This window comes from Camelus ferus, chromosome 24, assembly GCF_009834535.1.
Source record: "Camelus ferus isolate YT-003-E chromosome 24, BCGSAC_Cfer_1.0, whole genome shotgun sequence".
In the NCBI taxonomy this organism is placed as follows: Eukaryota; Metazoa; Chordata; class Mammalia; order Artiodactyla; family Camelidae; genus Camelus; species Camelus ferus.
The window spans coordinates 20581402-20725580 of NC_045719.1; positions in this window are offsets into that span (position 1 = coordinate 20581402).

The following is a 144179-nucleotide window of genomic DNA, read 5'->3' on the forward strand; positions in this document are numbered from 1 at the left end:
AGGCATTAGACAACTTGATAGCTATGTGTTTGCAAATGACACAGATTGGAAAAAAAAAATCATAGCTGAAGTTGGATCTTTGTATACGACAGATGAGATTCTGCTGTTGAAGAGGCTGGAAAATGAAAGGTGACCTGGTTCATAGTTCCTGGGGACAATATTTACTGGGTGTGGGAGATAGCTGGGGAGACAGGCATGAGCAAGTTACTTTCATCCTCCTAGCCTTAATTTTCTCGTAAAGGAAGAAATTTGGGCAAATTTCTTTCTAGCTCTAACATATAAATATATATTTTGATGTATGTTTAATTTTGTGGTAGGCAGAAAAGGAAATACCCACGTCCTAATCCTGGGAACCTGAAATTATTATTATTAGATTATGTGACAAAGAGGATTACAGTTGCAGGTAGAATTACATTTTTGCTAGTCAGCTGATCTCAGGATAGGGAGCTTTCCCTGGACCAGTGTAATCCCAAGGGTCCTCATAAATGGAAGAGGAATGCAGGAGAGAGAGCCTGAGGGATGGCAGCTTGAGGAGGACCTGAGTTGCTGGTGCTGGTTTGGATATGAAGAAGGAGAACCAGGAGCCAAGGAATGCAGCAGCCACTAGGAACTGGACAAGGCAAGGAAAGATTCTTCTCTAGACCCCCAGAAAGAAACAGCCCTGCTGACACCCTGGTTTTAGACCAGTGGGATCCATTTCAGACTTCTGATCACCAAAACTCTAAGATGTTAAAATCATCTTGTTTTTAAACCATTAAATTGGAGGTCATTTGTTAGAGCATCACCAGGAAAGGAATGCAGTTTTAAAGCATCCATCACACTTCCTGAATTTAAAAGGTACTGCAAAGTTATGGTAATCAAAACAGTGTGGTACTGGCCTAAGGGCAGACATGGAGCCTAGTGAAATAGAATAAAGATCCCAGAAATAAACCCTTTGGAGTACGGTCAATTGATTTTTGGCAAGAATGCCAAAATCTTTCAATGGGAAATGGACAGACTTTTCCATCAATGGTGCTGGAATAACTGGACATTCAAACAAGCAAAAGAGTAAAATTGGACCCTCATCTAACACTGTATAGAAAACTGAAGTCGAAATGGGTCAAAGACCTAAAAGCAAGACCCAAAGCTCTAAAACCCTTAGAAGAAAATATAGGGGAAACGGTTCCTGACAGTGATTTCTTGGGTAGGGTATCAAAGCCACAGTCTACAAAGGAAGAAGTAGATCATTGGATTTCAACAAAATTAATAATTTTTTTATGCATCATAGGACATTACCAAGTGTGAAAAGACAACTCACTGGATGGAAGACAATATTTGCAAGTCATATATATAATAAGGAATTGATATCTGAATATATAAAGTCTGTACAGCTTAACAACAATAAACAACCCAATACAAAAATGGGTGAAGGACTTAAATAGACATTTATCCAAAGAAGTTGTGCAGATGTCTGGTAAGAACCTGAAAAGACGCTCAGCCTTTTCAGTCATTAGGAAATGCAAATCAAAACCACAATAAGGTACCACTTCACACACATTAAGGTGGCGATTACTTAAAAAAGTGGAAAATAAGAAGCACTAATGTGGATATTTTGGAACCCTTGCATGCTGCTGGGGGGATGCAAAATGGGGTGGCTGCTGTGGAAAATGGTTTGATGGTTCCTCAAAAAGTTAAGCATAGAATTATTATATTTTCTAGTAATTCCATTCCTAAGTATGTAGCCAAAAAAAATTAAAAGAGAGATTCCAGTTGATACTCTACACCCATTTTTCACAAAAGCCACAAGGTAGAAACAACCTAGGTATGCATCAACAGATGCAGTTAAAAAATATGCTCTATATGTACAATGAAACATTATTAAAACATATCAATATGTGAAATTCTGTTACATGCTCCAACATAAGTGAATTTTGAAAACATTATGCAAAATAAAGTAATCTAGACACAAAAGGACAAAATTTATGTGATGTCACTCATGTGGGGCACCTAGAAGAGGCAAATGCATAGAACCAGAGTGAAATAGAGGTTATGAGCTGTTAATGGGAGGGGAAAATTGGGAGTCACTCTTTAATGGGTATAGTGTTTCTGTCTGGAATGTTGAAAATGTTCTGGAAATGTAGAGTGGTGGTGGTTGCACAGCACTGAACATACTTAATGTCACTGAACTGTACTCTTAAAAATGACCAAAATGGTGAATTTTGTTATGTATATTTAGCCACAATAAAAGATGAAAAATCCAACTGGAAACCTTCAAATAATAATGACAACAGAATTAGCTAAGATTTGCTATGCATTTAATGGACGCCCTGTATATGCTGACTGCTTTACCTGTATTAATTATTTTTGTCTTTACAATCTCAGTATGTGGAAGATTTTATTATTATTATACCCATTTTTAAAATGCTGAAACAGAGATTTAGTAACTTGTTCAATCACATAATAAGTGTGTGTGTGGCGGGGATGGGGTGGGCAGGATGACTCAGATTTGGTTCCACATACATGTTCTTATATTGTCTTCCAAATCATCCTGACACTTCTCAAATTATTGCTTAATTGTAAAAAAATTTCAAGTAACAGTTTCGTTCGTGTTTTATTCTGAACACAGTATTTTCAGAACCAATAGGGTTTTAGCTGTATTTAGTGGAGTCATATTCTAGGGTTTGGGTCTCAATTCAGGCATAAATGAGTAGGAAAATTGTCTATGAACCTTTACTAGCATGACCTTTCTCCTCTCCTGTCAGTCAAGCTCTTCACTGAGGGCAGTAAAATGGTACACGTGGGACCAATGCCCAGGGAGTAAGGAAATAATCGACTTTGCCTTCCACCTTCTCTTCATTTCTCACGGTCCTGGTGGTCCTGTTTGTAGCCCTGGCTCCTACAAGTATAGCGATGTCTCTGTGGGGTTTTCAGAAGAACTGGAGCCCCCATTTCTAAGCCCTTTGAACTAATCCAGTCAAAGCTTCTGGAAAAGTGGCTCCTGAAAGCAACTGTTTCTATGACTCTGAAATCTCTAAAATGATAAGTGCATCTTGGCAAAGGAACTTTCTTCCTAGGGGAATCACTTCTTCCTTCTGTAGTAAGAAATTTAACTTCTTTAAAAATAACTTTTTTCTAACCCACGACCCTTGATTCTACAACCTGCGTGTGACTTCAGATAGAGGTGACCCTTCTTGAGAACAGACATGTGTTGTATCTCTCTTAACAGATGACTCCTGCCTCCTGTGTAATTTAGTATTTCTCTCTATTCTGTAGATAGGTGGCTCGGATTCTTAATTAAAAGATTCATTTCTGTGGCAGCTTTTATAAAGCAAATATCTGCACATGAAGGAAGAGGAAAGAGAACAGAAAGAGGAAGGAATGCGGTCTGCTTTCCACCAGATATTCAGACGTTCCACTAATCTTTTCCGCACCTTGTGGAGTTTCAATTTTCCCTGTAAAATGTGGATTAAACAAAGTTGCCAAAAAACATATGCTTTCGTGTCAAACATTTCACTTACTTGGGAGGCTGAAAGCAGCCTGAGAGTGCTCAGTGCATCTGCCTGAGGAAATGGAGCAGGGTGGTCTGGGCTTTTAACTGGAACCTTCTCAAAGCTGAGGTGTGGACGCTGGAGCTGTGGCATGGGATGGGCCACTGGTGGGCCACAAGGGCATCTCAAGTGGGTGCTCTCAGAGAACAGAAGAACCAGGACCAGTTGCCATCTCGGATCTGCGTCTGTGGTGTGATGATGGTGGGCGTGTCCCCTTGGCCAGATTCCATCACTGACTTCCTGTAAGTAACAGCTATTACTGCCCACATTAAGCTGCAAGGGAGCTAACGTTTTTCATGAAATTATTCTCTTATTTCCTGGGAGACTTTACAATCTTCCAGGGTCCTAAAGAGGAGATGGATAGGGAGCTGATTTACATATGAACTTTCTAATAACCTTAGTTCAGAAAACGATATGTTGGGAAGCATAAGTGGATGGGAGTTGGGGTGAGAGGGTGGGGACAGTGGTAAGAGGCCAGAGTCAGAAGGATGTACACTGTTCTGCGGTGGGGTCACACCAAAACACACCCTGCTTTCTCCAGAAATTTGTCTCTGGTTGGTCTGGGGACAGAGCCAGTGTCATGGTGATTCAGTGTGTCATCGCCTCCAGGTGGGAAGCACAGACGTCTACCTTCCAGCCTTTCCCTCTTCCCTGGTTTCCAGGTGGCATCCACCTCTTCCTGGAAGCCTTCACGGGCACATCAAAGCCCATAAGTTCAAGATGAGCTAATGGCACACATCCTCAAACCCACTCCTCCCTGTCCCTCTCTCAGGAAATGGCAGCAGTATTCACTGTAACATAAACCAGGCTCCCTGTTTGGTAAAATGTCTGTTTTCATAACAATTTGGCATTTTATCCCCTTATGTCCATTTCTATTGCTTCTACATTGATTCAAAAATTCATATTATCCATATTAGTCATGTTCATATTATCTCGTTTGCATTACTGTACAAGATGGCAAATCCTTCCCTTTTCCTCTGCTGAGCCCGTGTCTACTTTAACGAGTATTCACAATGGAGGCCACAATTTGAAGATTCCCTTAGACCAAAGAATCATACTCATGTAACCAAAACCTAAAACTATCATGATTTCCCCAAAATGCTGACTCTGACCTGAAAAAAACCCTAAGCTATCTTCACGTCAGCATGATCTGGTAACTTCATGGCCAATAAGCTACCAACAAGGAAGCTTATGCAGTGAAAAGACATGCAAGTTTCTATCAGCCAATCACAGTGAAAAAAATCTATGCCCTCAATGATGCTTTATAAACTGAGCTGTAACTGCTGAAAATTGAGCTTATAACGACTTTCAGTTTGAAGTCTCCCCGTTTGTGAACAATGTGTGTCTTGCTCAATAAAATATTCATATCAGCTAAAGCTCTCTGAATTGTCTTTTGATACTAGCTTCATTGTCACTGACATTAGAAGTCTTTCTAATATTAATATAATTACATCACTGCTCTGTTTACATTGCTGCAATATTAAGGCTTGAGCTTAAAGTTACTGCATAATTTTAGGTTAAAATGGCACCACATTGACCACAGAGCTTCCAAAGGTCTGTTGCCTACCTCTCAACTCCATCTTGTCTCCCAGTCTAGAACGTGAATTAACCAAGTCCTCTTCCAAGTTTTCAAATCGCTCCTCTTAACCTCTGGTCCTTTGCACATGCTGAGTCCACTCTGAGGAATGTGTAACCTTCAGTCTCTACTTCTAGTAATTAGCGCTTGGCCCAGGAGACATCACTTCTGTTCGGATCCTTCCTATGAGCTTCACAGAAGTCTGGGGTCTGGTTCACATTTCTCCTTGGCCCTCTCCCTAACGGACCACAAATCTTCTCAAGGGCAGAGGTGGGCTGTCACTCCCACCTGGTAACCCACATACCTAACACAGTGTCTGCATCAAAACAAATTCCAATCAATCAATAAATGAGTAACTGAGTATCTTATGAGAGTAAGGTGCTTTTGGTTACATTCTTGACCGGAGAGATACTTCAGGCAAAAGCAGCCTCGACTTCCTTACCAGAAAAGTTTAAAACAGATAAGGTTACATATTCTGGGAAGTAAATAGACAAATATTATAGATTGTAGGCAATAGAACATGTGTAAGGCAACCAGCAGGTAACAGCATGCCATGGGGGCAGGTCATAGGACGTTGGAGTAGGATCCATGGGGGAGACTCAAGGAGCCTGTTTTGTGTTCTTAGCTCCATATGTGACCTTAGGGCACCTCACTGTGCACTATGACCTTTGCTTTAAAAGAGGGGTCGCTTTAGGGTGGTCGACATCCCACATTCCTCCCAACTCTATAGTTCCAGTTGGCAAACATCAGATCATCTTTTCATGATTTGAGTTTCACCTTGATTTACCATATATCTATAACTTGAGTCTTGGAGTTTACAGCATGTCTTAAAATAGAGTTTCAAGACACACTGTGATGCTGGAGAACACGGCCTTTGGGGATTAAAATATAAGTCAATTCATTGAGCATTTATTGGGTACTTAGGAGAAGCACCACAGTGTGTTAGATATAGTGAACACTGGAAAAAAAAAAAAAGGACAAAATGCCAGTCCTGAATGACTCTGAAATCTGAGGAAGTAGGGCTGAAGTCAAGGAGGAAAAGAAACAAGATGTTGTAGGGGTTTGACCTTGCTCTGTGGCTCGAGTAATAGCCTGAAACACATGAGATGTCAAAGTTGTCGAGGGAGACCTGGTGGTCAGGTCATGAATTTACTGGGACCTTTGAATCTTCTGAGAGTGGTGACCAGGGAGAAGAGTGTGCGGCCAGGCAGAAGGCTGAAAGTGGACCCTAGCAGGTAAGCGAGGGGAATTCAAAGGCCAAAGGGAGGTGAGATTTGGATCATGGTGTATAGACACTTTCCTAGGGGGAGCACTGCACCCCCAAGGAGACTGGGATGGAAATGGGGGTTCAACTTGCAGGCAGCTGGGAACTGATCAGGGGCAGCAAACAACACGACACGGAGAGGCTCCAGGATGGGCAGGGCAGCACGTGGCAAAGAGCGCTCTGCCTTAGGAAGAACGGACACGAGAAGGGGTTCCTCATGGTGGTGCCCACCACGTTGTGCGGCTTAATTCAGAATGGAAATCTGCCCCCCGCCCTGAGTGACCTCCCTCCTCGGGAACCACAAGTCTGGAACGGAAAGCACACTATTAAATCGTATGACTCAGCCTGGCATTTCTGACCATATTTGATGCTTTATCTCTCGTTCGCTTGCTCATTGCCTTGAGCCTACCCACATATCAGCAATAGAAGGACAGACATCACCTCACTGCCCAGTTGTATGTTTATTCCTGACCCAGTGCCCCTTCAAATATAAAACCTGGCACCTTACCCCTTCATAAGTGGTTTCAGAGTCCCAAACCAAGAACCCTCTTTTCCTTCCGGCTTTGTTCTGGAAGCTACGTTATTGAGAAGAGACTCTGTGCCTGGTGAGCAATGCCTCCTTCCTGGCAGCAGACCCTTCATGTGCATCTATTTTGTTTCCTTGCAGCCCAAATATCTGGGTTCTGGCTGAAAAAAAAAAAAAAATCTCAAAGCAAGTGGAGTACTCACCCTATCTGTCTGGGGTGATCATGATTCACTCACCCAATACAATTTAGATTTATCTAAATGAGATTCACGGAAACTTGCTTTGCCTGCCGTCTCGGTTAGAACACAGGCATGTTTCCTTCGGTGCTGATGGAGGAGCTGAGGCTTGATCTGCATCCTGTCTAATCCCCTCGCTCTGTCTCTGTCCCTGCCAGCTCCGTGCACACCCCTGCCCACTCTGACAGGCTCGGCACGTGTGTTCTCGCGGGGAGAGGGGCCAGGTCCCAGCTGATGGAGGGCTCGGGGGGAGGGAGGGAGGGATACGCAGCCCCGGCTTCAGATTAATGAGCTGTTTGACTGGGACGTGACGTTGGTTTAACAGCGGTTTCTCCTTAAAACGTGGCGCGATCGGGAATTTGCAGAAGTTTATTCTTAGCTCTTTCTTTTGGCTTCGGCACCGTGTTAACAGCTTGTGCATTTTGTAACGCCTTTTCCCGTTGCCATGGCAACCACGAAAACTTAAGGGGTAAGTGGCTGGTGATCTGGCCAAGCTATTGGTTGCTAGCGTGCTGGAAACACAGGGCAGATGAAACCCCGTCTCGCCGTTGGCTGCTTTCTGCAGGTGTGTCTCGCCGTCATTACCCCGGCACGTGAAACTCCACAGCAAAACGACAGCCGTTCGGACAATAAAATAGCAGGAGACGATTACTCACTTCAGAGAGGGCTGGCAGTAGCATTTCTTTATATAGTGAATCCCTTAGTTGGTTTTAAAATGTATGTTTATGTTGACCACACGCCGATTTGCAGGCAGTTCTTAGGAGTAAATATACAAACCCTGAGTGACTATGTCTTAAGAGTCAAGAATTTGATTTCAGGGCCAAATTAAATTGGTCGGCATAGATGCTTAGATCTCTCCACATCTTTGTTTTTAAACATTACTCGATCTTCTCTGTCAAAATGCTATGGTAATTAAAAGACCATCATCAAACTTAGCTCCAGTTGCTAATGGTAAATAAACCAAGCCCTGTACGTCAAGCAAACAAACAAACAAACAAACAAACAAAAAAAACCCAGAAAATAACAATCAAGTTAACAAATCCAAAAGAAGCAACAGAAAACATGAAAAGTTATTATTTCAGTTATGAAAAAGTCAATGGCTACTCTCTCTCTCTCTCTATATATATATATGTATATATATAATTTATTTGTATTTTGATTTTATTTTCCAGTTCTACAAGTCTTTATTCTATTCAGATCTAAACCAGACATTGTATGAGGTACTGAGAACTGGTGAGGCAAAGTTCCTATTTTTTTCAATGAATGTAGCAATAAGGCTTTGGGAATTTGGGAATGAGACTCACATGAAGAAAACAGATATAAAACATTTACCTGTTAAAATAAATACCCCTGGAAATAGGCTCTGTGAACTCAGAAAGTGGGAGAATCACCATGAGAGTCAGGAAATTTTGTATATAAAAGGCAAAAATCTGAACTTTATATTCAAAGATCAGACTTGGTGCACGAGACCATCCGACTAGGAAGATGGCCTTTCTGGAGAAACATTTTTCATAATGGTGCGATCAAAGTGATTGCTTGAAAGTATAGGATAGTGTGGATGCTGGAAAAGAAAACAGTTCATCCTCAATTTAACATTTTGTTTAAAATATTGGCATTCCTTAAGAAATATGAGACTATTTCCTCATCGCTTAGATGAAGATGACAGCCTTTCCCTGTCTAACAGGACGATGCTGAATTCATTGTGAACACATAACAGAATTTGAGGCTGTCTTATCTTAAGGCTCTGATACATTTTAGGCAGAAGAAAATATGTATTTGAGAACTTTACATGATGAAATTTGCAGGCATTGCAACAATACCACCTAAACCAGAGAAGTCTGCTTCTTCATAAAGATTTTTAGGTGCCTTGTTTCTTCTCATCCTCATCCAATGATTAAAATGTGGATTGCGGTCTTAGTTGACATAAGAGACACAATCACCCAATATCCACCCATTTAATAAGAGCACATCTTGAGAAAGTCCGTCTTCAGTCTTGCCTTTCACAAAGACAGCCTCTAACATTGCCGGCTTCCAATTCCAATCACTGGCAGATGTTTATTTAATCAAGAATCTCATTCATTCCCGGCACCTAAAGAGAGGACATAGCGTGAAAGTCTGTCTTGATGTTGAAACTGAGAAGCCTGCTCTGGATTTTATTACCTCTCCTGAAAGTAGGAGAGATTTCAGCACTTTTATTTGGAGACGCCAAGATTCTCTGACCAGAGCACTTCCTGTGTTGAGGGTTTCTGCCTTGCTAGGTTTCCACAGAAATAGAGCTTGAACGAATCTCCCCGACATTGGTAGTTTTCCATTAAACAATGGTAAGAGTTTAAGGGAATGGAAAACCCCACTTGCTTGGTTACATGAGCAAGATAAAGTTTGTTACTTTTCCATTTTCATTTATACTCTCATTAGGTAATCAACCCCAAAGAGACAATAATCTGCTTTGCTGTTAGGAACAAGAGGACAAATCGTTCTGTGTATGTCCATGTACACACACGCACACGCACACACATACACACAGACACACACTCACACACACTCACACACGCACACACACACACCTTTCCTTTCCGAGATTCTATCTGAAGAGTATCTTTCCTCTTTTTAGTTCATGGAAAAATACAGCCAACCGTTGGCACCTCAGTGTGAGTGAGTAGATTATCATTTAGCAGTTTTGTTGGGTGAAGAGTCACAAAGATCTGAGGGCACGTTGGAATGTACAGGAGCATGAATACTCAAAGAGGGCAAAGACCCTGGTGGTAAGATAAAGACAAATGTGTAATTTACTTAGGAGTCTGGAGAACTATAGTTTCATCCTGGCTTTAAATGACAAAGCCGATTTAGTCACACTAGCTAATTTTGTAGAGTCTCTTTCTTTTAACTGCCACACAAAACGATTGCCCACGATGATCTCTAATTCCAATTCTAAAAATTTGTTTATAGAGTTATAATCGCAAATTTGCCAACAAATCTGTCCTTCCCTAGTGGACAATTACTAACGGATGTAACACAATAGATTAATGAATATTCTCATCTAATATTTTTTTAAAAATCCTTGTAGAGTCAGCCAAATTCGGTAGCCCTACACTATTAATATTGATGTTTCTTATTTTCACTAGAGCCCTGTCTTAGGCAGAATTCTGAGATGGTCCCCAGATTCCCACTCTCTGCTGTCCACACTTTGAGCAATTCCTTCTTCCTGTGGGAGGGAAGAACTGGGGAATGTAACAAGATAGCTGTTCCTTTGATTAGGGTTTGTTTTATAAGACTCTGTGCTGGCCAATTATTGAGCGAGGAGAAATCAAAGAGACTCACTCCTCCTGGGCTGGAAGAAAGCAAATGTCATGAATTGCCTTTAGAGGCCACGTAGCAAGGAACCTCAGGTGACCTGCAGGAGCTGAGAGGAGTCCCAGCCAGCTGATAGCAAGCAAACATAGACCTCAGTCCTATCACTGCGATGAAATGCATTTCCCTAATACCCAGTGAGCTTGGAAGAGGACCTCAGGCTTCAGATAAGAGCCACGGCCCCAGCTGACGCTTTGACTTCCACCCGGTGAGACCTTGAGCAGGGGCTCCAGCCAGCCTGTATCAAGCAAGACTTGTGACCCACAGAAATCATGGAATAACCCATTGTGCTGTTTACATCTGCTTAATGTGTAGCAATTTCTTAAACAGCAATAGAAAACTAATACCAGGTCTTCTACTGAAGACCAAGTTCACGTAAACAAACATGAACACCTGGTAAGAGACGATGTTAGAAAAAAACCCATCAGTGCAATTGACAGAGTTAAGAACAAATGAATCCATGGGCAAAACAGACTACATGAAAGCGAACTTCCTTTGACCCATTACAATCCTATCTAAGACTTGGGCATTGAGACCAGTCCTCACTCCCACGTCTGTCTCATTCCTCGTTCCTCGTGGGCACATGCTTGTACATCCGTGTGGCTAAATGTGGTATGTGCATATCAGCCTGGTAGTGAATCGCACCAGATCTTTTAGGGGTGGTTGTGAAATCTCTTATAACAGATATGACTGTGCAAGTCTGCCATTGGGGAAATTTTCTCCTGACCTCAGCTGGTGACCAGCTTATGCCCTGAAGCATAAGAATTGATAGGCCCTGTAATTTTATCCAAGCTAATGTAATGGCAGCTGCTGTCCGTGGTTCTTGCTATCTGATTAAATTCCCAAATTAGGGATTGCCTTTTGTAACCCTGAATTCTGTCATGGTGGTAAAAATCTGACAATAACTGCCCTTATTTTTACCTCTGCCAGTACGGAGTGTTTCTTCAATAACACATGGACCATCTCGGACCATCACATCTTCCTCTGGCACTTTATTCGAATTTGGAATTTTGTAATCCTACTCAAAATGAGATTGCATGCTTTCTAATGTAAGAAAGGGGAGAGAGAGAGAGACAGCCCAATTCAGCTCTAAAACTGCAATTGTTCGCCTACCTCCAGGGACACATCTCACAGATTGCCATGAAAATAAATTGGAAAGTTTACAATTCCAAATCATTGCCTACCATGTATTACTTCGCAGACAAACACAAACACTGCCACCACCATCATCGCCATCAAGAATCCACGAAAACACATCCAAAGAACTTTCATCCCTTCGTGAGGGAAAATGCATTGCAATTAGATTAGACTATAACCATTCAGAAAGTGTGCTTGCTTTCTGCTGCTTTTAAAATGATTTATTATTTATTACCATTTTTTTTTTCAAGATTAGCTTCCTGATTCCTTGAGGAAAGGAGCAGTTTGGCTCTCTGTGTCATTACCAAAGCAGAGCGAAAGCCTTCAACTGCGGACTGCTGAGATTTCTACCGTAACAGTCAACCCAGCAATTAGAACAGTTTGTTACAGTGACAGCAAAGAGAAGCATTTTCAAGCAACAAGGCAGAAGAGTAGGAGCTGGAGGAAGAGAGAGAGCTCATGTTCATTCGAAGGGGACCAACGCCACACAGCAGCTAATCCTGGAATAGCAGGCAGTTTTGGGAACGGAGGTGACAAGCGATATTCACAGACAAGAGATACTCACATCAGTTCTTGAACTTTGGAGAAAGCTCTGATTTTGCTTCCTCTGACTAAGAATAAAATCGGGTGGTAAACCCTGGCGTTTGGGAAGAGACAAAGAATTTTTATCTAGTCCACTTCCTAAGCTAACTTCTTGTTTTAATATTATATACAAAAATAAGAAGGTGGGCATTTCCATTGTTAATTCTGGATTTGAGATAGTATTTTGGCATTCAGAAAATATCTTACAATAGAAACTTTGCCAAAGGAGCCATATTTATTTCACAACCAGGATATTTGAGATATAACTTCAGTATCTTTCATTGGTTGCCACTTAGTCATTTACCCTAATTTTCATATATTTAAATTATGTTTAGTTTCATCACTTGCTCGGGAGAAAATGCTTGATCTCTTTTTTTCCCTTCCTTCTCTCTTTGTTCTTTGTTTTCTACTTTAAAAAAAATATATATATATATGTATACATATGTTCTTTTTACCATTGGATTTGGTTCTCTATTCTAGTAATGACAGTCTGCATAACTCTGGGACCTGTCAGTTACTACTGGATTTTTATTTCTCCCTATTTCTAATGAAGCAAGGATACAACTTGCTTACCTCAGAGAAGCCATCTGAAAATCAACGAAGTCACGTGAAATGTCTGATCTTCTCAGAACTGGGAACTTTTCTTTGTTCAGGAGCTATTATTGTATCGGGATTCAGTAAAAAGCCAGCTACAGCTGGTTCTCAGATATTGACTACGCATCTTGCTAGATTTTTGGTGGCAAATATTTGCGTATATCAACTTCTCTATTCTGCGATGGAAAGAGCCAGGTCATACAAGCACACGGATGACGTCCCATCCTTTCTAAGAGGAAGCGGTTTGTCAGGGATGTTTCAGTCACGGCTTTCCAGTCTGCCTTTCTGGAAGCAGGTAATGTTAATGCAGAGGAAAAAAAAAAAAAGTTGGCAGTTTTTTCTCTTCTGCTTTGTTTTAGGAGGAATAAGCCTTTGTTTCTTCCTTTTATTTGTTTTGCAACAGAGCAACGTCTGCTTTGGTACCGAGGCAGCTTCTGCCAGAGTCAGAGGTGAGGTCATGCTTGACTGAAGAAATCTAAGATCAATTTGTTGTCTCATACTTCAACATTAAATGCAGCTTGAAATATAATTGTTAGTATGTGCACTCTCTGCTTGAAGGAAGTGTCAGAACAGGGAGTGTGGTTATTGGTGATCAACCAAGACGTGTCCCTTAAACCAAGGCGAACCAGAATTTTCAGGCTGAGAGAAAGAGAGAGAGCGTGCAGGAAGGGAAACAGAGAAGGCAGAAGAAAAAGGCAAAAAAGACAGAGCTTCGAGTATTCAAATCTTTGTGTGTCCTGAGAAATACTCGGTCACATTTGGAAATTTGCCAATAAAATTGCAAAGAAAATGTAGCATATAAAAATCATTTTCCTTTATTATTTTTCCTACATAAAAGGTCTCCCCTTGTAGAGATTCATAAATCCTGCTTTGGAGGAAAGATGCCACCCAGTGCAAGTAACTCATAATTTCTTTTTTGAAGGGATTTGCATGTTAAAAAAGAGCTGTTGGGAGGACAAAGTGTGTGCTGGAGGGGTTGGGGTGGGGCAGGTAGTTCCCAACTCGGCGGCAAGGGCTTTTGAGATGCCCTTTGAGTTAAGCCCCATAAGGCTTGATATTCTGGTCTTGCGTTCAACTGGACAAAGAGAAAAAGGAGTGATCACCACATCCCAGTTTTGAGGCTCCACAAATTGAGATTCATATGGAGTCAGGAGGTTGTGGTGCTGATTCCAGGTCAGATGCATCCTGCCGTAGCCTCTCCATCACGCTGGGTAGAGTGACAAAGACAGCATGTGTCTTGTCGGACCACGAGAGTCAGACGCAGTGTCTTGAACCTGCTTGCTAATAAGATGTGTTTCCCTCACTGAGAGTCAGCATGGGGTCCTGGAAAGGGCAGGGCTCTGTTATCAGACGGGTGAGGGTGTGTGTCCCCACCCCAGCATCTAGTATTGTGTAATTTGCAGCAACTTACTCAAACTCTAGGACCCTTCGTTTCCCATTAGTGCAGAACACAGTCATATTTACATGAAAGGATTTGGAGGAAACTAAAATTAAGATGATGCTCATAGCAACTCCCCGTTCATGTGCACCTGTTTGTGTCAAACTCAGCAAAGCCTTACACGTGTTATTGTATTCAGTCTTTACACTCTTGAATGATAAGTGTTATTCCCATTTGGAGGGTGAGGAACCTCAAAAAAAGGTTCAATCTAGTTGTCAAGGCTACAGCCATTAAGTGAGACAAATACATGGAAACTCAGGTTTGTTTGACTCTCAAGCCTCTGTTCTCTGAGTGAAATCTCAGTCTCTCTGTGTCGCCCACTTTCCTGACTCTTTATGTCTTTGGTGACACAGCAGAAAATGAGGCCAAGGAAGCAGGATGGGAGACACTCTCAACCAAGTACCAGTACCTGTTCTGTGCCCCAAATTCTGGAATGACACTGACATCCTTTTCTTTCAATTTGAAATCCATTTTTGAAGGGGGTGCTCTGATTCTCCCAACTTTTCTCTTTTCATAACTAAACACCTACAAGTCCCTCAAGCATTTATCTGAGGATTTGGCTCAAAACCCCAGTTATTCTTTAACTATTTCTTTCCTCTGCCCACAGCAGAGAAAACAGTTACATTAGTAGCAAGAGAGAGAGTACAGTCCAGGCTCTTGGGAGAATTTTAAATCAATTCTGTTTTTATAAAAATTAATTTTTTAATTTTAATTTTTAAACTTTTTTCTTTAAAATTCCTCCAGCAAGGATCTGGAATATCAGACACTTGTCTAGTCAAACCTTCTTTCAGCTCCAGATGGGACTGAGCAGAACAGCCAGGACCATGAGTATCCATACTCAGCCCAGATCCCGTGCTCCGACCAGCCAGGTCAAGCCACGTCGCTCTTCAGAGACGTCGCTCTCTGCTCTGACCACTGAGGGAGGTGCATTGGTCCTGGGCTTCAGCCATCAGTTTTCCACTCTTCAGCTGTACACTTTCACTGAGTAGATTGGAATACAAGGCCCAGAGAGGTCGAGGGTTTTTGCCAAGTCACCAAGTTCCTGTAGGAGAACTGGAATTAATGTGCATGCTTCCTGACCTCCAGTTTAGCGTCACCAATTCTGTGATCCTCATCAGACCATTTCTACAAATGGGATCCAATGTCAAGACACCAGCTTTCCAACCCGCAAACTGCCCACTGCCCAGCGCAATCACCACATCACCACCACCACCATCTCGTCCTGCAGTGACACTCACTTACATGCACGCACACACACGCAGGCGTGCAGTCACATGTACACACACTAATGTGCACTCATATACATGCATGGAAACACATATCCCACCCAAGTACACAGCACCCAGTCACGCACATGCACACACACTCACATTCAGACACACACTCATACGTACACAGGCACGCACAGTTCCAATTGGTCAGTGTAGATCAAATTTTTCCATTCTTGGACCTGCAAAACTTGTATTCATGCTTAAACTTGGCTTCTCTGACCATTTCTCCAGAGGTGAACCACACTCCCTCTGGATCAGGACCGTTCACAAGTCTCTCCTGTCGTGTGCATCACACTCCAGTATTTTTATACATTCCCTGTTCCGTTGCACTACAACAGAAATTACAGATTATAATTGCCTTCTGGAAAGAACCATATTTTGCCTTCTTTTGTTTCTCCATAACCTACCAGAGAGCTTGAGCTTGTCATAATATGTGCTTCCTGAACTGAAGCAAACTGCGGATACTGGAGTTATAAGCAGTTATAATCCCAGGGGAAGAGGAAGCACATATCACCTTGTGCTCAAACATTTTCGCCTCACCTTGCCTTGCCTCCTCACTCTGTGCTAGAACTACTATGAGTCATTCACTTAAAGAGTGTTCCAACCTACTGCTGATAGACGATGTGCTAAGTAAGTGAGCTGAAGGTACCAAATCTGGGAGTCAAGTGCCCTGCCTTCAGAGAACGTACCGTCCTGGTTGGGTTGGGGGTGGGTGCTGAAGAGTTCAGAATCCATCAACACTGCTGTACCAGGAAAGTACAAAGAGAAGTGCTATGGAAATTCAGAGAAAAGTAAATTGTGCTGAGCACTGGAATTTGACACAACATTGTAAAATGATTATAAATCAATAAAAAATTTAAAAAAAAAAAAGAAAGAAAGAAAAGTAAAGGTTAATTTGAGAAAAGTCCATGCCAGCCTCTGGTCTCTGTCCATGGTGCTTGCCAGCTCGCACCCCTGGTATCTGCTTTAACTGGATCTTTCTTACAGGACAGGAGGGTCCCTAAATCCCAAGGCACAGAGAACCATGAGATTAAAGTTATCTGTCCATTACCACTGGATCTTGCTACAAGTAATTCCATTTCAGCCCTGGGGCAGCTTTATATTGCAGATTGCAGATCAACTGCAAACAAGTTCACACGCCGACTCTTTTGTGAAACATTCCTAGAAGCAGCAACAGCAAAAGGGAGGAATGAAATGCCAGAGATACTGGAAAACCCAAGTGGCTCAACATTTTTTTTTTTTTTTTTTTTTTTTAGTTTTAGATGGATTCAAGATTGAAAGTCTGGGACAAAGAGAGGAGAATGCAGTGAAGAAGTAAAAATGCCTTTGACAGGAAAGAATAGAAAAGATGGATGGGACCAACTCCTGTGAAGGCAGAGAGGCAAACAAGAAGAAGAGAAAGCTTTGGAGAAGTCTCTGTCTCCACTGCCCCTCTTGTCCTTGGGGCTGGCGGGGCAGTAGGGGCTGGGTGTGTTTTGTTCCGTTCTGTCTTTTACATCAGCAGGGTGAGTGTTTTCTCCCACCTTCGTTCTCTCTGCTTCCTTGCAGACAAGAACGGCTGCAGTTTAGACAGAAAAAAGCATGTCAGACCCACGGGGAAGAAATGCTCATTTGCTCTCCAGCTTCCCGCACCATCTCTTCTCCTTTCACAGCACACACAACCAGGCTGATCTCTATTTCCTGACCTTAGGCACCAAGAATGAAAGCTTATTATTCAAGTTCAGGAAAGGATGCCCCATGCAAGAAACAAAGGAAAAGGAGCATCGAATCCTATCCACACAATCAAAGGCAAAAGCCGGACAGCAAACCTGCCCCAGAGCAGGGTTTGGTAAAGGGGGAAAGGCAGTATTCAAAGACAGGCCCCTATGAGAGTGTTTATTACCAGGACTTGGGGATAAGAAAGAACTAGCAAAATGGAACAGAAACGGTCTGCAGAGATCAATCTTCTCTGTACTTTCAAAGTCAGCCCCCCATTTCCTCCCCCAAATGCTTCTCCCCATCATCTCCCCATGTCTGGACCAGAATTCCTTCTTCAGAAATGCTCATGCTACTGCGTGCAGAATGGTGGCTCTTCTCTCTTCTATGTGTCATCGTGACCCTTCATCGTCTCCTCGGTGCCCGTGCTTACGCGCACACACGTGCAGACACACACACAAACACACAGTTGCCTCGTGGGTTGACAACAGGAGATTAAGGGAATCCTTACTATTTGGGGGTCGTGAAAAATGTGTTCATGAAAATCTCACAAAAATCCAACAACCTGGGCTTTGTTATTACCGTCATTCTTTCACAGATAAAGAGAGCATGTCATGGAGGAGAGCTAAGTTCATAATAACACACCAGCTAGTAAGTGAAGGAACTTGAATTCAGTCCTTTGAAAGCATACTTTTTGTGTCCCACACATCAATTTGCCTTGAATTCTATTATCTTTCCTGGTTTCCAACACTCTAGTTCAAACCTTTTTTTTTTTTTTTCCCTCTCCGCGATGTCTTTTTCTGAACACATCAATCTACACAATTATTTTCCTTGAAGTTTGTAGTAATAATAATAATAATAATAATAATAATAATAATAATAATAATAGAAATTATATATCCCAATAGTGTTTTGCAACATATAGAATAGTGATGTATAAACAGAAATGTTACAAAATCTTACTTAAAAATGCTTACTGAGCATTTACCACGTACAATGTACCCATCCAAGGAATCCCCGTTACTTTCTACTTACTCCAAATAAATATATTATTTCACTAATTATATCTTTATAAGCTCTGTAAGGCACAAGCATCCTTTATATTTTCCCTTTGTCCCTATGGTGTCTACTTCCTTATCTCTGTAGAGCCTAGATACATAGTCTGTGCGCAATTAAATCCAGTTACGGGATTCGTAGTAAATAAAACACAAATCCTTAGTTTTATGAGTGTATTATGCTGCTATTTTTATGATTACTGAGCGTCCATTTCAAAGTGTTTCTACTTCTGAATTGCTCAGAGGATACCAAGCCTTTCTGACTCCAAGGATTTGGCAAATCTCCTTTGTGCCCGCCTTTAAGGGCAGCCTGTTTGGACATATACATTTTAGTTCTTTTTTTTTTTTTTTCAGCTGATAATATTTCATGTTGAGGCAAAATATGAACAACATCCCACCAGCCATATTGTGTTATATTATGAAATTAAGAACGGCATTAACAAGACAATCTGAGAGCGTTTTCTGAGATAGGCAATAGGTGCACCATTATTTCCCAAAGGGCGAGAAGAAAATGGCATACCTTTGGGAAGCAGGTGATACAGAGAAAGTAACCCAACCCAAGCGAGCCTTTGGGCTTCCTTCTGTGACAGACGTCACCCTCCCAGCCATTCTGCCAATCCCTCCAACAGCATATGCTGGAATCTGGAAGACTTGATTTCTTTTCTGGTCACCACACTGGTACCTCTCCGCAGCATGAAAATGAAGTTACTGATCGCAGGTAAGGAAAAAAGCTCCCTGGAAGAGCTTGCCTTTGACATGAGATGATAGCTTTAAATTTTTGTACTTAATAAGACGGACCCAATTTTAGAAAGCTTTTCTCTTCCTTGGTGTGAAGCATTGTGGGTAGTAAGCTATCTCCAGCTTTATAAAGGAAAACAAAATTGTAGTCCCTCAACCAACCTACTTTCATATTTCTTAAGTCTTAAAAATAACTGGATGCTCTGAGAAAGCAGGATTGAGTTCCAAACTCTTCCTCCAGAGCCTTACCTAAGGCACAGAAGAGATGACGGAGTGGGAAGACTTATTTATCGATGCTGAATCTGAATCCTGTCATGCGTCATGTGATGGGATGAAATAGAAGGAAGATGGTGGGGAGACGCTAGAGCCATTCCTGAATGAGTGGCCCTCAGTACTGAAAAATAAGGGGCAAGGGCTGATGGTACAGGTAGATGATGGGAGACATGAGTCTGCCCATTGGGAAGTCCCCCCCATCATGTGCTCTTCTACCTTTTCATGTCTGTGTTGATTAAAGCATCAAAAACACGGTGAAAGGCAAGCTAAGGGAAAGCCTGGAACTGCACAAATAGGAGGCATTGTCACCCAGTATTACCACGGGAGCGGTGGCCCCTCAGCAAACATGAGCCTCTGCACACACAAACTTAAAGGCAATAAAAATATTTTAAAGCTTGAGTATTTGTCATGGCACAGTCCAGAGCCAGCTAGAACGCTCCACTTCCTTCACATAGAGTAGGAAAAACAAAAAAAAATGTTGACACAAGGTCAGAAAGTAAACACCCTGGGGCCATTAAATGGTTGGGAATAACAATTATGTTAGGAAAGAAGACTTATTTATAAATAGCAACGGTTCTGTTCTTAAAAAATACAATTGAAAATTGGGTAGATAATCGACTCTTAACAAAGGCGGTGGCTGACTTGAAAGAAAAACTAATGCAAGCACACAATCACAGTGCAGATTCTGGAAGTCACGGCCAGAATTGCAAGGAGAGAAAACCAAGTAAATTATATGGAGCAAAGGCTCTACGGCATTCAAATCACAGAATAAGTGAACGGAAAAGTGAAAAAAGAGAAAAAGAAATGGAAGGGAGGGAGGGAGAGAGGAAGGAAGGGGAGACCACCTTGCCAAAATCTGAGCTCCTAAAGAAAAGAAAAGGACAAAAGAAACAAAAATAAAAAATCACAAATACTGCAGAAGAACTGATACATTCAACTGACAGAAGACTTGCTCCTGTAGATGGACAGGCTTCAATGTATGCAAGGTAAAATTAATTCATTTCTAAACATATTAAAATGAAATAATGGAATATAAAGATGTGTATCTACACAGAGCAAAATATCATATATTCACAATTATAAGAAAATTAGTGATAACTCTGAATACAAACCAGTCTTGCATTTTCTCAATGAAGACGTCTAAAAAAAATGGGGCCACCTTGAAAACACAGTACATGTTCTAATAATAAAAACTTATTTATTCACTTACTTGCCCAGGCATATTTAAATTCACATTTTATGAAACTGGTAGTTGGGAATTATATTGTTTCCTCCATCTTAGATCATGAAACAATTTTGTTCAAATTCTTAGCGTGTACCTTTGGTGTCAATGTCTTCATCATTACCAAAGCCACTTTAAGATCATTTAACCCACTAGGTTAAACCATTAGAAGCTGCCAAATTTCAACTTGCTTTTGATTTATAGAAGGACAGTTGCCTAATGTTCAGTATAAAAATCTTATCCAACTCAGGATCTTCCATGTAAAGTTTGATGATTTATGGCTCTTTTGAATGTGCATTAGAATCAAATCAATAGAAAATTTATATACAATGACAAGTTTTCATTTTAATAGTATTAGGACAGTTTAAAAAATTCTAAATATGTATATTGTCAAAAATGTAACAAAAATGTAACTACTTAGCCTAATGCTTTATTTTTTTTTCAGGTAGTTTATTTACAATGCAACCCAACACTTGCCATGATGAGGTAGTACCCTGAGAAATAATGAAGAAATTTCTGTCAAACTCTTTACCTTCAGGTTTTATTGGGGGAGTTTGTGAGCCTCTAAAATCAGCACTGATTGAGGTAGTTTTAAGCTAATGTGTCTTTGTAGCAGGATTCTGTGTTCCTTGTAAGAGAGATGCTGGAAGGACTTTGTAAATCAACCCTCTCTGTGCAGAGGCTGGATTCAGATTTCTCTTTTGTATCATGAACAACCAGATTATAATCAAAGAAAGAGTGAAGGGTCTCAAGTTCTATACCCAACCAAGAAAAGGTGATCCATGTGTGACAACCAGAATTCCTCAATCTTAAAAAAAACAAAAAAAACAAAAAAAAAACAAAAAAAGAACTTGAGAAAAGTAACACCCACGTACACTAAGACAAATGTATTGGAAGACACATACTTATTCTATAAATTCAGGTTGTAAATATATTTTTGGAAATATTTCTACCTAATACAAGAATAAAATAATTTACTTATAATAGACTTTAATCAAAAACAGAAGCTTGAAACTGAAAGAAGAAACTGAACATTTAACGTTGTTAATTTATTCATAAAAGCTAATATGATAAAAAAAAAAGGTTAAAAGCCTGGTTTAATTAATTTCAATACCTCCTACTTCTGTGAGCCTGTGTTGGTTATGAACATCCCTGTGAGGAGGTCTCCCCATTTACAGTGTTGGATGATGCCTGTATCTGCCTCCCGCGACTGTCATGAAGCTGGCACACACTCACACGTGTGAAGAACTGACAAGGTCAGTGCATCAGCGCTTGAGAACACGCATGACGAAAATAGCAAAATTCGCTGAAATACGTCGGTGTTCACATCGACAATAAACAGTAGGATAGAGTGAATGCTAAGGGTAATGATCACAGATAGTTTTAAAAAAACTTTGTAAGTTTAGTAGAAGTGTCAAAATATGAAGGTCGTATATGAGAATTCTTTCAAGTCAATTAGTAAAACTCCAAGCCTCAAGTGAACCTGAGTATTGTATATTAAATTCCTAACTAGATCAAAACTCCTTTATAGCACCTATTTTCCTGTTGTCTGCTGAAGAAGCATTAGGTAAAGAGTTGCTTTTCCTGATGGCGATGACAATGGCCGTGATACCGTTAATAGAGTTGATGCTGATGGAGCAGGCAGGTAGCTAGATGTGATAAGAGAAAGGGGGATGCAAGCCAAATGGCAGACTACCATATGTCTTGTGAACAGTGGGGGTCTTTGGACGGATCAAGGAAAGCAGGAACCTCCAGGCTGATAAGAAACTAATAATTCTAGGTTGGCAAGTGTCCCGGAGGCAGACAAAGAGAGATGCGACAAGACAGGAATCTCCACCGTCTGAACATAACCTTTCCTTCATTATGACCTCCATCCAAATATAACCTTTCACTTATGATACATTTATCCAAAGGAAATGTAAACTTTTGTTCATTAGGACCTAATCTGACCTGCCAATCAAGACTAAAGGGACAAAAAAAAAAATCCCTTCTCCCCTCCAGAAAGGTGGAGCTGGGATGAAGATCAGGAAAGATGACCCCAAACATCTCCCTGCCAATGAATATTCTGCCCATTCATTTTTACACCCTTATAACCAACCCTCCAAAGAAACTCAAGGCAGCTACCCACCTGGGTCTGCCCACTCTTTCCTTCAGAGCATCCTATTTATCTCTTAATAAATCCTTGTTCTGCTTTCTTGACCTCCCTGTCTCATTCTGAATTCTTCCTGTGACAAGACAAGGACCTTCTCACCGAAAATAATGCCACTGTGCCTTCACTGCAGCACAGCCCTCGCTAGTGGGGAAGAAAGTATGAGAGGATAAGAGACAGGGAATGACCTTGGAGAAGACCTACAAGTAACCTTGAAGATCTGTGAAGCCGCATTTTGGTAAATTCCGTGGCAAAATAATAATGCTGCATTTCCAAACACACATAGGGAGTAAAAACGAATAGACTGAAAGACATAGATGTTCCCCCCAGCTGTGCAGGGACCATCAGACCGTTATTTGAGATGCTTATCCTCTGCAAAATGGTTTGCGTTGAAATTATTTTTTTAAGGGCATCATTTCTCTTAGAAAAACTTCATTACTAATTTGCCAATTGAATATCCCATAAGATACTGAAAGGCATTAGTGAATAGAGAGTGAGTATTTTGATTTAAAAAACATGCGCATCCCCCGTTGTTCAATAATAATAGGGATGAATAACATCTACTTTAGGTTTTCAAATGTAATTTATGGTGATAAGACTTTTAGACAGGGGATGGATGTGCTGATGGGTGATACACCTAGAGCTGAAACTCAGGTAATGATGGTGACATGTTTTGCATTAGGTTATGACAATCTGAAAACAATCAAAGTATTTTTTTTAACTGCTATGGAAGAGAGTGAATTAATAAACTCTGTTAAAACAGGCGCTCGGATTCCTGGATTGTCCATCTTAAGTTCTAGCTGGGAGGTTCCCTGCCAAACAAAACATGATCAGTCAAAGCCTCAGTGGGGAGGGGGAGGCGTGGTTTCTGGAAAATTTTAGGATTTGACATTGACTAACCCATATATCATCTCTATAAAGAGCAAGGACAGAAAAAGCACGAAGAAGGCAGAGAAGTTAACTCCTGATTTAGCCACTGATGCACTGCTTGTGTTCTTCTACTGAAAAGATATCTCAGCACGGTTCTGATATATTTTCTGAAAATCCTTAATTTCTCTTCATAGATTTTCTTCACCATAACCATCATTAATCATTACATACTAAAGTGCTTGATAATGTTTATCTTTTGGGTCTGTTTCTCCCACAGTTCTGTGGGAAATAACTGTGGCGACTGTCCCATCCCTCCCACCCTGGTGACAAGATGTATGCTAAAGCCAGGAAAGGGTCTGCAAGTCCTTGCAGACAGCAAAGACCACAGGCATTGTAACACGCAGCAGCTGGTGGGCTCGGAGCACAGTCCGGTGAGTTTCCAACATCAGGGCTGTCAGGGGAGAGGATCATATCCCCACGTAAGAAGTCCTGCTCCCTGGAATGAGGCCAAAGATAGAAGAATCTGGCTCAGTTAAGTGTGGCTCTCGGTTACAATTAGGTAGCCCAGGGCACAGTGTTCAACTGGTGGACTTAACTAAGGTGTGCTTCAGGTTGTGCTTGTTCCAGGTGACTCAGTCTGGTGGAGAACGCTTAGCAGCTGAAATGGAGAACTCGATCCTAGGAAGAAGGGCTGGAGAGCCTTAGGATGGTACCCAGAGGCCCCATGTTCCAAGCAGAGTTCAGAGCCTGGCTTCGGCTCTCACGGTAGTTTAGACAGGGCATCAGGTAGAATGTGAAAATGGGCGTCCTTGGTGGATGTTGAGTGCTACACGCTGGAGAAGCAGTGTGTAGAGAAACATGGGTTGGAGAGAAGCTCATATTTATTAAAACTCCTCTGGAGCTTTCTGTATGAGAATGTAGGGTCTAATGTGAGCACCAAACTCCCTCTTGTCCCAGTGAAGCCTTGAGTCTGGGTAGCAAGGCTGTCTCTAGCATGGGAGGAATTGTCCCAGGACCTTTCAAGGCCTAAACAATAGTCCCTTCCAGCGTTGACATCACTAGAACTACATAAGAAACGACTCTACAGTCCTCCACTGATGCTGCAGACCCTGGCTCAGAACTGGGCGTGGTCATTGCCTTTCTCCTGCAAACAGCACCTTTGGAATGAGGAGAGAAGAGAGTGCTCATGAACATGCTTTGATCATCGGCCCCTTGACCGTGGATCTCTGGGAAAGGATGATGTTTTGGAAAAGTTAGTTACCACGATGTTCTTGTCCATGAAACAACCACCAATACAATGATTTTAAAATGTCTGTCAGTGGTGAGTAAGATAGAAGTTCAACTTCCTTACTGATGTAGTAAGTTTACAGGGTTGGCCTAGGAATCCAATCTCCTTTTTAACCTGACTTCAGTGGAAACGTGAGTTCTGAGTTCCAAACCTGTGACTTCATGAGTCTTGCAGAAATATCTGTGTTTATGTCAGTGTTACTTTTATTGATGTTAGCTTGGGCTTTTATTAGGCTTAATAAGGTAGTCCTACAATAGTTCATTAAACGGCTTAAGCAAAGAAACAAATGCTGCTGCCTCAGACTTGTTTTTCCAAGGACCTGTGCAAGACCTGCTAGTCCTCTGAAAAATGGCAAAAGTCCAAGGACATGTGTTATCAGCCACTGTTACTCCCACAGACTCGTACCTCAGAGACAGTGAAAGCAGGCTGGCCTCTCTCACTCCTGAACCCAATAGACTTAAAGGAAAAGGAAAGCCAGGCGTCAAGTCTGAAGTCTTTCATTCAACCCTAGGACCCACGATAATGTAGAGAAATCCATTTTCTGTTTAGCGAGACCTCATTTTCTAAAAGATAAGCTTCCTCTATATTGAAGTGTCCTCTACCCGCCTCCCCAGGGCATAGGAACCCCAAACTTGAGAATGTTATTGCTTCTCTCCTTAGTATATGCTTTTTGGAAAGTCTTAACATATCCCTGCCTGCCTTTGCCCTTCTGCAAATTAATCTTGTAATACCCGTTTCAAAAGAGTGATAGGGAGCTTTTGACATGTGTAACAGGGACTTTGAGATCCTCAGATGAAAGACACTTAGGATGTACTAAAGCGTTATCCTTGTTGGATGTGAGTTTTCTGCTACGGTCTAACTGAGGGGAGGGATTAGGGAAGATTAATTGTGCATATGATCTGTCTAATCGGTTAAGAAGAGCACAGAATGCTCATGACCTTCAAGAACACCACATAAAACAACGTTGTACCAAGGCGGTTCCCTGGGCTTAGGTGATTGTTTCAGCAGAGGTTAAGCTACGAGAGAAATGCACGTGCTTGAGTTTTGAGACAATTCAACTGAGAAAGGAGCATAAAGGCAGAAATGTGTACCTATGATGTGAGTCAACACCGCCAAAATGTTGGGTCTCAAAATGAAGATTTTGAAATCCCATTTTCCTCCTTATGTGACTGTGCTTTGTGGTGTAAAGAAATGTAATAGTTCTGAGTTCACTGCCCCAAAAGTGGGTTAAGGACAGAAACCACTTGCTCTAATCTCCCCGGTCCCCTGCGCTCCTCAGTTATCCATACGATTCAGTAATAGGTGCTCAGTTTCTCTCGTCTATGGAGAGAGACGGATTGTCCAAATATAAAGAACGTCCCTTGGAGAGAAAGCCATGATTATTGTTACAAAGGTCAATACAGTTAAAAATTGTCATGAAGACTCTAAATTGCATCGTAAGTCCTGCCCTTCAGCTTTGCTAGCTCTTTTTAAAACCATCAGCCAGTCCTAAGGAGAAGAACCCTGTGCCTCCTTTGGCTTGGCGAATTTTGCAAATGTAATTGCTTTCTTCTATCATGTAATAACCTCATTGCCCTTTAACTTTTTTTTTCCCTTGTTCCAAAGGTTTATCTGTTTATTTCTGTTTTTATTTTTATTTTCAAATAATTATAGGTTCACAGGAAGTTGTAAAGATATTGTATCACAGAAAACTCCACCATACTCTTCTCCCAGCTTCCTCCAGTGGGTACATCTTATATGGCTGTGGTACCATATCAGACCCAAGAACTATATTGGCATTACGTATTTTATACACACACACACACACACATATATATGTGTGTATATATATATATAACATATTATATATATACACACACACTATATATATATATACACACACACAATATATATAGAATTATATATTGCGAGTGCCTAGAGTTCTATTCTGATTTATCCCATGATTATCACGTTAACACCGTTGCAGTCAGGATAAAGAACTATTCTGTCACCACAAAGGTCTCCCTGAGGCTCTTTTGCTCCTTGCACCATATGCATAAACCACATCCTTTAACTTTACATTAAGTAAAAGTTAAACCACATCCATATCATATATTGTGCATACAGCTCTAGAGTTACAAAGTGCTTTTGCATATTGTATATAATGCTTCTAAGGTATGGAAAAGCAGAAAGCTTTAGTTTATGGATGAGTTCTGAGCAATCACAAAACTAATAAGATATAGAAGCTGGACTTACACCCTGCGTTCAGATGTCAATGCTCTGGCTTCTCTCTCGTGCTGTTTCTCAGTTGTGGGGCTAACAATGCCATCGGATTTTCTGGAAAAGTGGAAATTGAATAGAGACGATCACCCGGGGTTTTTTTTAGGCTCCCGGTTGTTCTTGTGTAATGGAGTTAGGGACTGTCAGTGTTCCCGAAGTTACGTGGAGCCAAGGGCAAAGCCTTCTCCTCCCCCTAAATTAGCAGCTCTGTGGAGACCTAGACCTGCGGTGAAGATCTGGAGACAGCGACAATGGAAGCTCGTTCATAAGCGTTCACCTATAAATGCAAATCCGGAGCCACCATCGTAATTATGATATTAACTAGATTATAAAATGGACACAACCTGACTACCGACTGACTCTGCAGAGGTGCTTTAAGGATTAACACAGATAATATACATCAAATGCTTGTCACACTCTCCGGCTCACGGTCAACGCTGAATACACATTCTATTTCAGCATCATTGCTGTGAGTTCCAGCAGCATCGCCTGCCTTCTCATTGTTTTCCTTGAGGATTTCTAAAATAAAGTCGAGGGGGAGGTTATAGCTCAGGGGTAGAGCTCATGCTTAGCATGCGTGAGGTCCTGGGTTCAATCCCCAGAACCTCCATTAAAACATTATTTTTTTAATTTTAAGTATTAATGAAAAATAACATGAAAACTATAATGAGAAATAATATGAAAACTCGTATGTGTGTATATGTATGACTGAACTATTATGCTGCACACCAGAAATGGACACAACATTGTAAACTGACTATACTACAATCATTTTTTTTTAAAGTAGACATTAGACATTATTTCCAAAGGCTTATTCTGGATCAGAAGTACTCACTTCAGAATTAGAGAAACAGTGGCGCCCTAGTGTTGAGTGAGCTCAGAAATGCAGAAAAATCAGGGCTCTAGGAAACAAAAACTTGAAGAATAACAGTGAGGTGATAAGGCCTGGAAGTAAGTCCACAGACTGTACATTGGCCCGATGTTTGGACTAACTACAGCTTGCCCAACTAGCCAACACCCTCCGTGAGCGTTAAACTGCTTACCAGTGTGTAGTCAGAATGGTGGTCTTAGAAGTGAAGGAATCTGACTGTGCTTTCCCCAGGCAGGACGTTTTAACAGTTCTCAGCCAGCCTCATCTCTATGTCTAGGCGACAGCTGTCTGCTGGGCCACCTCCCTCCCACCTCATACACAGCAGGAGAACAGTGGAGGTGAGGTGACGACCCCTCCTCCAGGCTGGCCTCTGCCTGGGCACGGCCGCGGTGTCCTGCTCAGTGTGAGCTGATTGTCATTGTCATGGCACCTCCCAGGCGGAGAACGTCTTCTCTGCTCTACGCCTGCAGCCCCGCTATTAATGTTTTATTTGTCTGTGTTAAGTGTTGCCCTCTCCCCACTGTCTTCATTAGAATGCAGATTATACTGAAATAAACATCACATCAAATAAGTCTGAATACATTTATGAGATCAATTTCCTTTTACAAGAGAACACAGGCGAAAGAGAGTCCTTGGTGCCTAGGTTAGGAGGAAGACCTTCAGTTGGGGTCAAGGGTTTAAAAGGAGGGTTTCCTTAATCTTGGTGCTCAGTTTTCCTTTTTTCACCTCTGGGCACTGTGGTCTTATTTCATTCCTTAATGTTACAGATCCATTTCAGAGCCCAATGAATAAATGCCACACTCTTTGCCTTCTGGTTATGGAACTGACTCCAGTGCCCTCTGAAGGTACAACATTCAGTTAGCTTGGAGCATTTATAGGAATGAAGTATGGGTTAATGAATACTAAATAGTAAGATAAATTGGCAAGTCCTGGGTAGTTTTGATTCATGCAAGCTATAACGTTTTATATATACATGTATATGTTTATATTTTAAGGTGCATTAATCAGAATGTACAAGAACGCTTGTAATTTATCTTGATTCTTAATATTTATTAACGTATAATGCTAATAAATTGTAGTGTATACACTTGTAAATTTTTAATATATATATGTTCTGAGGGTGAGTAAAACGAGTAAATATTGGAAATAAAAAGAGCAAAATGATAAATACTACTTCTTTTACATGCAACTTAAACTTTGTTTCCTGAATGTAACAACCTGGCCATGTCAAAGTCGTTTTTAAACTCTTTTATCTTTCTATTCCTGTCCTGTTTTGTGTGTGTGTGTGTGTGTGTGTGTGTGTTTGTGTTTTCTTTTTGTTTTTGTTGCTGTTGTTCAAGTCATGGAAATCACCATTTTTCCAACAGAGGGGCAGAGACTGAAAAGTGAATTAATCCAGACCTTGCCATTGTTGGAGCAGGTCTCTCTAGTTTTGCAGTTTGACTGATGTAAAAAGGAACAGAAGGCAGGTCATGTAGGGATCATAGGTCCTGGATCTTACTTCTCCATCTTCTTCTATCCTCTCTTCATTCTTCCAATGGTCCTCCCACTGAACCCAAGTCTTACAAAGAGTCTGAAGAAGTTGTTGCCACTCTGGGATCAATAACAGAGAGAAGGACCAAGGACACTTACCTTTTATTCAGGGACAAAGAGATGAAAGGACTTTGGGTAGACTTTTAACCCAGCTGGGTTGTGAGTATGTGTTTGGAGGAGTAAGTCCCTCTGGAGCAGGAAACTAAGTAAATGGCTCAGGATTAGAGATGCCATACTGAGGCACCAGTGTGACAGATGAATGATGCTCTCCATCCTGCATTGTAAATAGAATTTGATAAAGGCAGATCTTATAGGTAAACTTACTGTACATAAGAACAATTGGAGTTAAGTGTTTTAAAATGCAGGTTTAGACCTTACTCCTGGAGATTAGGTACGTTTGGTACCTCGGGTGAAGTCTGGAATGCTGCATTCTGCTGGCTGTTATGTGGTGGTCCACCAGAGACTCTGAGGTGCACGTTCCTGGAAGGCAGGGACTCTGTCCTGTTCTCCTTTGTACATCTATTCAGTGGCTGAGAGGCCAACACACATTGCTGCTTAATAATGTCTGGGATGAATGACTACTAACTTTCTGATTGCCCATGATGAGTCATATTCTTTGCAAAGCCCTTTTATACATGTGATAGCATTTCTTCTTCCCAGCACTAATATCACCTCTGTTTTCTACGGTTCTTGTTAAAGATGAGAAAGCATGCATTTAGAAAGGGTAAGTGATTGAGTGAGTATGTGAACTCAGGTACATTAATTCTCAGATCTGCTTTTAGGTTTGTGGGGTAAGTGCACAGATGGATGAATGGATACCAGAGTTGAAATCAAGATGACAATTACATAGTAAATAATAAGAAGATTTAACTATTTGTGTTGAGATTTGAAAATCACATGTGTGTGGAACATATTTATTTACAGTTCTATTATATTTATGATTAAACATTATATTGATAGTTTCTTGCTATATATATAGGGTCATATCCTACTTGACTTGAATTGAGGATAACTGCACAGCAACTCTTTGTCACCCTCTATGGGATTCCAGTCTGCAAAGGAATGAGAAGGTAGTTGTATGTGAGTTACACACCAACTCCTTAAACAACTCAGCATTCATTATATATCTACCTTGTGCCAACTGTTTCACTAGACATGGGACATAGAACACTGAACAACCAAACATGGTGCCCACCGTCATGTTAGCAACAGTAATAACAAACACAATGACATCAATAACAGTATTCTAAATCCCAAAACACGTCCACACACATTGTTGCCTGTGATCCTCATGGCAGCTAGGGTGAGAGAAGGTCATTATCACCCCCGTTTTACAGGTAAGGAAATGGAGACTCTTGACTAAAGCTTAAGATGTAAGTAAGCCATAGACTCAAACATACTCAAGATTTTTAAATGCTTAACTTGATTATCAGGCCACTCATCATTTTCATATCAGTAGCTGTAGCATCCTATGCCGATTGAGGAAAACACATGAAAGAAAAAGTAAACCACATTTAACTGATCCATTAATCTATCTAAACTAATTCACTATACTCCTTATTATAGTTTTGCTTTGATTGATTGATATTGGATTTTTACCTCTAAAATAATCAATGATTCTATGAGATTGATGGAGGATGAGTCTTTGAGAAACATCTAAAATGCCCCAACCATGGGCACATTTGTAAATTTAGCTCTGATCTTTTCACGTAGGAAGAAACGTAATCTGAGAAAGGGCATACTTTTTGGAAGCAAATGTATAATTTACTTCGCTAATGTATTTTTAAAAGCCGAAGACTGCCTCATATGTGAACACATATATATACACAATCTTTAAAAGCACAGAAGAGCCTATAGTTCTAATAACTCTCACCTTCTCATTCCTTTGCAGACTGGAAACCCCTTGAGGGTGACAAAGAGTTTCTGTGTAGTTGTCCTCAGTTGGAACATATGGCTTGGCATTGCTTAGCATGACCCTGTGTTAGCTCTTAACTAGCTTTACCTGGCTGACCAGCCAGCCATTCTTGACTTCACTATGGTCATGAGGGCTTTAATGCCTCCTTAACAATAAACTTCTCTCATTCCTGGCATGTTAATGGCCTCACCTCAGGGTTCTGCCTCACATCTTGGCTGAGAACACAAGCTTCCTTAGCTCAAAAGATTAATCAGAAGCTTGTGGCTAATCTTAGACTGTCCCTCCCACTCCCATTCTGGTGCCTGGCAATGAGAACAGGTTGGTAAGTGTTATTATTGACTCGTAGACTTGGAATCATCCTCAAAATGTCATTTCTGCCCAACGTCCATCCTCCAAGGATGATTGCAGATAAGCCATCCCTATAACTGATTATTCACTCACAGCTGATTTTTTAAATGCTTCTGTGTCCTAGCCAGTCACCCTTGCTCTCCTTTCGCCAGAAGTCAGAGAAGAAAGAAGAAACAAGGTGGTAGAAGTATGAATGACAGTGATGCCTAGGGTTTCCTTTCTTCTTTTCAGGCACCATAATGGCAAAAGGGGCACCTCTTACCTATTGGCCTTCACTGCAGAAGGCGTATGGGGAAATATCAATTCTCTGAGAACAGAATTATGAGTTTTGAGATTTGCAAGGGGAATATTACCAAATATCTTCCCCTCAGCTTATAGAGAGACAAAGAAAGGTAGAAATAGAACCACAGTTTCACAGACAAGGAATTTTAATTTATAATTCTGACGTTTCACAGAAAGGAATCTAAATGTAAGAATAAATATGTATTAAAAGGTTAAGGCTTAAGACAGAAAGAGAAAGAAAAATACCATATTATATCACTCATATATGGCATCTAAAAAGAATGAAAAAGAGAAAGAAAAAAAAAGAGGACTCTAATGAACTCATCTACAAAACAGAAACAGACTTGCAGACATAGTAAATGATCTTATGGTTACTGGGGGAAAAGGAGTGGAAAGGAAGACATTTGGGAGTCTGAGATTTGGAAATGATAACCAGTATACTTAAAAATAGATAAGAAACAAATTTCTTCTGCATAGCACAGGGAACTATATTCAATATCTTGCAGTAACCTTTAATAAAAAAGAAGATGAAAATGAATACATATATATATATATATATATATATATATATATATATATATATATATATACACACACATGCCTGGGACATTATGCACCAGACCAGAAATTGACACATGGTAACTGACTACACTTCAATTAAAAAAAAATTAAGGCTTCTTGATTCTAAGCAAAAGCAAAAGTAAGCAACCAAATATGTCGAGATATAATTTGGTTATAAGATGATAGTATCAGGAGTAGACATAGCTTGAGTTGGTATCAACTACTTCTCATGGACCCGCCCTAGAAATGATGACAGACAACAGATCAGTCACAGGTAAATAATAAGATGCTAGTCTTTCATTATTTAGAGCTCTTCGTGTAGGTGTATTACATCCTTATGTGGTGGCAGTTGTGGGATGGGGATGAAGATCCCTTCTGTTCTCTTTAAGTAAAAAGTGGGAAGGCAACAAGAAAGCATTGACTGGTCATGATTATAGATAATAAGTTTCCAGTTAAAAATATCCATTCTCTTTCTCAAAGATTTCCACTGAAGGCAGAGTAAATTGTCCTGAAACAGAGATTCTTAGATTCATCAGACGTATATAACATTTTGCTTTTGAGGGGTAATGAAGATTTCTGATGCTAGCCTCTCAGCAAATGTCAGAGTAGCAACTCTGCTACCATCCTCTCTCTGGAATGCGGAATGTGCCACCAAACCTCCTGGAACTAAGTCCTACAATGAAATGGAACTAAAAACAATAGGGTACAATGAAACAGCTCAGAGTACTTTGTTAACTCTAAAATATGATGATATTAATACTTGTTAATTATTCTCTTCTCAAAAATTCATATTTTGAAGTTCTAACCTGCAATACCTCAGAGTATGACCTTATTTGGAAAAGGGTCTTTACATAGGGAATCAAGTTAAAGTGAGGTTGTTATGGTGGGCCCTAATCCGATGTGACTGGTGGCGGGTGTCTTAGAAAAAGGGGAAATGCGGATACAGAGACATACGTGAAGGGAAGACGTTGTGAAGAGACGTAGGGAGAAGATATTCATACACAAACCAAATAGAAAGACCTGGAAGAGAGCCTTTCTTACAGCCCTCAGGCAGAACCAGCCCTAGTGATATCTTGAATTTGGATTTCTAGTGGGACAATAAATATCTTTTATTTAAGCCACTCTGCTGTGCTTTGTTATGGCAGACCTAACAGGCTAATACAATATGCTTGTTATTTCTGAAAAATATTTCAGAGTTAGAAAATGTCAGTGCCAATGCAAACCCAGGGGGATTTTCCTTTTTTCTTTTATTTTTTTTTTTTGCATATATTTATTTTCTTATTGAAGTATAGTCAGTTTACACTGTTTTGTCAATTTTTGGTGTACAGCATAATGCTTCAGTCATACATATACCTGTATATATCCATTTTCATATTCTGTTTCACCATAAGTTACTACAATATATTGAATATAGTTCCCTGTGCTATACAGTATAAACTTTTTTATCTACTTTTTATATATTAGCTAGTATCTGCAAATCTTGAATTCCCAATTTATCCCTTCCCACCTCCTTCCTCCCCTGATAACCATAAGTTTGTTTACTATGTCTGTGAGTCTGTTTCTGTTTGTAAATAAATTTATCTTTTTTATTTTTTAGATTTCACATAGAAGTGATATTATATGGTATTTTTCTTTCTCTTTCTGGCTTACTTCCATCCATGTTGCTTCAAATGGCATTATTTTGTCATTTTTATGGCTGAATAGTATTCCATTGCATAAATATACCACAACTTCTTTATCCAGTCATCTGTTGATGGACATTTGGGTTGTTTCCATGTCTTGGCTACTGTAAATAGTGCTGCTATGAACATTGAGGTGTGCGTGTTTTTTTGAATTATATTTTTCTTCAGATACATACCCAGAAGTGGGATTGCTGGATCATGTGGTAAGTCTAGTTTTAGCTTTTTGAGGCATCTCCATACTGTTTTCCATAACGGCTGTACCAAATTACACTCCCACCAACAATGTAGGAGGGTTCCCTTTTCTCCACACCCTCTCCAGCATTTATGGTTTGTGGACTTTTGAATGATGGCCTTTCTGACTGGTGTGAGGTGATAGGTCATTGTGGTATTGATTTTTATTTCTCTGATAATTAGTGATATTGAGCTTTTATTTTTTCGTGTTCCTATTAGTGATGTGTATGTCTTCATTGGAGAATTGCTTGTTTAGGTCTTCTGCCCATTTTGAATTGGGTTGTTCATTTTTTTTCTTATTAGGTTACATGAGCTGTTTATATAATCTGGAAATTACCACATTACCCATCGCAGAGATGTAGTTAATTACAGAGCCATAGATCCATGCTTCTCTTTACATGGCAAAGGCAAAATATCACTCACTCTTTTATTACCATACACTTAGTCAGAAGCTTCTCCAAGAAAGAAAGGAAGAAATGTCGTCTACAAGGAGAGGCCAGAAAGGGAGTTGTGCCTTGAACAGTGGAGGTACTAGGAACAGGGACAGTCCCATCTTCTGTAGCTTTGTCTGATTCTCCTCTGTGTATTTCACGTCAGAATTTAAAATGCTATTATGGAATTGTTATCTGAAATATTTACATCTCAAACTATATGGAGTCCTTTTAAGCCATCACTTAGAGAAAAGAAGCTATCAGTTGTCATTGTTCTAGATTTATCCCAGAAAGTATTGCCTGTGAAGAGTAAAACCAAGCTTATTTTAAACTAAATCCAAGTAATGGTCTTCAAAAAAAAGAGAAAAGACATAGTTGAGCTCTGGCGTATCAGCCGTATCCTGGGTATGTGAGTTTGGGTGCAGACCTGAGAAGTGGGTTAGCATGCATGGGGTTTCTGAAGAGGGTAGGAGAGTGAGGTTAGGGGATGGGAAGAAGCCCTGTGGAGGAAAAACCACATCCTCAGCCTGAACACATATGGGAGCTGCAGAATTTAAATTCTGCTCATGTTATGTCCTGAGTGAAGGCAGGGACCCTGAGCTTCTGGAGCCCAGCATCAGTCAGTCATTAGCTTAAGGGTCTTGCAATGGAGACACTTCTTGCCTGCATGTAAAGTGACTTCCTCACAACAGAGACACCCTTGCAAATGTCATCACTGATGTGGGCCATTGGAAACTGAGCGAGGTGCTGGGGATGGGGGAAGCTATGGGTTCCTAGAAGGGGAAAAATGTGATCCAAAGGGATCTGGGTGGGAGGACCTTGGCTACAACGGCTACCACAGTGGGTGATATTTTTGAAAGTCTCTCTATCCATTTCCTACTGAGATAAATAGTGACTATTAGTTCCTCTGTCCAGGAACTCCACAGTCGGGGATCCCTGCTTGTTTCACCTAATGATTCTTTTCATTTGGGGGTTTGTTTTCATTTTATTTCCATAAATTATCATGCTTACCAATAGGTAAATAAAAGATAAGTTTACTGTTTTAAAGATAATACTAAAAAAAGTACTTGTATATTCACAACTCAGATTAAGAAATAAACGGTTGTCAGTAGCTTGATGGCTGCTCTGTGTCCTCCTCTGATCACACCCTGTTCCTTCCACAGGAGAGAATCTGCTAGGCTGACTTTCCTATCCATTAGCATATTATTTCCTTTAGTGTTTTCATCTTTGTTTGCATCCCCAAAAATCACATTGTTTCATTTGGATTTTTTTTTTAATGATTTCACTTTGTCTGCTTAGTTAAGGTAGTACGTATCAGAGATTTCCCCACTCTTAAAGTTACAATTTTCCTTGTTGTAAATTAGTAAGTAATTTGTGGGGAATGACTTTGAAGATATGTAAATACTCTACATCTCATCCATACATTAGGGGTGCATGTTTCATCACTTTTTTGGGGGGGTTCAACTTTATTTTTAAATTTTTTTAATTGGGGTATAATTGACATTTGACCCTTTTTTGAACTGGACATCATTTTAAATTATACACTATGTATTCTCCCATATAACATGTTTCTTTGTCCAATACTGTGATTCACTTATGTTGACAACTGTAAATCTGTTTAATTTTACAGTTGGGATGTGCGCATGGATTTTTTTTCCAGCTTTTGCATTACCAGAAATATCCCTGTTCTGAAAATCTTTGCACCCTTCACTAGGTACACCCATGCAAGGTTATATCTATGGAAACTGTAGAAGTCCGTGATGGTGCCATCAACTTGCACCCCTGCAAATACTTGACGTGGCCCGACTTTGTCCTATCAGACTTCCTGTTGGGTTTAAACCTGTATTTTCCTGATGCTAATTAGGTGAAGCATATTTTCGTATTTATTGGCCTTTTAGGTTTCCTCTTCTGTGAAGTGCCTATTCCAGATTTGTTGACAATTTCCGTTAGGCTGTTTTCTAGAAGTTCTTCATGTATTTGAATAGTTCCATATGGTCAGTTTTATGTGCTACAAATGTCTTCTCCCAGTTGGAAACTTGTTTGTTTACCCTCTTTATGGCTTTTTGTTGTTGTTGTTGTTGTTGTTGTTATTTTTAAATGAAAATTCTTTATTGTAATGTAGGCGAATTCATCTTTTCCTTGATGGTCCTTTTTGGGTTATTCTAGAAAATCACTTGTTTCCTAAGTTCATAGAAGTAGTCTCTATAGCATCATTTATGAATGTTATGGTTTTGTCTTTCACATTTAATTCTTCAATTGACTCATAAGTAATTTTTAAACGACTTTTTAATTCTTTAACAAGTTAAAGAAGAACTGGTGGTTTGCAAACTGAAATCATATCATATACCAAGATCTCTATTATGCTAAATCCCACAAAATGAAGCTATATTTAAAACACCTTATCCTTCTAAAATGATAAATTATACCCCCGTTATCTCTATTGCAATCCAGTTACCTTAAAAGAAGACCAGAACTGTCAGTGCTTGTCTGTACTTTGTATATTTAGTAAGTTAGGCAGTTGGTTAATTATTCTCTCCTTTATCCAGAGAGCATTTGTGGAGGCTTTTCTCTAGCTGTATTCTTGCTAAAAAAGCAAATTGAGGCTTCTATAAGGTGAAGGCGAATTAGAAGTGAGAGAAGTTATTAAGGGTAATGCTTAATCTAATATATATCTTCATAGAGATGAATGACTTTCAGAAGCCATTTTGACTTCTCTTTTACAAACACACACCCACATACAAGCAAAAAAGAAAGATAGTCCATTTTTATGTTGTATAAGTTTTCAAGGGTCCAATGGATGCGAGTAAAGTAGAGGAAAGAATTATTTTCCTTCCATCTTGACTTCTTTAGTAATTGTTACCATACCCATTAACCAACTGCACTACAGCTAACCTTTTTGGTAATGACTAGAATTGATATAATGAATAGTTCCTGTTGATATTAGAGGATCCCAAAGTACGGATCCGTGATATAAATGAGAAGTAAAGTCACTGAATTCAGTTTTAGAGACTTAATGACAAAGCTTTGTCCCTCAAAAGCATTCAATGAAAGATAATGAGAGAGTATGTGAATGATTGAAAGGATGGATCCTCAGTCCCTGTATAAAAGGGGGTCAACAGTTTGATGAACTAAAATGGGCTATGAAAAAGATGATTCACCTGCTACAAATGTTACTACTGCCACTAAATATTCAAATGATAAAACTTGGCTTTTCAAAGCTCTTGTCAGGGCATTTTTATCTGTAAAGGTTTCATTGTTTTCAAAGTAATTTATAGTGAGCCTTGGTATTCTGAAACAGAAGTTTTATTTGATCCTGGAGAAGAGAAATAAGATATTTCATAGGAAGATGGAAAAGAGAACATCTTAACCCAGTGCCTGTTCATTGCTTTTTGCTTCCTTAGATCCCAGAATATCGAAATGCTTATCATTATCATTATTATTTGCTTCATCTACTGTATGCTTATCAAAGTAAGTTTCTCTGTCAAAGCTGGAACAGTCAAGATTTCTTTTGTTGCTTATAATAAATAAGTACTCAATTGTGAGAATGTCCTCGGGGAAAGTTCATTAAAAAAGAAATGAAAACGCTGAGAAATAAACGGTTATTGTGATTGCAGTTGTTTTGATATAATATGCAAAAATGTAATTTGGTTCTGCAATGTCGGGAATGCAAAGGAAAAAAAATTTAACATGGAAAAATGGAAAAGGCGTTGCATTTATTATGTTATTTCAATTATCATTTTGTTTCTGAGGGGGGGAGAGTTTAGATTCAAAACAGTATTTTGGAATAAAATGTGAACGTAGCTAAGAGGGGAAAAGGGGCCAAGCACACAAAGAGGAATATTAAGTGATAAACAGATAAGATTTGGCCCATTCTCTAGCATTTCTTGACAGATGCTTTTTTAGATTTAATGCCTAGATGTTGGGATTTCTCTTTGTTTTGTTAAAAGTCTCTACTGGCAGCCTTATTCTGCAGTTTCCCAGATTATTTCACCTTTTCCTCGTTTTGGTTCAATGACAAGTTACAATTAACCAGCCAGGGAACACGGTAATAGAGATGCGGATGGCTTGAGGTAAGTGCCTGATACCAGAACACAATCTTCTAGGTAAAACGATCCATTTCCGGGATTCAGGAGGAGAAGGGAGTGAAAATTAACTTTGCTCTTTTGCAGATTGAATTCTCCTTACATGTCCTCATTCTTCAAGTTATTCTCTTTTTTTTTTTTTTTTTTTGTCTCTGATGTGGATTTGCATGGTAGTTTGTTTTTCTCAGATTGTAAGTGAAGATGGAATTAAACAAGGAAAACAATTAAGACAAATAGCGTGAGCCAACGTGCCAGAGGAACAGGAGAGAGAGACGGGAGAGAGGGAAGGCAAGACGGAGCACGGGTTGAATTCAGAAAGCAGTAGAGGCCACTGAAAAGCAAGTAGGATAGAAGGGAAATGGACTTTAAGGCCGTTGTTTTTGCCCCTGCCCTAAACTCTAAGATTCCTTCATCGTTTGCATTTAACCATCATAGTCAGCCACTTAATGTAATTCCTCAGATCTCACCTTTATTCATTGTCATCAAATTTCCAGTTCAGAGTAATATGTATAAGCAAGTAATACTCTTTCACAGGATGATACTATATTTTAAGAACTCCCTCACACACAAAACACACACACACACACACACACACACACACACACACACACACACAGGCAATACACCAGTAAGAGGGAACTGGAAAAATATGTGATTCTCTAGTGACTCTCGGGGCAATTTTGACCAGTAGTTAAACTTAAAAAAAAAAAAAATTCCTGGACATATACAGTCTTAAAAATATATAAAGAGCCACCTAAGGTGAAGAGATGGAAGGGGGCACTTTGAGGAAAATGACAAGGATTGAAGCGAGAGAATGAAACAGGAATAGAGCAAATGGGTTTGTGAAATGCCCGTTCTGTATTTAACAGTGAGTAAGGCAGAAGATGTGTTTACATTGCTGGTGAGAAAAGGGAATAATTTACACAATCTCTGGTCTCCAAGAAGTTATACCTTGCAATACAATTTACCCCATTCATAAGGAAGAGATACTCAACTCTAGAGGGCAGAAGTCAACTTGAGAGGACTGCAGGGAGATTGAAGGAAGATAATATGAATGATCCTTGAGTGGATAAAGCAAGGAGAGAAGATGAAACTTGTTCTGCAGGTAATGAAAAATGAGATAATGGGGGAATGAAAAAAATGCAATGCCCATTGTTCTGGAAATAATACAAGCAAAAGATATGGATAAGAACAGAAGTTGATTTGAACCTTTTAAAGGAGAGACCCGAATAGAACACACTGATGTCTTGGAGGGAAAATATATTAGGGAATTGTCAGCATGAAAGTTGAAAATTGTTGATGGAGATCAGCTATAAAGTTTTAAACAGCCAATGGATGGCTTTGAGTGCAACATTATCTCATTGACAGCCAGCATGCATCATATAATCTGGCACGCCACGGATGCTCAACACACGAGTGATTAAATCACACGGATCAATGAATGAATAAAAACAAGTAAGTGAACACAACACATTTGAGGAAAATTAGCTTGGTTACAATGTGGAAGTAAAGAAGTGACCTGGAGACAAGGAGGCTTATAATGAAGCCACGTCAGGACACAAGAGGAGAGGTGAGGGTGGTGACAAGGGAAGAAGGAAGGAGCTGAAAGGGGATGTAAGGGACACATGGTACTCCTTGGGGAGCATCGTGACTTCCTGGCTATTTGGAGAAAGAACTGGTTTAAAAGGAATTGTTATAAGTGTGGTACCACAGACATTATATTTGCTGACATTGAAAATGTGGAGGTGGTGGTTTGAGATACGGAACTGGACCTTTGTACAAACTCTAACATGGGTTATCGTAAAGCACAAATACAGAGCCTGATGGAGACCATGAGAAAAGATGTCTCACTGAAAAAAATAGAGAAAGAAGAACTGAGACTTAGGAATATACTTGTGACTCATTAAACATCTACTTATACGCCCTGATCTAAAAGATGGAAGCCCTCTGTCGCCTGGGTGAAATAGGCTGGCATGGATTTACAGTTTGCTGTGCTAGAGTGTTGAGGTGTCTGCAAATGAAACTATTTCAAAATCGGTATTAACTGTTAAAGACCAGTCCTCCTATTTGCATTTGATTAAATTCAGGGTAGCTCATTTTACATTGTAGGGGAGACCCCAGATGGCCCTGTAAACATTCCCTTTGTGGTTCCTTGGTGAGGCTCAACTGTTTTCATTTAGCTGTCTGTCTACATATTCTTGGTATGATCTCGCCTTGTATTTCTAAAGCAAATGAATCAACTTCCTTTTCTTAAGCACACATGCCCCTAGAAGAAGGGCATTCTATTTTAATTTTTGGAAATGACTTGAAGAGTTAGTTTCTTTTTATTTTACTGAAGCATTTCCTATACAGAATTCTTCAGACTTTTAAAAGCTACAGTGCAAATCAGTATTGGCAGTCAAATGAACTATTTAGAATTATAACCCAAAAGGAGTCATGACAGTATCCAGTTTTATAATCTCAGGTAGTATGATGGTGGTGGTGGTGGTGGCAATAAATTGGGGGATGGAGCAAAATTCTAAGAGCTCAGTAGGATTTTAAATGATGGAAGTATAACTCAAAACAAAAGAAGAACGAGATGATATTTAAATTTGGGGAGACTAATTACAAAATTTGGGGATTAGCATTAGTCGTGTCAAATAATTTTGTAGCCTCACTTTTTTCTTATTAATTCCCCTTCCAGAGTTTCCCTTCCTCATATATTACGACTGAATAAAATGGTTTAGATGGTGCTACATTTTTATCACTTAATCAAGTGTGGTGCCAATTAAACAGAACCCTCTGTTAATTATTAGATGAGCTACACGGAAAAAAAAATTGCCTGGAGGGTTTGGATTATTTGTTACCTTTTTTTTTTTAATGTTGTATTTAGCTGTCTGGACTAAGTATGTTTAAGTTGGGGCTTATTATTGTAAGTCAGAAAGTCACCAGGAACTAATTATTTTCAGTTCATTTATGTGATTAATGTTGAAAACTTGGAAACTTGTGCATACCTTGATTTGGCTCCAATTAATCAATGTGGGGAAAAAAAATTCAAGGTGCCCCCAGTCTTACTTTCCAAGCACTAAAGTGTTACCGGATTTCAAGCACGTTTTTAGTTAGTCTGGCTGGATAAACACAATGACACTGCAAACTCCTCCCCTCCCTCTCTCCTGACTCCCTACAGAACACGGAGGGGCTTCACATGTAGACAATAGACATTTTTAGTAGATTCTTCTCAAATGTAAAACTCAGATGTGCAACTCAGACTTTACAATGAGAAGCAGAATTGACGCTCCACAGCCAGGAAGACACATTTCTTCAACCACAGGGTCCAGAGGCATTGACTTCACTACTGTTACTAAAGTCTGGATGGTGCCAAGAGACCTTCAGAGTCCTCGCCCTTTGACAGCTGTTTGGTGGTTTGTTTGAGATTTCCATGGGCAGTCTTAGCACCGTTCCTGCTGGACAAGTGTCAGCGTTTCCTCCAAGTCTCTGTCATCCTCTGCCTTAATTGGCTCCACTAACAGGTGTTCTAAGGCCAAAAAGATGAGGATTTAACTGTTTCATCACTTCCTGAGACCTAATGTCAAAGAAAGCATTTGGAGCACACTGGGGGAGAAGCAGAAGCTTGGAAACATGGAAAGCTCTCACAGCCCATTTGGCTTTAGTTGGCAAAGCGTGGTCATGGGATGGGTTGACTTGAACCTGAACTCTGGCCCTGATCCTCATGCCAGGGATCTCAGTTCTCGTAATTTCCTTGTGCTCTATTTGGAGCGATGCCAATGAATATATCACTGTTGTTAGTACTGCTAATTTTTTATACTTGCATTATATTATTTACTTTGCTTTTTCCTAGTACCTTATCATTACCCCACTTTAAACTTGAATAAGCTGAAGGTCAAAGAAATTAAAAGACTTGCCAATGATTTTATTCATCCAGAAAGTAAACTAGTGGTTGGCAGGGTCTAGAAGTGGGGGTGGTAATTAACTGTACATTGTTGGGGTGATGAAAATGTTCCAAAAGTGATTTATGGGGGTACCATTTGTATCTTTACCAAAAGCTTCTGAACTGTACACTTGAATGGAGAGATTTTTATGCTTTCTAATATATACCTCAATAAAGATGCTTAAGAAGAAAAAAAATCTTGCCAAAAGTCACATCATTCTTCTCACCCTGGATGCCTGCATGTGTACTGCAAGGCAACAAGTTATGGTTCCTGTCTAGTTTGCTATAGACTGTTGGGTAATCTGTGTACGTTTTCTGGGCAGAAGTTTCTTCAACTATAAGTGAGGTCGCTAGACTAGTTATGCATCTTGAAGATCTTGAATTAGTCCAAGGGTTTCTAATTCTAGCTGAATAAACTGTCCAAGAATCAGCATGCAATGGTATGAGTCAAAAAACTGCATATCAAAAATGATGATTATGGAGAAGAAAGGCATGGAAATACTGATCGTCATTTGATAGTGGGACTACAGGAATTTAACTTCTTCCTTTATTATCCATTTATTTAAAAAATATTCTAAAATTAATGTGTTTCAAAAAGGAAGTGAATTTTACTTAAAGAAAAATACTTCTGTAAGGACATTTGATGAGGACAATTTCATACAGAAACTAAAATGGAAAATACAGGTGTGCTGAGGGCAGAACTGAGACTCTTCAATTCAGAAGTCAAAGGTCCACACATTCGTGCAACTGTTTAACTTTATGTATCATCAAGTCCGAGTTGTGTTTGGTTATTTGGTTTTCTTCATTGGTGACTTAATGGCTTAGGAACACCCAGAGGATGGTCCTGGATGAGGTTAGAGTTTTGGAATTTCTACAAAGCCCACTGATCTGCAATGGTGCAGGGCAATTATATGAACAGAATGAAAGGGAGAACTATTTTTAAATCCATTCTGAGTTATGAACATTCTCTTTAAGAGAAGTTAATAGAAAGTTGAATAAAGATACAGGAGAAATATAAAAAGAATAGTACATTTTCTTCAAGCAAAATGATATTTCAATTATGTTTTTGGTATATTTACTTTCAATATCATACACTTTCTCCATCATCTTCAAATAAGATTTAATTTAGATAAATTCAATGTGTATCTCATATTTTCATTTCAAAAATATGTCCATTGCCTAAAGTGAGGCACATCTGCATTCTGAATACATGGGAGATGCTGTGGTCTCAGTAGCAGTGGGTATGGAGCAAATCAGGCTCCTTACAGCAGGGAAGGTAGAAAGAAACACTGAGCTTCAGTGGAGGCAGCGAGAAGTTCATGAATAAGTCTATGTGATGCCAGACATTTGGAATAAAAATGAGCATCTCAGTTAGACGCATGGGTATTTGCACTATCCCTCTGAAGTTCGGGCCATATAAACATAAATATCAGGTTAATGGAACTGCTCACATTTCATTCAGATTTTAGCTTTTAAAGACTATTTTGAGAACGGCTCTCTGACTTGGTGTCAGATTGTGAATTCATGTCTAAAATATGTCTCTATATGATATATGAAAATTAATCATTCTGTAAATGCAGTGACACACACCCTTAATTATCACATCTGCCATTTTGGTTAACTATGTGAGTTTCTGGAATCACTGAGACCTGGAAATACTTTGTGGTTCTTTTGTCCAATCTCCCGTCAAAATAAAGACTCTCTGCCTTATAAATGGATCGTTAGAACTTCTTTATTTATATACCTTCATGGAAAATGAACTCACCAACTCTGAGGAGGTCAGATCCATTTTTCATTTCTCTATTTTTCAGACAATTATTCCTCCCATCAAACATGAAATATATTTGATTACAAAGATATGGTTTGATTACTAATAGCTAAGGTTAGACAGAATTCTACCCATTTTTTTTCCCCAAGTGACAGATCCTTGAACATTTGAAGACAGTTACTATTTTCCATGCTACGTATTTCCAGAGTAATCTACCTTTTCTCACGTGTTGTTTTTTAAATCACAGAATCGCTGTGAAAGCTGTGTTTTGTGAATTTGTGTGTGTGTGAGAGGGAAAGGGCAGAGGGAAAAGGCAGATTCCTATGAGAAAGTTTATAGATTAAGGCTGTAGATGTCTTTATATGTAAACTAAGAGAAGCATCATTTCAGCAATGGACATTTAATCTATTTTATATTATATTACGTTATCTCATGTATTCAAGCTTTTGTTTATCCAGTAATGTGGGTTACTTATAGGAACGTCTACATATGAGGCCACATGCAGGCTACTGTGACTGACACAAGAGAAGACAGACTCAACTGATGGACAACTGAGAATGTTTGGGTACCTGCAAGACACTAGGATTGAGGGCAAGCACTTTACCGACCTCACCTGTTTACATAAGTCACAAGACATGGTGTTTACATTCAGAGGGCATGTGACATAATGGGAAGCAGAAAATGTCTTAGTGAAATGAAGTGATGGGGCCGAGGAGCTTCCTGCCAGTTTCACCAGGAGGGACAAACCATCTGAGCCTTGAAGAAAAACGAAACAGGCACAAAAGGTGGGGGCATGTGGACGTGGTCACCCCATGAGAGACAATTTTACAGGCAAAGTCATAGAAGTCTTATAGGAGCAGGTAGAAGATGACTCTGGAGCAAAGAGAATATTGAGAGGTAGCCTTGGAAATAGACAGAAGGATGCGCTGAAACGAGACCGTGGTGGGGGGGCATATAAGGTCAGTCAGAACATTTTGGCTTTGTTTTATGGGTATTTCATGTCACTGAATGCTTTTGACCAGAGGCATGTTGTGGATTACAGCCAAATGTAAAGCATTTCACTCTAAGTAGATGGAGATGTGTGATGCCTTTAGGGCACCGAGGCTTGGAAATTCTCAGGGCTCACTCCAAGGTCCTCTTCAGTGTTTCTTCTGTTTCCTTTATTTCTAAAGAGTCCCGCCCAGTCTTACATTTTGCTCACCAGGCATGTGACAGGGATGTTTCTCTCAGTTTCACATTTTCTGAGCTCCAGATTTACATGACCAACTGTCTAGAAAGCATCCACCCTAACTTTCAAATAAATTACAAATCAGTAAGTTCACACAAATGTATATATGTTTATACACGGACATATGGCTTTTGTCTATCCATTGTCTGTCCATCATCTGTGGCAACCCAAGTTCATAATCCAGAAGCCAAAAGACCCCTCTCCTTGTCAGTAATGCCCAATCCATCACCAAGCCAGTTTCAGCATGTGATTGTCTTCGGAGTCCCCACTCTTCACCGTCTCTGTGAACAGAAACCTACAAAAGTTTCTTCTGCTAGTCTGTGGAAGGTTTCTGACCCTGTGCTCTCAAGACTTCCATTGCCCTCGACATAGTATCAAATTCTCAGCACTACAGAAAAACAGAGAAGTAGATAACACTGTCAAAGTAATTTATAGAAATGAGAGGTCTTTTTGTTTACAAAAAGTAATGGAATTTGTTTTCAAACTAAATATCTAATTGAGTAATCAGAATACGTATGGTATGATGACTCACCTACCAAGGCAGGAGCTGTTCAATGTCAATATTGTTCAAAGAGGGTGCTAACTCATCTTCTAGAGACAGAGAAATAATAGATCTTCTTCTTTCCATTCTGTGGTGTCAAAAGCCACTTAGTGTATTATGGGAAAGGTCCTTAAAAAAATCTCACTAGGTGTGATTAATATCTGTAAACCTGATTTTATCAGAAAACTTGTCTTCCCATGGCATGGCAAAAGAGCCACGCTAAATCTCGCCCCTGCAAAATATTGTCTCTAGTTCCCCAAAGGACGTTTGCCACCAGTGTGTCCTGGAGTTGATCAGGGGACCCCATTTTACTTTTTGATAGGAAGAAATTTCTGTGATCTATCCATGAGTAGACGTCTGCCCGACACTATGGAAATGGCTTCTCTCTCTCTTATGCTAGAACAACCTAACTCCACCTATAATTAATTGGATTTTAATAATACAATTAAAATGGAAAGAGGCTCAAAACCTCTAATAGTGTTAATCTGTAGAGGTATGCTATTCAATCTATTCCTGTGAATGGGAAATAAAAGGAATTCACGATTATCTGTGTTTGGAATGGGAAAATTAGTTAACATTTGAAGGAAAGTTCCACATCTTGCATGAAATAATGTGGTTTATTGTAAAGCTAAACATCTGTCTTGTTGAAATGAGCTCTCTGAGTAGGTATCTCAGGACCCCTTTGCCTTGCCAGAACTGAATCTTATAAACATTCATTAATATAATTCTTTGGGAAATGACTTTTTCCCTTTTCCAAAACATTGCAATTTCTGAAATAAATTTAAAAAAAAAACATTTTTCCGTATCAGAAAGATAAATCCTAATACTGGAAGCAATTAAAAAGAGAAGAGATACAAATTTTTCGATGTTGTCTCCATATGTCCACTGCTGGAGAAGGGGTGGAGGAGCCCTGGGATGGATTTATAGCATTTTATTCTTTTTAGGACAAAGAAGAACAGGTCGGCAATGTTTTTTGCTTTACCATTTGCAGTATTCTTTGGTCTTTCTGATCAAAACAAAATCTAGAGATGTAAATTCTTACACATTATGAATGTTGACCTAAGACTCAAACACATCTGTGAAGAGAGACACTACTCATGCTTTATAACTGTTTAAAGCTTAAAAAAATTTAATTGTAGAGTTTCAAAAAGAGATCCATTTGCCCACGGCAAACAGAGGGTTTGGTTATTGGCGATGTAACACTGGCCTTGAATGAGTCTTCCAAATATATAGGAAATTCTGAGACAGACTGAGTGTGGTTCTGTAGTCCAGTTCAGTGCTTCCTGAATTGGGTTCACAGAATGGGAGCTAGTCCGCAAAATAGAACTTTCATGGGATTAAGAGACTCACTACAGAGCAAATGCTTTACAAGCAGGAGCGCTGGGGTAGAGGCTGCCATTCTTAAACACAATCCTCAAGGTTTCCTACTATTTCTTGTTAACAGACATGGCTTATTCTTTCATTCAGCAAATAGTGATTAGCATCATTGTGTGGTGGTCTTCTAAATGCAGGGGGTCTGCACTGGACAAAGCTCATACAAATCCCCACCCTCCTGACACTTTCACTATGAAGAGGGGAGACACATATGCACAATTCTGTAGCATAAGTGGGATGTCCTAAGGAGAAAAATCGAATTAATTGGGGAGGGGTATTGAGAGTTTGGGGCAGCAAAATTTTAAACAGTATGCCTCAGAGAAAAACATGGCATTTAAATAAAGTCTTCTAGGAGAGGATGGGAAACACCATGGGAATAACTGCGAAACACAATCCAGGCTGAAGGGGAGGGAAATGCAGAGGTTCCGGGATTGTAATGTACCTGATAAATATTAGGAAGAGGAAAAAGATCCTTGGAGCTGGGAGGATCTAGTCAGGGAGGCAAGTGGAAGAAAATTCTCATAGAACCTTGTAAAAGGACATTAGTTGTACCCAGAGAGGGAGGAAATGAAACCAGAGGACTTTGAACAGAGAATGACATCATCTGACTTTGCTTCAGCGTGATGGCTCCACACTCTGTGTGTGGTTTGGAGAAAAGACCCAGGAGGGGCGAGGGGAAAAACAGAATAACTCATTTGTGATGAATCACAAGAAATTGGTTTGATTAGTCTGATGGGATTTGGAATAGAAGAAGTGGCAAGGAGAAATTGGACTCTCGATACATTTTTAAAGCATCAGAATTTGTTGAATAATCTGTGTTGGGGGGTGTGAAACAAAGAAAAGAGAAAGAATGCCTTAAAGGTTTCTTACTGAGTACCTGGCAGGAGGGAGTTGCTGTGAGTTGAGATGGAGAACCTTAGTAAGAATGAGTAATAGATTCAGGGTGGCCGAATAAAGGGCCACCTTTGTATATGCTCCATCAGAAACACCTGTTAAACCCCAAGCAGAGCTATGGCTGTGAACGTGGATACATGTGTTTGCAGTTCACAAGAGAGATGCTAGGTTGAATAGCGCCCGCATGAAACCCATATTCTTCCTGCAACCTCAGAATGGGACTTTATTTGGAAATAGGGTGATTGAAGATGTAATTAGTTAAAATAAGATGAGCTCATATGGGAGTAAGGCAGGGTGAATTCTTCATCAATACAACTGTGTCTTCATGAAAAAAGAAGACACAGATGTGCAAGGAGATTGCACGTTATGATGGGGGCAGAGACTGAGAGACGGATCTGTAAGGCACAAGAAATACCAAGAATTGGCAGCAACAGCAGAACTGAAGAGAAAATCGTGGAGCAGAATCTCGCCTAGAGCCTTCAGATAGAGCACGGCCCTGCCAACACCTTAATTTCCAACGTCCAGCTACCAAAGCTGTGAGAGGTACGTTTCTGTTGTGTCAAGCTACCCAATATACGGTGCTTTGTTAATTCATCAGTCATCAGCATTCAGCAGTTATTTAAAGTCAAGAGACTAGTTGAAAGTCCCCAGGAGAATAAATACAGTTAGAGAAAAAGAGAAAGTCCACTGTCTGAAAGGTGGGCAAAGCTAGCTGGGGAAATGGGTCAAGGTCAGGGAAGTGGGAAGAAACCAGAAAAAGAGACCAAGTGGTAGCCAGTGAATGAGAAGAAAAGCAGGGAGAATGTGGGACCCTGGGAACCCAAATGAGAACGTGTATTAAGCAGAAAGGAATGTATTACATGCTGCTAACAGATAAAGATGAAACTGAGAACTGACCGTTGGTTTTAGTAACATAGCAGTCACTGGTAACCTTAACACTGAATTCAGTTATCATACTGAAAATTGCCTTGATGATTTTCTTTTAATCTGCAAAGATAATTACTGACATGATCTAATATTAATTTTTAGGTAGGTAGCTAACTGACCGAGATGATAAGATGGGGAAAGCAGGATGTGGTGATATCTTCATGGAAAAGGCAAACAATTTAGGTAAAGATGAGGAATCCATACCTGACCATGGTACTCACAAAATGTAGAGTTGAGAAAACATACAGACAAACTTCCACTGTTGAATAAGCTTGTATTTTCAAAGGCACTTGTCTGTATTTTGGCTGTTCCATTTTTCCTTTTTGTTATTAAATAGAGGAGGAAAAAAAAAAAGAGAGAGAAAAGACAAAGAAAGCCACAAATACAAAGGAAGGTGAGAAAATGAGGCTCCTATGGGACCGTCCTCTTTGTCGTCCCCATGTGAGAATTGTTGGTGACAGAATGCAGAACACCGGGAGAATCTTTGTCAACGGCACTGATGTTCCCCACTGTAATTCTCTGCTTTGAAACCGATCTGCAATTCTCCTGGCATCAGTGTTCAATTTATTACCCCAGGTGGGCTGGTCTCTGAGGAAGGCCAGCCCGGATCTGCAGCAGCTAAAATAACTAGTTGAGGCTAATGAAACCGAGAATGTCATGGGCTGGTTAATATTCATATGTTTGAAGGGAGCATCTCTGTTTAACCTGAGGGCTGTATTTTATTACATTTATGCACCAGAGGGCAATACCTGAAACTGAATGAAACTGTATTGTTTTCTTAAATACCAGCAGTTCTCATTTATGTTTCAGATGAATATCTGTCCATCCTTGACATATGAAAACCTGTTCTCTCTCGGCTACTAAACATTTTCTTATTGTGGTCACTGTGTCCTAAAGTTGTTTCTTAGGTAAATCCCTTGTAAATTAGAATAAGACATTTTTTTTTTCTCCACTACAGTGAATGCAGCTTTTTGTCAAAAGTCTTAGGCAGTTGTAAAAACTAAAGTTACGATCACAGCGCGATCTGGAGGTATGCATTCCTGCCAGTGGTGTGCTGGATAATAGGGGCAGAGCACGTGTCCAGGCAAGAAAGATTAGATGCACAGACGACGGGGCACATGTTGCGGGTAAAGGTAAATGAGGAATGCTGTTCTTGTTATTTGGTTGGACAGAGAGGTATTGACTATCACAGTAACAAGAAGATTCCAGAAGAGTGGATCCCAAAGTTGGATTGTGGTAGAATCAAGTGAGGATCCTATGAAAAGACTGAAGTCTGAAGCCCTCCGAGCCTGGAAGCCTCCTGAATTAGAATATATGGCAGGAAATCTGGTGTGTGCACCAGAAGAACAGACAGGAAGGGCCAAAAGGAAGTAGTTAATAGTGAGGCCATTTCCGGGCCTAAAATCTAGCGAAATTCTCTATTATATTCAATAGACATACTTCTATGCCTAGCTTCACCTTTCTTGTTGAAAATTGGGACTATTACAGAATCCTTCATGTGAATCCTGTTACTTTTTCAGATAGAGAAAAACACAAGGGAGTTAAAGAATGCTTCAAAAACAATCGTTCCTGAAGTTACTGAGTGCACACACACACACGCTTAAAGATTCCAATACAAAACTGAAACACTGAACACATACACCTCTGCACATACTCTGATGACCCAAATTACACATTAATCCATTTCAGATTATGTGGAGTACTACAATTACAATTTGTAGGTACTGACAGGCATATGCAGAATAGATAAAAAGATTATATTGTACAGCACAGGGAAATACATACAAGATCTTGTGGTAGCTCACAGTGAAAAAGAATGTGACAATGAATATATGTGTGTTCATGTATGACTGAAAAAGTGTGCTCTACACTGGAAATTGGCACAACATTGTAAACTGACTATAACTCAATAAAAAAGAAATGTTATAAAAAACAAAACAAAACAATTTATCAGTTCACCTTTGTTTAAACTGGTGTTTCCACTACTTACTTGCCCTTGGAATCATTTTTTTCCCGCATATCTTCAACACAGTTTGGAAAATGCTGCCTTTGGTAGAATTTCTGTTCTATTAACTATAGTTTTACATTTTACTTTTGAATCATGAGCTTGCTATTAATATATTTTAAAGGAATCTTATTTCTGTTAGTTGTTTTAGACTGTAATTGTGCAGTTGAATATACTGAACCAAGAGCCTCAAACTTAGATGCTCCCAGAGTTCAAGAAGGCAGTGAAATGTGTGAACTGAGCTGACTGCAGGTCAATTGGCAGTGGTGGTGTCTCTGGGTAATTGGAGAATATTATTTGGCTACAGTTATACAGAATCCTGTTCTAAACCCTAAGCCCAACAGCACCAATGTACTTTCTCTTTCATATCTATATTGTCTATTATCTATCATCTATTATCTATCTATCTATCTATCTATCTATCATCTATCTATTATCTATCATCTATCGATCTATCTTCTATTATCTATCTATCTGTCATCTATCTATTATCTATAATCTATCTATTATCTATCTGTCATCTATCTATTATCTATTATATATCTATCATCTACCTATCTATTATCTATCAATCTATCTATCTATCTATCTATCATCTATCTATCATCTTTTATCTCTCTATCTATCTAACTTGAGAGCAAGAAATTTTGCTAACACAATTCAAGGGCTGTGGGCCTTCATTTTCAAACTCTATTCTAAATCAATCTTGTCATTAAGGCTAAGAATTTCAGTATGTTTTTCCTTGATGGCATTCCATTACCTGTTCATTAGCAATTTTCACAAAAGAAGAAAGAAGACAAAGATTGTAAATAATGAATAAGCCAGAACGATCCACCCTAATTAGATTACATGACAAAATCATTTTTATGTTTCATATTTACTTAGGGTCATAACAGAACACTGATAGATTCAAAGTATCTACTTCCCTATGGGAAAATACAGAATAAGGTAAAGGAAAATGTTTCAAAACCTGAGGCAATGAGGCTGTGTACACAAACCCTATGTGATTTAAATGAGCTTGCCTGATCCTCCTAGTCGCTGAGTGCCACAAGCTCCATTAATAAGATGTCCCTAGAACTTGTGCAGGTCTGAAAAAAGATCTGCTTCAATTTCTTCCAATGTTTAAATGCCTAAATACTTGGTCTTACCCAAGCAGGGAATAAAAAATAACCCAAGAGCCAGAGACAGTCAGTGTCTCCTGATGCCTCCAGGTCACTGGACAAGGCAGGTAGAGGAAGTGAGAATATATATGCACACACACACACACACACACACACACACACACACACACACACACATCTGGGTTTAGTGAGGAGGGAGGGAGAGGGAAGAGGTAGGGAGGAAATAAAAGAAGCAGCTGTGACAAGTCTTTCCACAAGGGAAAAATACTTCAGCTCTGGGAGCTCAAGTGTCACAAAAATAATTAGGAGACGACAAGAAGCCTTTCTTCTGTGCAGTGGGCCATTCCCAGCCCTTTCTGGCCCAGTGGAAGCAAGAGGAGTCAATCTACCTGCACTCAATTTTGAGGAGGTTTTTCTGTGTGTGTGTATTTTCCTCTGAAAATGCCAACTCTCCATTAGCAGGCGCCTTTGAGAACTAAGGAGGACAGCTGAGGAGGAAATTTGCCTCAGGGAAGCGTGGTCCTTCTGGCATTTGCGTTCCTGAGCCTCCAACTGTGGCATTTCAGAGGGCAAAGTTTATCCACTTTAGCTCAACTGTTTTGTCCAGTGGGTAACACAGCATGCTGAAAGGAAGCACTTAAAAAAAAAAAAAAAAAACAGTAACAAGAGTGGATATTCTTAGAAATCTATTGATTGAAAATGCTTCCTCTTCTCTGTCCAATTTTGTCAAAACTTTCAATTTTTTAAGACCATTTTTTTAGGAGAAATATAAGGTTCATAGCAAAATTAAAAGAATGGTACCAAAATTTCTCATCTAATTCCTGCCCCACAGAAGCACAGTCTCTCCCATTACCATCCGCCACCAGAATGATATTTTTTTTTTACCAAGGATGCCTTACACGGACACATCATAATCACTCAAAGTTGGTAGTCTACGCTAGGGGTCACTGTTGGTGTTATACATTCTATCAGTTTAGGCAGAGGTGCAATGGCGTGTACCCAACACTGTAGTATCACGCAGAGCGTTTTCTCGACCCTAAAAATCTTCCGCACTCCATCTATTCATCCTGCCCTCCCCTCAACCCCTGACAACCACTGCTCTTCTAATCACTGCCACAGTTTTGCCTTTTCCAAGAATGTCACGTAGTTGGAATCACACAGTGTCTATGTAGCTTTTTCAGATTGGCTTCGCTCACTTTGTAATAGGCATCTGTTTCCTTCACGTCCTTTCATAGTTCCTTAGTTTTGTAAGAAACTCTCAGACTGTTTTCAAAAATGGCTGTATCGCTTTGCATTCCCATCAGCAATGAGTGAGAGTTCCTGTAGTTCCGCGTCCTCTCCAGCAGTTGGTTAGGTCAGTGTTCTGGAGTTTGGCTATTCTTATAGGTAGTGCTATCTCATTGTTTCAAGTTGAATTTCCCTGAAGGCATATGATGGGTAACATCTTGTCACATGCTGATTCCTTGGTGATATGTCTGTTCAAGTGTTTGGCCCATTTTGTAATCAGGTTATATTATTTTCTTATTGTTGAGTTTTAAGAGCTCTTTTTATATTTTGGATAGTAGTTTTTTATAAGATCTGTTTTTTTGCAAATGTTTTCTCTCAGTCTGTGGCTTTGTGGCTTATCTTATTCTCTTGTCATTGTCTTTCACATAACAGAATTTTTTTTTTTTTAATTTTGATGAAGTTCAGCTCATTTGTATTTCTTTCATGGATTGTGCTTTTGGTGTTGTATCTAAAAACATCATTTCCATACCGGCCATCTAGCTTTTCTGCTATGTTATCTTCTAGGAATTTTATAATTTTGCATTTTACATTTAGGCCGATGTTAATTTTGAGTTAATTTTGTGAAGGGTATAATGTCTCTGTCTAGATTTTTTTTAATAGGGATTATTTATTTATTTGGTTCTTTTGGGGGGGGTAATTAAGTGCATTTATATATTTACTTTAGTGGCAGTACTGGGTATTGAACCCAGGACCTCATGCATGTTAAGCACATGCTCTACCACTGAGCTATACTCTCTCCTCCTAGATTTGTTATTTTCATTGTGAATATCCACTTGTTCCAGCCCCTGGTGTTGGAAAGAGTACCTTTTCTACTTTGCCAAAAATCAGTAAATTGCATTTATGAAGGTCTATCACTGGGCTCTTTACTCAGGTCCATTGATATATTTGTCAATTTTTCACCAGAAGCACACTGTTTTGATTAATGTAGCTTTATAGTAAGTCTTACAGCCAAACAATGTCAGTCTTCCAAATGTGTTCCCCTTCAATACTGTGTTGGCCATTTTGCGTCTTTTGCTTCTCTATATAAACTTTAGAATAAATTTGTTAATATCCACAAAATAGCTTACCAGGATGTGTACTGGGATTGCTTTCAATCCACAGATTAATTTAGAAAGAACGGACATTGTAACAACAGTGAATCTTTTATTCATGAACATGGAATATCTCTCCATTTTGGTTATTTGATTTTGGTCATCAGAGTTTGGTAGCTTTCTTCACATAGATTTTATTATGTTTATACTGAACTATTTCATTCTGATCAGCGTCAGTGCAAGTGGTATCGTGTTTTTAATTTCAAATTCCACTTTTTCTTTGTTGGAATATAGGAAAATGGTTGACTTCCGTATATTAACTTTTCATCCTGAAGCCTTGCTATAATTGCTTATTCCAGGACTTTGGTGGTTGTTTTTTATTCATTTAGATTTTCTGTCTAGAGGATTATATTATCTATGTACAAAAAGAGCTTTATTTCTTCCATCACAATATGTATACCTTTCAGTTCCCCTATTGTCTTATTGCATTAGCTAGATCTTCCAGTAGGATGTTGAAACAGAGATGGGAGAAGTGTTCTATAGTGCTATGATTAAGTCTGAGTCTTTCAGTTGGTTATTTTCTTTCCCCAAGGTCAGTTAGGCTCAGAAAATAACCCAACAGTTTCTCCTGGTTAGCTAATTTCTCCTGAGGGTAGTTCTTATTAAGAACAGAGTGTTCTGATGTGTTTCCAAATGGTTCCTCTCCCCCTCTCCTTGCCGAAAGGATAAGTGGATGTTTTTATCCTGATATTTTCTGTGGGATCCTAATATAGTTCCCAGAGGTAAATCTCACAGTACTGTGGTGGCCCCTAAAAACTGCCCCCTCCCCGGATTTTTTAATTCTGAGAGTTGCCTACACTGAGTCTCCAGCAATTTGTCAATTATAGGTCAGGCTATCCTACCTGGACCGGTTTCAGTGGTGGTTTGTAATTGTGACTCGCCACATTCACCTGTATGTCTCTCCAATCTTGGAGGCAGTGGTTTGTCCTGTGTCCTCCCCTCTCTTATGGGTCCAAGGAGAGTTGTTGATTTTTCCATCTGTTCAGCTTTTTACTTATTATTGGGACAAGGCATCAACTTCCAACCTCCTTACATGTGGAACTGGAAACCCAAGCCCATTCAATGTGTTTTCATGTAGTACATAAGATAATAGACCCTTTGGAGTATGACAACTTTTTGTGATGAGAAGAAGAATCTTGAGGACTGCAGAGGTATGTGAAACATAAAATAATAAGAGTTGTGAGGAGATAAACAAAGTGCCATGGAAAAGAGACCCTGAGCTACAGTTAAGCATATGGCATCACTGGTATTCTGCAGTGTGACAGCGGTATACAAATGAGCACCATCAGCCTGTTTTGGTAATTTCTGATATTATTTAAGTAAAATGGACATAATTGTGTCCACAGACTCATATTGCCTGTATACCCCCAATTCCTCTCTTTTTCTCTTGGTTTCCTTCTTCTAGGAAGTTTTGAAAGCCAAGGTATCTAAATCCAGGTTATTCAAATGTCTGATAACTAACTCATGAGATACAGTCCTAGGAAAGAATATATTTTGATGATTATAAAGGAAGCTACTTCAATTATTATAGACTATTTAGTCTTCTGCCCCCAATCTCTCTCTTTACATCAAAAGGGAGATTATTTGGTTCAAGTGGGAGAATCTCATGGATACACTGGACAGATAATAAAAACTTCCACTTTGGGATATTTCTATAAATGCCTAAGAAGTGAGAGGTGAAATCACTCCAGTTCATCTTCTCTCCACAAGAGTATGTCTTCAGAACTATTGTACCAGTGTCTTTGTCCATTTGTACTTCTATAACAAATGGTCATAAATTAGATGACTTAACGGCAATAAATTATTTACCATAGGTCTGGGGGCTGAAAGTCTAAAACTAGGGTGCCAGCATGGCTGGCTTCTGTGGAGAGCCCTCTTTTGGACTGAAGATTGCTGAGTTCTTATATTCTCACTTAGTAGAGGGAAAGCAAGCTGGCTCTCAGGCTTCTTCTTATAAAGGCTAATACCACTCATGAGGGCCCCATCCTCATGACCTAATTACCTCACAATACCAGTCCTCTACGTACCATCGCATAAGGGATTAGGGATTCAATGTATGTGTTTTGGTGGGACACAGACATGTCATTCATAGCACCCAAGGATCCCAGGGAAAAATTATGTGAATATGATAACCATGCTTACATTGAGAAGGTAGTTGTATTTGTTTAGGGGTCTTTAGAGGTCCCTTTCAATATTTTTATCATTTAATTGTGCATTTTTCTTCCTCTTTTTGTTTGTTTTTAGCACATCAGCTTCTTGGCACTCCCAGGAACATTGCTTTGGAAGCACCTGGTACAACAGATAATAAAAGTCAGAGCACCTGCTTTTAGGCCTGATGTCAGTTACTTCCATCTTAGAAGTTCAAACTATAGATTTAATTGCTGACTTAATATAAATTTTGATTATTGCTGGAAATATTTAATTGACAAATGTTGTCCCTGAACATAGAGATGTAACACATCAAAAATTTTAAAAAAATGATAACCCTAATAACACAGAAATCTAAAGACATTGTTGGGCTTTGTGAATCAGAAATAAGTATATATTATAATTTCATTTACATCTCCCTTGGGTATAATACAAAAGGAAGATCTGTAACGCCTTTGTCCAATAGCAGCCTGATTTTCATTTGACTTTTTCTCTTTTTCCTTTAACAAAATGAGCTCTTTGAGAAGGAAACAATGGGAAAGGAAAGGATAAAGGAACCTGCAGTTCCATCAATTTTTTCATTGTGCCTCATTAGCTAAGAGACCGATGTTAGTACCTTTGTGATTTTTGTAGTACTGACTTTAGGCTATTTTCAATTTGTGAAAATAAATGACTTCCTCCTTCCTCTGTTTCTTTTAAGTAAGAGAATCCTACAGGCTCAAGTAATAGGCTAACAATATTTAAGATGCCTCTTAACGATGATGTTGCAAGTTGGAATACTAGTCTGAAATTAGTTTATAATCGTCCATTTACTTTTTACACTTCCTTATGTTTTTAGTTAAATGCATGATCAAAATTACTATATCTGTGTAGAGAGTCATTACCTTTAATTTTAGATAATGACCCTCATCATCCTTAATCATATTTTTAACTTAAAGATAGATTAGGAGTTTGGGATTAACAGATACACATTGCTATATATAAAATATATAAACAACAAGGATCTACTGTATAGCGCAGGGAACTTTATTCAATTGCTTATAATGAGCCATAATGGAAAAGAAACTGCAAAAATACATATGTAAACATGAATATGTATAACTGAATTGCTTTCCTGTTCACCTGAAACTAGCATTGTAAATCAACTACACTTCAATTAAAAATAAGAATCAAAAACTAAACAAGAAGTATACTTTAGCTAATATCCCTATAGACAACCAGCTCCTTTCGGCTAGGGCTATTCTTGGTCCTACTTATTTCATCCTTTCACTCTCTATCTGTATCTTTCTTAACAGCAGACAGCCAGATATTTTTATTTTTAATCTGAAAATTACTGTAATTTGATGAGCAGCTGTTAACACTGATCGCATTTACTGACGTATTTGAATTTGTTCAAACCAACTCATTTTGTGTCCTTATTTCAGTTTTATTTTTTGCTTCTCTTTTCTCCTTTGCCTTTTATTTGCTATTTTATTTTTACTTTCAAGTAATATACAAACTTATATTTATTTTATTTAGTGGCTACCCTGAAGTTTTTAGAGCACATACTTTACTTAAGAATGTTGAAAGCTACACGTGCTTACACCGACTTATCAAAATAAAGCTCTAGGATTGGCTGACCAAAAATCCATTGCTGAAAAACCTTCTTCCTTCCTGTCCTTCACTATAAAAAGACAAAAGTTACAGTTAAATGTGTGCTCTTGAGGCAGTTACTGGATTCTGCCCCTTTGTCAGGTTCTCTGTTTCAGCTGAAACTATTTCTAAACAGTTCACATCTCCTTTTCCATAGCACATGCTATATATGCCAAGTATCGATCTTTTTTCTAATCCAATATTAATTATTAATATTATTTTTACATGGTCAATGCTAATTTAGATTCACCATTCAGTTTAGCAATTTAGTTGTTTAATATTGCTTATAGCATTTCATGTTCTTCTTAAGAGTTCAGTTATAGTTAGTTCTTTGGAGTAAGGAATTTATAATTCATAAATCTTCACAGTCTTTTTTTTTTTCCTCATAAATTATCATTATAAGAAATTTTACATCTAACAGGGATAAATAAGCTTCTAACAAATTAATTATCAGTTATAGAATAACTATAAACTACATATGAGATTTTTTAAAAATACTACCTGACATCTCTACATCCCTAGAGAATAAATAAAAGTCAGAAAATATTGGAAGAGAGTTGTACCTTGAAATAAACTGGTTGGCATGGATGAATTAAGTATGTATATTGCAATCCCTAGAGCAACAGCTAAAAAAATGCAAAAAGGTATAGATAAAAAAAACATGTGTTAAAATGGAATTCTAAAGTAAAAAAAATGCTCCAATAATCAAGAAGGTTTGGAAAAGTAAAAAAAGGCTAAGAAAAGGAGATAAAAATAAATAATAAAATAGATTTAAAATTGTTCATATTAATAATTGCATTAAATGTTAATATACTAAATGCTTCTTATAAGAGGCAGAGATGATCAGAAAGGATATTAAAGTAAGATTCAACTATGTACTACCTACAAAAGTAATATTGTAAATATAAAGGCAAAAACATATAAAATAAATTAATGTAAAAAACATATGCATGCAAATAGAAAACGAACAAAAATGGTTGATGTGACTATACTAAAATCAGATAAAATTGACTTTCAGCAAAGCATTATACCAAAGACAGAGAGGGAGAACTTTTATAATAATAAATGAGCAATCATTAAGAAGATATAACAATTATTAACATGCATGGCTAAAGCAGAATTTCAACATACATGAAGCAGAAATTTACAAAAAAAGAAATTACAATTTCAATAATACAAAACTTTTCAATTATAGAAAATTTAATCATTGCTTTCTCAGCAACTGATAGAACAACTAAAGCCTGATACCATATCGGTAAACATACAGAAGAGCTGAACAACATTACTGACTGTCTTATCTAATTTTATCTCAAAAATAATAACGTACAGAGGATATCTTCTATGCAGAGTGGAATTAACTATGAAATCAATCATAATATGCTATGTCAGAACACCCAACCATTGTAAATTAATCATCAAAGTTATGAAAAGTATTATGAGTCAAAGAAAAAAAAACACAAAGAAATTAGAACATATTTTAAATAAAATAAAATGTAAAACTTTGTGAGATGCAGCCAAAGTAGTAGTTGAAAGCAAATCCATAATCTTAAACATTTACATAAATGAAGAAATGTTTAAAGTTAATGACCTAAGTTTCCACTTCCAAAATGTGCAAAAGAACAAAGTAAACCTAAATTAAATAGAAAGATGTAACTAAAGATAAAAGCTTAAATCAGTGAAATGGAAAACAGATATATAATAGAGAAGCTCAAAACAATGATTGGGAATATCTAAATTCTGAGTAAAAATTTAAAAAAAATTAATATTAGGCATAAGAGAGGGCAGTTACCATAGTTGCTAAATATACATTAAAAGGATAATATTAAAACATAATATTTGAAATATAAACACAATCATGAAAACTCAGTGGAAATGGAAACTTAAAAACACCACTAGCAAAAGTTTACACAAAGTGAAACAAAAAGTGTAGATAGCCCTATGCCTATTAAAGTATGTAAATTAATTATCAAAGTTTTCCCACCAGCTAAAATCTAGACTCAGAAGTTTTGCCAGTGAATTATATCAAACATTCGAAAGAGAATTAATGCCAATACCGCACAATGGTCTTCAGAAAAGTAGAATAATTTCCAAATTGTTCTATAAGCCTTATATAACCCTGAAAGCAAAATCTAACAAAGTATGTACAAAACAAAAAAGAAATTATGGATAAATGCTCCTCATTTAAAAAGTTGCAAATGTGCTTAACAATATATAATAAAATTTAACACAATAATAGATAAAAGGAAAATGGAGAATGACAGTTAATGAAGGATAGTTTTACATTCAAAAGCATTCAGTGTAATTTACCTCTTAAGAAATAGAGAAAATCAATCACTTCAATTGATGTAGAAAATACATTTAAGAAAATTCAATACTCACTTATGGTAAGTATGCTCAACACTTAAGTATAGGGATATATGAGAGAATTTCCTGATTCAGGGCATCTAGGCTAAACAAAACAAATTACAACAAAAACCTACAATTAAGTGAATTCATACTTAATGGTGAAATATTGAACAATTTCCCCCTAAATGAAGAAACATAGTAAGGTTGTTCATTAAAACGTCTGTTCAACATTGTGCTGGAGAACAATAATTGCAATAATTTTTGCAATTATTGCAATAATACAAAATAAAGAAACACGTTACTAGAAGTAGAAAAGAGTTCCAGGTGACATTGTTATCGACGGCTCTCTGCTGTCTCTTATTTATGGTACGTATGCTCTTGTGTGTTAAGGGGTTTTTAAATTTAAGCTCCTCTTCAGTGAAGATTCAGGATTCCTGGGCTTTGAGTCTTTCTCTTTATAAGTTTCTATTTGCTTGCATCAGGGACTCTAGATTGTCCCCGCCAGACTCTATTTTATTTTCTTGTCTTAGGGACAGAGGATCAAAACTTGATTTTTCAAGGGAAAGGTGAAAACAGGAAGAGACAAGCTTCCTTGTGATTGTCTGTGCTAATGGGCACATTTTTTTTCTCACTCATTTCATCACTGGTTTCATACGTGATCCTCAGTTCTAAGTTCTTGACTCTTCTGGGCCTAAAGCTTTGACTTAACATCTTGTACAGGTATTGATACCCAAGTCGCTAAATGCTCCCAACCACATTCTCAGGTCACTAAAACTACCATCTCTAGGTCTTACCGGCTTTGATTCTGGCATCTGGGAATTTCTTGCTGTTGAGATGTTTCACTTGTTTCTTTCTTTCCCCCACAATTTTTGCAATGCATTTTAATTTCTGTTTTTGTTACTGTAATTAATGAGTGTTTTAGATGTTTATAGAGAGGATGTTCAACTTACTTTTGTGTGTCATCCTGTAAGAGCCAGAAATACTTTTATTTTTAATAAAACATGGAAAATGGTCACAATATATTGAGTTAAAAGTAAAAATAATAAAGTTGTTTTATAGTACTATATATATTTATAATACAGTCATGGCTTATAGGAACAAAAATAAAAGTGATCATTTTTATTGCTCTACTCAAGCATTGTATATTGAGTATAGTGTACATTTATAGTTGAATAAGGAAACATTGAAATTAAAATAAAGGAAAGAAAAACTAGCACATATGCGATGAATATGTTGAAAAATACAAACAGCTCCCCTGGCAGAGTCATTCTGTGAAACATAAAGTGAATGGAGATGATTCTTCATGAAACTCTAGTATTTATCTGAAAATTATTTCAAAAAGTTCATGTCAATGGGATTCCCAAACCGGAAATGGTTGGTTTAATTTCTCTCTATCTATTGATGAAACAATGAACCTGGCAATTCACAGCGGGGCAAATACCAACCCCTGGGAGGTGAAGACATAACCTAAGAATTATAGGCCAAGTTATTACTCCCTTTTAGTGTCAGCATATTCACAATCACAGACCCTGCCTGGTGGGAATGTGACTACTAGAGGTAATTGTGACCTTTGCCTTTGTCAGTGACCTTCCTCAACTCATCAACTGCTTGAGAATGACTGGTCCAGCAGACCCAGCTCTGATGCAGCAAAATTTGAAGTCACTCGGGAAAGGATTAAACTTTACATTAAGATATAGCTAACGGATCCTAAGATGAATTTGGTGAGCGATGAGGCGTTACAGAGAATACATGTACATTAAAGTAGATGACAGGAAATTGAAAATATTACCGTAACTTATTAAGTATTGATTTTTGCAGATTTCCTGATACAGTTTGACACAAATAAATGGCAGAGGCAAGGAAATCTGATAAAGATAAGAAAGATGGGGACACAGTGGTCAGCGGGAACAACTACAGATTTGGACCTAGGTGTGGTAATTGCATGTCTAGAGAAGAAAGAAGACACGAGAAAATGACTGCAGACAGGAAGCATGGGCCAGATGGATGGGAACATAAAGGTAATTTCCAAAAAGAGTGTTAGTTCCAAGTTACAAAGGTGTTTCTTTTAATAGGTCACTGTATTATGTCCTTTAATTTCTTTGCTCCGTCTAAAGTTGAAATAGAATATTCTCAGGATCTAATTGTAGACAAGATCCAGCTGTGGAAAGAATATCATAATTAGCATAAGCTGAAGAAACTCTTCCTTGATAAAGACTATGATACCACATTGTATTATTTTGTACTTTACATATAGTGAAATTCACTGTTGCAAGACACCAGTGCCCCAGGCCATCTCTCCTGGAAGAGAACAGACTCTTCCTTTTACCCAACTTCTTTTTTGGTATCTGTGACTTGAATCTTAACCTCTCAGGATACAAGTTTCACACCTTGCAGTGAATCCATTTTCTCCCTTGGCTGACGCCTACATTCTATCAATAACTAGAATTAGTTGATTGTTTGTATGTATTATTTTTTGAATTAGACCACTACCACGTCTGGATTTCACTCTGGCCGTGGCCTTATAACTAGTTTTTATTTGTGTCTCTGTAGTCATACTGACGTCCTTAGTGCATCTGTGTGCAGCATAACTGCTCATTCGTCACCTAAAATTCTGTGAAATTATGTGTTTCCATTTCTTTGTTCTTGTTGTTTCCTTCATGAAGACATTTTTCTCCATTTCCATTCAACAACATCATGTTCTCATCCCTTTTTTGTTTGTTTGTTTTTGGTGAGAGGAGGTAATTAAGTTTATTTATTTATTATTTATTTTTAATGTAGGTACTGGGGGTTGAACCCAGGACCTCCTGCGTGCTAAGCACACACTCTACCACTGAGCTCTACCCTCCTACCCCACCCAGCGCGTCATTCTTCAAGATCCAAATGCAAATGTCATAGATTTCATGGCAAACTCATTTTTTCGCTCCTACGTTTGGCTTAAAAAAACATTTAAATCTAGGACCTGTTGAGATCAAGATGCTTGAGTTAATGTTCAAAAAGAAAATATAACCACCAATCTGGGATTTTTTTCACTTCAAGAGGAAATCTACATTGAAGACAAGCTTTGGGGAGCAATCAGCATATACATGCTTGTTGGAATTGTGTGAAGCAGGGCATCCATCAGGCAGACATTAGAGTGTTCAGTAAATGATGGAACTTTCTGTGTACAACAGAAAGTCCAGACTCTTGAGCTAGCCATGCGAACCCTCTAATTTCTGGTCCCAATTTAATTTCTAAACTTTCTTACCATTCTTTGCTTCATTAAATGTCTGCATTGGTCAGCGGGCTTTTTGTTTCTGGAATCTTCTATATTACTAAGGGGTCTATTTTCCTAGGACACTCTTTTCCTTAGGGATTTCATCCAACTTCTCTCTGTTTACATTAATCCTACTCATTTTTTTAAGGAACAGTTTACACGGTCCTTGTTCTGTGAGGTCTTTCCAAACTTCACCATAATTTCTTCCAAAAGAAAATAAAAGTATCATTATTACATCATGGACTTATCATTTAGGGTTTTAGAATCACAGAATTAACTAGATGAGGGGCTAGTCCAAGCTCACACAGTTTGTGCAAAATTTTTGACACAAGTGTGTGTCAGAGTTACACCAGAGATAAGATCTCTTCCACTTCGACTTCATCTTTAGGTCTTCTGAACTTGCCCCTTTCCATCACTATTTAACCTTTTAAGTGCATAGGTTTTCTTTCCCTATCTCAGCTTTAAGCATCTTAAATACCCAGTTCACATTCTAAACTCCTTTGCATTTAGCATAGTACTTGGCAGAGCAATCTGCATGGTATATGTTCAGTGCAGTTTTATTTTTTTATTAAAGACCCAAGGATCAATATTAAATATTAGGGTACATTGTAATACCCCCCAAATATCCCTTGGACCATCACTTCCTCATCTGCTAAACAGTAGAAAAGTCTGGAGCCCTCCTACTTGCTTTCCTTGTAGCCAACTTATTTTTACTGTAGTATTTACTGTTTGGGAAGCTTTTGAAGTCCCGGCCAAACCATTTTTGGAACATAAAGCATTTTTCACTAAAAAGTAGAAGATAGATTTTAAATCTCATCCCTGTGTCAGCATATAGTATTTTAAAACTAATCCATTTGGTTTTGTTTTTTTCCCCCACTTTGTCAAACATCAAAGACAAATGAGTGAAATCCTTTTCTCTCCATATTTATTAGATTTATGATTTGCTGAATAGAGAGAAATAATGTTTAACTCAGATTATTTCCCCACCATGACAAGCCTAGAGATTTATTACTTATATTAAGTGATAATTGCAGAACTTTATGGAGTATATCAGTGCAGATTCCTTTAAATATATTGTGTAAGGTAAGTGAGGCATGTGTCTTACTGATGAGAAAAAAACTGAGGCTAAATGAGATTCAGTAACTTGCTCAGAAATTTCCAAGCTCATGGGGAGAGCTGGATTAGAACCCAGTTCTCTTGTCTCCCTTCCCAGTTCTCTTCCTATTACTTCGCGGCCTGTCCCCAGTTGGCGAAGAGAGGCCCATTTTGGCTGTGAAGTGGCGATAGCTGGTGCCTGCTGCCAAGGAGGCATATTGAGTGGGATGTACTGAATCTTTCGGTCGCATCAGGTTCTGCTGCGCATGTACGAATTTTGCCAGAATCAGCTTCTTTCAACAAGATGTTCATTTTCCAGAGATGAAATTTAATGGGATGAAATTTCATACAGTCCGTGGTTAGTGGATAGGAAATAAAATTAGAATACTCCGTGTTGGATAAACTCCACAAAAATGATTGAGAAAATTCTTATGGTCACTGCAGGAAAACTTGAATTGGGCAGAACTCAAGTCTCAAGAAATCTTGATTATTGGGGGAAAAAATTGGGAGGAATAGGAATGTTGCAGGAAAATAGGTGAGCAGAGCTCTGTGTGTGTATGTGTGTGTGTGTATAACTTGAACCCTAACCCTATCTTTAATTATTTGCCTCCCTCATAAAACTTCCCCACTCATCTTAAGTATCTCATATCTTAGTTGGCTAGATCAATCGGAGCATTTAGGGAGGAATAGAAATACTTGATGGTTTTCAAGTTTTCTGGCTTGGGACCCTGGGAAAATGGTAGAGGCGTTCATTGGTTTTTTTTTTTTTTTTAAATTCAATTGGTATGACAGGTGTTCGCAGCACACTTTCACAGGAGATGGACGAGAAAGGCAGTTACAGGAACCATTATAAATGAGTGAATAGCTCAGTTCACACATAGGACTGGGAATGAGAAGTTCTGGGATATCTTCCCCGGTCTTTTCATTTTGCAAATTCTGGCACCCTCTGTCACAGAGCAGGCAAACCCGAGCTGGCATTCTGTCATACTCCCTTTTCGAATTCTTCTGATAATTTTTTCAGCTGCCGGAGTCTTCCCAGGCAGACTGTATCACTTTTCCTAGCTTCTGCATTTTAATGATGAGATGTTTGGTGTCGGCCGTTCCTTTGAGGGACAAAATTCCACAGGGTATCAAATGCTGAATGGGAGCTCACATCATAGGCTGCTGACGGCAGCAACTTGATCATAAATAACAGAGTTTCTTAGGTCCTGTGGTTTCCGTTCTTATCAACAGTCATGTTTTGTAGATCTTGACTTCATTATTCAATGACAGAAGGACGTGCAGTCAGATAGATGGAAACTTCCATTTCTCTTCCCCTCCATCAGGGCTTCCCAGGTAGGTCAAGAGGCTGCTGACAGCGTTGTTTCTGCCTTTTCTTCCTCCTTTCCCTCATTTCCTCTTCTAACAACATGCTTTCCCCAAACACGCACCTCCTATGTCATCCTCCCTTACTTGTGTCGTATCAGCTCGCAGGATGCTCATGACTTTTATCTGCAGCAAAAAATGTGATGCCGGGCTGGGGCGGCCTCTGGGCTCCCTTGGTGTTTACTCATGTAATGCAAACTCATTTCATTGTTTGTCCAAGAAAAACATCACCGAAAAGGCAAACCTACAATTAAAACCTTATCTCAGGGATTAAAAGTTGAAGAGGAATTAAGAACAGACAATATTATCATGTAAGTTATTGGAAACACTTTCTCTCTTTGCTAGAACAGTTTCTAGGGCATTGTGGTTGTTCCTCTTTACAATGTCTCAGCTACCCCAAATAGTGCCTAAAACTAAAAATTCACTGAACCTGGAATTGAGAATTTCCACAATGGCTCTTACGTGTTACTGGTGCATCGTACGTATGTGCAGCATAGCATGTAAGTCACACCCACCTAATACACAAAGTAAGAAGAAAGTGAGAACTTTAAACCAAACTCTCAAGTACTTAAGTGTTTAACCCCCCACCCCAGACAGCCAAAAGCATTCTTTAATTATTGTTACACTAAAGGTTATAATTCTTGCTCAGGGGAATCCTCCCACCCTGTCCATTTGGCTTTGCTTGGCGGGCAGCACGAAGCCACGAAGACAGGGGAGCAGAGAAAGGGAACAGGGAAAGAGACTCCAGCTGGGAGAGATTCCTCTTTGGAGATTGTGCTTCCTTCTGACTGTGCAGTAAAACCGTGTTTGAGTTCAACGTCACTTAACCCTTAAGAGTCTGTCTCAAGGGCTAAATGATAACCAGAATCTCTTCCAGCTCTACTAACTCTGATGATTGAAACCATACAATCACCATCCCTGCCTCTGTTGTCGACAAATTAAAAATAAGTTTAGGAAGCTGCAGCACCGGCTGCCCTGTGTGATCAGAAGGGTTTTCCCTGGTGGAGGTGAGGGGCGCTGGCCCCCATGGCTTCGGCTGCAATTCCATGTGGGATTTTTAGAAGTCAGTGACTACATTTCTATGCCGATGTCATCTTAATCTCCATACACTGTATTGTGAACATTAATCAATTCTTTAGTACTTTTCAGAAAACAGATCACTAGAGGGTGTCAGAAAATAATTTCTCTTTCAAAAGTAAATGATATAATGAAGACATTTTCTAAAATCACCAGCAAAAGATGCCCGCATCTAGGGAGGTTACCTTATTACCTTATTTGCTTACATGGTTCCTGGACTATCGGTGCTGAACTCATTCTGTTTAAAGCTCTTTGAGCAATCTTAAGCATGACACAAGCTTCATAGAAGCCAATTCTATTCTAGCTCATTCAACCTCAAAGGGTTTGGCAGAGGCTTCCTTTCCCATCATCACCGCCGTCCAGAGTGACACACCTGCCCCACGTTACTACAAGGCACAATCTGTATTGGAAAAAAAAAACAAAACCTGGATAACAATTCTGGGATTCATAAATGCTTCCTCATGACAATACCCTGCCACCAGAGGCACTGACAACAGAGATAACCCAGCTGGTGTGACTTACTTTCCAAAATCATAACCCTAATGCGTCCCAGAGGCAGACATGAAAAGAGATTTATTATTAGTTCTAAGCTAATGCTGATCAAAGAGCAAACTGCCACGAGGCTGTGGCCAAGGCTGCCTATGCTGTCCAAGAGGAAAATAAAAGGGAAGAATCAGGGGGAAATGTCTGCAGTATACAAGAGCAGCGCATGGGGAGGATAAAACCTCTTTTGTTAGGAAACTGTCTCTCATGACCAAGTGCCGTTCTCTGCCATCTGCTCCCCGTGCTGCAGTCTCACAGTGCAGACGCCTGTCATGGACCACAAGCAAACTGAGGACTGGGAAAAGTGAATATTTCCAATGTGGTTTTCCTAATATCAAGCCAGTCGACCCACGATCTGCTGGCCTCTGTCTTACTGCACATCCTCAAGTCTCGGATCTCTAAGGGCAGACTCCCAACAGAGCACCATCTGACTACTGAGACTGGAAAGGACACAGACCTCGACCCTCAGGGAAGGTGTCGAGACAGTACAAAGTGACAGAAAGAGATGCAGGGAAAAATGAGCATGGCCGCTAGAAGCCCAGGGGAGATACACTGAATACATGGCATTCGCAGCCTCCTTGCTGTGAGATGGGTTTGTATGTTAATTACCAGCTGGTATTCCCCAGATATCCTTCTGCCCGTGGGGGAGAATGTTGTGGAAGACTTTTAGTAGTAACAATAGGGATGACCAAAGCAAATGTCTTGATGGGGGGCAGGAGATGTGACCGTCGTGTGGATGGGATGGACAAAAGAAATGGCAGAACAAGGGAAGGGATGGTTTATTCCCATGTCCACAGGCCAGGCCAGCAGGTGCACTGAATCTCAGATGACAGGCAGAGTCAGGAGGAAGCTAGAACCAGATTCAGGCAAAAGGTCAGTTGCCAGTGGAAACCCAGGGCCACAGGGCAGACTCCTAGGAAGCAAAAGCCAGAAAATGCACCAGATCTGAGAACACAGAGAGGGTACTCTAATGACAGGCAAGGACATGGTCACTAACTAACAAACACTTTGCTAGCTAGCGTGGGTCTATTCACTGTCACCTCTGTTTCCCAGCTACCCTTTTGAGACGCTACTTTGAACAAGACAGGCCAGGAGGCTGGTAGTGGATGTCAACTCAAAACAGCTGGCCTCTTAGCGAACATGCATACAGGGAAGAGATGGAGGAAAACTGGATGTCCACTGGCAAAGGCAGACAGGTAGAGCAGTATTTTAAAAAATGGAAGCCACTTGCTAATGCAGATTTTAAATATACAAAGGGAAAACTTGCCTAGTGTTTTAAGTTTATGCAAGGAAATGGACAAGCCTTTAAATTTTCTTTCACTTCTGTCTCTCAGGAGGACCGTGACTTTGGGCAAGTCACAATCTGGATTTATAATCTACAGTTTATAACACAGAGATATTTTAAGAATTAAATGAAATGCTCTTCATAGCAAAATGTTTGAAGTACCCAATACAGCAATACTCAGGAGCATCCAAATTATATTTGTAATCAAGTTTTTTTTTTTTAAAGTAATGTTCTCATACATGCGATAACGTATGATTATCCGAGTGGAAGAGACTTGGGTCTATTTGAAATTTTATGCAGGGTCCAAGAAGCAATCAGTTCAATGGGACAGCTCGGCCCAATAGTGCGGTGGGAATAAAGAGGTTTCTCCTGAGCTCCCAAATTCATCTTGTGCCAGTAAAATGTTCCATGGCCCCGCTAAGAAAGCGTTTTTCAAAGTTCAACATTCTTCTAATAAAACCTCTCTATAATTGGAATACAATAGACTTGCTTAAAGATAAAGCAAATAGATGAAAATCCATAGAAAATATTATCCAAAAGAATTAAATACCAACGAGTTAATAAAAGCAAAAAGATTGATAAGCCTCTTACCAAAGTATTATTAAATATTGGTTCAGGGGTTTTCGTAAATACAATAGGACAAGAAAACAAAGTAATTGATATAATCATTGGAAAGGAATATGTAAACATTTCTTTATTCTGATAACATATTTACTATTTTTATTCTAAAAAGTAGTAATATTAAGAGACTAATTTGGGAAAATTGACGAATATACAACACAACAATAATGTATATATATATGAAATATTTCAGTTATAATTGAAAAAAAAAATCCTTGAAAAATTTAAAGGTAAACACAGAAATCCTGAACTATGCTATTTTTAATGGGTATAAAATATGAGGTAAATAAGTAGAAATTTATGCTATGTTTTTGGATAAGCTAACAAATTATTAAAAAGTAAATTCATATATTAAAATACAAATTCACATATTAATATACAAATGATTTATTTTCCAATGGAAAAATGTTATCAAAATTCCCCAGGAAACCAAGAAAAGTAGGAAATAAAGACTAGCTATGGAAGAATGGCCTTCTCCGATCACGGACCATACTGTAAAGCAACTAATTCTTATCTAATCAACATGAGATTACCTTCAGAGTCAAAAAAATATTAGTTTAATACCAAGGATGACAGACTGAGGCCATAGCTCAATTTTTGCCTTTCACCTGTTTTCCTATGAGTTTCACATTTCCAAATGATTAAAAATAAAAAAGCAAAAGAATAATACAGCATGACAATTGAAAATTATATGAAATTTAAACTTTAGTGCTCATAAGCACAATTTTACCAGAACACAGTACACTCATGGTATGCTCATTTATTTGCATATTTCCCACAATTCCTTTCGTGGTGCAACAGCAGAGTTGAGTAGCTGTGAAAAAGGCCACCTGGCTTGCAAAGAGTAAATTCTTTCATATATGGCCCTTTGCAGAAAAATGTTTGATGATCCTCGGTGTAACATATTATAGTATCCATCTTACAGAGATGTGACTTATCATTATGTGACAAAGTTAGTATGGATTGTCCTGGCACACATGGGTAATCCTGTCTATGAAAATAAATAAACTATCTCATATTGTAGAGAAAACAAAATTTAATATGGATTACATCGCTAACTATAAAATGCAAACAAAATTGTTTCGAGAAGATCTGATAAGCTGAGGCTTAAAGAAAGTTTCAAAAAAAAAGGTACAAACAATAAACTATGAAAAAGCATAGATAATATATAACCAGAAAAAATAAAAACATTTTTGTAAAAGGTTAAAAAGTCTTAATATATTCACCACAAATTTAGGGGAGAAATTACACAACAGAGGTCAGGCAAAAAGTTAAGATTTTAATATTGCTTCATTCTTACTTATTATCAAGCATAATGACAAGTAATATGAAGATAAAATTCAAAGGAGCAACTCCTAATGGCTAAACAAAACAAAACAAAAACTCAGACTGAGTGGTAGTTAGGGAAATGCAAATAAAAATGTGTTACTACTTTAAAATCATCAGACTGGGACAAATTTCAAAAGAGCATTAACACTTATTGCAGGTGGGGAAAATGGCTTATGGATATTTAAACTGAAACAGCCTTTTTGGAAAGCAACCCAGATGAGTATTCAGAACGTTTGAAAAAACAAAAACAAAAACGTACTCTTCATTTTAACCCCTGAGAGTCTTAGGAATAGTAAAAATACAGCAGAAATGATATGTGTCTTTAAGTTTTTATGTTGCCAAATTGTTCATATAGGGAAAAAAATCAAACTATAAACAGGTGCATTGTATAGATGACTGCATATCTATACTACAGAACATCACGTAGCCATTAGTTAACAGGAACAATTTGTTGTGAGCATAGAGGCAAAAATGGACAAAGGCACAAAGTAGTAACATTGTTTATCTGAGGAATAGGATGGGAAATGTCAGGAAAGAGAAGGAGTAGGGAGGAAAAACTTTTTCAAAGGTAGCATAAAACAAAAAGAAATAGTCTGTCCCCTATACCCTAAGTATGCCATGATTACCTTGATGAATTTGCAAATCTACATGTGTGTGAGTGAAGAAATTTCAGACATACTTTTTGATACAGTTTTGTTCCTGTTTTGCATCACATTTTTAAATAGCCTTGAACGTTGTGTATTTTATCAATGTTTTTGATCCATTGCACTTACACCTGGACCTATGTCAAATATTTCTTTTACACTATGGCACTGTCCTTTTTTTGTGATATCAATATTTCCATTCTTGCCTTTTCAATGTTATATTTAATACTGTTCAGTTTGCTCTCACGTGACCCCATTTTCTGTTGTGGCGTGTTTAGTTTCTGTTGTGATAAAATACTTAAGTGATGCCTCTTCATTTGTGTTAATTAATTTGTATTCACTTTTTCCCCACAGTCATCACACTCACCTTCATTTTGCTTATACATTGATATGAATTGTCTACTTTCGATTTATGTATAGACCATGATTGGTAGACCCATATTTATTTTTATTAGGGATGGCCACCTCTTCCTTTTCCATTTCTTCTTCTGAAGACCAAAATCGACATGCACTGTCTCTCCATGGTCCTTAGCCAGGGTACATTGTATCATATATTTTTTACCTTGTTGTTTATTTCTTCTCCTTCCTGTTTATCTTTCCAAGGGTGTCCGCAGTATCAGTGACTTCATTCTATGTAATGGTACGTCTTCCACTTACATTTCCCACTGATAATTAAATTCAAACACTATGCTATTCACCGTCCTACATCGCATCTTTTATTGACCTGTTCTCATTTGATAGAAGCACTGTCCTTCAACTCACAGAGGATAGACATCAAATATTTTTATCCTTTTTTTCTTATTTGTGAAGGTTATCTATTTTAATGCTACAAATTCCCTCCACATTTTTAGCATTTTCTTATAATTAAATTCTTATTGGCTCTCTGCTGATTTTTTTTCCCCTTTTTCATAAACAAATGCTCACACTGGAGAGCAGTCACAGGCAACGGTTACTTTCCATCCTGACAAAGCTGAGTACCAGCAGATGCAGAGGTGGTCAGAGCTCTGAGCCTGGAGGCTTGAAAGCTATGCCAAGCACAGTTCTTGGCACACTGAAGATTTCTCCCTAAGGTGCTAGTAATATTTACTTTTGGGTACAAATTCCCACTTCAGTTTTTCTGGCTTATTCTGGTATAAGCCTGGAAGAGAAAAAAGAATTGTGAGTGAAATCCTGGTTTCTGCTGACAGAGAGGAGTTAAGTTCTAAATATCACACAACTTCTTGATGGAATGAAGCTTCGGGAATATTGTGAAAAAGACCTTCCCCCTTCTTTCTTAAGTATAAAATGGAGATATGATCAGAGGCAAATTATATTGATGGTGGTTGACATGCTGGAGCAGTCTTACTAATTTTGAGGTGTCTCAGTGTTGTACTTACAGAACAGAAGTGAAGCAACAAATTCCTGGAAGGGTCTAATTCTAAACCCCATCCTATCGGTGAGAAAAATTTTGAAAACCCTTCACAGAGTATGAAATGTTCTTATTTATCATTTTTCTAGTAGATGTAGCAGTTCCATAAGAAGGAGTGTTTTCCGCGGGCACAGAGAAATCCAACTGGTTTCTAAAGTCGTATTAAACTCTCTTATTTTATCATTCACCTTCCTTCCTTCTCTGCTCCCATCTCCCATCCATTCTCCCTTCCCTTTCCCTTTCAGTTCTCTCCTTATTAATTATACTAATTTTTTTCTTTATAAAAAACCACAAGATAGGATTAGAATTAATGGAGTGATCTGATTGGAGCGGTATATTGCATTTCTACAACATGGAAGAGAGGCTCTCAAAACACTGAGAAAAATGGAAAAGGATGGTGAGAGTCAAAAATGGGGTCCTGAGGATGCATTTTTATGTATTACTCTTTAAGAATTATCTTCCCTTTTTATGACAAAAACAATGTGAGTTGTTGTATTTAATTTGGAATATACAGGGAAGCATATAGATGATGGAAAAACCCATTTGTAAACACACTGTCTTAAAATAACCACAGTGAAAATACAAGCACATTTTCTATAGTATTTTTTTTTTCACTCTGTGTGAGTTTAAAATGAAATTGGGGCCATTCTCTGTATACTTATGAGTAACCTTCTTTTTTACACTTGACAATTTATTACAAACTTTTTCTATTTATTTTTACATTTTGCAAAAAGATTTTCAGTTCCCTCATATGAATGTTAATTTAAAACCAATCCTCTCTTATCAAGCTTTTGGGTTCTTTCTTTTTTTTTTTTTTTTTTTTTTTACTGTTATAAATAACTCTGCGATACAATTTTGTATATAAACATTTTTGCTTAGCACCTTTGTTTCCTTAAGTGAAATAATGGAATGCAGTCTTTTTAACAGAAGTTGTCTTTGCTTTTCCTTTAAAACAGAATATATGCTAATGTACTTCAGGGTCTCAATGGACCTAAAAGTAATAATTTCCCCAAGTTAAGTAAAACACATAAACTGTCCCTATTTTGTTCTAGTTTATTTTGCTTTGCATCTAAGGAACTCTATAAGAGCATAAATAAACTAATGCAAGAGGCAAGAACTTTTTGACGTCTTTCTCTATCTTTTAGATGCTGTGCCTAGTAGGATCCTGCCAATGATTTGATCCAGAACGTTCTCTATATATGGTCTTTTCTTGGACCTGATTTATAGTCCTTATAATGTCCTATAGGTAATTTGTCTATGTTTTCCGTTCCAAATGTCAGAACATTTCAGACACATCTCCCTTTGCAAATTGCACCAAAAACACCTGCGGGGTCAGCCCTTTTAACAAGTCTAACACAAATGGAATACGTTATTCTTGGACTCACAGTGGTGCTCATAATTTAATGAGAAAGGATAATAACGAAGCATTATATCGATCATCTTTACAATAGAGAGGATTCTCTTGCGTCCCAATATAAGGCCGGCCGTGAGAATGAATTTGAAAGGATCTACATTTACTTGCTAGCTAGAAGCAAATATTTTTTATGAGCTGAAGCTTCACAAAAGTTTCAGGATAGAAAGGCATACCAGCACATAACCTCCAACTGTCCCGCAAAGGTATTTAGCAAAATATAAGACTGTATATTTCTAGCCATAGCATTTATCCTGATTAAAAAAAAAATCTATATGTAACTTAGAATGGACCAACTGGGAGACAGTGTCATGGGGAAGTGTGAAATTGAATACTTTTTTTTCAAGTGAAAGAATAATAAAATTAAAGTTGAAAGAAAGGGTTCTACTAAAATTACTGGTACTATATTTGTAACAAATGTTTGAGGGAGAAAAGAGAGAGAGAAAAGAAAGGGGGAAAAAGGAAAAAGAAAAGATAGATGGATGGCAGAAAGGAAAAATGGAACAAATAAAGGAAAAAGGAATAAAGGATGGGAGACTGGGTTGAACTGTTGTTCGCTGGTACATGAAGGAATCACTGAATTAAAAATTGATCTCTTAATCTTTCAGCTCATGCCTTCTGCTTCTTCACTTTATTAAGGCCCCCCCACCACCACACCCCCATGTATTATGTTGTCTCTGAAGTAGATGGGAAGAAAGTAGAACCCGGACACAAAGGAATGATGAAGATGTTCCTATTATTTTTCAGGTTTAGCAGTTAACAATAACCCTTGTTCCTCACCACATGATTTATTCATAGCACATTTAGCGTAAATTAATTGAATGCGCTCTGGAATAATGGTCCAAAGAGTCTGGAGTCTATCAGACAAGGACAACAGAGTTAGAGCAGTTTGGGAAAACTTCTCAAGGCACTTCAGTGACATTGATGGTCGACTCCTCAGTAGAATTCACTGAGACGCAGCATAAATACTTTTCCGTTAGCCTTGAAATTACACATCCATTTGTGTCTCTTTGGGCCACATCTTTCCCAATATACCTCTGTGCTTAAGAATAGACTGAGGCTCCTGTGTTTTTACTTATCTCAACAACATAAATAAACAAGTCCTAAAAAAAAAAGGAGAGAAGGAGAAAACAAATTGGCTTTCTTTTTTCTTGATTGTTCACAAAAAGTCGCTTTTACAAAATAAAATGGTCAAAATATTTTCTAAAGAATGACTGTATTTCATGCATGAGCTAAAAAGTACTAGTATTAATTAATCATCCTTCTGCAAGCTTGGGTAAAAGCTTTCTGAGAAAATTTTGTGTGATCAACAAGTTCTCCAAATAAATTGAATTTTTCTAAAGTAGGATGTAAGCACACGAGTGTTTGTGTGTGTGTTGGCATGCGTGCTATCTCTGTGTATAAAGTATCTTAATAGTTTGATTCTGTCTCCTTCTACACTGTAATCACATATCTGAGATAACAGAAACTGGAGTTTTTACAAAGTTTCACAGCTTACTATGAGCTGTCAAATCAAGCCAGTGACACACCGCGTTCCATTTGCCACCTGTCATCACAAACTTTAGTAAAGTCACATCCGAGATCAGGTACATTTCCAGCCTCTTTCGTGACCTCGCAGATTTCAAGGTCCTATCCGTGTGATATGAACTTGACTGACTTTTTAAAAGATGACAGACAGGGCCTGCAATATTTAAGTCCCCAGACCCACCTGAGCAAGACGTGGCGACATTCCCAAAGCTTAGGATATGAACAAAGAATAACTGGAATGTTTGATTGATCTACCTTGTCTTACAAACTACGCAACATCTGTAGTTCCTTCGCTGGGAGTGTCGGCCTTGCGGGGACGTGAAAGCATCAGAGATTTCATATTCAGAAGCGCACGCTGAGCCATAGCCTTATAAAAAGGAGGACTCTGAACGGGTGAGAGATGACAGAAAAGAAACTAAACGACATACTCGCTTTGGTTCTGCCTTTCACTGTTGTGACCTGCATTGATGTACGTTGACATGGATGGAGCCGTAGGAAGAATCATTGTATTGCATTATTTATTCTCCAATAAACTCCAGACACATATAGAAATCCTTTTAGTCAAAATGTGTGGGTTAGGAGCTGGTTGGATAATCAAAAAGCTGATTTTCATTAAATATAAAAACATCTATTTACAAATCGTTATCTTTTTTTTTTTTTTTTTTGTCTCGTGAATTGATGTGTATTGAATCTTAGGATTTCTTTCTTACGTAAACCATATCCATAATGAATTATCCAAACATTTCAAAGTTGTCTTTGAAAGGCTGCACAGCTATGTAATTCAACCTCATTTCTGACATACTTGACGAAATGTACAATGAATAATTGTGTGATTATACACACCATCATCATTAATATAATGATAAAAAAAATCTATCTGTACCTGTATGTTAGTAAATGAAAAATATATATAATTTGAGTATATTGTCAACTTTTGAATATCTATTTTAAAATATACTTAAATATTCTAGTGGGATTCCCTATTTGCTTAATATATTAATTGAACTGTATTTATATTTATTAATGTAACTGTAAAGCCTTCATAAAAAATTTTGACTTTAAAGAACATCAATATTATGTAAAATAATTATTAATAAACTTGAAATGATTAAATAGGTAAATCAATTAACACTTAATATGAATTTTAAGAGAGTGATTTGCCTAGATAATTTTAGAAAGAACATGACATCTTTTGAGCCAAGAAATACTATAAAAATTTATAATATGAAACAGAAAATTTAAATCAGATTTTATAACAATTCTGATACTTATGAAATTATTTAGTGGACCCATAATCATAACATTTAATAATATAAACATTAAGAAGTATGTAAAAGTTATTTTATTATACCCGGGTCATAAGTCTTAAGCATATTGTACATATTATGAAGGTTGAATGAGGAGCAGAATTTCAATCTCACTTCCACAAAATATCAACAAAGAATAAAAATAAAACGTAAGAAATTATTTCCAGTCCAGGCATCATATAGAAAATAAAGAATAAAAAAAAAAATTAAGTAGGTAAAAATGATGTTCACCAAAAAAAATCTTAATCATTCAATGACCTCAGTTGAAACTGGGTAGAAATTTATAAAGCTGTAACTGCCGAAAACTTACTTTTGTGACAAAATTCAAACTTTTAAAATTTAACAATTAAAACTGAATGAGAAAATTATGGTAATCATATAATTTTTAGAAAACTGTATATTTATATCGTAGAATGATATTCATATTTAGCTTTGGTCAAATTTTAATATTAATACTCAGAATTCTACTGTTTGGCCTTTAACCAAAATGTGTATTGACTAGGTATTGAAAAATAAGTATTTCAAACATATTATTATCAAAACAGAATTAATAATTTCCAAAGCAAACCCTCTTAGCTCTGCTTCCCAAATATATTCTGAAATCTGTGCAAATCTGTTTATGTCTAGTACTATTACTTTGGCTAAAGTCATTACTAACTTTTCCCTGGACGCTTAGAAGGAACTCCTAAGTGAGCTCTGCCTCCTTACAATTTCTTCTCAAGGGGTGATCTTTCATAATCCTAACACACAGCCCCCTTTAAGTCCCTGTAATCATTCCCAAGTACTTTTTTTTTTTAATCTAAATTCTTTGCTTTGGTCTAAAAGATTTCCTGGAGCCATCTCTTGACTCCTTCTTTGAGTATTTGAATATTTCTCTCTAACTCAGTCTTCTAGGTCCATCACTCTCCAACTCACGTGCATCTAATCGAGCTTGCTTCTGCTTTAGGAACTTACTCTTTATTCTGCTTGAAACTTTTGACCCACAAATTCTCTTAGCTCGGCTCTTCAGGGAAGGTCTCAGGTGTAACATCATCTCTTGTGCAAGGCTCATCATGTCAATCTAAGGATTCTGAGCCTCCGAAGGCTACATATTCTTCTGAGACAGTGATGCATGCTCTAAACTCTTTCTACCCAAAACATACATATTTAGAGCCACGCGATATTTTATACAAGTTCAAGAAGTTCATGAAACCTGTTAAGTACATATACAGATGTCCCAGAAGTCCAAGTAACCCAGATTAACAATGCTGGACCTCTCTACTCGTTATAACCCACACTGTATCATCTGTCGGGGAGTTTTCATGACCCAAAATTAATTTTTTATCTATGTGTTGACCTAAATAATACCTATTTTCTCTCTTAAGTATAAGTTTTATTAGAGGATACAAGAGCCTTTTTTTGGTCTTTCTGGTTTATTGAATCCCCAGAACCTGAAATACTGTCTAAATTTAAGTAAGCATTAAATTTATATCTGTTAGATGAACGAATAAATGTTAATTATGGGAGAGAAGGTAAGAATGTTAAAAAGGACTTACCTATTTATAGCAAGTGCATTGATTTTAATGTCTCCCAGGTTCAAGAAAATTTCCACGCCTCTCTCCAGAAATCTCACTGGTATCTGCTTTTGGTGCTACCGATCGGCTGTCCCATATATGGGGTGAAGAAATGGAAGATCCAAATACAGCCAGGTAGATTAAAAAATACAGCACTAAAACTGAGACCCCCTTGGAGAAAAAGATTGATTTGGAGCAAGTGGAGAGTGGCCCACAGGAAAGAAATCAAAGCCTGTGAGTTAGTAAAATTGGAAGACACATCAAATGGCTTTAAGGTAATCCGGAGCAATTTATTGTAATGGGTTAAACGGTATAGTATTTTGTAGCCCAGAGATCTAAGTTTAATTTTCAACCTCGCCATTTACTAGTTACCTGACCTTGGGTAATTTTACTCAATCATCAAAATATACAGAGTTTTGCTGACTTTCTGATAAAAAACTCTGACACTTTTCCCACCCATTAGATCTAATGACAAGTACCCCAGACGCCACTGTTACGATCTTTACTATGTCCTATGCTTCTTAATTCATCTTGTTCTTGTGAGTCTACACTCATCTTTCTTCCCAGTTCCCCCCTCCCTTTTTGTAATTCTTGTCTCCACTGCTTTTGATCTTGATGTGTGATTTGATAGGTTACGTATTTCTCTAATTTTATTCATAAAACCTTATCTAAATGGCCTGCCTACTGAGTTCCATATCTCCACTGACTACGCGGATGGCTGGAATCTTCCAGAGCCCGCCCAGTGGACGGGGTTGCCAGTTCTAAACCTGTTTGTCAAGTGTGCATGGAACCCCTCGTCTCGCCATGAGTTGGGTACACAGAGCTTACCATTCTAGACAGGCCACACTGGCCTCCTGGACGCTGTGAGCATCTCCCCTTTATTATCATCATTATCTGTCCAGCTCACTGAAAATTTGTGTCCCAGATAAGATTTATGTTAATCATTTGGCTTTATTCATTTTATTGATAATTATGATCTTCCTCAATATCATTGTTTTCTCTTTTACTGATTTTTTTTTTTTGGATAAGAAATATGTCATCTGTACAAACAGCTCAACAGTACAGAATATTATACAAACAGGGATGGGCAAATATTTATTGCCAAGAGCCAAATGATAAACGTTTTTGGCTTTGCAGGGCAAACAGTATCACTCACAACTACTCAACTGCTGTTGAAGCATTAAAGCAGCCACAGATAACAGGCAAATAAAGAGTATATGGTGTTACTATAAACTATATTTCAAAAATTGACAATGGGCCAGATTCAGCATGGGGGTCGCAGTTTGCTCACCCCGGATACAGTGTAACAAATGAAAGTCCTCATCTCTACCTTCTTTAAATATAGTTTTGAACTGCAGCTTATCATTTGAGGAAGTATAATACATAACTCGAATCGCATCAATAATTTACATGGTTTTAAGGTCACTGATGAATGTCATAATACTTCTCTTCATAGCAGTAACCCTGCTTAAAACTTCTTTATTAAAATATTTCTGATATCACACATGCCTAACTTTAAAATCCAAATGTACATACGTGATATTTTAGAATTGATCTTTAGTTTCTAAAATTGCTTTAATTATTTTGCCTAAGAATAAATGTAAACTCACTCAAATTAACTATCTCTTTGTGTAGGAATTAGAGATCATGGTTATATATCTCCACAGTGGAATATATATATATATATATAGGCAAGAACTGAAGTATTTAGTTGTTGGTCTTTGTTGAGCTCTGACACGTGGAAAGACACTGTGGACGTATCACATTAAAAATCAGCCTCACTCTTGCACAAGTAGTCCTTTTTCATCTTTTCTGTCTCCGAATTGTTTTGCTCTTCTTACTAAATAGATTCTACGTGTAATTGTCAACGAACTAGTTTCCGAATCACGTGTCGTAGTGTCAGGCTCCACACTCCTCCACCCCAGAGAAAAGGTCAGGGGTTTCCCACCACCTACGAATTAGAGTGCAGTCGTCTTCATAATATATTAAAGCCTTCCAGAGTATATTATCTATTGACATCTCTAAGATTATTTCTTATATTCCTTTGTAAAGGTAAATGAGATTGTTAACTGATGTGCTGTGTTCGGAATGCATTTGGCACATCCTCAATTTTGTGCATTGACTCATACGAAAGGTTCAGTCTTCAATATCCTCCCTTTCTTTTATCTAAATCTAGAATTCAGTGATCTCTGTATGAGTTATATGTGTATTTTTCTAAGGGAAAGACAACATTGTTTCCCATGTAAAAAAAAAAAATTAGACCAGAACAGAATAGACAGATAGAACAATTAGAAATATTTTCCGGTTTCTTTCACCTTAATCTACCATAATTGGTAGCCACGCCTCATGCTCTGTGACCTGCTCCGAAGGGAGCTAAACGATCATCACTTTACTTTTGACACTGAGAACGTGGCCACAAATGCCTGGAAATACCCATTTTTCTAGAGAAATATGGCTATAAAGTAAAACAAACAAATCAAAGAATGAATAAATACATATTCAACAAGAAAAGATTGGTGCGCTAGCCTTCAATTTAAGTGAACAGCAACCTTGAAATTAGGAATGGCTTTGAAGTATGACTAAACTACAGGTAATCTGTCTTCTTTTGTAACACACCATCTCTTCAATGCTGTTTGTTTTAATGCCATCTTGCTTTTTTGTATTAGGAAAGATTGGTGTTTTGCTTAATTTGCTTAGTATTCTTACCAGGCTGACATACCCCGCGGGGTGAATACAACCATCTCATTCATTCATTTCTCTCTCCTCCACCTGCCCCCCCATCAGCTTACACATTAGAAAACCAGCCCCTTTGGTAGCTATTTTTACTCTTCCTTCCTCCTTCATTCCCTGCACCTCTTTTTGGCCACATGTGCATCAGTCTTCTTAGAAAATTGTGTAGAAGAGATAAATCAGAAAGGCCAGTGACTGGGAAAGAAGACCACAGAAGAGGAAGAGAAAATAATTTAAAATAATGCGATGTATCCAATACGCTTGAGGGTAAATATGAGAAGAAGCAGCCTGTTTGGCCCAGGTCATTCCAAAAAGCAAAACTAGAACCAAAGAACCAAGAGACAGCTTTGGGCTGACAATTATGACGTTTATAAGAGCAAAAGTTATCCACCAATGAATTAGTCTGCCTGGTGAGGGTAGATTTGCTGTCACGTAAAACAGCGAAGCCGAGTGTGCCAGGGACGTTAGACATTAATATCCCAGGAATTAATTCTAATAGCTTTAGATTCCACCGAGCTAATCAGATTCACTTCTCTGATTTAAACAAACAAACAAAACAAAGCTGCATTACAATAACTGCCTACAGGATTTCCCTGATTGTGGTAGCAACTGATATGTCTTCTTTCCCACACTCTCTTCTATCTAGTGGTTCTGATACAAAACATGCTTCTGACAATCAGTGTGGGCACATGGTCAGACCGAAGAATAGACTATCTCACAACAGTGCTGTGGCAGAAGTGGTTGGTCTAGGTAAGAGCAATCTAGACAGGCAATGGAGAGGGGAAATTAAAAACCTCCCTTTCCACTGTGGTTGCTAAGTAAAGTGCTTCTGTCAGAGCAGGCAGAGAGCTAGATCTGATCAGAGAAAGGGGGACACAGGCCAAATGGCAGGAACTGGGCAGAAAGGAGGGACAGAGGCCAAATGCAGGAAGCCAGACATCATGTAAGCACCAGGGGTCCCTGGGCAGAGAAAGAAAAGCAGGAACCTTTGGGCTGATAAGTGGTCACACATTTTGGGGTGATGAGTGGCCTGGAGGTTGACAAAGAAAGGTGGGAAAAGGCAGGAATCTCCTGTGTAACCTGTGTAATCTGAATGTAACCTTTTGCTCATTATGCCCTCATTTCAATAATTAGCCTTGCAGATCAGAAGTACCCATCCTGCACCAACCCCATGACAATTCCCATCCAGACTAAGTAAGGACAAAAATCCCTCTTCCCTTCGGGAAGGTGGAGTTGGGATGAAAATCAGGGAATATGACCCCAAACCCTCTCCTTCCTAATGAATATTCCACCCATTCATTTTCAGGCCTGATGTAACCAACTTGCCAAAGAAACTCAGGGCAGCCACTCACCTGAGCCTGCCTGTTCTCCCTTTAAGAGGGTATTCTCCAACCGTTAATAAATCATCACTTACTTTTTACACCACTAAGTCTTGTCTCTGAATTCTTTCTGGGACGGGACAAGAACCCAGAAGCCAGTTACATTTACTGGCAAGATCTTGATCTGTGACTGCCCCGAATAGTTGTTTTCTCTGATCAAAAGAAGGAAAAGCATGTGCAGTGTCAAAAAAAAAAAAAAGAAAAAAAAAAGTGACTGCACATAATGGTGACGCTAAAAGGTTAAAATAGTAGGAGACCCCAAGACACTGCTAGGTTCCTTTGGACTCTGCCATGCCTGTAGTCATTCACACTCCTGTGCTTCCCAAATACGCCATTTATTAAATGTCCCCCTAAAGAATCTAGTCTAACATAAGGATCAAACTCAGTCTTATCAAGCTATTTATGTTAAGGATATCAGAGCACCAATCCTTGGCATTTGTAGAATATTTGATATACTATTACCTCTTGGAGGTAATCCTAGTGGATTTCAAAGGAAAACTCACATTGTGAACAACTTTTATACCCACCCTGTCTAGCATAGTTTTAGGGACCTGATAAGGGCACAAGAAATACTTCATTTGCGTGGATCAGTTATCTGGGTCTGATGAGGACTCTAAAGATATTTTTACTGACAATTCCCTTCATGGGAAAAGGGAGTGAACTCAAACCCTCGAAGCCAGGGGCTTAGCCTGGTGTTAACTAATACAGTATTTTCCTTAAATGCTTGTCTTTGTTTTTTCTTAGTCAGCAAATTTCGCATTAGAATCCATGATAGATCCATTTTTACTTTAACATAAACATATTTCAAATTTTCAAACTATTTTCCAGAACTTTTTTCAGTAAAAAAGAATGCATCAGGAAGAAATATTGTGTTTATAATATGGAGTTGCAACACCTTCAAGCACACGATGTGATGGCTCTAAGAGTAAGTGGAACCTTCCTGGAGAAAAGCTGGTGGTCAGAACTGTGGGCATGACCGAAAACAAGCTTCTGGGAAAGAAAATGCATTTTAAGATTTTTCTCAGCTTCCCAGTTGTCCTGCACTTGACCAAATCTAGCTCACTTGTTGGTGCTAAACCCCCAAAATGGTCACACATCTATCAGAAAGTATCACACAAATTACCTTACACATAAAATATATTAAAAATATCCAGGCTTACAGATTGATTAAAAGAACTTGGCCAAGCATTTCTGCTAACTTGCTCATAATATTTAAAGGGAGTGTGCTGTTGGCGATCCAGAAAACTGTAATTGCTAGTTTTAAAATGATGCCGCTTCATATACTCATCATAAATAGTGAATTAGATTCTAACAACAGCAACGACTTAATTATCTCGAATCTGCAGATTCTACCTTTGCAAGTTTATTTTGGTATTGGCTTGACCTGCTTTGAGAAGCCCAGTTGCCTTGGGAGTTGGAGAAAACAGGATGAGAAGTGGTTGCTTTCACCAAGTGGTACCCTGGGAGGAATCAGATTGAAATTCAAAATGTGATATAAATTATTCACCATGATGTTAACATTTTAAACAGAGTCTTTTCACAACTCGCATCCCGTTGGGATCCACAACGATCCTCCGAGGCAGGTAGGGCGAGCATCATTATCCCCACTCTACAGATGAGGGTATTCATGCCCTTGAAAGTGGAATGCGTTGCCTGAGGTCAAGCAATATTCAATCTAGAAATAGATGCTGGAGTCCTCTCTCTATTCTAGGCTTCATCTATTCAATTTTGCTGCCTGCTATTTGGAGGAGAGAAACTGTGCTTACTAATACTGTGGAATTAAGAAAGAATAGTGCATTTTGATATCACAGAGTAACCAAGTCAGCATTAACCTAGCTCTTGTCTTTTAAACTCACACACACATAGGCACGTGCCCATAAGGCATGCCATACTTTTAATGGGTATGTAAGTCAATATACTTCTCAATAAATTTCTCAAGTATACCAGAAGACCCAGTTCTCAGTTCAACATCTTAGAAGGGATCTTTCATTATCACGTCTTCCTCTTTTGTCATTCAAACCATTAGCAATAACTCTGGCTTTACCTTCAACATATCCTGAATCTAAAACTTCTACGTATTCTTAGAGCGATGACACTGAGTGCTTAAAGCTGATACACTTCTGTATTGGAAACACAGTATTTCCTCCTAGTGCATTATTTTTTACCTCCCCCTTAAAAAAAATCTGGAAAATAGTTTGAAAGTTTGAAACATGGTGGTTATGTTAAAAATGGATTAATCATGGATTGTAATGCAATATTCGCTGACTAAGAAAAAATAAAGACAAGAATTTAAAGGAATATTGCATTAGTAAGGGGACCCTCAGGCTAAGCCCCATGATCTGTTGAATGCTACCATCCCTGATGGCAACATAAAGCATTGTTAATAAATATCTTAGTAATTCTAAAGCTGTAAGTCAGAAGATCCATGTTGGAGACCTAGCCCGGATCCTTGCAAGCACCTCAAATCAGAAACATCCATCTTTTCTCCTCCATGTTCTATTTTCTGAGTCCCTTACTAGCGCTCTGTAATTCCCTCACATGTGGACCTCCACTCAGACGACTGTGTTACTAGGCGTTAATCCAGGTCAGCATCAAGCAGGCATGAACAGAATTCCATAAATGAAAAATTTGATTAGGGATCCCTATAAACTAATGAAAGCAAGGGCTGCTGACCAAATTTGAGACCCACTCAGTCATAAATCATGGGTCAAGCATGACATAGGAGGTCAAGAACAAACCAGTGCCTCAACACAGAGGGAATCCTGGAGAGCCAATAAAATGCTATGGAAAATAAGACCAGTGTTATGGGTTGACATGTGCCCTCCCCAAATTCTTATGTTGAAGTTCTAACCCTCAATGTGGCTGCGTTGGGATTCAGGGTCTTACAGAAGTAATTAAGGTTAAGTGAGGTCACAAGGGTGGGGCCCTAATCCAATGGGACTGGTGTCCTTATAAGAAGGGGAAGACCCCAGAGTTCTCTCTTTACATGCATGCACATGGCCCAGGAAAGGGCCACGGAAGGACACTGTGAAAAGGCAGCCAGTCTACATGCCACAAAGAGAGGTCTCACCAGAAGCAAATCCTTCTGACACCCTGACGTTGGACTTAAAGGCTCCCGAACTGAGAAGATAAATTTCAGTTATTTATTTAAGTAACCTGGTCAGTGGTATCTGGTTACTGAAGCATGAGCAGACTAATACAATTAGTAACTAACGTTTCCGGAGATACCTTCTGGGCCAACTTATGAATAAGTGGTAGCATTAGTTCCAACCTAAAACGTACGTATAGGACTTTTCTCTCTTTATGAATTTCAATGTTAGTAACGCATTCACACACATTCACTACTTGAGATTGTTGAGTGTGTCTGTACCGTTCTGTGGGTTAGTGCATAAGATGGTAAACATCCCATAGCCACTACCCTTCCCAAACCAAGGACTTGCTCTTTGAAGTACTCAGCAGCCTTTTCCTTTAACAGCTGTCACCATAGCAAAACCACCAACATTGAGAAAACTGACAAATGGAGCAGACAAGTATTATCTGTCTCCCGAGCTAACTGCAACTTTATGCCCATCTGATGTATTAACAATCCACAGTAAAGTCCTACAATTTAATAATTTGCAAGCAGTTAATAGTATTTTTTATTAAATCAGTGAAGCAAGAGGTTGACTCAAGTTGTGAGATAAAATTTAAGGACAAACAAACTTCAAATGATGGTTAAATGTTTAATCAAGGTGTTTCAGTGATGATATAAATGTCAAAAACCAGAGACTTATGTACCCAAACCTCTAAAACATGAGGGTGTCTTTTTACTTTTAATACTTTTCAAAAAAATATGTACTTTTTAATCAACAACTTCTATTACCTAACTTTATGGTTCATAAACTGTTATAGTTGCCAGAAGATCCACACATTTCTCTTTCTACTCAACTAATAAAAACAAACGAGAAAACTGAAGATATTTTTATTTTTGCGTGGGGTTATCATTGAAACTTTCAAAAACTTCTTTTTCCTCTTACCCCATCTCCCAAATGCTGTACTGGATGCAGCGTGTGTGAGGCGGGTGTCCTCCTGGGACAGTATGTAAATTTAGCATCTACTGATTTATTTCAGATCAGAACTGTTTGCCTAGAAATAACTTAATCTTCTATCTCTTTAGATTCTTCTGTGGATCTAATATGTCAAGTAACTTCTTTACACATATTTTATGAATATGATGGTATTTACACTGGCACTGACAATTCCTTTCTGAATGCTTCTGTATCCTTTCAATTTTTATTCCCATAACAAACTTTGAAGGTAGATAAGGAAGACATTATTTTCGTTAACATCTATAGGATAAAACTGAGGTTCTGTGACTAGTTTAATATGCCTTAGTGTGTGCCCTGCTACTTTCTCCACTGTTGCATGCAGGTGTTCAAAGACGAGATCTTTATATTTTTCACAAAGACACTCTTTCGGTCTACATTTTATGAAAAAAGAATTCTGCAATAACCAGAAGAGACACAGCCTTAATGAATATTAATGAATTCTCAATATTATCTCTCACAGCACCAGGGTTTCAGAAATTCTTCAACTCTCATGGTAGCTCATTTATTGAGCACCTAATGTGTGTTCTGAGCAACGTACTAATGAGAACCCAACATTTAAAGAGAGCATTAAACACTTAGTTCCATGCTCCAGTTGACTTAGGTTGCTAGAGGAAAAGTTTTTGAAATTGTGACTATATAAAATAATTAATTTGACTAACAATTTGCATGTGAAGACCTCTTCATTACTACACAGTTATATCACATACATTAATAAAAAGTATCGAAAAATATAAGACAATGTAACATCTTTTATCAGGCAATACAGGTCTACCAGATGTGTGACATAGACTATACTCCGGCATGAAACTGTAAGATCATTATGGCTGGACATATAGAGAAAAATTTATTTGGATGGGATATTTGAGCTGGTCCTTATTTATTTGCTTTCGATTTCCCCTGCCAACTCATTTGTCAACCTGTGAGCCACCTCTGCCTTTCCACCCTACTTAGTACAGACTAGTGCTTGGCTCACTCAAGCAATAACCTCACATAATTCAGGGGGTCACCCTCCCCACATCATGCAGACCAGTGATTAGTTGAGCATTGTTTTCATGGTCAGCAAGTTACCTGGATTGTAGCTTGTGGCTTCCCATTAAATAGCTAAAATTTACCAGAGTTGGAAAAAAATTATCTTTGAAAAGATATTTTTATTTGTATGACTACAACTCATCCACACTTTGGTATAGACGGTTCTACTGTATTTATCATATAGACGTGTTTTGCCTTCCTGGAGACTAGTTAAAATACAAAATTTTGTAATGTAATCCACTCAGTCATGGAATGCATTAGGTCATTATAATTGTGGTCCTTTTAGTTTGCTTGAAGCAAGTACTACGGGTGCTTATTTCCTCAAGAGATTTCTCATTCTGCCTTAATTTCCTAGCTTCTAACTACACTAGGACATTGTGTGTAGAAGATGGTCCACAGTAGATTGAGATAGACAATGTTTCTAATTACCTCATTTTAAGGAATTCCTCCTCTAAATAGCTGTGTAGGAATACAAAGCCATATAGGAGAGAATATCTTCTGTTAATTTTTCAAACCTAGTGAATAGAGTCGACGTGATTTTTTTCGCCAAGTTAAAATGGGCAATTTAAGAATTTGTGACATTTTCCAAGCCATTCTGGTTTAAATGCTGTTTTCTGAATGTGTTATGTCTCACTAGCCAAGATGATGGTCCTACCTTGCCCATTTTATATGCATGCCTCCAAATAAGGTTGTCATTATGTTCCCTCTCTGGGCATACTCTTATCTTGGACTCACACATGGTTCAAGTGTTTCATTTTCAATATCACACAAACACTGAACCCTCATCAAAACTGTGAATATCCAACAGGTTTCCTGGCATTTGCCTATAATCATCTTTCAAATAAACTGTCATCACCGTCCTCAACTGACTTTGGCGGCCGTAATTGTTCCCACCTTACCTGCAAGTTTTTCACCACTTGAAAAGTTTTGCCATGATTTTAAATTTATTCATCAGTGATTGTGAAACTGTGTCCAAAGAGATGTTACTCAGCTAAACACAGGGAAGGCCTTATCTGAGCACCACCACTTTGCCGTGGGAGCAAGCCGTGAAACACCACACGTTGGATCTGAGTCCATTGCTCAACATTCTACCTTTATCTCACTTGGAGGAAGAATTAAATATATGTAGCATCTACACCATTACCAAAGCGATTATGGTGATAATCAATTATCCAGATGTTTTCCTGATTTGGTGCCCAAAGGCCAGATGTTTGGAAATATCCGTGAGCGGCGTGCTGTAAACACATCCAAAGCGTGTTATCCCACTCTGCTGAAAGAGATAATGTTCCTCTCGGATAATCTATTTGGCCAATCTATTTGGCCTTCAAATAAGATTGTCATTATGTTCTTGATATACTTGATATACTTTTCCTACAGTCCACAGTCCGCAAGACAAACAAAACCAGAAACACGTCAGTTCTTCAGTCACTGCTGAAAGATTCTACTAGACACAGAATCATCCCACCAGATTCCTTTTGGTCTACTGACTACCTTCAGAGGCCAAGGAAACAACAGAGGAGGTCAGTAAAACTCACCAGCATCCACGCCATAGAAAAATACAAATTCAATATCAAAATACAAATTTCATATACTGACTAAACTTGTCTTTATTTGTCTTCTGGTCCAGAATGACAGTTCCAGCTCCACATGCTCTGTAGCTGTGATCAGTTCTTTCCTTAATTATGTTTTCCATGAAATTTTGCAAAGACAATACAGGAAAAGTTTATGATTATCTCCCTGGCAGCTACACATATTACTCCCATTGTGTCCTAGTTGAATAAAAAATTGAAAGTGCAGAATTGGCAGGGGAAGTTTGACTGGGTGGTAATTGAACTTTCTGATAGTGATGTAGAAATAGAACAGAGCCCCAGTAATGGAGGGAAACACGAGACTAAGTATTGGAAAGTAATTAGCGAGCTCATCACTGACAACCCTTTGATGGCCTGAATAGCTTCCAGAAAGATAAGAGTATATTGTTTAAAAAACAATTAAATCCCGCTCGCACGTTCATGGAATTATTTCTCATTTATATGCAAATAGCGAGGCCCGGATTTGCTGAATATACCAATATGTATCAACAGGGAAGCATTATATTTGGCACTGGCATATTTGGGTATTTAAAAGGCACCCACAGGAAACACGTCTCCTACAGACCTATGGATCTCATAAGGTCCCTCATAATTGTGGTCATACTCTGCAACTTGGCTAAGGTCCACCGACAAACAGCACATGTATAGATTCTAATAGATTTCTCAGGAGGTACAAAGTTATTTGTACTGTCATCAGAAACAAAAGAATAATGAAAAAAACTGTTACCAGGATTTTGCCCTTTTCAGGTTACAGCCCTTATGGATGGGTCAGTGGGATGAGTTTGCATATGCTTAGTAAATAAAATACACAACATCGAAAGTAAAAACACTCGAAGTCTGGGTCTTGTGCATGTGATTATAATACAGGAAAATGGAAAACTCCTCCCCTTTTCCTTTTTGACTAGTATATACAACCTAACCCCCCATTGTGGTAATCTCTTGCCTTCACAATCCAGCAGTAACTCATCATTCTGGTTCCAGTTAAGCCCTTTTCTTCAACTAATCAATACACTTTACTCCTCTAAACTCCCACCTCTTTCTTTCACTTACGCTATGTCTGTCTGTATGTTATTGTCCATTCTTTTTTCATGACTGTATCTTTACCAGTTTTCAAGGCCCATGTCAAGGACTGCTGCTCAGGGCCCCCGCTGTCCACAAACACCACATACCTCACTGATGCTGCAAACTCCGCCCCCTACTTTTCTGCTCCGTGGTCAGCATTAGATACTTTCACTGGTTGCATCATCTATATTTTAGCTTTTATGATGTCAACCTCTATTTTTTATTCACCAGGAGTGAATGTGTGCATGCGTACAGGTGTGTGATTGTGTGTACATTATACACAGCTTAAGTGTCCATTTAGATTGCCAATGCTTGGAAGTACAAAGGGTATCTAATGCCACACTTTTCTGGTCCTCATAATTCCTAATCAAGTGTCTTGTCCAAAATTATCTGTTTGGGGGGAGGGTATAGCTCAGTGGTATAGTGCCTGCCTAGCATGCACAAGGTCCTGGGTTCCATCCCCAGTAACTTCACTTAAAAAATAAGCAAATAAATAAACCTAATTACCACTTCTAAAAGAGAAAAGGTCACAATTATCTGTTTGATATATATTTGGGGGTATTTTCCTATGTTCACAAAATTGCTACACTTCAAAATGTGTAACCATAGAAGCAGGGATAAATGACATAGTGTATTTATAAACATATTTTATAAAAGTTAAAAAAAATTTGCTTTGATGTAAATCCAATGATCATTTCTGAATGATGATTATGGCCACAGAGATGAGTGAATATTATATAAAAGTAAGAGATGATCATAAAGCCAAGAAAAGAAGCCAGGGATATTTTGTATCAATGATCGTATCTAACTTCTCAATTATAGAAAAAATATGTAAGATCAGGAAGGAAGCTCAGTGACCTTCTAAATCAGACGAAATAACTCCTGATATGTGGAGCCAGCTTCCCCCCTGCCCTGCAGTTTTCTGGAAGCTCCGACATCAGTGCTAGAACCACACACGGTCTGTTCTCTCAGTTCAACGTGCTGCCCTTGAACGGGGTGGCGTTTCAGACCCACCAGTATGGTGGACTCTGGACTGTGCACTAGACTCTAACTGCACCTGTCTCTTGCTTTTGCTTCCTGGGTATGAAGCCTGAAGCCTAAGTTCTAATTTTTAAGTCACTGTGCAAATGGCAGACTCTAACAACCCGTCTCTTGGCTCATCGCTGGCATCACACTGGTTTTAATTGCCTAATGTGGCTTTTCATGAACCTTGATCTCTGTTTTGGTTTTAGCTTTGGTCTAATCCAAACTGCTTAAGTTGATAGACTCCCCCTCTCTGTGTTTCCCAGTGCCTAGGAGAATGCTTGGTATCATGGTGTCTTAGTAAATATTTTGTTTAATTGATGACTATTGCATACCCAATTGTACTATAATTACTAGAAATATCCCTCTCTCTTTGCCCAAACAAGGATGGAAGTTCCTTGAATCATATGCTTTTGGAATCATATGCACCACTATTTCCAGCTGAAGCCACATGTCCTCTTCATGACAGAGAACTTCATGAAACATTGACAAGCAGGTCCCAATGTTCAAATGATTCCTAGTGGAGACTCAGTGTCCAATACTTGACATCAAAGCCGTATGACCAGAGCTCTCCCTCATGAGCTGGGTACTGATGTACCCATGTCCCAAGGTTGAGGAAGTCCAGCAACAAATATCGTGCTATGGAAATGTACTCAGAGGGCACAAGTTAGTCACACAGACACTTAGTCCAGACCCTCTGCTACACATTTATGACCTCTTATTCTCTACTCACACTTATGACCTCTTCAGAGTTTTCTCAGAACCAACTGATGAAGAAGAAAAAACCCAGGTCTGGATCAGGAGTGAGCTGGGTTTGGTTTGTGGTACAAATTGCACTACAGTCATGCAAGGGCAAAGGCATAAAGACATAAAGGCCAGGGAAACCCTTCCAGTGGGCAGAAATCCAAACATTAAGTTTGGTGGAGAAATTTATACCCAGGGAGATATGAGTGAAGGGAGGATATACAGAAACTCCTAGGCAGTGGCATGTGGTTTAGCCCATCAGTCAGGTGCCTGGGAAATGCAAGGTTTGAAAATACAAGACAACAAGAACCCGCGAAGAGGCATGTGGATAAACTTGAGGGACTAAGCACATTGCTTGCCAACCTTCTTCCTCTCACTTCATTTCCCCCCAGAAAGCATCCACTGTGGAGACCCTTAATCAGGTGAACCTAATTGTCTGCTGGCTGTTGGCTAGATCTGTCCTCAGCGTCTGCAAGGTTTGCACAATGAACTCTCAGATGAAACAGCCATGGTTTCAAAGGCGGAGACTCTAAATGAGCCCACGCTGGGACTCCGTGTCAGCACTTTGCTGCTGTTGCCTGCTGAGACCTGGTCAAGGTGCCTCCCCTTGAGAAGACCAGCAAACACCTGGTGTGTTGATTACATCAAATTCCTTCCACCTTCCAGGGGATGAACATTTACTCCTACCATCACTTTCCTCTCCTCTGAGTATGAATTTGCTTCCCCTATGCTGGCTGTAGTTTGAGGGCTTAAGGAGCAACTGGTTTACTGAGATCAGACCTTGCAGGGAATTTCCTCTGAGCAAGGGACCCATTTTCCAGGAAAGGGGGTGTGATGGGTTCGCCTTGCAAGATCATTATGAAGATGAGAGATAATTCATCAAGTCATCTAACCTTTAGAGACAACTCATCAACATTTTGAGTTCTCACAATAAATATAATGACAGAAATTATTACTTACTGGACTCTGCTTTGGTGGATATTTTAAAAGTTTAGAAGAGAAACAAAGGAAGTTAGTAGTACATAACGAGCTTAAGGTCATGTAGCCAGTCATTGGAAGAGGTGGATATAAATACACTGATTTCAGAGCCTAATCTCTCTATACTGTGGCACATTATTCCTCCGCAATATTATGTCACTGAGTCAGATGACACATCACAGCCAGCTGTTCAGCAGCTGCCCTAACGTGAACACGCATTTACTTGGAGAGCCTTTTAACATTAAAGGGTATTAATAATTAGTTTTCTTAGATAAAACAACAGAAGTGATTGCCTGTTGAGAGTGGAACTGATAATTTTTCTAAATCAAAATTCACTCTAATAACTCAGTTCATTGCGTGACAGTTTCAGTGTCAGTGCTATAGGTAAAAATCACGTCTATCCAAAAGTTTCAATTAGATAAATGAGGGGGTTCTGGTAATTTCAATAGAAGGATGGTACAGTAAAGTCAATCTGGGATAAGGCTGCTGATGTGAATTCCCAGGGCCAGACCCCCAATCAACCGTGTCATCCAGAATTTGACCACACACCTAAGAAGTTAGGGTTGATTTCTGAGTGCAACAGAAATGTAAGTACACAAATGTATGAGTCTTGGTGAAGTATGGAAGAACATACTAGAAGTATGCCTTCTAAAGTAGGCAATTAAATGTGAGACGTCAATATATTAGAATGTGCAAAGAGGAGCGAGGAACACTGAGAAGCCAATGAAAGTGATGGAAAGATAAAGACTGCTGAGGTCATTTAACACAGGGACAAATGTTCCCCCAAGCACCCCTGTTCTAAAGTGCAGTATAACATTTACACATATAATTATGACACATACGAGACAGCTCCCCCGCTCCCTCCAGTAGTACGCTTAGAGATGTGTGCAATGTAAGCATGCTTTATTTTAATGCGTGTATATTTAAGTATTAAGAATTAAAAGAATGAACTTCCGTCATCTTAGAAATACAATTTAGAACGTTCTCCCATCGTACTGGGGATATAAAGGAACCGCCCTATTTAGTTTTCACAGCATTGTTTAAAAAGACTAAAGAAGCAACAGAACATACCCTCCACACATGCCACTGCCTGAATTCTCATCACGTCATTCAAGAATTTCTTTTTCTTTTTTTTTCCAGTTTCTGAGGAGGCAGACTAAGGCCATTAGACATAGTAGCCAAGCTAAAAGGTATGTGAAAAAGTATAATAAATTCCTATGTCAGTAAACGTCAATGCTAAATATAGGTCATATAGGACCGAGCACTTTTTCCCAGAAACCTGAATTCACAGCACATGTAGTAACAAATGAAAATAAAATGGTGCTGCAGTGGCTTTAGACTTGAGTGGCTCCCAGTTGACTGGATTGGTTTTCCAGGCCCCTTCAGTGATCTAACTTTTCTTTTATATTTCAGGATACTGATCAATAGAGACTCCCTCCCTTAACTAAGTCTCACAAGGTGAAAAAAAAGTCACTAAATTAATATTTATTTTGCAACATAAAAGAGCCAGTGCTATCTTCAAACAGTATAATTAATTGGGATTAATTTCATGTGCAAATTTTGTCATTGCAGGTGTTGATGGAGTAATACATCAAAGGACTTCACCTCTGTAAAAATCAATGCTAACATAACCTTGATTACTGTTCTTGTGGATGTCACATACAGCACTCATCAGTCATAGTTTGTAGCAAACATCTTAGAGAACAAATGTAATTTGCTTTTTTTATTGGCATTTTTCAAGATGAGAGATAATATGCATTCATGGGGCAAGCAATTCGCTAAAAGGATATGGTGTCTGAGGGGAAGCAAAGGAGGCAGGGTGGGTGCATGTGGGAATGGTTGAGAAGAAAATTACAAGGGGGTGGAAAACATTCCTCACATTGATATGGAAACCACCAGTTCTGTTTGGGGAATATAGACTTCCCAGGATGCCTGCAGAAAAGCCGGAGAACTTCAGTTCTATAAAAGAACAACATTTTGTAGTACACAAAGGGGGAAAAAAATAACTTAACTTTATGGTAACAGACTTTGTATAATTCTTACCCCTATTTCTCCTAAGTAGCCTAGACCATCCACTGTATCAGTTATCACCCCAATGGTGGAGAAAGTGGAAGGGAAACTCAGTTGGGCTTACCTTGAGTTGACATTTCATGATTCACTGGGTAGTAAAAATTATCATTGCAATGCCATTTTCCAGATGTGTGCATCTGGAATTTTCCCTCTTAAGTAGTTGTCATTTCAGCCTTTCTGTCATTTCTCAACATTAAGAGGATTATCAATACTAAACCTATCATGTTAGCTAATCAATTAGCATGTATTAAACACCTATTGGTACACAAATTATATTAAAATTAATTATTACTTATCTTGTAATAACCTTTAATGAAAAAGAATATGAAAATGAATATATGCATATATATGCATGATTGGGACCTTGTGCCATACACCAGAAATTGACACATTGTAACTGATGATACTTCAATTAAAAACTAAATAAACAAATAAAATAAAATTAGTAACACTTATGGAGGAAAACTGGTGCAGAGACCTGACATATGCAAGGCGGTATATGGCTGATTTCATTTTAAAGAAAATGAAGGATTTCAATTCAAAGACAGACTGTTGCAGCCTGAAACCGATAGATTTGATTTCACAGATCTTAAGTTGCACTCTGTAGAAGAGAAGATTTCCATGAGCAGGGAAGAACTGAGGCCAGTGGGTAGAGGTGTACATACAGGCATTTCAGAAAAAGGATGAACAAAAACAAAACCTTAGAGATGAGAATGAAGTTGTTCTGTCCTGAGCATCTTCTTTTTCATTCTTCTCATTCCATATGTTTTCAGATAATTTGAAATTTAGAAGGCCAAGTTTCTAATTTTAGCATTAGATGCGTGCTACAATTGCATGTTATAAAAAGCAAATGCTTTGGAGAAAGCAATCATATTAAATGTCTTTAACAACAGAGTCTTAAACGCCCTTTGATTTTTACTTTAGTCACCCATAATGGAGGCAGCAAAAATGCAGTGACATTTGCAGCCTTCACCTTCTAAGTCATCTTCCTCCATCCCAAACTATTCCTGTCTCATCCCAGACATACATGAAATGAACTGCTTCTATAACCTCAGTCTTGCCTCAAAATTGTGTTTGGCTGTGATCTTTCCAGTATTAAAACTTAGCCTTCTGCTTTGAGTTTATGCTTGGCTAGTCCCCCTGGTTCTTGCATTATTCCAAAATCACTCACTGTCTCTTAGGGTTATAAATGTGGCAGGAAAAGTAGTTTCTCCCTTGCCCAGTTGTTTATACCTGGTTTCTCCATGACTCCCTGAAACTTTGCATTTGCAGCTCTGTACCGTGATTAACTTCTGGGAGTGTGCAAATCTAGGAAAATCAGATTTAAACTATTATCTGGTCAATAAATAAATAAACCTAATTACCACCCCCCACACACACACACAAAACAAAAACAAAAACAACAACATAAACTACTACCTGGGCAACTATATCGACATACAGATACGAACACGACTTTGTCATGAAATTTCTCAGGTATTTGTGACCACGAAACCCCTTAAATGAGAGAGACTCGGCACACACAATTATCCTCAGGGCAAAACAGCCCCAAATGCCAAAAGCAGTCTTCTGGATTTCAATATTCCCTGGGATCTTGGTCTAAAAAATTCTTACTATTTGTTAGTTCTTTGGTAACTTTGAGTTTTTTTCAGAAGAAAATCATTAGTCCACCTTTTTTTTTTCTTTTTTCAGTTGTATTCAGCAGCATGATAGATATAAACCAGTGTTTACCACCAATCACATTAATACATCAACTAATTCAATTAAAGGACAAAGAATGCCAGGAAAAAAACCTAGATGTTTGTAAGACACACATTGATAGCATCTCTTTGACAGGAAAATAAAGAGTCTAAAGTTGTTTGTGTTAACTACCACAGCCTCAAAAAATTAAGACAAAACTTAATAAAAACATAAAAGACATAATCAAATCCCCATTCATAGTGAGAAATTTGAACATAGGTTTCAGAGTCACATATATGAAGACTACAAAGTAACATTAAATAAGAATGTGGAAGCTAATATCTATATAACTGATCAAGCAGAGGAAACACAGCTTCCATAAAACACATTACACATCCTTCAGTACACAAGACGTATTTACAAAAGATGATTATATATAAGCCCAGCAACAATTCTTGACAAATTTCAAGTGACCAGCTGGCCCCAAAAGCAAACAAGCCAGAAATAAAAAAAATGAGAAGTTGTATTGAACAAAAATATATACTATGTATTTAACATTAAGTACTATGCTTTTAAATAACTCATGGGACAATAAATAAATCACAAGGGAAATTAGGAAATATCTTGAACTTAACGACAACTGTCTGCGGCCTTAACTGTTTATATGTAAAAGAAACTGAAACATAAATCAAGCATCCGTGAAGTTTGAAAAACAAAAGCAAAATAAATCTAACAACATAGAATAAAAGAAACAATAAGCATAAGAACAGAGATCAGGGGAAAAAACACTCTTTCTCTAACAACAATGTTAAAAGTATATTCTTTGAAACCAGTGATAAAATTAGTAACCTTTTCAACTATCTGATCCAAGAACACAATTAAGTATTATCAGACATGTAAAGTGTGATGTGATTATATGTCTAACAGATAAATAAAATAGTTAGAGGATGCATACAATAGTGGTATAGCTCTAAGAGAAAATAATTAATAGAAATAAAAATTATCTCTACTTTGAAGGGGAGGGGGAGTGGGGCACAGGCTTGTTATTGGGTAGTCACTGAGGGGCTTGTGGAGTGTTGACAACTCTGCATTTCTTTGACCTACTTAAATAGCTTCTTGCTTCACAGTAAGTTGTTAATCAGTACCTTTATGAGTTATGTCAGTATGTACTATATTTCACAATAAAACAAAGTATTTTTGAAATGCCTTAATCTTATAACCTAGCATGGATAACTATGTATATCTGGGGACAAATGACTGGGAGGCAGACATTCAAATACTTTATGAAAGATTTATACATTCATCAACCTGCTGACACTTGTACCGCTGACTAATGGATACACTTTGAACAAGTGTACTTAATTAGACTTTCCACTTCTTGTTTCCATGCTATAACTTGTCAGAGACATCAATTATTTGTCTCCGCAGAAGTCCTGGTAACAAGGTTGGAAATGAATCTAACTGTTGTGCATAAAGAAATTCAGGAATGAATGTGTGGATTTCTGTAACCATAACACCAAGTTGCTATTCAACCCCCATTTGCAAGTCAGCGTCCTCTAAGACCGGGTTGGTTTATATCGCATCATTCAGGCTGGTCCTTAGCAAACTAATGCAGCAGAGAGTTACTGGCATCCTCTGCTTCTTTTTTTTTTTTTTTTTGCCCTCCTGACTCCCTCCAGTCCTGCCATATTTTTCATGGACTTGAGGCAACCAAGACAAAAGGAGATGACGGACTTTTTCCACAATTTAGGGTGAAAGACCAAAGATCACAGTTTCCCACAGAAGTCTGCATATTCAGAGAAGCCAGGAGAGAGCAGTTGTCAATGCAAAGATGGCTTTCTGGGGGGAAGAATTTCCGGCACTTTGATCATTACTGGTCATATTTGGATGAGCTTCTGTTTCTCCTACAGAGGACCTAATTAATTAACCAAGCAACAGAAAGCTAGGAAAATGGATAGAACACAGCTAGTTCAGTTTAAAGAATTCTTGTTGCTTCATGGGCTTGTGATTCTGAAGAGATAGGCTTTATATTAGGAATAGGAACATCATTATTCTATGTGGAAAAATGAGAAGGGAAATAACGGCTAGTTGAGGCAGTATTCTCTGTTCCTATGCTTTGTGTAGTAAGATGTATGCTTTTTCATGAAGCCGTTCCCCGGATGCTGCAGACCTCTCTCTTCCTGCAGTTCTATGACAATTTTTTTTAACCTTTAAAAACTCCTTAACACGGCTGATATTATTGTTTTATTGCAATGTTGTGTGTGTGCACCTCCTCCACTTTTCTGCTGTTGCATATTTAAGTCTTCCTATTATTTAGGTTTAAACCTTATTATGTATCCCATATTTTAATTTTTTTTCTAGCCATCTGTTCTCTTTAACTAATCACAATGTTTTAATCGTTTCTTTTTAAACATGGGAAGTTATAGAAATGTCTTTACAAATATACACTAGTCCAACTTCTCCTGCAATTGGAAAAAAAAAAAATCTGGGGACAAATATTCTGATGATGGAATAACACGAGTCATCTCCATGCATATCCACTTAATCTCATCTTTCTTTCTTTCTTAAATTTCCAACATTACCACCTATGCAGGACCTCGCAGATCTCCTTTGAAAGTTTAGCCCAAAAGGGAGCAGCATTTGGTAACTATATTCCATTAAATATTTTTCAAAAATGAAAACCCAAGGGAAGCACAAATTCTGGCTTCTGTAGTTCCAGAAAGAGTAGAAATGTTTTATTAGATCAAAAACTGCTAAATCCAACTGTCCTAGACTCAAATGAGGCAGAAGCATCATATTGATAACTTTACTAAGCTTCCTAGTGCTCATTAAACCAGATGACATTTGTTTATCAATGATTGCACTCAACAGTGTCAGCTATTAATATCTAGCAGATATTTTAAGAAGATATTTTCTACTCTTCACAGCAACCTCGATTTTACAGATGAAGGGATATGTTCAAAGGAGTTAAATATAACTTTCTGAAAGCCACGTATCTGGCAAGTGACAGAGATAGAAGAATTCCATCCCAGGTGGGACTGACAGCAACATTCATGTGATTTTCACAAACCAGACTTTCCATCTCTTATTCCTGATCTCACATGGTAGACTACCTGTCAGTTCTCTTTTATATAAATACAAACCCTAAAATCCCTTATTCTGACTTAATTTCCCAGAAACCCCAGCCCCCTCACTTAATCTGAGGTTCTTATCTAAGAAACCCTTTTAGTGGCCAAATGATTTCCCCATAATAATTGGCAGCACTGAAGCCCAGTGAGCAGTCTGGCACTTAAACACGTAGTGTAGAGGCACCCAGTCAACTTTGGGTCTTTTCCTGAAAATTTGTCATGGCAGTTCCTTTCCCCTAACTGCAAAATGTATAACCATGTAGTTAAAAAATAAAAAAAAAGCAGTGAATTTACATCCAGTAGAAAACAGAGGACATATTTGATATATGTGTGTTTTGGTGGGATGGTAGCTGGTAGCTACGGAGATCTGGGCGGAGGGGTTGCCTCCCAGGCATACACTAGAGGTACCACCTCCCCACTCTCTGCCACACCTATTCTGATTTCTTGACAGAAGTGAGTTGGCCATTTAGAGCAAAGACAGATGGAGCATAGTTTTTAGCAAATTAGCTTTTGCTGACTTTTTTTCTCGTGGATATGAGACTTCAGTAATTCTCCTACCTTTATTTTGTCCTACCAGAACAAATTAAAAAAAAAAAAATCTACCATATGATCCAGCAATTCCACTGCTGGGTATATATCTAGAGAAAAAAATGAAAACAGTGATTTGAAAAGATGTTTTCTCCCCCTATTTCATAGCAGCACTATTTTAAAAAAGCCAAGGTATGGAAGGAAACAACCAAGCTGACCATCAACAAGTGATTGGTTTAAGATGTGATATATATACCCATGCATAATGGAATATTACTCAGCCATAAAAAAGAATGCAACATGGATGGGCTTAGCGAATACCATACTCAGGGAAGTAAGTCAGAGAAAGACAAATATTATATAATTCAATTATATGTGAAATTTAAAAATTAATGCAAATGAATCTATACAGAACAGAAACTAACTCATAGGCATAGAAGACAAACTTATGGTTATCAAAAAGGGGGGGGAGGAATAAAATAAGAATATGGGACTAGCAGATACAAAATACTATAAATAAAATAGATAAGCAGCAAGGATTTACTGTGTAGCACAGAGAACTGCATTCAATACTTTGTAATAACCTATAATGGAAAATAATCTGAAATATATATATACACACACATATATACATAACTGAATCACTTTGTGATACTCCTGAAACTAACATAATACTATAAATCAACTATAATAAAATTCTTGACGTATCGATATGTCACTGACTTTGTATACTGTGGACAACATTACTATTTAGGGAGTCCCTGGACTAACTGACTAGGCAGTTCTGTTAAATTAAATATTTACAAACATCGGCCTCCCTTGGCTCGTGAACAAAACCCTGAGCCAGCAGAGACAGCACAGAGAGGGTTAAAGGCATTTATTAGAATAATTATTGTATTTGCTTGAGAAAAATCTAAATGGGCATGGATTTTTCGGTGATACATTTATAATTCCAGTCAGTTACTTTCTGTACCTTGAAACTATGCTCTTTGCATAAAGATTTGTGATTATAATACCCTCTTGGTAGATTTAGCTTACCATCAAGGTTATACCTCTTTTATTTCTCATACCACTCTCTGCTTTAAACATGATTTTGTATGTTACTCATGTTCTTACTTTATTATTATTCCCCAGCATTTCTGGTTACTATGTATCTGTTATATCTAAATTAAATGTAGATAAATATATTAATCTTTTCATCCTCCTCCATTTGGAGATGAGACCTTAGATTTCTGCACTTCCTACCTGGTCCCTTTCTCTTTTTTGTGATTGATGTCCCAACATCGAATCTTCCCCAATGGATAGGTCTAAGCAAATTATAGTAACTCGTTTCTCGCCTCCAGGTCAAGGGATGGATACATGCTTTAATCTTGGTCAAGAAATCATGAGGGAAGGGACTCCTTTCCTTGATACATTTTTTTTTTTTTTTGATAAGCAGTCCGAGAATAGACCCGTTTATTCCTCTGAGCCTGGTTGTTCCTTGGTATCATTCGGGGAACCGCTACAGTTAATTTATGGCTCCAAGGTTAGCTTGCAGTCAAATTCAGGTTGCACCTGAGGTCAAAGCAGTACGTTGGGCCCTTGTTAATATCAGTTAGCTGTAATTTACTAACCTAGAGCCAACTGGACCTCCTCATTTCTGTTAGTCATTTTTTTTAAAAAACAATTTAAGCCATTTCAGGTTTCTGTTTCTTGGAAGCCAAATGCATCCAAAATATATAAGTATTATTTTTGTTTTGTTCTCTATCTAGCGCTGCTCTTTCTCAATAGGGAAAAACTGTTTAGATTTCCCAAAAGGTTTTACCAATGTCTTTGGACCAAAAGGGAAAATACAAAAGCAAAAATCTGAAGTTCAATCTTTATTAGATCTTCAGGGAAGGTCTGTGTATGGTAAACTCCTTCTGTCTTTGCCTGAGAATGTGTTTATTTCTCTTCACTCCTAAGTGATGGGAGTGAAGCTCCTATACAATTCTAGACTGGCAATGGTTTTCTCTCAGTTTCTTAAAAATATTACTGTATTTTCTTTCATTTATTGTTGCTGTTGAGAAAGTCTAGGGTCAGTATAATTGTTAGCCCTGGTAGTTATTTTTCTTATTGAATCTTCTTTGGTTACATTTGATACATTCTCTTTGCCTTTGATGGTTCCTAATTCCATCATTATGTGTTTGGGTGTTGATTTATTCTTATTTATGCTTCTTAATATACAAAGATTCTCTTGTGTTGAATACTTTGAGCTTTTTTCAAATCTGGAAAATCCCCTGTCATTATCCTTTTAGCACTGTGTTTTCCATTTTTTTTTTTTTTTGTCTTTAAAATTCATTGAAGTTAAGTTGGTCCTTTTTATTCCATTCTCTATGTCTCTTAATTTCGTCCTCATATATTCATTCTCTTTATTTTTCTGAGATGCATCACGAATAACTTCCTCAAATCTATCTTCTAATGTATGTCTTGCTTCATGTATGTGTGATCAACTTATTTAATACAACTATTATTTCAAAAATTTTTTATATTTGTAAATGGCAATTTTTCAAGTATGACATTCATTTCTTTTCATAGTATGCTCTACTTTAGTGTTGTTTTCCAAGTGTCCATTTCCCCCTTTTGTGAGTACTTATAGATACCTTATTGTGATTTGTGAATGCTGATGGCTGTGTCAGCTTTAATGGGTACGGTATTCTATGAAGACCCATGTCTGTCCTTGGGAAGCACTTTAAGGTGCGTATCTTTATTTCTCACTCTGGAGACTCGCAGGTTCCGTTAAACTGGGCCAGACTTCTTATTAATTTCTCAAGGTAAGCTTTTTGCTACAGGTGAATATTATGAGTTCAGATCTCCCTCCCCAAACCTTTCGCATGGAGCAGGTTTTAATTTCTAATTCTAATGCATGAACCTTCTCCTAGTCACAGCCCTGGGCATCCGGTTTCTAGCTTACCCGTAGCCGGGGAATAGAGTCTTTCACGACTGTGATTTAATAACCATGAATCTGTCTATACTTATTTCCTTGGTGACTTCCTCTTGTCAAATGGCTTTAACTATTATCTATATGCTGATGATTTCTAAATTTGTATCTTTAACCCAGACATGTCCTATCAAATCCAGACTCATGTATCGAACACTTTGATAGCTACTTAGTTTTTTAAGAGACATCTGAACCATAGCATATCTTATGACTGAGTTCTAATTATTCTGGAAAAACAAAAAAAAATGCAATCCCCAAAATCTTGCTCATCTCAGTTAATGACCTCAACCTTCCAGTACCGAAACAAATGTAACTGCTCTCTAACCATCTCACACTTTTACAACCTGTAAGGAAATCCTGGTGACTTCATCTTAGAATAATATCCAAGCTACGACCTATTTTTTCACCTCTGATGTCACCTGTCTGGTCCAACCCACCATCATCGCCTGCTTGGGTGAGTCGCATAGCCTCAGAATTCAACTTCCCGCTTTCACCCCTACCTCCCTTAAAAGTACCCATATGATCTGGCTGCTCATTAATAATACTCTTATGACCTAATTTTCTTATATTTTACCACTCTGTTTTAAGCACAACAGTCACCTTACTGTTCTTGAATTTTTCTGGGAGTCCCCTGCTTTTGTGACTGTGGCTTCCTCTGCCTGGGCACACAAGTGGGAATGCCTTTCAAGACTTGCCTCACGCCTCCTCGAAGTCATTTTTTTGGTAAAGACGTCTCAAATGACTCCATTTAGCCTCGCAGAAATCATCATATTCTTTTTATCTCTTATCTGTTTATTTCACTTCTGCTTCCCCTCCCCTCCATGACTGGAATATAAGCTTCATAGGGGCACAAAACCAGGATTTCTTTTTAATTTCTTTCTGCTTTTTTATCTCTACACTACCAGTGCCTAGCACACAATGTCCCTTAATCACTGTTTGTTCAAGGAATAAGTAAAAACAAAACAAACAAACAAAAACAATTGCCTGCAGACATTTGCAGGAAGTTCTTTATTGCCATTTTGGTATTTCCTATTATTCCCTCTTTTTAAAAAAAAATCAGTCTCAACTTATACAGTATAGTAAAGATTCAAGTTGTTAAAAAAAAATGGCTTCTTTAGGTCAAGGACAGAGTTTTTTTTTTTTTCCTCAGTAACCAAACATTTTGGTGTGCCTACTATGTGAAACAAGCATCTCTCTCTTTTGTAAATAAATTTTTAAAAAGAACTTTTATTTCCACAGAGCATCAAGCCCAGAAAATGCTTTCTTAACCAGCTTGAAATCAATTACTTGACACTCTTGGTGTTTGAACTAGTGCTCCTTTTCAAAAGCCGGGGTAAAGTTGTTGAAGACTTGGGAGTGGGATTTCGCAAAACGAATGTTTGCGTCACGTGCACAACCTAAACAGATGACATGAGTCAGCAGGGGATAAATGAGATTCCAAAATCAGCAGATAACTTCATTTTAGCATTCAGTCTGCTTCTGCATTAGCAACATGAACAACATCCAATTTATTTTTTCAACATTGCACAACAGCATCAGATACACATTCCGGCGTTCGCTGTGTTTGTATCTGTGTTCACATCTGAACCTGGAACTATTCCATACCTTATTGCATTTCTTCTGAATACATTCAGCTTGGGGATTTCATGGTGAGCAAAGAGCTCTCAGAACATAAGTTGCAATATGGTGCTTTTAGCAATTCAACATATTCATTTGTTGGAACTTCCATCTTTTTGCATTGATTTCCCCACCAACATGTGCATATACATCAACATATTTACATAAAGCATTCAAAGCACAAATACGTAGGTTTGTGGTTTCTCCCAAGAACTTTGTAAAGTTGCCAATAGGGCATCATTCTCTGTTGGTCAAATTTCCTTTTCAGTGTTATAAAGCATGGGATGTTTCAGAGCTTCAAGGAGTCTGCTGAAAGTGTGTCCTCTTCAGCTACATCCCTACTGTCGGGCTGAGGGGCAAATCAAATTGACCTGTCAAGGAAGAGGACGTGTTCATGATTGAATTATTTTATTCAGACTAAAGCATGTATTTGTTTATTGTTTGTTTGTTTTCAAAGAATTATTGGGTCCTCACAGCTGAATTTGTTTTCCAGTGAAAACTTACCTTCCTCATCACATGACTACAACAGTGAAATACAGAGATAATCTCTTTATGCCACAGGGTTCAAAAAATTGAACACCGGATTTTTTTAAAGTTTAGTTCCTAGTTGATGTAAACAAAGCCACATTTAAGTTAGTGAGGTACAGGTAGAGAACCAAAAAGCCAGGAATGTCTAATTTTTTTTCCTCGCTCCAACCCACACAATGCTTCACCCTCAGCTTCTCTTTTGGCTAAAAGCTCACCTGAGCAGTAAATTATTTTTTCTTCTACAGTCCTTAATTCAGAGCTCTGCCCTGTTCCTCCTGGTCCAAGGCCAGAGCCTTCTTGCCAGCCCTTTGTCAATGCTCAGTTCAGTCCCACTGACTTTCAGATCCTTATCTCTTATCTCTGTGTCCTGTTCAAGGTCATTGACAGCCTTGCAGAGTGATTATAGATTTTTATTTAGTCTTTAGGTTTCTTCTAAACTAAAGTTGCCGGGTGTGTTGGTGGAGGGGAGTGATGAGGATTTCTTATAAAATTAAATTGTCTATTTTTTCCTGAAAAGTCAGGAAATTTGACAGCTCCTAGGACAAAATTCACTATTCATTCACTCTTTCATTCAAAGATCACTGCTGAATAAAAATCACTCTTGATTTTTATAAGCAGTATACTGGACTTGAAGAATATAAGTCTTTGTAGGCTTTATTGCAAAAAGGGAGAGTGTGATTTAGTTGAAGTGAGTAGACACAGAAACACATGTCAGTATAGTTAAGTCCTTTAAAAGAGGTCCTCTAGGAAAACAGGAAAAGTAGCACCTTACTGTGCCTGGGGTAGATGAATAGGTAATTTTACAAGATCTAGGTCTTAAAAAATGAGTTTGACTTCACCAAATGTTTTAGAGGGTAAAGTCATTGTCAGCAAAGAAAGAGTAAGCTGGAATGGCCGTGCCTAACATTTTAGTATAGTGGAATTGAGGGCAAAAACATCATTGTTAATCTGCGAAAATTGAAATTATTGAAACCAATAGTCTTGTGTATTTTCACAGCACAGTAATTGACTGGGATGGAACGGGGACCAGTCTGGGCCTGGCAAAGCATGTAATAAAACACACCTACATTTACTAACCACACCATCTGAACTGAGGTAGAATTTGTAGGCACTGCAACATGGACACCATTTTTATTCATCCTATTGGTCTTATTGGGGTTAAAGAACTCATGATATTGTAAGAATCTTTTGGTGAATGGAAGATCTTCTAGGGTGAATAAAAGGTCACCTCTTGAGTCCTTGAATAAAACATACAAAATTTGGTCTGGGAAAATTATGGCCTTAATTAATATTTTCTCTCATATAAATTATGACCCATTGTATGCAGAAATTAATTTTTCAAACAGGCACATATGTATAATACACAATAACACACATATATTTTTTTCTTTTAGAAAATGTATTCTACATAAGTTTCATAGATTCATCTGTGATGGCTAATTTAATTATATTTAAAGTGAAAACCACCAACAATTTTTTTGTTAACTGAGCTTTTTAAACAACTCTTGAAACCCCATTGATCATATTCCTTTGCTTTAATTATTTTTTGATTCGTAAGCTCAAGAGAGAAATATTATTAGCTAAACTAAAATATGCATGAATTTACTCTAGAAGTCTTTTCTCCATGTCGTCAAGATAAGGAATTTTGGTTCTTAGACCTCTGAATATTCTTCTTTCTGAAGTTAAAATGTTACTAAAATAATTATTACAGCTGAAAAATGCAGGTGGACCAGAGGATGTGTAAGTGACCATTTGAAGAAGGACCTGCTTTATTTATTGTCGTTTGACAACCATTCAGCACATTATTCTCTCATCCTTGGCAAACAGAGAGGTCCAGTGAAGAACCAGCCTGAAATGTATATGGCATTTACACATGCTTATCTTGACAGATGACATTGTTCAAATGCACCTGCTAGATCTGGACATCTATTCAGAATCATTAAAAAAAAAAAAAGTGGAAAATCCCATTTAGTGTGAATCCTTCTGAGAATCTATAATCCTGTTATAAAATTGTGCCTGGAGGATTAGCAGCATCCTTTAGTGAGACAACCTGGGGCTGATGTTTGAGGGAGTTTGTGGGATTCAAACAAAACCACACATACCTGGAACGTTTTTCTAAATTTCACCATCACTTCCGTCACGCGTGTGGAGAACCAACCGTGAAACTCCACTTCAGGATTCTTTTCTGTTCAGATGCTCAGTGGACACCTGTGAACAGCCCTGTCTGCCCTTCTAGAAGTCATGATAGGAACATTCCTCCCCACAATGTGATGACCTCTGTCAGCTGAAAAATGTGAAAGTCCGTGTATGACACAGATGTGTAGTCACCATCACAGGCATTTTTATCTTCTGGTTTCCTCTCATTTCTTTTTTCTTTTCTCCCAAACAAATAAAAATCTTCATAATTTGAAATTGCTTCAAGTCCTTCATATTAGGATTTACTTTGTAATGTTCAAGGAAGGAGAAAATGAGGGACATTGAATCTTCACTAATGAGACTTAAGGGAAATTTGCTGATGGGTTTCTCAGAAGGCTTTATGCTCTAATTTTTAAAAAAGAAATGGATGAAGGGAAATATCTTTATTATGATTCTGCATCCAGCTATATAAGAATGTGCTGGTTCAGATTTGCCAAATTTTAATTAATTCATTTATTTTGGGGGGTAGACAAAGTTTATTCTAGGAAGAGCAACTCATTGAGAGATAAAGCTGTTTTAAAATTGACATGTATGTAGTGTTCATTGTTTCCAAGAAGAGTTCAGAATTTTAGCTTTCTAACCTTACATAGTTATCAAAGGAATAAAGCCAACCATAAAATACAATCAACAGAATGCGGTAATCCAATCATAAAGGACGGTCAAATGTGCTTACACATATTCAAGAAATCAATCATCTAAGTTCTAAACAATAAGTAGTTCATCTGTGCCATTTTTTTTTAGATTCTACATATAAGTGGTATCATATTTGCCAATGATTTTAGCATCATGAGTTGCGGACCTAAGAGCCAAACTGCCAAGTTCAAGATGATGGAGCAGAGAGGGGAAAGGAAGGATGGGAGACCTGTAATGATGATGTTAGATTCCTAGCAAGGTTTCATCAATCTTGAGAACCCCTAATTCCAGGCTTCTTAATAGATGAGAGGCTAAAGTTTTCTCATTTGAAGCTGCTCTTAAATTTTGAAGCTAAATTAAACTAATATATATATAAATTAAACTAATATATATATATATAAATTAAACTAATATATATATAAAAATATATCTTTTATCTCAACATAATGGCTGCCTTGGCAGTGGCTCTGCCTTGGTAATTCCACCTGACAGGGGTGGCTATAGGGGTAAAGGGATCTCTTTGTAACAGGGATGGCAAACTTTCACTGCCAAAGGGTGAGTGGTGGCAGTTATGAGCCACAAGTTTTCTGCCACAGCAGTTAAACTCTTTATGTTGTGAAAACAGCTATGGAAAATTTGTATCGTCCTTGTAAATAAAGTTTCATCGGAATACAGGCACACATGAGTGTGACTGCATGCTGATGGAACTTTATTTACAAGTCCGATACGGGCGAGGCCATCGCTTGCTAATATCTTCTCTGTAACACCTGCTTTGAGAGTGTAGTAGGGACCTACAATATTTTATCTAGGAGGAAAATTATTGAAGCTGTTTCAGGAGATATAGCTATAAAATAAACCCTAACAGGGTTGGTTTTATTTGTTTGTTTGTTTTATAGGTAATACAAGAGCCTGATTTAAGCTTTGATTGCTGTAGTCAGTCATCCATTTCAAAGAGGCACCCACTTCAAAGATCTGAAATAAACCCATTGCCAACCGCATGACTAGACAAGGAGCCTTCCCCAGCTGAGACTCCTTTGTTTTAGGGGTGTCGGAAAATTTTAATAACTGACCATACGGGCTACTTGCTTTTCTCTTGCCATGCTTTAAATTCCCCACTCCTAAGTTTTAAATTCACTGATAAACAGTGAGCTTGGAAAAAGAAAAAGTGAGCCTGTGAAACCCTAGGCCCCCACCCTTGACCCCAATAAAAGCAGAACCCCAAGCCCACGCGCTGTCTCTCTACCCGTGACCTCCTTGAGCGGCCCCAGGTGCGCTGTGTGATTTCTGGGTCTTGCAAGTAATAAACCTTTATTTTTTCAAAGTTCCCTGATGGTTGTTGCTGAAGTACATCTTGCAATCATAATAAGAATCACAACGGCCGGTCCAACCGCAGCATGGGTTATTAAGAGGCCGAGACCACACAAAACAGTGCCAGCGATGCTCAGTACTGGTCATAATGTAAGCCAACCATGATACACGCCCTAGGGTTGCAAAGGGTGACTGTGCCTGGGCACACTGGAGGACCAAATCCTCACTCTACTAGGGAGAAATGGGGCGGGGCAGAGCATCTGTGGGGCAAGACACTGCCTGCCCAAGGGCCAGGATTTTCTCCATGGGGATAAGCATGAAAGCTGCCAACTGGTAATTCTTAATAATGTTGAATAATAAATAATGATTAATAAGTGATTATTTATTTACTTACTTATTTACTAAGAAAATAGCAAATATTGATGTCAAATGTCCCCTTCCTTAGCAAAAATCCTGCAATAAGACAACAGCTGAGACTCTCAAATTTCTACCATATTCCTTAGAAGACCTTCAATTATAGTTTTTGCTATTCATTTCAGTAGCTCTATAAATATTTCAACAATGCAGACTTCATATATCATTTACCTTAATTTCTGATTGTTTTCAACTCTGTCCTCCAGCTAATTAATTGGGAGTTTGAGATTTGCAGGTACTAACTAATGTATAAAAAATAAACAACACATTTATACTGTATAGCACAGGGAATTAGAGTCAATATCTTGTAATAAGTTGTGGTGAAAGAGAATATGAAAACAAATATATGTCTGTTCCTATATGACTGAAGCATTGTGCTGAGCATCAGAAATTAACACAACATTGTAAACTGATTATATGTCAATAAAAATATGTTTAAAAAAGAAGACTGAGAAATGATATGTGTGATCTATCACATCCTCTTTAAAGGTCTTTGTGCAGCTGATTGCCTTGTTTCAAATTTTTGCCTAAATTATTGCAAGACCTCAGAAGAGTAGCATTCATCTAGAAGCCATACCCATGCTTCCAGCAGCTTCTGACATGTTCTAGCCAGTGGAACTAAATTAAATATACAGGTATTTATATCTGGGTCTTATTCAATATACAGATCAGAGTATGGGTCCTATTCAATTATGAAAGACTTTGCACAATTCACTTTTATACAGTTTTCCATGTGCAACCAAGAATGAAACCAGACATTCACATGCATAGAAGTAACAGAATATGAACAAGCTGATTTTAAGGCATGCAACAGCCCGGCGAGGGGTACAGAGAGCTGTGTTGGGAGAACTCTTGTCCAAAGGGGGTTCCAACAGAGACAAAGGAAGAGGACACGTGAATTAACACAAGTTCTCAAAAACCTTAAGTATGTCTAAGCAAGCGTCAGTCAGGAGCTCGATTCGAGGAGGGCTCCCACTTGTGAAGTGAATGAGCTGAGAGAAGCATGGTAGTATTCCTTATTTTTCCAAAGCAAGGCGACTCTTCTGCTGACGGATTAAAACAAAACAAAAAAAAATGGCACGCTCAGCTCTTTCTCTGTTTTCATCTTTGCAGCCCTCTTGGCACCACACTCCAGAATGCACAAATTAAAATGGTTTCTGTCTACTCCCCTCAGAGAGGTTTGATTGTGGAGAGATAGTTGAGCAGGCTTCAAACTTGATGCCTTTTTGAAGCCTAATAGTTGTGCTGGTGTTATCAATTCTAATAGGTAACATTTGGGATGTATGTGCAGCTCTCCCAGGCCCCGTTTTCACAGTAAGAGACGAAAGGGGAGCGTCATTGCTGGTCTATATGGGACCACGAAAGGGGCGGGGCTTAACAAGTAGGAGCCGCGCATGCTCTCTCTCACAGCCGGAAGCTACTCCCCCTCCCCCTGCATGGGAATAGGAAAGGGAGGAAAACTTAACAAGGCTACAAGTTAGAAAATGTAGTGGATTAACACAAAAATGAAGTTGCCAATCTATTCTACAGCAAGATGCGTGGGGTCAGTCCAGATAGTCTGGTACCCGTGGGATCAAAGAGACTTGAAGGGAGAACTGCTCACTGGAGAAGTATGACAACTTGTCTTCAAGTGGAAAGAACGGAGGCTCCAAGCAAGATCGTGTTGTCACGAAATTATCTATGTGAGCTTGAGATCTAATGGCTTTGGTCCTCACACTCCTCTTCTGCAAGATGCAAACCAAGTGCAAGGACATCTGGGGAACTTTGCTCCCTAAAGGTTCCACATTTTACGCACACCATCCTTGAAGATTTTCAAGACCCTTTGATTTTTTCAAAGCTTCCTTTTTATTTTTGAATTTAAACTTTTATATTTTGAGATAAATGTAGGGTAATCTTCAGTTGTAATAAATAACAGAGAAATCTTGTATACCCTTTACCCAGTACCCCCAAGGTGACATCCTCCATTGTCACAGTACAACAGCAAACCCAGAAATTGACATTGATGCATTCCTCAAAGTTGTTCGGACTTTACCAGTTTCACATGCATTCCTGTGTGTGTGTGTGTGTGTGTGTGTATGTGTGTACTTAGCTCTATACAATTTTAATCACATATGTAGACTCATGTAACATTACCATGGTCAAAATGCAGACCATTTCCATCTACAAGAATTTTTCTGTTATCCTTTCATAGCCTTCTTCACCTTCCTCACTCCTTTCTTCTTTAACCCTTAGCTGCTATTAGCCATTCTCCATTCTCTATAATTTGTCATTTCACGAACGTCAAAAGATGCAATCCTATGCTGAGTAATCCTTTAGAATGAGCTTTTTAATTTCAACATAAATACCTTGAGTCTCATCCAAGTTGTTTGTAACCATATTTAAATATATATATATATTTCTGTGTAGTACCTCATGGCAGGGATAAACCAATTGCTTAATCATTTCCCCAGCGAGGGACGTTTGGGTAATTTCCATTGTGTGGTTATATGAGAATAAAGCTTCTATAAATATTTGTATCCAGGCTTTTTTTCTTGAACATGTCTATTTCTCTGGAATAAATGGTTAAGTGTAGAACTGTTTGGTCATGTGGTAACTGCATGCTTAGCTTCATAAAAAATGCCAAGTGCCAGCAAGAAACTGGTTAAAACCCAACAGCCACGACTGCTCGGTAGCAGAAAGGACTTAACTGGACACGATCCGATGCTCATTGTATTATGATTAACATTGTGGTTTAGCCTCCCCACCCCAATGGGTTTTCCCGTATACAGCACGGGTAAGGACACGCACAAAGGGGCCAAACATGACTAAGCATTCCAGGGACAAGAGCTGTCAATCAATCAAGAGACCTCTTCTAAGCAAGGGTATAAGAGAAAGAGGAGACAAAGACCACCATTTTCCCTCCCTGGGATCAGCCTGCCTCCCATTCTCGGAACTGTCCCTTCCCTTTTTTTAAATAAACCTTTTAAAATCTTTTGCTACACAACACACCGTCATCCGACTCTAAACTTGTCCTTCAGGTATGACAAAAGTCAGGGTCTTTATCTTTTGGGGGTAACAATAATATTTCACAGTATTCTTGAGACAATCGAATGGGGGCATATGTAAAAGTGCTCTAATAGAATTAGATTTTCTTGGGGAGCCTGTAAAGCTGCCGAGCGGTATTTTCCATTCCACATCTAAGAAAGTAAAACCATGATGTAGATATATTTACTGCTTTACAAAGTATAATATAATTATTTGATAACAAAATATTGTTCGTGAATCCCTCCCTCAGAATTCTGACGCTGAAAGGAACCGTAGGGTTAAACAATGAAATTACTCTCATTACACACACCAGGTCTCCTAGACAGAGTAAGTAGCTTCTCCAAGGTCACTTCGCTGAACGGAGGAAGAGCCAGAAAAAACTCAGGGATCTTGATCCCTAGCCATAAGCTGTTCCCTCTAAACGATTTTCCCTCATTTGTGCCCTGCTCTTCCCGGCGTCCTGGCTCCAACTGCATCCTTAGCCATTCGGATATGCTGCCTCCAACCTTATCATCCTTTCCCTTCCAGCTCCGAGTCCATATGGCACTGCTCATCTGGGAGGTGGATGTCTGAAATTGCCGCCATCACCCCATCCCCTTCCAACCATGTGAGTAGGTTAGAAAATGACTTTTGGGCCCTATTAACCCGAGTTGGCTAAGATTCAGGGATGCTGAAGTGAATACCCTCCACTGTATTAACAAGCCCTGGAGCCAGTCTTTGGCTTTCTGCAGACCATACGCCTGTGGGATGCGGTTTCTGTACTTTTTGCAAATGACCCCATTGAAAACAGGAGCACAGGGCAGAGAAAATGGCTCCTGGTTATGAGGAGATACATATGAAAAATATTCTGAGGGTCCAACATGGGTGTGAACCTTTGTAAATAAGCAAATGCATCGTAAATCCTCAGGTCGCATGAAACGCGAGGACCTGTTTCACATCTGAGGGTGTGCTATTTACCATTTATTTCTCTTTGCAACCTCTAGGGCAGGATTGCTGGGAGTTGAAAAATTCAGGGAACACTTTCCAGAGAAAGCAAGAATTGAGATATGGTAGGAAACTTCTACGGTGTTAAGTTTTGTTTTGTTCCGATGTAAGGGCAAATTTCCGAGCCCAATTACTACAGTCATAAAAGGCGTATAATTTGCAGCCTCCCAAAGTTCCCTTTACCAAAATATATTTATTCATACCCTGCCATGCCACCCAAAATGTCCACAACTATTGCTTCCTCAGATTAAAATAATCAGAGCGACCTGATGTTAATTTGGTAAGATTAATTCTTACAGACAGGAAATTCCATAGGCAATAGTTCGAAAGACAGAGTGGTTCTGATGGGGAGGTGCAGTAAAGGGTCACTGCTTATGGCTCCACTTCGGGATGATGGTCTTAGATGAAATTCTGTAGTGAAGTGACAGAATGAGGAAGGCGGGGGACACCATGAAATTCCAGGTACCTGACCAACAGGAAAATGTTCAGGTAGAATTCAGATTAAAAGGATATTAAAAAGGAACTTTTTACATTTGAAATTCTGCCTAGAAGACACAGAAGGCGCTCTCCTCCCAGCCCTGGCACAGGTGGAGCACAGCCGTTCACAGCTGCCTGGCAGTCAGTTGGGTCAGTCAAGGACCAAAGGACTCCTAGACCAAAGATGCTTTAGGGCACTGATAAATAACTTCATTTCCACAGAATGGGAGCCACGGGGCACAGGGCAGAAGAATAGGAAATGTAAGCTGACTTCCTGGTCTCTCTCTGTCCATTTACTAATGCCCCAAGGAATGAAATTAATTTGCCCTTTAAACATTTACTTGTCTATTTAACCGCAAATAGTAAGGCTAGCCCTAAAATGATACTCCAGGCTTTAGAGAATCAGCCATCAATGTGTCTGGTTGGCCTTCTGTGATAGTGAATTGTCTCCATTGACCATATTTTCCACGTACAAATCTTTAGCAATAAATTTACCTATTCTAGATTGAATAGCTTTTGTGTCCTTAATAGGTATGAATAAATTAAACCTCCAGGCAAATGAAACTTAGTGGAAGTCTGTACGCTTTCTTTCTGTAAAAGATGGACTTTTGGGGGCTTCCTTTTCTGCCTTCCTGAGTCAGCAGAGGCTCTCACGGCTCATCAGCATGCATGCGCAGCCCCCACATAAGAAGAGGCTTGGTTTAGTCTTGTTCATTCATCACGTAGTCTCTGTCTACATATGGCCAACAAATTGAGCATTTTGTGCATTATCCAGATTTGCAGCTGTCCTTATGGCTCAGCTGATTGACTCATCAATGCTACAGACTAAATTGGACAGCTAAGATACCTTCAAGTCACACACACAGGCTTACTCATTGATTCTTTCCCATAGGACTTACAGAGGTGGAACGCAAGGTGGTGGTCATCACATGGAACCCACGTGTTGCTGGTCATCATGAAAAGAAGATCTGGATAAAGAAGATTCCCTAACATTTTCTCAGTGATCCAAAGGGGATATGATATCAGTGTCTTAATTTATGATTCTAGCCTTGTTGGGGATACTTGGCTGTACAGAATAAATAATCTCTACATTAGATTAATTGGGTACTTAATAACTCTTAAAAATGCTTTATATTTGGCTGTGCAGTTTCTCCAAAGTTTCTTCTCTTCAGGAATGACTCACACCCACTGCCCACTTTTATTTTCCAATGCATTTCTTTATTTGGTGATTCAGCATACACTTTTGCAGAGTCATTGTACTAAACGTTAAGAATAAAATGATCAATATATCTGACCCTTTCCTCGGTGAAATGGCTGTTTCCTAGAAGAGATGGAGATAATAAATAAAAAAAGAATAAAGGTAGAGAATTTTTTTAAAATCAGTGCAATAGAATAAAAATGAGATATGTGCAAAACAACTGAGAAATAGAACAGAAATCTCCAAACACTACCCTTAAAAAATAAGAAATATTTCTAGAAGAGAGGGAATACTTGGGCTTCAACTTGAAAATGATGTTTATAAGTAAAGTAGGTGGGAAAGACAAACCAAGTAGTCTATAGGGCACAAAAAATAGCTCCGAGTCTTGAAACAGTATGATGTGCTCGGAGAATGAATAGTACTTAGCTATTACTTGAATATAATCTTTGTGATAAAGAGTGTGGGAGAATTAGGGAATGAAGAATGAGAAGGACACACTGGAAAGTGACAGGAACCAAGTCTTGAGGTGCCTAATACTCAGTTTCGATTCTGTTCTCCAGGCAGGAGTGAGCGGTGGGTACGGTGCATAATTAAATCTGCACTCTAGAAAGAGAATCCAGTTGGGTGTAAGTAGAAACTGTGGTCAAGAAAGCTAACTGAGAAGCTATCCCATTGGTCCAGGGAAAGACAGAGATTCCCATTAGGATAGAAGTAGTTGGGATGGAAGGAGCAGCTAGATGGAGGGGCTATTTATTTAGGAAGCAAGAATTAGGAAATACGTAGATGTAGAGATAAGTGAGAGGAAATAATTGAGGACGACTTGAAAAGATCTGGTCTGTGTTACTGGGTGCCTGTTAATTCCACTAACTGTTATGTTAACTATCAGATAACTTTGTCAGGGTTAAAGGCAGGGAGGGGCATAGAAAATGAATGAAATTTATGGTTCCTTTAGTATTTCCAGGTGCCAATATCCACTTGATCACTGAAAATGCCAGTTTGGAGCTCAAGAAAGACGTCCAGGGTAGGCACACACTTCAGAAATATTAGATTGGAGAGAATGCCCAATATCCAGGTATAAGAAAATTCAAATATAAAGTGTTTTATCACTGCAGCCTGAGAATAGAGAAGCAGACGGCAAGTTACTGTAGATCCATCAGTTGTGAAGATCAAACTGATACCAAGTATCTCAAACACTTTGTTTTCCGGAGAACTTTATTCTGCACATTGCCTGACACTTACTCCCCTCAAGCCTCTCCCTCTCCTCTCTTGTTCTCTCTCTCCTTCCTCGTTCTCTCAAACTTCCTCTTGCCTTTTGAATGGCCTGCACTCTGTCTATGGAGTGTGTAGCCCACTAATAAATTTACTTTCACTCTACTATGGCTCTCTCTTGAATTCTTTCCTACGTGAAGCAGGGTACATCCCAGAGACGCAGTGAAGACCTGGGACACAGCCTTCCTCCTGTGCCCTGTTTTTCCGTATCAACTTCAATGCAACTCCCATTGCTAGTGTCGCCCAGGATTGCTTCATTGCAACATAGAAGGGACACATTGGATTTGTCTGCAGCATTTTACACTGTGAAATAGCTCTCTTTCCTGACATTATCTTCCCTTAATTTTTATGATGTTCTATTCTAATCATCCTTCAAACTCTTTAGACACTTTTTCTCAAGATTACTTTTTATTTTATTACTGTTATTTTTAAAACTTTTTTTTTATAAAATAAAACACAGGGAAAGTGCAAAAGTGCAAAAGATGAAAGTGTAACTTTCATCTAAGTCAAAAACAAAACAAAACAAAACAAAACAAAACAAAACAAAACAAAACATTTTCCCAGTCACTCTAGAAGTCTGTCCATGAATATTATTCTTGCCAATCACAGCTTCCTCTCTCCCCCTAAAAAGAGCCATTATCCTGAGTCACAGAATCACAATGTTTCACTTTACTTGGATCCCTTTTAGTCTGAATTCCCCTTTCTCCTTTTTGTTGGAGAAACTGGGTTATTTAAGGAGATTGGCCTTTCTTGGGTGCTCAAGGTTTGATGTCTTCTAAATGCCTCTCATTTTATAGCCCAGGCAATAGGTAAGGACTTCAGCTTCCTTGCTTTCTAGCTAGTTTTTGGGGAGGACAGAAATGAAGAGAGAGAGAGGAAAAAACAAGATTAAATCTTCAAGCCCAGTGTTCTTTTCTATACACTCTTGCTAAATAATTAATCTTTTGGACAAAGCCTGTAGGGAAGAGAGCAGGGAAATGCCAGGGAATGCATGTCCCTCGGGGGGGGACACAGGACATCACACTGAGTGTGTGCTATGTGAGTCTGTGCTCAGCCACCCCCAAGGGACACAGGCATGAGCATGGCGATATGACTCCCTGCAATGGCAGCATGCATTGAATCTACCCTTACAAGTCCTTCATGGAACCAAGATGGAAATGAGATGTGTTACTAGAAAAATTTATTAAATCTCCTGAGCAGGGGACCTAGCAAGACTTGAGTGACCAAGAGATTGGCTTCGAAGTCACCAGCAAGGCACTGGTAGAGACAGAAGCAGACACTTGCCTCTCCTCAGAGCCTCACGGAGGTGACCTCGGACAGCTGAGCTTGCAACAGAGCAGGAACCTTCAGGCCTGTGACTCTTCGCCGCTCCATCCCAGCCCAGGCTGTCTCCGCCCGCCTCCCACTGCTCCTTCACCACCGGTTTTCCCGTCACTCAAGGTGACCGGATCCTCCCCAGACCAGACCACAGAGGCCTCGCACACCCATCACAGCTCCACCAAGGGTAAAGCAGGCCCTGCCGTGTGCAGAGAACAGGGCAAGCCAACGGAGCAGGGAATCAAACTGCCTCTTTTAGCATAAACATTTCTTTGCAAAAAATTGTGCTCCATTTTCAGAAGATTGACTTGTATAACTTTGAGGGCCAAAAGCCATATGTGAGTTGGGGAATGCCTGTCATGTGAGACGGTTGTGGGATCATCTGGCACATAAGCCCCATAGAAGGGCTTCTAAGAATTTTCCAGCGTTTCCTGAAATAGAGGTAGAGTAAATATTTCCTTAAGGATACCCCTGCTAGAGGTCCTGAGAATATCTCCACCAGGATTGCCATACCACTAGGGTCATCATCCATGCTGTCCTCCAACCCCCAGGGTCTTTGCTCACATTGCCTTCAGTGTGTGTGGTGCCTCTGGGGTGTGCTGAAGACTGAATGGCTGTCCCCTTTCAAAAAAAAAAAAAAAAAAACATAAATTGCAACTTAATCCTCAATGTGATAGTACTTGGAGGTGAGGGCTTTGGAAGGTGATCAGCTCATGGGAGTGGAGCCCTTATGAATAGGATGAGTGGTTTTATAAAAAAACAGAATTCCCTAAATCCCCTTCCACCACGGGAGGACATTGCAATAAAACGACGGTCTGTAAGCCAGGAATCAAGTCCTCACAGGATACCAAAGGTGGCTGTGCCTTGATCTTGGACTTCCCAGCCTGCAGACCTATGTGGAATACATTTCTGTTGCTTATAAGCCACCTTGTCCGTGGTGCTCTGTCAGAGCATCCAGAATGCATGAAGATAAGGGGTATGATGAAAAACCTAACAACCACGCTGATAGCCCTGGTCTCCACTTTGCCTGCCTGCTCAGATAATGGAGACTGGTTTGATACATTAGAGCAACAAAGAAAAAATGTTTAAAATGTCTGAGACAAGTCCTAAATTCTCAGCAATGCAAAATGATCAGAACTTGCACATTCTGATGGTGAAGGAATGGGAGAATGGGAGTAAGCAGGGATGCTGGGGAAGGGTTTCCGGTAAGAAGGAAAGGTTGCTACAAAGGAAGTGAGACGCCCTGGGAAAGGAAATGGTAACACCTCTTCCCTGGATCTGTCCTGACCCAGGGAATTGTGACCAAGGCAGAAAGACATCACTCAGGAATTTTTACTGAGGATTCCTAGAATGTTGAAAGGTGGGCCTTGGATAACCGTGAACTAATCTTTCACTGCACACCTCCAGGGGGTGCCCTTTGCATTGTGTCTGTCTCAATAGAAACTCCTAAGGTGTGTGGTGTGTAGCCAGGGAGGCCATAAATTAACCTCCTTATGCGTTTTTTTTTTTTTTTCCCAAAACCTTTGCTTGAACTTCTCTGGACAGATGGAGGGGCTTCAACTTCCATCAAATACTCAAAAAGGCTCCTAATGTAAGACAATTCAAGAAACACTGCACTCCTGGGTTTAAGATGGAACTACTACCAGAGTAGTCCTCATATTCATCACTCTTGCAAAAAAGTATGGTGTCTTAGAATTTGGAAACATGCATTTGACCCCTGTTGTCTACCTCATAATTGGATTACTGCAGAACTAGAGTACATAGCCCCATCATGTGTGTGTTGTTCAGGGATGCTGGTGAAGTTGGAAATGGGGATAATATGTTATGTTTGCACTTCATTAAGGTGTCATTATGATTTGAATTATGCCAGAATGATCAAAAAGTCTTCATCATTTCTCTTTTCCATATAGATTTAAAATGGTGATTATCACACTATGGATACCCAAATACAATTTTATTTTACTTTTAAATGAAAGCATGTCTCAATTCATAAATGATGACAGAGGTCTGTCAAGCTTTCAACAGCTTTTGTCCCCCTCTCTCCTGGACAGTTAGAGGAAAATGGTCATGATCTTCTTGCAACAGGGAAGAAGAAGTCTGACTCCATATTGGATCTATTTCTTTTACATTATCCTTTGTAGTCTCTTGCTTTTGCTACAAGTTAATCACTAAAGGGGTGTTGCCTACAGCTTAAAGTACACACAATGGCCCATCTCCTGGAACCCTGCCCCCCATGCCTAAGCTTAAACTGAAATAACTTTGTTTAGCATATAGGAAATATCTTGACCAGGCCCACCTATAAATGGCTGCAGGAAATGTACACATCCCCACTGGAGGCTGGCTGGAACCAGGAAATATTTGCAACAATTTATCACCTTATTTACTTTACCTCCTTACCTCATCTGCTTTGTTATAGAAAAGAAACTAGCATCCAAACCCAGGCAAGATGGTTCTATGGGACACTAGTCCACCATCTTCTCATGCTGCTCACTTTCTAAATAAAGTTGCTATTCCTTGCCCCAGCAACTCATTTCTTGATCTATTGGTCTATGTGAGGTACAGTACAAGCTTGAGCTCAGTAACATTATCACATTTTCTAGTTCTACAGTTATGCCAGGGAAATTCAGTCAAATGGCCAACATATGACTTGTGCATGAGAATGAATGGAATGAATGGAATAACCCACAAGGGTTACATTAATTCCTAAAGGGCACAGAATCCATATCAAAATGTCCAGGAAGGGGAAAGAATATAGATTGTTCACTCAATTCTGGAAATTCCACAGAATAAAATAAAACTACATTATCTGAAATAATCTGAAATGTGAATAATGCCAAGAATAATTAATAAACATATGAATGATAAATTCTTAAGAGAAAATAGTAGGAATTTGGAGAACAATGGTGGTTTATAACACAAAAGGCACTGCAATTCTGTTGTTTATGTTATGAAAGATATTCTCAGGTTTCTCAATAAAAAATGTTCCCTGAGGTCTTCATCACAGATGGACCCCTGTACTCGCTCGATCCTGTGACTAGGACACCTGCCTTAGTAATTAAGGCTAGCCCAAAGACAGTTTATTACCCCTGTTCTGATATTCCTCTTGCTCCTGTGAAATCAGGAGAATTTATGACGCAGTCAAGCTACTATGCGTGTATCATACAAGTGCACACTCGTATTGTAGTACGTCTGAAGAAAAGGATGGGTTATTGGTCAATAGGCGTCTTTTTTAAGGAGTCACTAACATTAGTGCTTTGCAAACAAAAGACAATTTTCTCTATAATAATAAAACATGTAAAATGCATTGAAGAAAAGAGGAGGGGAAAACAAAGAACACATCTGTCCCCTGAGCTGTGTTGACCATGCCCCGCCTTTCGATACTAATTTCCCCAAACTGATAAGTTCCCAGCTGCTACCACAATGGAATATCCGGAGAAGAGACCGCCATATGTTGCTGCGGAGCCGATCACGCTCAGCTGCTGGAGCAAGCTGAGCCGTGAAGCCACAGCTGTCAGGCTCTTGCTGTTTCCGTCAGAGCTCAAGACTGTGCACAGAGAGGCCGGTGCGACTGGAGAATAAGAAGAACCCACGCATGTGGGTTAAGGGGAAGGAAGGGTACCGGCTAAGGGATTCCCAGTGGAATCCAACTGCTCCTGGGCCTCCTCCTCAGGCGCATCCAACCAGTAGAAGCTGAGCACAAAGCTGTTTCTCTAGAAGTATGGATACTGGTTTTTTTTTTGTCTAAAGAAATAATTCATAGAGTAAACCTCTTTCCTGTACAAGAGAACACAGTTGTGACCATAACAAAGCAACTGTTACTTCCTCCCTTAGGATCTTTATCAGGGTCCATGGATGGTCATGCAATAGGGAAGAACAAATCTGACTCCATATCAGATCTGTTCCTTTGGCTCTAACCCTGTGCTCTGTTTCCTGTGCTGAGTCACGCTGGTTCTGCACCTTTTGTAAAAGGATGTTGCGTATGCCTGAAATAAACAAGGTAGCCCATTCTCAAAGCTCTGACCTTTAAGAGTTTAACATTTCCCCATTCATAGAAAGATAAAAAGTTGCAGGATAGAAAATAACACTTGTCTTGTTGTAGCTTTACACGGAGGGGCACTGTGACCTGACCTATGTGGAAAGCTACAAGAACAAAGGATTCCAACATCAAGAAGTTTGCAACAATCAACATACCCCCTCCCCATCTTAGTATAAAAGGAGCCTGAATTCTGGCTTGGGGAAGACGGTTCTCCAGGACATTAGTCTGCCATCTTCTCAGTCTGCCAGCTTTGCGAATAAAGTTGTTATTCCTTGCCCCAACACCTTGTCTCCCAATTTATTGGCCTGTTGTGCAGTGAGCAGAACAAGTTTGGGCTCTGTTACAGCCACACTGAATTTTATTGTTGCCCACAGCTCAATCTGCACGTGTCTGCCTTCAGGACTATGCCCGTGACTTTCTCTTGTGACAGAATGTCATTCTCTAACCCTTTGCTTTAGTTTTCATAATCTTCTTTCTTTCAAGGCTCAGTTCAAATGACAAAGAATTCTTGAAGCCATCCATGATTATTGAAAATATGACTGAAGTCTTATTCTACCAGACTAGCTTCTGAGGGACAGAAGGATGAAAAATACCATCCCCAGTCCTACCCTCCTGGATCTTACCATCAAGCAGGGATAGACAACCATATAGTTTGAAAAGCAGAGCAACAAAAATAAATGAATCATTACCTAAGGGTAAAGATGGAGCAGCTCAGATACTTAACCAAGAACGTGGGACTGACATTGGATCACAATATTCCCTGGAAGAAAAGATACATAAAAGAGTTCTACAGAATGAGTTCACAACAGCTGGATTTCTTCTTTCATTACTTGAGGGGATGGGTGGTAAGCTTTCTGAGCATCCAATTTCAGTGTGTGAGGGGACCAGGATTCCCCCCACACCAAGAAGCAATTCTTTGAACCCAGCTACAATTCAACTCAGTTTTGGAACTATCTACCCAGAGATAGCATCAAATTTCACAGGTTAAGGGCTCAGTCCTACAAGGCTGCCCTCCGCTCACATGACAATCACAAATCCGGTTTTTTATCTATGCTACTGGCTGACCAGCGATAGATTGGATTTCCCAACAATACCACCTTGGTTTTACTTGATTTCCTACAGCAGCTCATAGAACTCTGGGAACCAGTTTATTCACTAGATTATTGGTTTATTATGAAAAAGTATAACTCGCAAGGAGCCAGATGGAAGAGATGCGTAGGACAAGTTATTGGGGAAGTGGCATGGAGATCCCATGCTGTCTGAGGGTACTGCTTTCCCCAAATCTCCACATGTTCACCAACCCAGAAGCTCTCTGAACCTTGCCTTTTTGGGTTCTGATGGAGGTTTTATCATGTAGGCACAATTGATTAAATCATTGGTCGTTAATGGTTGAACACAATCTCTAGCCCTTCTTCCCTCCGAGGAGGTCTGGGGTGGGACTGAAAGCTCCAAACCTCTAATCATGTGGTTCTTCAGGCAACCAGGTCCCATCCTTAGGTGTTTTCTAAGGTCACTTTGATGACATAAGCCTATCAACACATAAACTCATGTGGTAGAAAGGGGCTCCTTATGAATAACAAGACTCCATATTCACCTTTATGGCTCTGAAGCAATTTTAGGAACTGAGGCCAAGACACCAAATATTATGAACAGAGATGCTCACATTGTTTTTATTCCTCAGGAAACTCCAAGACCTGTGAGCCAGGAACTGAGGACAAAAACCAAATATATATTTCCTATTATAAATAATAATATCACAAGTGGATGAGATGAAACACTATATCAGCAGATGGGATCGCATGACCTAAGTTCTAGAGAAGGGAGGGTCTGTTACACATAAGCAGAATGGACAGGCGTTTAGTGTGGCTGCTGTAGAGAGGAAGAAGAGCAAGAGAAAAAGCTAGAAGGCCAGAGTGGATGTGGTTTAAGGTATTCTAAGCTATGTCTAGGCACCTGTGCTCACTTAATAAAAATGGAAGTCATTGAAAGTTTTGCAACAGTGCAGTCAGTGCTTAGAGATGTATTTCTCCCCAAGCAAATAATAATAAAAATAAAAGCTGCTCTGAAGAGGATGGTGTGATGGGGCAAAGCCAAGGACGGAGAACTCATAGAGTAAGTAATCTGGGTTAGCGATGGTTGAGCCTCACCTAGTGTCAGTGGGATGGAAAGAAAGGAATGGAGCAAAATTTAGGAAGTAAGCTGGTCAAGACGTAGTGGTTGCTTATATAAGGTTAAGAGGGAGCGAGATGATAGGGTGTGAAGGACACAGAAGGGCAAACATGACCGTGGGAGAGGGAGGTGTAGAAACGAGCGTGAACTTGAGTGTAGGCAAAGCAGGAGTGATGCGCTCAGTTTGCACTTTCTAAAATGCGAAGAGTTCCACTGAGGGTTTAAATATGCTCATGGAGAGAAATCAAAGAAGAGAGGGCTGATTCTATAAAATTGGTGTATAATGTGCTAACAGAAGCTATGGAAAGTGATGAGATCCCCAAAGGAGAACATGGGATGTGGAGAGTAAATCACTGGAGAGAGAGCTTAAGGTGTCCAAGATTAAGGGGGTCAAATTGACCCTTACAGCAAATAATGGCGTCCGTGCCTCTAAATTCCCATAGTAATCTGCCTCCTCATCTCTAATTGGATTCATCACTTTACCTCTATAACGTATGGGTATTTAATTTAATTTTGTTTATCTGCTTTTCCCCATGATGATCGGCTGTTCATCACATATCAGACATTATTTTGTATGTACTGCCTCCTCTTACACCCACAACAGATCTGAGAGATGGGTGCTATGGCATCTTCTTATGTGACAGAGATAAGGCTACATGTTCTTTAAATACTGTACACACCACCCCCTGGTCATACAACTGGACCTAGTGTCTGGCTGTCCTTATATTGGGCAGGGCCAACCCTGCCACTGGACTGAAGTCTAGTCAAAGAAATGTGGGTGGATCTGATTTATGCTTTCAGCACTGGCCTCTAAAATACCTCCCTCACAATACTCCACGTTCTCTTTTCAGTCATTTTTTCCCAGATACAGAGAATCCTGTGATGGAGCCCAAGTCTCTTGTGGGAATTTGGAGTTTCAGTCCTGGAATAGATTCCTGGAGGAGGGTGACCCCCAACACAGTCTTCTGAGCTGAAACACACATCAGAAAGTAACATAAGTGAACAATAAGCTTGTCTTTTGTTTGCTTTTTTGTTAGTTTGTTTATAATGACTGAATTTGGTGGGTGTTTGTTATACTGGTAAGCCTAACTGACTAATATAGAAATGAAAGAAAGGAAATTAAATTTAGTAAAGTAAAAATTATTTATTCCATGTCATATAGCTAGTAAGTACATTTGCTGGCATGTCAATTTAAATATATCTGAATGTACACACACACACACACATACACACACACACACACACACACACACACAGATGTATGTCACAAAGTTCTGTTCTAAAATGTTCCTTTCCTCCTGACTCAAATAATCTCAGATCTCAGGGAGGGAGGAATGAATAGATGGAGAACAAAGGATTTTTAGGGCAATGAAATTACTCTGTATGATACTGTAGTGGTGGCTACATGTCATTATGCATTTGTCAAAGCCCATAGAATGTACAACATCAAGAGTGAACCCTAATGTAAACTATGGACTTTGGTTGATAATAATGTGCCCATGTTGGTTCATCGATCGTACCAAATATGCCACACTGATGAGAGATGCTGAGGGTAGGGGAGTATGTATGTGTGGGTGGGGAGGGCTATGTGCAAACTCTGTATTTTCTGTTCAATTCTGCTGTGAACCTGAAACTCCTCTAAAAGAATAAAGTCTATTAAAAAAAAATAATCTCAGATCTCAGGATGGGGTCTCCCCCATGGGGCAAAGACCAGGACAACAATGTCCATTAAAAGGAGCAAATGAAGCCATGATGATAATGTCATCGTCATGCTACTGATAAGTCATAAAACTGTTGATGGAAAATCGTCCACACAAGTATTGCTTGGAAATTTGTGGCTTAGAAAATGAGTGTCAAAAGACAAGCACGGTAAGTAACAACGTGGTTTCTAGTCTTTTCCTCCCATTAACTTGCAACATCTTTGTGGAAAAATAACACACAGACCAAAGACCCTGGAAGGCATCTCCTTATCTTCAGAATTCTAGGACTATGGAACACTGAATTTTAAAAATCCCTTAAGAAAATATTCTTTAAATTATGAATGGTTCTTCAGCAATTCCGGCTTGCAAACAGCACCACCTTAACTGGGATTTTAAGCAACAAAAGAAAAAACAGTACTAGAAATATGGGGACAAAAAGCAATCCAGATTGCATTGCGGTAAGACAAAAAAAAAAAAAAGTGAAACCCCTAACAGAGCTGCTTTGCAGGCTTGTGGCTCATCATAGTTGTTAATATCGTCATTAAAATCCTATTTAGTAGCTAAACAAAATATTCACTAGTAAAAATAATCAAAAAGGGCCTTTTATTTGTGCAGAATTCTTAGCAATTGGTTGTGAAATGAAGCACTCAGTACCGGAATTGGGTTTGCAATTTGAAATCTTGCTGCAAAAATGTCTGAGTCACCGATGCTGCCCTCAGCTTCCCTGCGACAATGGTCATCATTCTCCTCACTGGTTATCCAAACAAAGTCGAGAAACGTATTAAACAGAATGGAGATGACCTCAGAATAAATCAAGAAATCTTCATCTCTATACAGAAACATGTAACAATTTCAAAAGATTAGATGGCCACCGAAGACCTGAAGAAGCAAGATTTGGATTTGAATATAGGATAACTGTACTTTGTAACGAAAGTAAGAAAAATCGTAATCATGTCCAAGTCAAATCCATCTGGATTCCCCTAGTATATTTATTCATGTCATAGCAGTCACTGCCTACGTCCATGGTGATGAAATCACACATCTGAATTTGAGCACAGAGGTGGGGAGGGAGGGAAAGAGAGAGAGAGAGAGAGACTGAATCAGCATGATGTGCTTTGGGGGAAGGTAAGAGTAATATAAGTCTGTAACAAGGAAAGGTCCTAGCTAATGGGTAAACTCAATATGAAAAGGCATGGGTTTTTATAAATGTATGTAACAGATACAGTATATTTAATTTAATATTTGCAATAACGTAGGTTATGGAGACGTCAAGAGAAAACATGTTTTTCTCCTTTATATCTTAAACCCAGAGCTCATTTAACTTTTTTAAAATTTCTAATTCGAAAAACCTCAATTCTAAAGCATAGATTTTTTATGACAAGGAACAAATCAGAGGAGACTTTTTTATTGAAGTAGAGTCAGTTTAAGATGCTGTGTCAATTTCTGGGGTACAGCATAATTAGTTCAGTCACACATATACATACACGTATTTGTTTCCATAATCTTTTTCATTATAAATTGCTACAAGATATTGAATACAATTCCCTGTGCTGTACAGTAGAAACTTTTTGTTTATCTAACTTATATATAGTAGTTGGTATCTGCAAATCTCGAACTCCCAATTTATCCCTTCCCAGCCCCTTCCCCCCCAGCTGTAACCATAAGTTTGTTTTCCATGTCTGTGAGTCTGTTTCTGTTTTGTAAGTAAGTTCATTTATCTTTTCTTTGGATTCCACATATAAGTGATATCATATGGTATTTTTCTTTCTCTTTCTGGCTCACTTCACTTAAAGTGACAATCTCCAAGTCCAGCCATGCTGCTGCAAACTGGCATTATTTTACTCTTTTTTTTACCTCAGGTTTAAATAGCTGGACAATGTATATTTCCCTCCCAGCTCGGAAAATCCAATGCCAAGAATCAGCACACAAAACTGGTCGAAATTGCCTGTGAGATCCCTGCCTTCAAATGTATTCATCGGATGATTCCCATTTTATCTTTTTTAAATAAAGGTTTTTAGGATCATAAAAAATAAATATGCCACGAGTCTGTGGATTGTTTTCTTCTTTCTCTTTTTGGCTGGTTCATGCTGTGTTAGTGGGATAATTCTTTATCCAGAGCGCTGGCACTCTGGTGCCATCAAGCCGTGATGATTTTTGCCTTATTGCATTTAGTGGCACTTCAGCATTATGGCTGCACACTTCCTCAGGGAACAGGAGGGGGTCTGGAAAAAAATAGAAAGGAACAAAATAAAGATAGAAAGAAAGAATCGTCGGAGAACATCCTTAGGGAGTGAAGAAAAACAAAAGCCAAAGAAAGTAACGACTTACAGTGTTGTAAAAACTGTGTGAACCTGTTACAGGGGGAAATATGTGTTTGATAGAATTTAAATTATTTAAGAGCCTAGAAAGAGATTTTACTCATCTTCTGCTTTTAGAGGAGAACCATCTACACACGATTTTATTTACTTCTTTCTCTTATCCTTATTTCTTTTTTTTCCCCTACCTTTAAATCTTACTTTCAATCTTTAATGTTAGATTCAAGTAACTAAAGTTATTCTGCATTGTTGTATTTCTTTTTTATTTATTTGTTTTACTGCAGTTCATCTGGTTATAAGTGTCAGGGTGACATATTATAGGTAAATATCACAAAGTTGAGGAAATTGTAGACAGTCTTTTTGCCTTAAAATTTACCTCACCTTTGCAATGCCAAATAACACTGGGTTGTGCCCTTTTTTTTTCCTTCTTCTTTTTCTGGGACATCATTTAAGATGGATATAGCTTTGGTGGGGGGAGGAATGGGCGTTACCAAAGATGTTTTTTAAAAGCATGGAAGAAGGATTGGCCCCAACTTGTCCAAATTCAGAAATTTGACAAATCTCTAAAAAGAGAGTGACTATTGTAGATAATTTTTTTTTAAATTAAAAGTGGAGGGAAAAACAAAGAGTATCCTGCATAAAATCAGGAAACAGAGATGACTCGCCATTCTCAGCACCAGTAGGAAACAAGTGGCTGTTTTTATGTCCAGTACAGCAGATTTATGCCTTTTTCAGCACCTCAGGTCTTAGGGCGGTCATTTGTGTACGACACAGACTGAAGCCATCTGACCCTCACGGCGCTGTATTAATCTTTGTAAAGTCTGACAATGTGGTTTCAGCGGAGGATAAGGAAGCAAGTTCTAAATCTCCAAAACGGGTGGGCTTCCCACAGCAACACAGCATCACAATGAGAACAGACACGAGGGGTCTTGGTACCATCGCCTATCCTCCTTAGACTCAGAAGAGAAGGAAGATGTATGATTTCATACATCTGCTCTTCCTCCAAGAGCAGAGTTGAGCATGACATGTTCTCGGCTCTCTGATCATGTTGACAATGATGAGGTGTGGTGGGGAAGTCATTTCAACAGACTGCATATCCCCAAAGAAACTGGGCTTCAGTTTGTGTGCTGTGGAAGGATGGATGCCTCGGGAGCAGGTCTTAGCAGGTGCCGAGTGGGACGGCCCCTCCCCTCATGCTGGCATCAAGACGGTGGCATGGGGCCCTTCCATTCCTGGGATGAACTGCATGAGGTTCTTGCTTAAATATAGCCAGAGATTTAAGGCACATGCTTCTTAGACAGAAGAAATTCATCAATCCTCCATTGCAGACGTCACTCTAGCACTTAAAGTCTAACTCAAAGAGCAGCCATTGTTTTTCTGGTCAAAACATTCAGGCTGTAACTTGAGAGATGTTTTAGTCATCAATTTTTTAGGGAGCCATAGACTCTTTAAAAAACACTTGTCCCAGAGTCTGCTCCTGAATTAGAGGAATGGATACATACTTAATAAAGAAGTTAAGAAGGCACAATGATCTTTATAAATCTTAGGGTGCTAGATAAACTATATAAGGTAGAGTCTTAAAAAACATACACAAGTTTTCACATGATTTTATATGACACTTAGATATTGTTACTATAATAGAAAAGTACCCTCATTTTATAGGAAAGGAAACTGAGCCTCAGAATAAATATGATTATTTAGTTAAGTATGATGTGATTTGATAAAAATACTACATATATGAGCACAAAATTCTACATGGTGTCCTGACATGCAGAATTGAACCTAACATTTGTCCCCCATATCCAACTCTGTAACATAAATGCCATACCACAGAGGCTGAGTGTCTGTGAAGACGCTTGGCTTTGAAGAAAAGGAGAAAAATCACAATCCAAGCTCTTCCACCTTCCAGCCAAGGGACCTTAATACATTATTTCATCTTGCCTTGGGTCCTGGTCTTCTCACCTATAACATAGGGGACATTGGATGCTTATTGCTGGAAGGATTAAGTGAAACTGAAGGCATTTCATTCTATTTCCATTCAACTGCTTCTCAGGCATGAGACAAGGAGCCACCAGTAGCCCCACTTCCATAACCAGTGTCCCAAGAGAAGAAAAATATCCTCGCTCTTCAGACATGGATGCTCAGAGAAAGTGAAGAATGTGGCAAGACTTCTCAACAGAGAACTCAGTCCAACTGGGAGTTACCATAATAGCTATAATTTATTATTATGGAAGTATGCTTTGTGTGCCATTGAAAAATGTGGAGTTGAGAAGCCAACAGATGAGTGAGCTCCTCGCTGTTGAGAAGAAGTGAGCAAAGAGTCAGGAGCTGAGGAGCTTCGGTTTTAGTTTTCAGTACGTATAATATCCCCAACAATTGAACATGGTCAGCAAGGTGAAGACGGACCTTGTGGTCCATGTATTAAGTGGCTACTTTAATATTTTTCAATCCACCTAGAAGATTTCTGTATACAGTAAAAATAAGAATGACAGAATACTGAATGGGTCACTGAAAAATGTACTGACCCTAAAGCCTGCAAATTCATAGAAGCAAACACTGACTACAGACTTGTGATGTGCCAAGAACTGTTCTAAATATTTTACTTCCTCAGTATTTAGTCTTTACTTCTAACTCTGCAACTGAGGTGTATTTTGTTCATTAGATTAAATCTTTGCTGATGAGTTATGGAGAAAAGGCTTCAATATAGACAGCCTGACCTCAGAATCCACAGCCCATCTTCTAGGCTGTATGTACCACCTAAGTGCAAACAACACAGAGGGGAGAAATAGGTGGTTTGCCTCAGCTATGAACATTTATCTCTGTCTAGATGATTTAAGAAGAGCTTTTAGGACTTGGCATATTTTAACTTATATTAAACTGATCACTGAAATGAACACAATAATCTAACACCCAAGTTTGGGACTATTATGCTGAAATAATATGAAACTATGCAGTGAATTATTATGTGTGGGAATAGAGGAATAAGAGTTATATTTTAGCAAGCCTGCCTCATCCTAGAACCATAGACTCTTGATAAACAGCTCCATGGAGTTCCAGAGAGCATAGAATCTGACCCTCCTAACTTTATAAATGAGGAAACTGAGGCACAAAAAATAATGTAACAGTAAATGCACCTTTATCTCTTATTGTTAATTAACCTTTCCGTTTCACTGGTCACTGGGTAGCCAGGCTGTGCGGCCAACATTAAAGGAAGTGCCACCCAGGGAAGGTTGCTGAGAATAGGCAACACGCACATTAGGCTCAAGTGGGGTAGAGTTTACTTACAGCAAGTAGGGGAGAAAGGGTATGCAAGATCCAGCCCCTTGTGATGTGGGTCCCCCATGGCCAGTGTCGCCACTCTTCTTCCGACCAAAGAGATCTGGCTGCATACATCCCACTTCTTCCTCCAGTAGAAGATGCGCAGGACCTCTCTCCCTTGGGATCTGAAATACAGAAAGCTGGGGGCTTGCCTGGGGGCCACTGGCACACGTGCTTTAGAGAGTCCATGCTGAGTCAGAAACAGGGAAAGACATTCCCACACAAGGCTGTTGGGATGCTCTGTCTCTTGGTAACAAAGTATATTAGGCCCAAGGTCCATTCTTGTTTTTTTTTTTTTTTAATTGTGGTCTAATCAGTTTACAATGTTGTGTCAACTTCTGGCGTGCAGCATGTCTCAGTCATACAGTATACATACAGATATTCCTTTTCATATTCCCTTTCACTACAGGTTACTACAAGATACTGAATATAGTTCCCTGTGCTATACAGGATAAACTTGCTGTTTATCTATTTTATATATAGTAATTAGTATCTGCAAATCTCAAAATCCCAATTTATCCTTTCCTCCCTGGTAACCATAAGTTTGTTTTCTATGTCTGTGAGTCTGTTTCCTTTTTGTAAATAAGTTTATTTATGTCAATTTTTTAGAGTCCCCATATAAGTGACATATGACATATGGTATTTTTCTTTCTCTTTCTGGCTTACTTTACTTAGTATGCCAATCTCCAGGTCTATCCAAGTTGCTGCAAATGGCATTATTTTATTCTTTTGTATGGCTGAGTAGTATTCCATTATCTATCTATCTATCTATCTACCTACCTATGTATCTCACAACTTCTGTATCCAGTCACCTATCAGTGGACATTTAGGTCACTTCCATGTCTTGGCTATTGCAAACAGTGCTGCTATGAACACTGGGGTGCAGGTGTCTTTTCAAATTAGAGCTTCATCCAGATATACATCCAGGAATGAGATTGTTGGATCATATGGTGAATCTATTTACAGTCTTTTGAGGAATCTCCATACTGTTTTCCATAACAGCTTCACCAAACTACATTCCCACCAGCAGTGAAGGGGGGTTCCCCTTTCTCCACAGCCTCTCCAGCATTTATCATTTATGGACTTTTTAATGATGGCCATTCTGACTGGTGTGAGGTGATACTTCTTTGTAGTTTTGATTTGCATTTCTCTGATAATTAGTGATATTGAGTTTTTTTTCATGTGCCTATTGGCCATTTGTATGTCTTCATTGGAGAACTGCCTTTTTAGGTCTTCTGCCCATTTGTTATGGATTGGATTGTTTATTGTTTTGTTATTAAGCTGTATGAGTTGTTTTTATGTTCTAGAAATTAAGTCTACCCAGGGCAATAGAAATAAAAGCAAAACTAAACAAATGGGACCTAATTAAACTTACAAGCTTTTGCAAAACAAAGGAAACCAAAAACAAAATGAAAGACAACCTATGGAATGGGAGAAAATATTTGCAAATGATGCAACTGACAAGGGCATAATTTCCAGAATATACGGGGAGCCCAAGACCCATTCTTATGTGACCGAGCAGAGGTTGAAAGGCTGTATGCATCAGACTGCCTTTCCTAACATTTTAATTTCTTTTTCACTTGTTTGGTTAAATAATTTTTAAGATTCTAAATGATGGTTATGCATATCTCAGACAATTTAGGATAGAATTATGCTCAAGGTTGAATATTCTGAACATGCTTTATGATTGCTTAAAATAGATTCATATTACTTTTCACAATAAGGTGGGTAGCCCACCTAGCGATGGCTACTTGAATTTTTCTCACACCTCAGCACTGTGACCCTGACACACCTGTTTCACTTATTAGAACCTTGTGGTAACATTGGGCCCACCTAGATAATCCAGGATAAACTCTCAATCTCAAGGTCAACTGATTAGTAAACTTAATTCCATCTGCAATCTTAATTTCCTTTTTTCATGTAATATATTCATGGGTGTTGGGGGTTTTGGATGTAGGCATTTTGTGGGGACATTATTCTATGTACCACATAGCCTATACCCTGAACGTCCAGACAAGAAGAAAAATCCCATAGACGGTCACCGTCATGCCCAGGATGTCACAGAAACTTGCAAATGACTGGGGGACTGATCTGACACTCAGCGACACTGAGGCTGGAGAAACACTGCATTCCTGTAATCACTGCAAACTCTGAGGACTTGCCTTGGCAGAGTGATGAGGGAGAAGCTTACTCTTATCAAGAGTTCTCCTAAAGTGCTGTTTCTGGGAATATCCGAATTTTTTGCTCCCGGCCTCATCACCTCAGTCCGTAACATATACACCAACCGTTGGAATTAGGCCTCTAGCTCTCTGTCCCAGAGCTGTGCAGGGTAAAAGGCATAAATTTCACATACAAAATATATCAGTAAGTTTGGACTGACCTGATCAAGGTGACTCAAAGTAGATGAGTCGGCAGTGATGTTAATAACAGTGTCTGTGATGTGGTAGGAAATCAATGCATGTATACAAATTAGTAAATTCTTAAGATACATTACCCTGTGTATACAAGGATAATGTTACTCACACAGCAACAGACATTTGGAGTGTACACAGTGGACACCCATAACGGCTATTTATGGCTGTAATCAGAAACTCAGCATATCAAGGTAAAACATGGTTACCAAAATGGACTAATCAGCCAAGACTAACTCATGAGACGATGATAAGATTGAAACTCTTTAAAATGGTAAGCCCAGTCCTAATCAAATACACGAAGATCCTATGGTAAGCTAAATTATGGGTCCAAAGATGTCTATATCTGAAGTCCTGAAACCCACACATACATTGCATTACATGGCAAAAGGGACATTGCAGAATATAATTAAGGTTATGGATCTTGAGATGAGATTTTTCCAGAGGATCCAGTGGGTTCAGTTTGGTCACATTAGCTCTGTAAAGCAGAGAATTTTTCCCTGATGAAGTCAGGGAGATGTGATGAAGAAAGAGACAGGAGAGATTACAAGCAAGCATGGAAGGGCCTTGACACATAATTGTTGGCTTTGAAAATGGAAAAGGGGGCTACAAAGCAGGGAATAGGATCTCTGAAAGCTGGACATGTCCCCAAGCTGGCATCTAACAAGGACATGGGAGGTCTGTCCTAAAATTGCAAGGACCTGAATTCTGCCAACAATCAGAATGAGCAGGAATTGGATTTGCCCTTAGAGCCTTCCAGAAGGGACACAGCACTTGCCATCACCTTGACTTTAGCTTAGTGAGACCTGCAGAATAGTGTGATAATAAAATTGCATTATTTTAAGCCCTTAAATTTCTGGTAATTTGTTCCAAGAGCAACAGATAACTAATTCAGCCCTCTAACAAAGTGGGGTGCTCGCATTATCTGCACACTTTGGATTAAACTAAACATAACAACCATAGTGTTTACATGGACAATGCATTTATATACTTCATGTTTCCTATCTTTTTTTTTTAAATTCTAAAATTGTGTAACGTTCCAAGATCTCATATATCCTGGCCTTCTCAGTCAAGACTGTGTGGTCCAAAGACTGCTTTCAGAGCATGAAGGATTCATTTTGAAAGTGTTTTGCTGTCTCCACCATTTTATTCAGGCAAAATCAGATGATCTTAAATGCAGACCTGAAGGTGAAAAGACTTCACAAATGGGTGATTTCTCCCTACGTGGTGTTTGCTACACAGGCCCATCTCCCTGTTTTAACTTACGAAATCCTTGCAGATGAGTATCTGGGCTCTGTTTCCTTCCTCACCCCACCTCCCGCCTGGAGTCTCTGACTCACAGTCACCAGTTTAGGGGCTCCTGAAGTAAAAGCTTGGAATGAATTGCACCAATTTTCTGGGTCTAAGGGATGTCTATCTTGGTGACCCAGGCTTGTAAAGGGAAGAGTTAGCTGCCAAGATAAGAGAGGTATTCTGCAAATGCATCTTGGAGGACGTTGCATTACAAAGAAATCAAGCCGGAGAAACTTGTACTTAAAATGAAGTTTTGTTTTAATCAAGATATTTCTCTTGCTTTTATTTCAATCAAGCCCTCTATATAATGAAATAGGAGATAAAGAATATAATCACAGCTAAGCTACTTATGGCTTAAGGGTTACCTTCGTCCAAAAGTGACATTGAATATCCTGTTATTAAGGGTCTTCAATAACTGATTCCAAGCACAATACACTACAATGTTCTGGTTTGCAGATGATGCTAAATTGGGAGGAAAGGTCATCCCTGAAAAACAATCCTCAGGTAGGAAAAGAATTAGCTCACTGAAATGCCTGGGCTAGTAGATGGGAAATTCAATGCAGATAAATGCAGCATAATGAGTCTCGTAGCATGTAATAAAAGCCCATAATATCGCCTTAATGAGAAGGTACTATACCATATTGACCTGGAGAGAGATATGAGTTATTTTAATAAAAACCTATATTAAAGATTATTCAGCTCTATTATTATTGGGTGGGGGGAATGCAGTGTGTTTTGTTAGAACTCACCTAAAGCAGCACGTTTAATCTAATCACTGTACATACTCCGGGCAGCGCACTTAGAAGAACCCTTAAAGGGGCGATTTGCAGAACACGTTAAATGAAAGCACTTGTCAGAGACACACGTTTGAAAGCAATTATAGGGAAAACTGACCATTTCCTCTTTGGTAAGTGAGACGCGTTAGAAAAGGTTGGCACACGGCTGTCAGGGCTGGGGTAGCAAGCATATTGCATTGTGAGGACAGAGCAGAGATACTCACTAAATCCACCTCATGCTTTTCAGGATTCACTTTTAACAACGGCCGGAGAATTCCATTAACTTTTTCACCAGTTACAAAGCCTGGCTAACAAATAGAACCCAGACACTTCTCTCTGACACTTCTGCTTATTGGGGAGTCCATTTACATAACGGAGGGCCTGGAACCCAGACTTTTGGAATTCATCTACAGATTCCTGGGAAACTACATTAGAAAACACAGGTTGACATGTATCAATCAAGATAAAAGAGAAGAGATGGGCATAGACAGAAGGGAAATAATATGTAATCATTTGAAAGCAATCTTTAAAGCGTGGTTTACCCAGTAAACATAAAAATAAATTTTTATAATCAAAAGGCTAGACAAATTCCTAATTACAAAACTGCCATTGGAAATAGGTGAAGTTCTCCACTCTTTGCCAAGATAAACTGAAATGTGCACTCAGGTACAAGTCAGACAACTGGTATCTCTCCGTATCTGTCTGTCATGGTACGTTTCACTCTGTAGGAGGTCCCTGGGGAGATAGTGATTAAAGTTCTATTACTGATAAGCAAACTAGTACAATGCTTGGGTTCAGACTCTGGAATTGAATAGACCTGGTTTCTAAACCTCTGTGGATTCTGTGACTTTAGGACAAGCTTCTCCATCTCAGGTCTGTTGATACTTTGGGCTGGGTGATGCTTTGTTGGGCACTGGAAGTATGTTTGATAGTATATTTGACCTCTACCCACAACCAGCCTCTCTTCCTGCCACCTAGTTGTGACAACCAAAATGTCTCTTGACATTGCCAGGTATTCCCTGGGGCGGAGGGCGGGGGTGAAAATGTCCCTAGTTGAGAACCATTGTTCTAAGTCCACATACCCTCATTAAATTTCAATTTCCTCATCTGTGAAATAACAGATTTTGCCTACCACCAAGTCATAGTCACATGTCTAACTGTCTCAGAACTAGGGAGCAGGCTTCTGACTCTCCAGATGAAAAAACAGAGACTCAAAGTCCACTGTCGACTTGCCCATGGACCCACTCATCTTCAGGGTAGACTTAAGAGCTCTAACCCAGATGAATAAGAAAAAAAAAAATAGGAGGGGAAATGGGTTTATGAAACATAGGGATGAAATCATCCTGACTATGAGCCTCACATCCCATGTGTGCCTTACCCAACAGACCTTCAGCCATCAGTAAGAAATCACTGTGGACCGTCCGTTCCAATTTCTCCATCTCTCAGTGTAAATTTGGGGATTATCCTGGCTTACATTCTATTTTCTCCAGCTATATGAATATTTGTCCAATCTTGGCCATGGTTTGTTTTACATATACAGAAGCCAGTTGTGAGTAGAGCTGGACGAAGCCCTGAACAAATGGACCAAGTAGAAAAAAATATTTGTTCTATACTGTACTGCACACTCTGCCAAGAGTTAAACAAAACATGGGACACAGAAAAGGAAAGACTATTTTGCTTTCCACAAGCTTGCAAAATTGTGTATTTTCTTCTCTCTTTGAATTTTTTTTTGGGGGGGAAACTTGTCACTCACCACGGGACCATGAGGTTTCTCTAATTTAAACAGCCTATCTTTTACCAAACATTACACAAGCCATAAAGCAGGAACTTTGCAACTTCAAATGAAGCTGTCAGAGATTCTTCCTGCCATCAGATGATTTGCAGCTGTGTGACTCATTTGTATCTTTATAAGAATTCAGGGGGAAAAAAAAAAAAGATTATTAGCATTTCAATTCCTGTCAACTGCTGAAACTAACTAGGCCTAAAGACGTGCCTGGCTTCCCAGTTCCAGTGCTGTGATAAATGCAGAAATCAGGCAGTGATGCTGGAGGGACTTGGAAGAGGAAGGTCTGAATGAGAAAGCAAGCATCATTGGTACCGAACACCCTTACGCGCGAGTTGTCATGCTCAGCTCTGCTCACACAGCGTGTAGACAGGCTGGGTATTGGCAGATAAGACCTGCTTCTCCCAGAGAAGGATGAAACCCTGGATGTGGGTTTTAGTGCAGCCGGGGTGTGCACTGTCATATCCTGCCCCAACATACCTCCCCAGCCTACTGTTCTAGCCCTCAGTCCATCTGCCAGCCACTCTATGCTCCATGAATATTAAATACCATTTCCTATGTGATTCTCTCTGCCTAGAATGTTTTTATCCCCACCCTCTATCAACTCCAGCTCAACTTTCTTTCATATACATCACCACTGAGTGGGAAGTGGTATTATAAGATAATAAGCCTTGGTTTATACCAACAGGGCATTTATCCTTTCCTCTGTGCAAGGTGGAACAGCTGTGAAACAGTGATGAACGTGATCATCGTTTCCACAAAATAGATATTTAGTCCATGTTTGTGGTTTGATTCACTGGAAAATGAGTGAAGAATTAGATGAACGATGAGCTTTTTCTCTTTTCTTTACCAAGAGTTAACATCTCTTAAGACCTAGAAGACAATTCAACTCACACAACATCCTTTCTCAAATAGGTTCGTGATTTCTCTTTATCTGACATTCCCTCTGTTGAGCACTTGCCCCCTATTTTTCACCCCCTGATGCCAAACATGTGGGTCCATTGTATGGGCAAATGTTGTAGTACTTCTTACGCTCAAAGGGTAATTATTATTTTTAGTTGTTTTAGTCACTAGCTTTGCCCTAGAAAAGGTTCTTCCCTCATGCAGGAAAGAATTCAAGAGTCGGGTGTAGTAAAGTGAAAACAAGTTTATTGAGGGAGATACACATTCCATAGGCAGAACGTAGGCCATCTCAAAAGGTGAGAGGAGAGAGACCAGGAGGTGTGTGGCTGTTTAGTTTAAAGTTAAAGTAGATACGTGCTCCACAGACAGAGTGCAGGCTGTCTCAGAAGGCAAGAGAGAGCAACCACAAGGTATGGGGCTGTTAGTTTTTATGGGCTGCATAATTTCATATACTAAGAAGTGGAAGTATTATTTCAAGTACTTTGGGGAATGGGTGGGAATTTCCAGAAATTGGGCCCTGCCCACTTTTTGACCTTTTATGGTCAGTCTAGGGACTGCCATTGCCCCTGTGGGTGCGCCATGAGACTCAAGGTCTACTGGAAGTGGAGTCTTCAGCCATCTTGGTTCTAACCAATTTGTCCTGTCCTCAATGCTGTGTCATTCCTTCAATGGTTGTGCCCTGCCCTCTTCCCTCCTGTCTCACTAGCAGGAAAAAGAAAATTAATATCTAGAATCATAGCATTATATTTTACAGATTCTTTTCAACTTGCACAATACAGAACTGCCAATTTTTGAGTGAGTACGTAATGAGAACAGCTACCATGTAAACTAGAATAAACAAATATACACAAGGAGAATATTTATTTATTTTTTTTAAAGCTTAGAACTTTTCATTAGGTAACAACCCTTTACTAGGTTATGTGAGTGTTTGGGAAGAGAATTGATCAGAACATAATTTCTTCCCCATTTTTTTTAATCTGTATAGATTTTACATTGGGTATTTCCTTTTTTAATGTTTGTTTTATAAATAATTTTCCTCTTCCAGAAAGACTTGGTGTTTGGTGTTTTTTCTTGTGCTTGATTCATTGTTTTTATGATAATTTTAGTCCTTTATTCAAAATCATATACAAATACAATAATAAATGTTGCCACAGGGATGAGAGGTGAACTGATTTTCTAGCTGACTTCATGGAATTCTAAGATACAAAGTCATCTCAAAAATTATCTTCAGCAACAAACATCTTTTGCAGAAAAGAAAACGGAGGTTTGTATTTGAATGATTCACTTAAGATAACGTAACTAGGTAAAGGCAGAGATGAGACCAAAACCAGGATCTGGTCTCAGTTTTCCCTGTGCCTCAAAATTCCCGTATGTTCTAAATCGCTGGTGTGCTTTCTTCTGCTGGTGTCTTCTCAGAAGCCCCATGTCTCCCTGCCACACGCTCATTCTCAGAGGGCGTTGCCCCGAGAAAGCTTTCTGTCTGAGGTAATGCTCCGGGTTGCCTTATTCCTACATATTAATAACAGGAGGGCCAGATCCCAGACAAGTGCTTTGGCCCTAACTGAACAATTCCTTCAGTAACACAATTTCATTTATCTAAGAGGAAGGATCTGGTTGCACCGAGGGTGATCCCCCCAAGTTTGTTTTAATTAAATGGCCTATGGATTTTGCTCAAGCATGGACACTCCTTTGTTTTCTGCCTCCATTGAGTTGATATCAACTGTCTGACTGTCCAGTTTGAAGTCTCCAGAGGAATACTTTTCCCTGTCAAGGTCAGTTTGAGGTCAAAACTGTCGGTAAATCATTTGAAGTCCTTTGCTCTCTCTTTTTGAAACCACTCTCATGGAACTCTGGAGATTTTATTCTTCTCCCTGGTCAACGCAGTGCTATCATTTTGTATCCGACTACCAGACATAGTTTAAGTGATAACCAAAGCATGAGAACAAACAGGAAATGTGCACACTGACTTTCGATCATTTGTTCTGTCAATCTCAAGCATTTTGGAACTTACTGTTTTGGCAAATGTCAGGTACCATGTTGGGTTATTGAAATACAAACAAAAAATATTCAGAGTCCTTAAGTTCTTAAGAAACTTTTGCATCAGGAAATGCGTCCTGTGGTTTCTTATGGCCTTGTGTCCTCCCATCTGCTGCTTCTCTTCAATTTACAAAGTCCTGATGGTTTTCTTCTTATTCATTTATTATTATTATTTTTTAAATCCCATGGATACCAATTCAGTTTCTCATTTTCACATGCATGTTTTGCTATAAATAAATTTTCCAACTCAACTTCTGATTTCAAATGTCTCTCTCCACAACCCCAGACTTAAATTCTCCTGAATTTGGATTTCCAAGGGTAGGACTTGGGAGGATTTATTTTTAAATTATTATATTAAAGGGCTTCTCTGATTGATGGAATTATTGCATATTTTGATTTTGGTGTTGATAATATGGGTTCATGAACAGTCATTGAACTGCTTACCTAAGATTTGTGCATTCTATTGTTCATAAATTATACCTCAACCATTTTAGAAAAAAGCTTCCCAGTTAATTATAATAATTGCCATGAGAGTCAAAGGCTTTTATACTTTTTTTTTTCTTTTGAGAAACACTGTTGAGAATGTCATGCAAACTATAGAGTTATCTTCCATAGAATAGATACAGCCACAAGCATAGATTTTTCAGCACTTCAGGAACATTCCATTTCCCCCAACATTTATCTCTGTACCTTGGGGTGAGAAATTAAAAAATCTGAATGACCATCAATAGTGGACTGATGAAATAATCTATGGATTATCCTTACAATGAAATAGCATGCAGTTACTAAAACAAGAAAAAAGAAGAAAGTTCTAATGAGGAAACGTATCAAAGATAGACTAACTGAAAATAAGAAAGTGCTAACCAGTGTGTAACATGTGCTATCTTTTGTGTAAAGACAAATAAACTATATTCATACATATGCACATACATTTATAATAGACATATATAAATACTTATTTTTGTGTATATATTTTTATTGAAGTATAGTCAGTTTACAATGTTGTGTCAGTTTCTGGTGTACAGCACAATGCTTCCGTCATACATGAACATACATATATTCATTTTCATACTCTTTTTATAACTGTAAGTTATAAAAGATATCGAATATCGTCCCTTGAACTATACAGCATGAACTTGTTGTTTATCTATCTATATACATGAGTTAGTATCTGCAAATCTCTTAAGTCCCAATTTATCTCCATCCACCCCCCCCTTCAGTAACCACAAGTTTGTTCTCTATGTCTGAGAGTCTGTTTCTGTTTTGCAAGTAAGTTTGTTTGTCTTTTTTTTAGATTCTACATATAAGTGATATCATATGGTACTTTTCTTTCTCTTTCTGGCTTCTTTCACTTAGAATAACATTTATTGATATATATATATATTTTATATATCAATATATTTGTATATATATAGCATTACTTTTGTATTTGTATAAATATTCTCTAGACGCAACAAACAAATAATACATTTTTCTGTTTGTGAGAATGGACAATGACTGAGCAGGTGGACAACTAGTGGGAGACTTGAAATTTCCTTATATTCTTAATTAATATTTTTTAATGTTTGAACAATTAACATATATTGCTTACTCAAAGAGTTAAATCAAATTATTAAAAAAAAAAAAAACAAAAAACCTCCTGCCTGAGAAATTACTGCAGAATATTTACAGGAGAAAAATATTTACAATTTTGCATTTTAGATGGATCAGTTTACCAAAGCTTGAAATGTGGTATACAAGTGAGATTAAAACATGAAGATCAATCAGAAAGGTACATCAGTTATGTAGGTAAGT